The sequence below is a fragment of the Sciurus carolinensis genome, chromosome 4 (assembly GCF_902686445.1).
Source record: "Sciurus carolinensis chromosome 4, mSciCar1.2, whole genome shotgun sequence".
Taxonomy (NCBI): Eukaryota; Metazoa; Chordata; class Mammalia; order Rodentia; family Sciuridae; genus Sciurus; species Sciurus carolinensis.
Genome location: NC_062216.1, coordinates 25,998,938 through 26,143,116, shown reverse-complemented (window position 1 = coordinate 26,143,116; position 144,179 = coordinate 25,998,938).

Sequence of the window (144,179 nt, the reverse complement as noted above, 5' to 3'; positions counted from 1 at the left end):
ATTTTGAGACATACTGATATCTTATGTACATTTATTGAATATTTTAAGTAATCTAGTTAATGCAGTGAATACCACAAGCAAAGCTTCTTGCTTTGAGATGACCAAGATTAAAAATAAATCAAGCATAAAGCCTGATGATATAATGATGATGATGATAATGATGATGATGATGATAAGCCAGGAAAGAGGAATGGGGCATGTCAAGTGGTAGATTAATATAATTTAAAATAGAGCAAAGTGGAAAGTCCTTTACCTGAATAGTTAGCATTTGAACAAATATTTGAAAGAAACCGGGAAATGACCCTTTAATATCTTGAGAAATGGAATTCCAAGTATGAGAAACAGTACATGAAAATACTTGGGGTAAGTATGAGATTTTAAAGAATAATCAAGAGAACAGTTGGTCTGGAACTGAGTGCACTTAGAGTAAGAATAATGGAACTACAGTGGAGAGAATATGGTGTGGGGGAGCCATATCAGACATTGTAATCTCTTTTAGAGGTTTTAACTTTCAGTCTGCATAAGACTGAAAGCCACTCTTGGGACTTGAGTAGGGACTAACATGACCTGACTTACTTTTTAACAGGATCAACCTGCAGTTGTGCTGAAAGTAAATTATAGAAGGATAAGAAGGAAGGAGAGATTAGTTGCTATAATTCAGAGATGATGGTGTCTTGAATCAGGGTAATGGTAATAGAGATGAAGAAAAATAGAATATTCTCAGAATGTTCTGACTATAAAACTGCATTGAATAATTGTTGGAAGGAATACAAGATATGATGGAGAGTTTTTGATTCAAGCACTGTAAAGACTGGATTTGTCTCTTACTGAGATTGGAAAACTTTGAGAAAAGTAAGTTTGGATGGGAAGGTCAACTGAGATATCTGAGAGCAGAAAGAGAGAATAAGCATTGGATTTAAGTATTCAGCAGGCAAAAAGGGTGTGTGGATTCTAAGTTGGAGATATAAATGTAGAACATAAAATAGAGTCTGAACACCAAGAAAATGAGGGCAGACATATAGTATAACTAGCATATGTGATTAAAAAAAAAAAAAAAAAACCCAGGGAGATAAAGAGAAAGCAGAAAGTGACTTTGAGGAGTAGTGGTCAATATGACTGGAGGAAAACCATTAGACCCAAATGAAGAAACTTTCTGAAAAAGGAGTGATGAGCTTCATAAAATGAAGTTAGAAATTCAAAAAAGAAAAGTTGAAAAGATCATCCTCGTACATAGTAATTGCAAAATTTCTTTCTCCAACTAGGAAATGGAAAAAAAAAAAAAAGTAGCATCAAGTGCAGAGGTTAGAAGGATTACCCCTGCAGAAAAACTGATAATAAAATGTTAATTTAACATAATTGCTGAGCACTTAATGACCAAAGAAAGGCAAGTATTCAATGCTGTGAAATATAAGTATATCATAGGATATTTGTCTCAGAAAGCAATTATCAAAAGAATAAGATTCCATACACTATTACCTCATGAGAATTTATTTTATTATTGTGAAAGTAAGACAAAATGGATTTTAAACCCACTGGCTATAAGTCTCTCAAATATCTAATAGCAAACTTTTACAAAGCCTACAGAGTCATTGGATTAGCCTTCTGATTCTGTCTGAACAATCTGAAGATTGATAACTACCTATTCTTTCATGTAGTCAAAAAATTATATTGAGAAACAACTTATGGTAAAACTTGTTTTGGATCATCTTCATATTATCCAATTCAAATCTTAAAAGATTTCAGATCTCATGTTTTTATGTATTTTTCTCCTTTCTCTTTCAGAAGTCTTTGAGGTTCTAATTTATCCTTTCAGAGATAGAGATGAAAATAGAGATAAAGATGAAGATGGAGATAGAGATAGATATATAAGTATAGATAGATATACATAGATATACAAATACCTGTATATATACATATGATTTATGTTATATATCATATGTGCTCATGTCTACACATGCATACATATACATCTACTTAATTTCTAATAGCATAAATATGCAGCAAATTTTTAAGTAATGTTCCCTAATATTTTTAAAATAACATTTTATCAAATGAAATAGAAAGAAATTAGTGATATGGATAAATAATTGAAGTATGGAAGGAGAGAGAGGGATAGTAACTCAGGACAAATGACAATAGCAAATTCATTTGCAATACACCTTAACACTTTTATGTCCTTTGTAAGATCATCGCCATCACTCTCATCTTCTATTCAGTAGTCACCCCCAATGTTTCACTATTCAGTATGTGTTTCATTCTGAATATTTCAATTTTGGTTATCTGAAAAAAAATTTAAACTCAAAAGAGGGCTCATGTTGACTATGTGTGATATGTCTGTGAAATACATTAACTCTGATACCCTAAATTATTTGTAACCATGTCAGTTGCCATTTTCAATTTCATGTTCAGACATGTAAATACATCTTTGGAGGTTCCCATTGAGAAACACCCCCAAGAGGCTAAGAACAGTAGTAATAAAGAGTGCAAGGAGAGGAAATTCTTTCCAGAGCCCCTTTGCATTACTCGCCATCTGACTGAATGAAAGGACATGCAGTTACCCTGACTGCTAACTTATGAAACTGTGAACTTATGATCTACAATGGGAAAATTATACCTATTTCAGGAGTTACTGTGGTGATCAAAATAGATAACATGTAGATAAAGACACTTTGTGAAATGTTAAATATTGTCCTACTATAAATTTTCATTTACGTAGGCAGAATTAGAATCAAAAATAGCTTGCAGATAATGGAATTCCATTCATTGGTTAATTCCTTATCATGACATTCCTCTTGTAAATCATAGTGAGAATTGCACTTAATTGTCAGTCTACCCTCCAAAATGGAGAGGAATCTTCCAAATCAAATCTGTTGGTGCCATTTGCTTTAGGCTAAATTCAAAGTATCTTAATCAAGACAAAGAACCTAGTTTAGTGAACTACCAACTAGTTAATGATTGAAGAAACATTAGCACAAAGAATGTATTATTATTTATAATGATAGTTTATCAATAGTTACATGACCTATAATACTATAAGAGTTATAAATCCTTATGTTGCTGGCAAATGCTAAACATTTTAATTTTATTATTTAATTTAATTTTTATAAAACTTTCATATCATAGCTACTATTAATAAGAATTTCCCCTGTTTTAAAGGTAAGATAACCAAACCTCGGGGGGGTAAACAGAAAATGCAAAAAGTAATGTTATGGCGAGATTGCAATAAATCAAGTCAATATCACATCAGGAGATGGAACATTTATTCACCAGCTGCTGGGCCAAGGGTCAGGCTGCAAGCCTGCACTCCTTGACCCCTCCAGGGTTAGAGCACATCTTTTATAGTTAGGAACCACAAGTAAAGCATGTCAGTACATGAATCATAAGTGGCTGTTGCTATAATTCAAAACCACAAACCAAAATTATGAGCTCTAAAATCACAAGCAGGAAAGGTGGGTCAAAATGACCCTAGTTGAGTACAAGTTAATGAATGGTTAATGTCTAAATGAACATTCTCTAAAATGGAACAATTTTGCCATTTTGCATTGCCAAACATGCCATGCTAAGCAATTGCTGATGAGTATAGAGGTGGGAATTTCCCTGTGGGAGAAGCATTTCTGACATGATGTGAGTCTCAGGGTAAAATGGATTCTGTTTGGTCATTGCCCAAATATGTGAAGGATCTGGGAAGTGAGTGTGTGTGTCTCTCTCATCCTAACACCTGAGCTTGTTATCTAAAAAGTGTAAATATTTTGCTGAAGTTAATTAATTGATTTTAACCTTTGTAAAATAACATTTCCCCATCCATTAAAGAGAAACTCAAAAGTATTTTCAGGAAAGAAACACTGACACCATAAAGATCAAGGTTCCTAAATGCACCTTATATTTTCTTTCTTTCAGAATATTTTGAGAACCATTTTGTGGGGAGTTGGGGGTTCTGAGACTTCACTGGATATTGCTTGTAAGAATTCAAAGACTGGGTTTTTCTACTGCAGTTCATGGAGGATGCCATAAAGCTGGTGCTACTATTTGAAGCTGTCACCTTTAAAATTCAGTTTTGAGTGGAGCAGAGGAAAGGGACCAGGGTAGAGAGGAAGGGAGGGACAGGGAAAAACATAAAATTCAGTTATGAAAACTTACAGGCCAGAGCGATGGTATTAAGAGGAGGGATGTTAATGTTATTAGACCATAAGCACCTTTCTCTTTTGTGAATGGGATTACAGAAGAGGATTCAAGTCAGTTTGGCTAGCTTGCCCTTCCACAGTCTGGAGGATGGACAACAAGGTGCCATCGAGGAAGAAACAGTAGCCCTCACAGGATGATTAAACATACCTGTGTCTTGATCTTGGACTTCACAATCTTTAGCACTGTGAGAAAAAGAAATTTCTCTTGCTTATAAATTACCCAGTCTATAATATTCTGTTATAGCAGTACAAACAAAGATGATAAAAAGAAAGCTACAAATAGATACTAAAAATTGTCCTCACCATAGACTGATACATGATTCCATATACCTTGTCACTAGCAGAATCCATCTAATAATAAGATTAATTTTCATCAACTAATTTCTAGATAGTTCTCCATTTTCAAAATGCTTTATTCATGGCCACATTTTATCTCACAATATATAAAAATGTATATGTTAAATATTAAGCTCATATAGATGCACAAATGTAAATTTATCTATATATGAACATTGATGGTCCAAAGTTTCTTTGGTGCCTGAAAATATATTTCCTAAATAGTGGTTGCCTTCTATCCTAATTATATAAGGAGACAAAGTCAAGAAAATATCTACTGCTAGCATATTATAAATGCTTAATAGATATTTTTTGAATGAATAAACAGAAAAATAAATATCTGAACATTATCATTGCCTCAGAGTATATATTAGGCTTATGTAAACTCAGTGATGGAAGAATGCTAAAAAAATCACATGGAATAGCATTCTGCAGCTTGCACAACAATGAGGTGCACCAATGTCAAACTTATAATATCAAGAAATGCTCTACTTCCAAAGTCACACATTCTAGCCTTGTACAACACAGTCACAAAATCATTCATTATGCTAAATAAAATCCATCTCCCTGAACATTGGTTCTGGTCCTATGTCTAGTGCCTGCCTACTATCAAATAGATATTAAAATTTGTAGTCTGAATCCTTTATCACAGGAGAGCACTTTCAATATATGATAATATTCTGTATAGTAAAAAAATCATTCATAAAGCCAATTAATTTATTTTATAACATTTCAGCATCTTCTAATTTTGTTTGGGAGGAAATTAGTTTGTTTAATATTTATGAACATATTAAAAGAATTTTGCACAAAACAGCAGGTAACTATATCCTCAGTTATATAATATATGGTCATTAATCTGATCAATGCATTTTTTCATCCCTGTCAGGATATAAAGCAGAAGTTCACATTTGCATGGGAAGCAGCATAGTATACATTTACATTTTTCCTGAGGGTTAAATCTCCCATGCTCTGAGATGGCCTTGTCCAAAGCAACCCATTCCATCCAGATATTTTTCTGTGCATCATACCAGTCTAATTGACTATAGCAAAATATCTTACTAATTGGTAATAATGAGCAATTGGCTACCTTTCTAAAGACATCATGAAGCAGAAACTCCAAAAGGCAGGAAAAAAAAATCCTACTAAAATTCAAGAGCTTACCATAGCAGGGAGATTTTTAAGAATTTTGTATTCTGGGAATGCCAAGATAAAGAGCAAATTACTCTATCCCATACTTAGAAAATAAAGGGCAATTATTAGGCCCCATATCTCTTACCAGTAAAAAAAAAAAAAAAAAAAAAAAAAGCCCAGTATCCTGGATTTTGGGTATAGCATGTTCCACTTGGGAATACTGATTCAATCATTCCTGACTGACAAATAAGAGTGCCAGTTTTATGCATTTTTATTTTTATTTATCTATTTACTTATTTTATTTTATATCTTTATATCAGAGATTGAACCTAGAGGCCTTTAACCACTGCACCACATCCCCAGCCCATTTCCCCCACCTTTCCTTTTTTTTTTTTTTAATTTTGAGATAGGATCTCAGACTTGCTAAATTTCTGAGGCTGACTTGGAAACTGAAATCCTCCTGCCTCAGCCTCCTGAGCCACTGGGATTATAGGCATGTGGGCACCATGCCTGGCAAGAGTGCCAGCTTTAAAAGGGGCACAGAGAAGAAACAGGAACTACTGCAAGTCAGATGTGGTTCCTGTAGTTCTGCACCTCAGGCCACATTAACCTGGTGGATGCTATGTACAAAACATTTTGGCAATGGGGAAAGATGCACTCATAGTAAACCCCAACAGGGCTATCACAACTTAGGCTCTAAGTTTTTTGGAACAAGGTCATATAATATAAAACAGAAAATAATATTCCTCTTGAGAAAGACTCCAGACAGTGAATAAGGCCTGGTAGAGTTGGTGCTTCATCATAGGAGAGTAAGTGACCATGCTTTCCAACATAAGCTTGATCTGTCAGATCCTGTAAGTCATAAGATCAGGTGGCTTTGTCAGAGAAAGTTCATAGAGTGCTTAATGAAAGAATCAACTCTCCTGAAGGCAATATGACTCTGTCAGGGGCAGAAGTAATCATTTTAGTATCATGGTAATTCACAGGTGCATTTCTTAATACTTGTCTGCAGATTATGATAATAAATAGACAAGTGCAGCAGTCACAGTCTAAGAACATGGTAACCAGGCTCAGCTGAGACCTCAGGTCATCCCTTAAGGATGAGGTCTGTTGTAACCTCTCCAAGTCAATCACTCAGACTGGCAGAAGTGCTAACCCAGGGTGAGAGAAAATCTGGAATAGGGAGTAGAGAAGGGAAATGACATGTAGCAAGTTATGTCCTCAGCAGGTAGTAGCATGAGTGTAGTGTGTCCCACTAACTTTCCTCTTGTAAGTTATCCATGGAAGAGCTACTATTCTGAACCATGAGAAAACTTAGCCTATAGGGTAACTCACTGCAGCAATGGTGGATTGTACTGGATGCTGAATATGCCAATCAGATCCCATCTGACTGAGACTCTTATTTCTCCAGTTGGCAGAAATGTTGGGTGCTAGTGGCATATAGCTAAGTCCCCTCCCTCAGAAATTTTCTTCCCCAGAAAGAATGTGTCTTGCAAAATTATGCATCTTTATCTCACTACCACCCCATTGAAAAGCAGCCTACGCCCAACATTTGAACTTTAAAAGAATACAAAGTCGTGACTCCCTTGCCTCACTGGGGAAAATCTCTGAAAGCAATCCAGTTCCAGAGCTGCACATTGTTCAGGAGAATCTCTGTTTCAACTGCCATACAGTTCAACTTTACCCTCTGCCAGTTCCTCTTTCCCACTGCTTACTGATGACATATATTCAACGCAGAATGCATAGAATTGTTTGTTCTGTATTCATCTGTTACATTCTACAGCAACTATGGTATTTTCTTTTGATTATAAGCATATATTCAGTAGCATTATGAAACCACTTTAAAGACATTTTCTAAAAATGGCTTAAGGACTTTTTATGGTCCCTGTTTAATTAGCATTGATAACATACTTTATAGAAAGGATTGCTCGGGGAAGAATAAAAACAATATATTCAAAATCTATAATGACTACTTTTAATGCCAAAACATTGAAGTAAAATCATCTTAATATTAGCTCTATATTATAAAAACCTAATATATTACCACTAAGTCAGCAGTTGAATGATTGTTCTTTTCCCTCAAACTCATTTGGATAATCTGGCAAAATGCACACCAGAAAAGGATGAGAGTCTTAATGGTTAAAGTAAAAGTGTGCATTTTGGACTCATAGTAGATATAAGTAACATCAAATACAAAATAATGATATTCTTACCCTTTTATTTTAAGTTTCCTTTTAACTTGACTTTTTTGCAAGCTAAGATCTACCTTGTCAGGATAATGACCCACAGTCTGTCATTCACTATCCTATTACAGGTTGGACTTGAAAACTGACAGTTTCCATGAATAATAATCACACATCCAAAGATGTCTCCAGAAAAGGGCTTTTTTTTTTTTTTTTTTTTGGTGGTGAAAGGGACAGAGCAGTCATCTACCTTTTCTCCTCTTCTTGCCTTTATGGAAGGTGGGATATACTGAGATCATGTTCACCTTCATTTACCTTCCTCCTCTATTTCAGGGTGTCAGATCAGCTGGAGGTCTTCCCATGAGTTCTTGTGTGCCTATTTTCTGGAATAGTTTAGATCTTACTATTTCCTAAAAACAACTCCAAATATTTGCTAAATAACAAAATGTGAGCTTGTGTACATTGATAATTTTTATTATAATCAATATTAATGAGTCAATCTTCATCCTCATCCTTTTACACATAGTTTTACATTAAAATTTTAAAATATTCTGTATGATGTTAAAGGCCTATCTATAGTTCGTTAAGTCTTTACAGGTAACTCAAGATCCCTATGGAGTGTGGAAGATTAATAAGTAATCCTTTTCTTTCTGGATAACTGAAGATGTCTGTTGATTTCAACTAAACCATTTCCTTCATTTATTTTCCATATAATTATTACACTCTTACTATAAATAAGCCCATCTTTTAGATAATGTAGATATGAAACAAAGTTCTCTGTCCTAATATAAGATATTCCAGTATGGGAAGGAAGACAATAAATAAAAACATATGTACAGAAAATGACTCATATGGTAGAGGGAAAAAGAAAAACAGCCAAAATAAGGGCATGTAGTATCAAGAAGGAGGAATTTAGAAATAGAGCAAACAGGGAAGGCCTCAGTGAGAAGATGGAAATGAGGAAGCCTTGACTGAGAAGGGAAAACCAGGAATATGTTTAGGAAAGAGCCCTTCAAGTGAAGGAAATAATAAATGCAAATGTATTGAAGGGAGATGGTGCCTGGTATGTGATCTGGCATAATATTAAAAGAACAGTCCTTAAAAGATCAGTTTCTCTCTTCTCTCCCAGAACTTTATTCTTTTTATTTAATTGTCTTTAAATTGTAACTGTGGCAGGAAATGAAATAATTGACAATTTCTCCATATGGCTATATTTATATATAAATAGTACATAGATATTTATGTATATATGCACATACAATTTGTATAAATACATATCACATATGTGCATTTTATACATTATTTTATATGTTTATATGTGCATATGTCTTTATGTCTGTATATGTAGATACCTGCTTTTATATATGTAGTGGTGGGAAATATGATAGGAAATACATTAAATTTTTTCTCTTTTCCTGACAACATGGTTGCACATGTCTGTAATCCAAGCTACTTGAGGCAGGATAGAAAGTTTGAGGCCAGTCTGGGAAACTTAGCAGTATCCTGTCTCAAAATAAAAAGATGTGGTGTTGTAATGTGGTGGCAAAGGGCTTTCCTAACATGTGAAAGGTCCTGGGTCAATATTAAGTACTGAAAAAAAAAATTTTCTTTTCAAAGTGATGTATATGTACAAACCTCAGTGGGTGCTGTAAAGTATGATAACAATTCTGATAGTTGGATGTTAAAGAATTTGTTATATGTCAGGCATTTTTCTAAATAATATAAATATATTCACACATTTAATTTTTACCAAAATTCTATTATCATGGGGATGTACTATATAACCTAATAAGTCACATATATCTAGTAATTCAAAGCAGGAAAAATGATATAATTTATTGTTCATTTTTCTACACAATGTATACCCTTATTTCAAATCTCAAGCACATTCACCTATGTAGACCCATGTTCCATTTGAGATGATTGAAAAAATAGGTTATAGTCTGTTAGAACTGTTAAGTTCACTTTGTACAGGCTGCAATTCCCATCTCTACCTGTGTTGCATACATCACTAATCAATCATGTTCTCTACCCTTGTAATTCTGAAAACCATTTTCCACCCAGGACTCCCATATAAGCCTGGCTGTAGACTGGGGGTGGCAATCATGTCAAATCTACTTGCCATCCTGTACATAGATTATAGTGAGCCATGTAAGAAATTTGTACATAAAATAGTATATTTTGGAGAATTCCCATGTCTGTGTTAATGGAGTATAGTTTGCCTTGAGAAAAGACTGAAAATAAGGACACCAGTCAGGAGACTCTTGAGTAATTCAGTCATGAGATGATGAGGTCCTAGAGTAAGATGTTAGCAGCAGGAATGGGAAAGAGGGGCTAGAGAAGAGACACTTTATAAAAGAGGATTTGAGGAGATTTATTAACAGCAGGGGATTATGGAGCCACAGGAGTTGAGTAAAAAAAAAATGTCTTTGCCTTATCCTTTTGACTTTTTCCTGTTTGGACCTTTAGTCTATAATTTACACATTGCAATTCAATCAGTTTGATCTTTGGAGAGAAGGAGCTGTTAGCAATATAAGCAGAGAACAAATTAAACAAACAAAATTGTTCCTGTACTAAAACTACTACTTAGAATCAGAAATTTTAATTCCTGCTAAGTAGAGAGCTTTTTTGCATTTTATTTTTAGAGTATGGTATGATGGACAAGTATGTATGCAGGAAATGAGGCATTCCTATTACCAGCATTTCATAAAGCATGCATATTAAGTATGCATGTAGGCAAATAAATCAGTTTGTAGATACCTCTCTTTGACTAAATAAAATAGAAATACATCCTAAAATTTAAACCAATACATATATGTCTTCCAATAAGATTAAATCAATACAAGTAATTTTGTGTAATGGATTATATGTTTTATATTCAATCATTAATACACATTAGCTATCACTTGTTCAGAATCTAATGAATGAATCCTAAGCTCGTATGAAGAGAAAGACGGGAAAAAACTAAGTCAAATTCATTCATATTTTATATTCAGGAACAATTAATGGAAATAAGTGTTGAATTAGAGTTGAATAAAATAATTGCATTCAGATGAATTAAATATGCAAAATAGTAAAGTCACTGGAACCATAATTTCTTATCTCCAGATTGGAATTTCATGCTGCCTCAAAATAGAGGAGTCTAAAAGATGGATTTTGAAATGTTGTATGGAATTTTATGTTCCTTTTTAAATACGATTTACTGTAGACATATACAATGTAAATAAAACAACCTTATGAACACCTGTCTAGCACTACCAAAGTTAATAACTGAATTATCAACACTGTCAAATTCCTATATCTCATGTGCTCTTGTGAACTTGCTGGGCATAATGGTTGAACAATCATTTTAGAAATTGGCACTACCCAGGAAACATTAAGACACATGTTTGTTGTAACCGTAAATATTTAAAATACTATTCTTGCCACATGGCACATGGCTCTTATGTAAATTTACAGTGCTGAATCACTTATTAACTAGAACTATGTGAAACAATACTCCTATTGATTACCAGTACTATAGATGTAAATAATTTATCTTGTTATTTATTTAGCTAACATATTTTTTTCATGTTGAATGTTTGAAGGTGATGATGATAATGATGATAATTTTGGTGATCATTGCTTGCTTTGATGAACAATTAAGCCTCCTTGCTTCTCTCATTTAAATTCAGCAATATTTATTGAGTGCCTTTTATAAACCATATACTGATAGATGGAGAAAAACACAAATAATAGTAAGAATAGCATCGATAATATCAATTTGCATTCATTTTAAATTTGCATGCTGTCTCAAACACTATTCTAAGATATTAATATAGTCCTTCTTTTAATTTTAGTTAGAAGCCTATTTTGAGATAATGTAGATGTCACATACCTTACTAAGTGTCACAGAGTTAGTAAGCATAAAAGCCAGGACTCAACTACCACCTGGAGAACAAGATAAATAAGCCATTATCTTTTTTTTTAATAAGAAGTCTCAGTAGAATTTATACAAATAATAATAAAGGCAAATAATTAGCAGAAATATGCACAAAAATAGAGTACACCTCATCTGAGATGAAGCAATAAACTTTCAAGAGCACACTGCATGAAATTATAGATACACTTGCTCAAGTATTAGCACTAAAACAAAGGTAAAATTTCTTTTGAGGTGTTCAGAAGAGAAGACGTGGAACAGCATTGAGTTTATGGGTAATATGATTGATTGATATTTTTTAAGTTTGTCCCACTGGGGCAAACCATCCACACTTTCAAGTGGGTAGTGAAGAATAAACTGTAGACCAGAGAGGAGAGGGAAGAAGCTGGGAATTTCCACTCTCAGTAAATAAGGATGGAGTGGGAGAGAAAGAGGCAAATAGGAGAAATATATGTAGCTTGGAATGGATGGGATTAGGGGACAGGTTGTAAATATAGTAGTTTAAGAAGAAAGAGCAAGCTGGGTAAGGTGATGCATGCCTGTAATCCCAGAGTCTCGGGAGGCTGAGACAGGAGGATCTAGAGTTCAAAGCCAGCCTCAGCAAAAGCGAGGAACTAAGCAACTCAGTGAGACCTTGTCTCTAAATAAAATACAAAATAAGACTGGGAAAGTGGCTCAGTGGTTGAGTGCCCCTGAGTTAAATCCCTAGTACCCACCCCTCCAAAAAATGAAAGAGCAGGCAAGAATTATATCAATTAATACTTAAATTATAAAATCTTACAGTTGATCGACTCCCTTTTTTAGCTCATCATATTGGCCAATATTTAACATTTTCTGAACAAGATGTCATACTAATAATTATTATTAGTAGTAATAATATTAATAATTATTTGAACAAAATATCATTATTAATATTACTAATAATTAATTATTCATTATTACTATTTAAATCCTAAGGATGCCATTGTAATTTAATGGTCACTTTCCTTTTGAGGTTTCTAGCATAAAGATATATATTTCTTTTCTTGAATCAACTGTAGAAAGAGAGTGAATGGGCCATGTATATGAGGTGGTAGAATTTAAAATAAAGAATAATGAAATAATCAGTGAACACCTATTTTTCTAATTTGAAGAACCAAATATTATAATAATATGCAATATTATAATGACTTAGTTGTACATTTTTTATGTTACGTAGTACTTAGCTATATGCAAAATTAACCACTAAGTATATCTGATGTTAATCAAATTAATACTTTTGAATCAACATAGGGACTTTAAATTAGTAACCTGGATTAAGAACACTGTAGTTTACTCATATAAAGTAGGTTGACCTGTTTTAAAACTATTTGTACAGAAGCAATGTAGAAAATTTAAACATCTGAAAAATGATACGTGTCAAAAATAAATTCATATTGAGAAGAAAGATTAGTTAATGAATTTTTTTTCTTTAAAGAAAACATTTATAAAATCAGAAATTCAAGTTTTTATCATTTTTTTCATTCTCAAAATTTAAGTGCTTTTAAGGATGCAATAAATTATAAATAAATGTAAAAATATTCTAATGAAGAAGTTAACAGTAAATTTTGTTACACTGAATCACTATAGAATTATTCATTTTGATAATTTTCAGACATAGAAAGTTATTTCTTTTTATAGAAATTGCATTAAAAATAAGTGTGCTTTATATAGTTCACTACTGAATAATGTCAGATGTAGTGGTATTAAACTTCTTTGTTGGAAAATATATATAAGAAATGGTTTGGGAAAAGAAGAAAACTATCTAAATGCAGAACAGTTTTTGAAAGTTAAATGAAATTTAAAAAAAATCAGAGTGAGTAGACATAGATGCATTTTCCAAAAGACTTCTAGAATACCTTACTATAAAATACAGAAGTAAGCTTCCAGAATTCTACTGATCCATCTTTTTTTCTCCCCAGTGTTTGCTGTTGAAATGAAAATCTCAAGACAGATTCACTCTCCCTTTGACAGGACACGTGTTTGTATTTATTTGTTATATTATTTGAAATATTCCACTACCTATATAGTGGGGAGAACAACTAAAAATCAGGTTGGTCTTTCTGACTGGATTCCTATTTTGTAAGATGAGTTCTAAAGCTTGCAGTTACTTGACTCAGCTCCACGGTGGAGCCATAAGCATGAGCTTCACATTTTCCCTTGAAATGAAAGCAACACTGTATAAGTTTGAGAATTTGCACAGAATTACAGTAGATAATATTTCATAAAATATGTTTGCAAATTGTGCATTTCTCCTGAAAATCTATTAGTAATGGAGTGACAATTCAAGTCACAATTTGATTTATCAGTTGGTTACTTTAGTAATACAATCCATCATATTACAACACAGCAAACAACATAGATTTTCAAAAATAGAGGAAATAAGGCAACACAAAAGAATAGCTTCAGAACTTTGTATGCTACATTTTTAGCAAAAAGGAGGAGAAAAGGATTATTTGTTGCAAACTTTTTAAAGGCAGTTTGAATATATGTATTAAAGAGATAGTAAAGAAATCACAAATGACATGTAATTTAGTTGTTTGCTTAAAGGTTGCTAGTAGTTTACAAGGTAAAAGCAAACTGCTGAATCTAGCATTTACTGATTAAAAACACTTTGCATGTAAATGGGACCTTTCACATTAAATGTGCTTTCAAGTATAAACTAATTAATTCTTAAAACACTTCAGGAAGGCCAATCAATTCTCTTTTCAGGAATAGAGAAACTGAGGCGGTAAGGTTAAGTAGCATTGTTTATCTGGGAATTTTGCATCAGAATTTAAAAACTTAATTGAGAATTACCTGATCTGTTTTAAAATCAAGTCATCCAATATTACTTTTTTCAAAATCATGAAACAAAGAAAAATATAATGACTTTGCTATGATGTTTCATACTTTGAGACTAACTTTCTGCTATTTTTATGGTTTGGATATAAAGTGTCTCCCCAAAATTTCTCATTACCTAATTGTCCCATTAGCAAGAATTTGTTCAACTTAAAGAGAGTTTTTAGTTCTAAATTTGGAAACAAACTAAGCCGAAAAAGAAATAGAAGATGTTCAGTGAACTTTATGAGCAACTACATACATTATATAATATTTAAGTACAGGGTTTCTTTTTAAGGGGTAAAATACTAAGATATTCAAAGTAAGATACTATATAAACTATCTAAAACATATTTCAAAGTGAGATAATGTATAAGATAATGTTTTGAAATGAAAGGTAATTTAAAAGCTGGTTTTGAGAACTATGTTTCATACCTGATTAAGCTACCCTCACACAAGGTAGATCAAGTTCCTTTCTCTAGAATAGTAGTAAAAGGGAGTTAAAGTCTTCTTTTACTAAAAGCACTGACTCCACACTTGGGCCTACAGATGACCAACCAATCATCTGTAGGGCAGAATCACTGCTTTCTTATTGCATTTGTCTTCTTGTGATACCTTCAACTTTGGATCAGATTCCTGCTCAACTCTGCATATAGACATGTAAGTCATGTAAGGAGTGTTTGTCTAAAATGGGTAATCCTCCCCCTTTGAGGCAGAAGACACCAAAATAAGATTAATTAAGATATTTTCAAGATTTGCAGGGATATCATAATCAACAGATTGTCAATGACAATTGTCCTACAAAAGTAATAACTACCCAAACAAAGCATCAGCAACTTTATCACTGATGAACTTTCACATGACTTATTCTGAGATAACCACCACTATGCAAGCCCCCTAATCTTGCTCCTTCTTTGTATAACCCCCAAACTCTTGTCAGGACCCCAGAAGACAGGGCTTAGCATGTTGGTCCCTTGCTCATTTCTAGAATGGCTATCTGAATAAATTCCTTTCTTGCATTTACCACAGTAAGTCTCCTGTTTGGTCAACTGGGCAACTGGCCAAGTCTGATCTGTTGGGACCACTTAGTTGGGCCTGTGGCTTAAGACTCTAGTAGCAAAGTTAGTCAGGGAGGAAATGAGCTAGAAATTAAGAAAGGTTTTAACAAACTCTTAATTTTTGAAAGCAATAATGTAAACTTTATTTTAGTCATTTATATCATGTAAATCTATAGTTTTTTTTTTTCCATTTATAAATCCCTTGTGAATTCTTGTTGTTTTCCTTCTCTTTCTTTATCTTATATGCACATATTTCTGCTTTTGCTTCCTATGAGAAAAGTACAACTATAAATTTTGTTTGTGATATGCCAGAACAATTATTTCCAGAAAGAGCATTTCTACTGGATTTCTTTCTCATTTGTTCTTTGAAACCTGTCTGGGACTACATTTCTTTCAATATTGTATTTCCAACTCTTAAATTCAAGTACAAAGAATAATGATTAACACATAGAAAGTTCTTATCATCAAAATAAACATATTATTAACAAACACACTTTCACTCCTTATGAATAATTGTTCATAATGGTTTTCATTAACTAAAAAAACTTTACACAATAACATATATATACATATAAATTTTTTTCTGCATGCTCCCATTTGCCAATCCTTTCCAGTTACCTATTTGAATGTAACAAAACAAGGAACAGGATGCATGGCAGCTCTCCTCTCTACTTGAGGGGAGTTTCTATATAGTTCAGGGCTCATAACCTGTACTGCTCATGGGCATGAGAAGAAATGAACCCAGCAGTTCAAACAGATTATTTTCAGTATATTTAAATATTTGCCATTACTGCTGTGTGAAACAGAAAAGAAAATATGAATGAAAAATAAACATAAAAATACAGTTATATCTGAAGTAGAATATATTTAATTTACATGGAAAGTAATTATATTCTACAAACAGTACTTTTTTATCATTATGCTTTACACTGCCTTAATGGTCAAATGTGTTTTTCAAGACTTAATTTTGTCAAAGTGACCTATGTTAATAGTTTGGGAAATAAGTGAGTCAATAATAAAATCAGAATTTAAGTAAAATGCTTACAAATTAGGCAAAAGTTTATTCTATGTAATCCAGCGAAGGTTGACAGGTTGGAAATTTTTGTTAAATGTGAAATAATTTTCAATTTTTTATCCAATTTTTTCACTTTTTATTCAATCATCTAATAAAAGCATATTGAGCACTTCCTATGTACCACAGCCTGTTTAGCACTAGAGAGAGCAATTATTCAGTCTCAAGGTATTTATCCAGAGAAGCATATTTTTGCAATGACTGGAATACAAACAGAATACTATGACAGTGTATTTTCAAAAACTCCTATAGGAATAAACATGCAGAAACCAGATGTTTTAGAAAGAATTCATGGGAAAATAATATGAGCTTTTTAAATAAATGTTAAAAAAGTAGAAAATATGGTTACTGGGCAGAGCATTAAAGTAGTCCAATGACTCAGAGGGGAGTATGTGCCAGAGGCAAAGCCAGGAGGAAGCAAGAATGAATGGCAGGTAAAGTTTCTGGTTGTTATTTTTGTGTATGTACATTTCTGTAGTAGTAATAAGTACAATAAAAGTTGGAAACCATTATTTTTCTCTCTCAACTTGAAAATTGATAGAGTCTTAATCAATAAGAAATACACTTTCATCCACAGACCCTTCCACTTCAAAAGAGAAGAATTCTTAACATGACTCCAATAGACTCTAATGGACACCAGTTATTCATAATAAAAAAGGGTGAATTAGATAAAATAGGAATCATTCTTGTCTAATGAATACATAGAAACGTTTAATGTAAAAATATTCAATTACTAGTACAAGATGCATATGCAAAAGCATATGTAGAGAATTGACTCACTAAGGAAATCATGGAACACTGATGTTCCACAGAGTGATGGTATGCATCTGTAATTCCAGTCATTGCAGAGACTGAGGCAGGAGGATTGTGAGTTGGAAACAAAATAAGACCCAGTCTAAAATAAAAGAGAAAGAGAGATAGATAGAGACAGAGATGAGACAGAGAGATAGATAGAGGGGAGAACTAATTTGAAGAACATTTAGGAAATCATTGAATAAAAACAAGAAAACAGAAGAGAGAAACACTAACACACATATCCCAGAAAATGCATTAAGAGATTTTGTATGCAAGAATTCATTTAATGTCTTCTCAATACTTGAATGAGAAAATGAACTGTGGTGAGGTTAGCTAACCTATCTGAAACTTACACAATAGAAATGAGCCATAGCCATTATTTCAAACTCACTTTATTTACCCTTAAGCCTGTGTTCCTCCCACGCTACTGGTATGTATATACATCCCCATGGTGCTTCAGTAGTATTTTAAGAATTTTCTGTTTAATAGATTGAAAGTTCAGTAACAAAAATTTCAAATCCCTACTATCTTATTAATCCTCACAAACTGTATGTTAACAATTTTGTCCATGGTTGATGAAAAATCAGCTGAATTTTATTTTGACCATTTAACTATTTATATATAACCAACTAAAAGTTTTAATTTATTTTATAGATTAGAATATTTTAACTTCCCCTAAAATTTTCAATAGCATAAAGAATTAAACAAATATAAAACAACAAAGCAAAAAAACAGTAGTCAAAATATTCTATTCTTTAAAATGTTACTCTATTTTTCAATCTATATTGCTAAAGGATACCTCTTTAGTTCACTTAAAAATAATTCAGATGTTTCTATGAAAGAGCCTAAAGGTATACACTTGCTAAAATTTATCTAACTGGGTTTGCCTATGTTTCAACTCATTTAAAAAAATATACCACTAATGTTGAAAAGTCCCTCTTGGATATTTCTTGTTTTCTCCCCTCTTTCCACATTTTTTAATTGGTGCCTTATAGTTGTACATAATGATGGGATCTGTTGTTACAATTTGTATATGCACACAATATAACAATATAATTTGGACAATATCATTCTCCCAAACTTCCCCCCTCCCTCCCCAACTCCCCCTCTCTGATCTCTTTCCTCTACTGATCTTCTTTTGATTTTCAGGAGATTCTCCCCATCCCACTTTCTTTTCCTTTTTCCCCTCTAGCTTCCACATATGAGAAGGACCCTTGACCAGAGTTTGATTTATTTTGATAGACATAATGTTCTCTAGTTCCATCCATTTTCCTGCAAATGACATAATCTCATCTTTTATGGCTGAATAAAACTTCATTTTGTACATATACCACATTTTCTGCATCCATATTCCTGCGGTGGTATATGTGCTGTGTATGTACCACCTTTTCTGTATTCATGTATCTGATGATTCCATAGTTTGGCTATTATTAATTGTGCTGTTATAATCATGAGTATGCATATATCACTATACTATAATGACTTTAATTCCTCAGGATAAACACTGAGTAGTGGTAGAGTTGAGTCATATGGTGGTTCCCTGACTAGTATTTTAAGAAACCTCCACAGGGATTTCCATAGTGGTTGTAATAATTTATGGTCCCATCAAACTGTGAAAGTTCATTTTTCTCCACATCCTCTCTAACATTTATTATTTGTGTTCTCACGGATTGCCGTTCTAAGTAGTGTGAGATGAAATCACAGTGTAGTTTTGATTTGCATTTCCGTAATTGCTAATGGTGTTGAAAAAATTTTCTTCATATATATGTTGATCATTTGTATTTCTTCTTTTGAAAAGGTCTGTTTAACTCAGGATGCTGAGACAGGAGGATCATGATTTCAAAGTCAGCCTAAGCAAAAGTGAGGCACTAAGGAACTCAGTGAGGTCCTGTCTCTAAATAAAATACAAAATATGACAAGGAATGTGGCTCAGTGATTGAGTGTCCCTGAGTTCAATTCCCAGTATCAACCCCCAAAAGTGTCCATTTTATTCATTTGTCTATTTGTTAATAGGGTTACTTGGTTTTTGTTGTTAAGCATTTTGAGTTTTTTTTTAAATATAAATATTCTTCATATTAATCCTCTGTCAGGAGAGTAGCTAGCAAAATTTTCCCTCTTCTATATGTTTTCTCTTCACATTCCTGTTTCCTTTGCTGTGTAGAAGCTTTTTAATTTGATGCCATCCTATTTATTAACTCTTGGCGTTGTCTCCTGAGCTTTAGGTTTCCTACTGTGAAAGTCATTGCCTGTTATATGCTGGAGGGTTGACCCTACATTTTCCCAGGAGTTGCATAGTTTCTGGTCTATTCTTAGGTCATTGATTCATTTTGACTTGACTTTTGTGCACTGTGAGAAATAAGGTTCTAGTTTTACTCTTCTACACATAGATAAACAGTTTTCCCGGCACCTTTTGTTTAAAAGAATCTTTTCTTCAGTGTATATTCTTGGAAACTTTGTCAAGGTTGAGATGACTATAAATGTATAAATGTGTGGGTTTGTCTCTGGGTTGTCTATTCTTTTCAATTGGTCTAACTAAATTCTTAACTGGGGTGGACCAAAAAGAACTAAACTATGCTTTTAAGTAAAGAAAGCATTTATTTGAGAAAAAGAATCATGATTTTTGTTCACAACTAATGGGGTACCCAAAGTGTTTAACCCCCAGGACAAGGGAAAGATACTTTGAAAGAATCAAGCAGAGAGGTGGTATGATCTTGAATTACTTCTTCTTGAAATTTTACGATTGACTGATAAGGTATAAAGATATGATTGCAGAATAGGTTACACCTTGGCAATTAGCAGATTCTCAGGCTGTGCTGATGGTGGGGAGCCAAGTGTGACTTGGTCATACACTCTCAACCACTCCACTCCCAAAATGCCACTAAGTATGGTATCTGGCTTTAAACAAGTTCTGCACCAGGGAAGATATTTCTCCAAAATCTAATAGTGGGAATTGTATTTGTTCTCTTCCCGGCAGAATCATCTGTTTTATTTGTATAAATATTTTTCTTCGATTACTTGAAATACAATATTACTCAGGAAACTGGAAATTAATTTTATTTTTTCTTTATTTCTTAACCTTTTTATACCTCTTAGCATCTTTTTAATCAATGATGAAACCGTAGTTAATTTATTGACTTATTTTCCCAGATTTGTGCATCAATAATAAAAATACTTATCAAATTAAACACTCCTTGATATATAAGTATATTAGCAACAAGTTTGGCCCAAATCTACTTCAATTCTCCCATCTAGCAATTTATTTACAAAAACATAGCCATTTGTGTAATTTATAAAATTCATATTCTTCATACACACACTATATATATGTGTGTGTATATACTTTATACATATATTTGAAAAAAAGATGAAAACTAAGGAATGCAGAAGAGCTCTGTTAGATAGAATCCATATATCTCTTTTGCATAAAAAATTAATTTGTATCTAAGAAGGGAGTTAAGAAACCCACTAGTAAAATCAGTGTTTATTCACCTAGAAATGAAAACTCAAATTAGAATAGAGTTTAGAAATGAAACTCAAAGTAATAGAATAGGCTTAGAAAATCTGAACCTTAAGAATCTAGAACACCAGGAAAGGACGGGGTACCTAGTAACCTCCCTCAGTGAGGAAGCTGAGAGAGCAAAGTTTAAGAAGAATTACAGCAAGGTCAACTTGAAGAACTTAGAAAAATTGACTTAGAGATTGTATATTTATTTTTCTCCATGTTGAGGTGAAATTGGTTCCAGAAATTGGAATTGATTGACCTGAATTTAAAGGAGGACCAATTAGGCCCCCCTGAATGGGAGACGTGGGAGAGGCAAACCACTTGGCAGATCATTACGATAGAGATAGTAATGAAAATATCCAAAATTATTTCTTTGTTTATTGAGTTTCTCATGGTTGTCATAGAATAATGTAACCTTAATGCTATATTTTGGAAATATATATGTAGCCAGTCTTATTAATTAACTCTTATATTATCATCTTTGAATAACTATATTATTTGTGGTTGCAGATCATATTATGTAACTGAAAATTCTTTGGTCAAGTGTAATTAATATCTACTGCCATGTTCAGAAGGATAAGGTAGTATACATAATAACTAAAAATACACAAAGTTATTCTAGAATTTACTTGTTTCTTCTTAAAATGAAACATTATGGCTTAAAATGAAAATTTCTTTATTACATTTGTTGGTAATGTCTTCATTTATTCTCTTAAATGTTCTAGTTAATCATTTATCCATCATTTGAAACTGCCAAATCATTAATGTGCTCCTTTGAACATCTATAATATAAAATTGCTAAGAAAAAGTTGAGTTTCTGAAAAAATTCATATTTTATTGACTGAAGTCATTTTCATTAATATTTTATTTTAATAAATACTAACTAGTCCCCTTAAAACATCAATTAGGGTGCATGATTCTAAGCACATTGCTATATCCGTTACCTTGATTTTTGCAAAGGCTAGCCCTATGAATTGTTACCTGAGTTCTAAGGGTAAGGAGTGATGTCATTAGTGATATCATTTTTATGTGAAATATTCATGAGATACATGCAATAAATTACAACTTCATCATCAAATATACAGTGTTATTACAAAGATAGAAGCAAGCATACATTTGGCACAACACAATCTTAAATATAAAAATGTATAAAGGAGGGATCACCCATGGCCCAACTGGGGGCTTCAGGACCTCAGCTCCTGAGCCTCTGCCCACTGTGGCTCCCCACCTACCAAGGAGTTCAGAAGCTGGTGCAGCCATCTTGGATTATCCCCAAAGTGAAAACCACCATTTTTAGGTGAGGCAGCTCCCATCCTGGGACACCTGCTGGAGACTAGCAACTCCTTGTCAAGTACCTCTCATGCATCAGGCTACTGAAGCAGGAGGTCTAAATAGTATGTGACCGTTTTATTGTAGATGTTTTTTCTTTGTATTTTATATTTTATTTTTCTCACTGTATCTATTTTCCTCTTATTTACCTATTTTCTCAGAGTTTCTTCCTCCCTCTTTTCATGCTAACAACCAACTTCTTTTGATTCCACTTTCACACTTCCTATGATCTAGTACCTCTATTATTCTCTTCTTAACCCATTAACAGTTACATCTTACACCCCTCCCCATTGTATTTGTCCACCACTAGAAATTGTAGATCTCACTACAAACCTATTGGTTATACTGCAGATAATCATCAAACTCATCCTCTCTGTTTATTACAACACTGTTAATGTCTTCATAGGGGCTATTTGGTTTAAGACTGCATACTGTTTGTATTAGGTACAGCTAATATTGATCTCCCCCTTAAAGGTGAGGTATAGGAAACCTGTAGGGTCATTATAAATCTATGGGGGAAAACTGCAATACCTCATATCTGCAATGCTAGAGGGGAACATACATGAACATGAAAAACGGGAAGAAAGTGCCCTAAACAAACCAAGATGCTATATTAATAAAATTTAATGACAGCATGGCAGAAGAAATGTCAGGAAAAGGGTCCAGAATGTGCATAATTAAAATGATCTGCAAAGCAAAGGATGAGATAAGAGAGTAAAGTCAGGAAATGAATGATCACTTCAATAAACAGTTAAAAGAGCAAATACAGGAAGCAAAAGAACACTTTGATAAAGAGATAGAGATTCTAAAAAAAAAACAAATTCTTGAAATGAAGGAAACAATAAACTAAATTAAGAACTCAATAGAAAGCATTACAAACACAGTAGATTATTTGGAAGAACCTCAGACAATGAAGACAAAATATTTAATCTTGAAAATAAAGTTGACCACAGAGAGAATATGGTAAGAAATCATGAATAGAACTTCCAAGAATTGTGGAATATCATGAAAAGACCAAATTTAAGAATCACTAGGATAGAAAAAGGCACAGCGAGAAAAAACAATGGAATTAAGAATCTACTCAATGAAATAATATCAGAAAATTTCCCAAACCTGAAGAATGAAATGGATAATCAAATATGAGAGGCTTAAAGGACACCAAATATACAAAATTACAAGAAATCCACACCAAAGCACATTTTAATGAAAATGTCCAGCCTACAAAATAAAGATAGAATTATAAATATTGTGAGAGAAAAGTATCAGATTAGGTATAGGGGGAAACCAATATGGATATCAGTAGATTTCTCAGCCCAGACCCTAAAAGTTAGTAGGGCCGGGAACAACATATTTCAAGGTCTGAAAGAACATCAATATCAACTATTCAACATAGTCCTTGAAACAATGGCCAGAGCAATTATACAGACAATAGGAATTAAAGGGATATGAATAGGAAAAGAAGAACTCAAACTATCACTATTTGCCAATGACATGAGTCTATATTTAGAGGATCCAACACTCTCCACCAGAAAACTACTAGTGCTAATAAATAAATTCAGTAAAGTAGCAGCATATAAAATCAACACTCATAAATCTAATGCATTTCTATTCATAAGTGATGAATTCTCTGATAGAGAAATTAGGAAAACTACTCCATTCACAATTGCCTCAAAAAAATACTTGGGAATCAATCTAATAAAAGAAGTGAAAGACCTCTACAATAAAAACTTCAGAACACTAAAGAAAGAAATTTAATAAAACCTTAAAAGATGGAAAGATCTCCCATGTCCTTGGTTAGGCAGAATTAATATTGTCAAAATGGCCATACTACCAAAAATGCTGTACAAATTCAATGCAATCCCAATTAAAATCCCAATGATGTACCTTACAGAAATAGAGAAAACAATCATGAAGTCCATTTGGAAGAATAAGAGACTCACAATAGCCAAAACTATCCTTAGCAGGAAGAAGGAGGCAGGGGGTATCACAATACCAGACCTTAAACTATACTACAGAGAAATAGTAACAAAAATGGCATGGTATTGGCACCAAAATAGGCAGGTAGACAGAATAGAAAACACAGAGAAAAACCCATATAAACACAGTTATCTAATATTAGACAAAGGTGCCAAAAACATAAAATTGAGAAAAGAGAACCTCTTAAACAAAGGATGCTGGGAAAACTAGAAATCCATATGCAGCAAAATGAAATTAAACTCCTATCTCTCACCCTGAACAAAACTCAAATCAAAATGGATCAAGGACATAGGAATTAGACATGAGACCCTGAATCAAACAGAAGAAAATTTGGGACCAAATCTTCATCATGTTGGTTTAGGATTAGACTTCCTTAACAAGACTCCTAGAGTGCAAGAAATAAAACTGAGTCAATTAATGGAATGGATTCAAACTAAATAGCTTTCTCTCAGTAAAGGAAACAATCAATAATCTGAAGAGAGAGCCTAGAGAGTGGGAGAAAATCTTTACCACATGCACTTCAGATAGAGCACTGATCTCCAAAATTTATAAAGAACTTATAAAACTTTACACCAAAAACAAGAAGAATCCAATCAACAAATGAGTTAAGGAACTTGGCAAACACTTCACAGAAGAATCAACAAATACAAGAAAAAGTGTTCAACATCTCTAATAATTAGATAAATGCAAATCAAACCACCCTAAGACTTCATCTAACTCCAATTAGAATGGCTATTATCAAGAATACAAGCAATAATAGGTGTTGGCAAGGATGTGGGTGAAAAGGCACACTCATACATTGCTGATAGAATTGCAAATTGGTGCAGCCACTCTGGAAAGCAGTATGGAAATTCCTTAGAAAACTTGGAATGGATTTACCATTTCTGCCAGCTATCCCACTCCTTGGCCTATACCCAAAGGATTTGAAATCAGCATACTACAGTGATACAGCCACATCAATGTTTATAGCAGCTCAATTTACAGTACCTACATTGTAGAACTAAACTAGGTGCTCTTCAACAGATGAATGGAAAACTAAACTGTGGTATAGATACACAATGATATAATACTCAACCATAAAGAATAAATTTATGGCATTTGCAGGTAAATGGATGGTGTTGGAGAATATCATGGTAAGTGAAATAAGTCAATCCCAAAAACCAAAGTCCAATTGTTTTCTTTGATAAGTGGATACTGATACAAAACAGGAGGGTGGGATTAGGTAATAATGGAGGAGAGTTGGATTACATAGAGGGAAATGAGGGGGCTAGGGCACGGGGGAAGAAAAGATAGTGGAATGAGACAAATAACATTACCTTATGTACATGTATGTGGACATGAATGCGAATCTACAGTGTGTACAACCACAGAAATGAAAAGTTGTATCCCATTTGTGTAATGTATCAAAATGCATTCTGTAAAAATAAAAAAAAATAAAATGAGTTACTTATATAAAAACGTATAGAGGAAGGAAACAGCACAGTGCTGTGCATTGGTAGTATTCTAATTGATCTGCCAGTATATGTGAGTATATTATGAATGAGATGTAAGTTTTTCCCTGGAGGAGGTAATGTTTGGGAATATATTATGTTAAGCATTAATCATTGTTAGACATCATAAACTTACAGAGAGGAAAGAAGTTTGGAAAGGAAAGAAAGAAGCTGCTTCTTGCTGGGCATTCCTTTCTTAAATATAGACCGTACGGACAATTGCGGGTCAGGTCCAGGATTCTATAGTACTGTGTCCAGACTATTGGGAGAGAGCAGGAGGCAAGGTGATTTGGGGACTTTGAGGGCTGGAGACAACATCATTATATGAAATGAATTATGAATTTTGTGTTATTCTCTGTATTTCCCTCCATTTATTCTTTGTTACCCCTTTCCTCTATTTATTATTTAAATGATCCAGTATTGTACATCTGTACTGTGGATAATTAATGAAAGAATCATATTGTCACTTTGAACATTAGAAGAACATCTCTCATCTTGGCCACTGTAGTGCCTACAAGAGAAATCTGTGAACCTCCAAAGTGAGACTTTCTTTCATTAATACCCATTATTATTCCTATCTCAACACACTTTATTTTTGTCATGGAAAAAGTAGATCCCTATGACAGAATAATAAGGAGGGGTTGGAAGATTTGAAGGACTTGCTTAAAAGTGCAATATTGGGACAGGACAATGGTGAGCTCTGTATTCTAAGGAACTGCATGAGGGTTTTGCATGAGCTATTGATACAAATGTGCTTTGACATTCATACAAATAGAAAATTCAATACTACCTGGGACTTGATCTGAAATAATTCTAGTCTGATATAAAAGAAAGGGATTGAGTGATAAGATCTTTGTCTGGTTGATGGAAAGATGCTACTACTGGTTGAAAACAGTATTTAAACCTATAATTGACCAAATATCTAAGAATTTCTACAAGAAATTTATACAGTTAGACAGTAGGATGACTTCATTTCCTGAAGTCTAAACTCATTAGGGGAGGTATTGGAATTTTCACAAGTGGCTCCTCCACTAAAGGAGGAACCCAGTCATTTCAGAAATGATACAAAATAGCTATTTATTTGTCAGATAAACCACACAGAATAATTTCAGTCATCTTCTTTGCCTTGATTCTTGTGCTTCTTCTAGGTTTTACTCCCATAACCATCAGGCTTTCTCTAACCTGGGGATGGATACTGTCTCCCCCATAGGTTTCTTTCTCTGTTTTATTCACCTTTGAACTGCTACTCCTGAACACATTGGTAGCTCATGTAATACTGCAATTGTGAGTGGCACAGGTACAATTTTGATTACTGAGGTTATGTATGCTCCAGTATGAGGTTGTGGGAAATGCCTGGCTTGTTGCATGGTCTTTATGACTGTCTGTGATGATGGCCTTTGTTTGTAACTACATGGTCAAGTACAGGGAAGTTCCCAAGGCAGCACAGAAATGCACTATGCTACTGCATCTGTAAACACAAGAAAATATTGTATTTGCCTAATTCAGACAGAATGCTTTAAGAATACATTAAATTAGTTCTGAAGAAAAAAAAATAAACTGTCCTTATTCATTTAAGTCAGAAGTTGTGATATGGAATTGAGGTATAGATAAATAATAGTAATCAGTCACTAAAATACCTATAATAAAAGAATTATTACTGTGTACATGAAGATAGGCCTTGTGATATCTACTCTGCAGCACAGCACATTACAGTCACTTTCAGCCTGAGATGAATATGTACATAGAGTCAAAAGATTTTCTAACTTTAATGGTATTTACATCTATAAATACTGCTTATAATACAATCTAATTTTCAAGCCAAAGACTAAAGGGTTATACACAACTATACAAAGTTCATATTTACCAATTTGGAATTAAGTAAGTGACATATAATTATGAAATTTTCTGTATGTTAATTAACATCAAGGTTTGGAATATACAAACTTCTCTAAATCAGAGTTTATTAAAGATCAGCAGAAGCAAAATAAGCCATGTAAATTGTATAGAAAAGTTCATTATTCCTCTTTGTATGTTACTTCATATTCTCTTACGTTTGAGATAATTTCTAATTCAGTATATTGTTCCTGAAAATAGGTAAAGATAGAACAAAGATTTTTTTCTGAATGCAGAAATGAAAAAGAAGAGAAGGAAAAATGTCTCCACTGAGGATCTTTTAATTATCAGGTCACTTGCTATAAATTTTCGATAATTTATAAAAACACCATATTGATTGCTTTTCAACTTCAGTACTCCCTGTGAGCTTCAGCAGGGCTTCCATTATTTTCCAATGATGCATGTACATTAGAATGTGATGAAACATGATGAAAATTAGGTGAAGCAAATATAAATAAATGATAAATGGTTTAAGCTAAAACGATATTTAATGTACCTAACTTTTGAAACACAGATACAAGAAATTAAAACAGAAGCAAAGGAGCATAAATGAGCACTGTGGACATTACTGGTGAGAGTACTTTTTCTCTACTCTGTTCCCCAAATCAATGATTTAACTTTCTACCATAAACATTAATAGGATGAAGACACATGCAAAAAAGAGTTTTAAAATTGCTGTATGATTGACAAACAGTTTGATCAAACTTGGGCATGTGGGGTGTGGGGAAAAGACTTGCCCATAGCGTCATTTAATAGAAATATACCAAACAGCCTGTGATATTTTTGATTCTCAGCTGAATAAATATGAGGAAAAGCAGTCTGGGCACAAATTAGGGATAGATGCTACTTTTCAGATTTGCATGATTTGGTCTTTTTCAATTTTCATCCTTACATTTTACCTTACAAATTCTATTACTCACTGAATCCTAATTGTTACTTGACTATTGTTTTGGCAACAGTGAAATATTTGGCAGAGTCCACAATCTCAGTAATTAATAAATTGTTGAATGGTTGTTACACATAATACATAGAATTTTACACACACATACACACACAAAAGTCAACATTATATTAATAGTTAAAATATATGATATATATCATATATCAACTACTTAGGGAACAGAAATATTCTGATATTTATGAGACTAAAAGCAAAAGAAAAGATCATGTGGAAGAGTCACTCTTAAACAAAAGCTGATTGCTACAAACACTAGAAAATTCCAAATATATTATTTTCTGATTTTTAAACCAAGATATGAAATATGTACTTCACACCAAGCACTGTGCTAAAAGTCACTAGCCTCTTGATCTTGCATTTTAATTCAAGTACTGACAAGAGTTTTGGATGTTCAAAGGACAAACTAACTTGGAATTTATAAGATGTTTCATAAATGTGATTGTGAGTCACGCTTTTCAGGTGGTTTATGAATCACATAGAAAAGTTTATCAAAAACAAAGCATTAATTTCTTACTGCAATAACTTCTGACAAAAAGAACACAAGTCAGGCCAAACTTCCTTCAGAAGACTGACCTCACATCAGGCACTGGCTGCAAGATCAGCAGTCTCCAGGACTTTTTCACTCCTGAGAAGCTGGCTACAAATTCAAGAATTCCCACTACACCTTCCTGTTTGAAAATTTGCTGAAATGCCTCTTACAACTCAGGAAAGCACTATGCTTAAAAGCAAGAGTTATTACAGCAGGAAGATAAAAATCAGAGTTCACCCAATGTTGAGACAAATTATAGGAAGGTCCCAAAGGGGAAACCTGGATTATCCTTTTCCTGTGGAGTTAGCATGCATTAATTTTTCCCCGGCCACATCAATCTGTGACAATATATCATCTAGCAGAGAGGCTAACCCGAATTTTGGTGTCCATGATTTTTATTGGAACTCATCATGTACACGTGATGGACAGAATCATTGGCTAAGTGTTTCAATTTCCAGTTCCTCTTCCATCCATGAATTCAGGCTGATATCCCTTGGCTCAAATCTCCAACCCTCTCAACAAAGACTCTTTCTGATTTGACCTGCTTTCATCCTGAGTCATCTCCTTAGCATAATCTATCAAGTATGGGGGTGATTTCCTATCATTCAGGAAATTCTGAGAATTTGGAGATCACCTCCCAGGAACTGGGGACAAAACCCAGCCAAATTTTTTATTATGTATTCAGTCACTGATTTTCTCCCATGTTTTGTTTACACTACTTTTTCAAACTAGTTCAGATTTCAGAATTCAGTTAAAAACAGATTTTTACTCTGTTACTTTCTTTTTCTGTTTGGAGCAAAGTTCTAAATCAGCTGACCATCAGGGTTGCTAATATTATAATAGGAAAACAGGAATAGGAATCTGTTCTGATCATTTACTTGATAGTTACAGGACACTGCAGGACTGGGGAGGGAGAGAACTGAACGATGTACTATCCTTGTTGGCAAAAATCCGAGGACATGCCTAAGAAATAAGTAATCAAGATAAATTATATACAGGATTACATTCTGAAATTAATTAATGCAAATTAAATTTGTTAATTAATATTATATTCAACTATAATGAACAAAATATAAAATTTTGCATATAAAAGCAGCATCAGCATTGCCATTTTTTCCTTTACTTGTGGCACCAAAATGGTTTGTCATAGCATTGTGACCCCATTACTTAGGAAGTATGTGGACACTTTAAACAGTCAATCCAGAGTTGGAAGATCATCTAGGACCATGAAGAAGGTCTGATTCCACCAAGTAAAAATGGGAATCTGAGTGCATTTGCCATCTTGGTCATGACTCACCCAGGGACTTGACTGATGAGGCGGTGGATCTGGACTTTAAGAGGGCAAGTTGGGGAAGATAGGATTTTCTAAGAGATGTGGTGTGTTTTCTCAGCCATTGTCCTCTGTGGGGTGAATAAGAATCCTTCCCTCTGAAACTACTCTCTCCCTGTCGATTTTCAGAAGTAATATTGGTGATTGTAAACCCTGAGGCTCCATCTCCCTCAAATCCCTTCACTGTCCAGAATTTCTCCTTAAATCTATTGTTTTCACTGTTAACTACTCTTTTCTTCTTTCTCTCTTACTTTGTGGACTTTTAATTATATCTCACTCCTTTCCTCCTACTATGTCCCCTACAGATATATTTAGCATCAATATCATAATTCTCCTTTGAGTTCAATATCCATTCATTACAGTTCTTCCTCATTTTCCTCACTCTTCCTTAATTTCATTAACCATTTTGATTAAACATTTTTCTTTCTACCTTTTTAAATCTGTTCTAATTAGTTATATATGACAATAGGATGCATTTTGACACATCATACAACACTGGAGTATAACTTCTCATTTTGCTGGTTGTACATGATGTAGAATCACACTGGTTGTGTAATCATTTATGTACATAGGATAATAATGTCCAATTCATTCTTCTATCCTTCCTACCCTGTACCCCTCCCCTCCCTTCACTCCTCGCTGCCTAATCCAAAGTACCTCTATTTTCCCCCTAGTGCTCCCTTTATTGTGAATTAGCATCCTCATATCAGAGAAAACATTGACCCTTTTGTTGTTTGGTATTGACTTATTTCACCTAGGATGATATTCTCCAGCTTCACCCATTTACCAGCACAGGCCATAATTTCATTATTCTTTAAGATTGAGTAATACTCCATAATGTATATGTACCACATTTTCTTTATCCATTCATTTGTTGAAGGGCATCTAGGTTGGCTCCATAGTTCGGCTATTGTGAGTTGAGCTGCTGTAAATATCGATGTGGCTGCATCACTGTAGTATGCTGATTTTAAGTCCTTTGGATATCTTTCTAACGTTTTTATACAATTTTTAAATTATTTTTGAGTGGATTAAATGCATTATTAGTTAGGTTTTTGTCACAAACTCAATCTTATTAATGCAGGCAAGTACATATATGTACATGCTTGCTTTATCTTTCCTGCTCCCTATATAAAAACCTGGACAAACTATTTCTCTATTGATTCATTGCTTCTTCAAAACTAAGAAATAAGCCCTATCTACCTACCCATATATATATATATATATATATATATATATATAGAGAGAGAGAGAGAGAGAGAGAGAGAGAGAGAGAGAGAGAGATAAATAGATCTTAAAAAGTGGAAAAGGAAAACTTTATCTAAGACAGCAAATTCTTTTAAAAGATATCTTAACTCTTGGTGAAAATAAGATCAGATAAAATGTATGCTAAGGAATAAAAGATTTGATGGAACTTGTTGGTTAAAAGTGCTGTCTACTAGAATTTCTGCTTTATTGAACAAACAAGAACATCGTCACCAAAACATAAAAAATCCAATCTATGGAAATCTAGCAATTGTTTACATTGGAAGTCCGTTGCTTAACAGTAAATTCTAAAGTAGCTTGTCCATTTATTCCCTGAAGACACCCAACGTTGTATATAGTAAGTTTAATAAATTCAGATATCAATGAGTAAAATATCTGACTTTATCTTCATCTCCATAAACTCTATGCTTATTCTCTTTTTCTTTACACACACACACACACACCACACACATGAAAACACTCACAAACTCTTTAAGTTTCCAGTATGTTGTTGAATGGCTGTTGACTAATTTCAAGTTAATAAATCCAAGAAGTTTTGCTTCATAAAGAGTGACTTCCTTTTAGTGTTGTGAATGTAAAGGAAACACATGAAAAATGAATATGTAATCATTTGTAACTTGTTATGGAATGAAAGTTTATGTCCTCCAAAAATTCAAATGCTGGATTGGGGCTGTGGCTCAGTGATGGAGTGCTTGCCTTACATATGGGAGGCACTGGACTTGAGCCTCAGCACCAGATAAAAAAATAAATAAATAAAATAAAGGCATTGTTTCCATCTACAACTATTAAAAAAAAATCAAATGCTGAAATCTCAACCTCCAATGTGATGGTATTGGGACCTTTGGCAGGTAATTAGATCATGAGGGTGGATCCTTTCTGAAAGAATAATCACTCCTTATAAAAGACGCTCCAGTCAGCCTATTCAGCCATTTCTGTCAAGTAGTCAGCAATCTGCAATACAAAAGTAGCCCTCAACAGAATCTGACCATGCATGCATCCTGATCTCAGAGCTCTAGGCTCCAGAACTGTGGGAAATGAGTTCCTGTTGTTTAGAAGACACTCAATCTAAGATACTTTGTTATAGCAGTTCAAACTGAGTACAATAACTGCACGTTGTAGTTATTCATTGTCATATTTGGAATGAAATTACAGATGCATTTAAACAATTAATGGTATTAGTTGTGCTTATATGAGAAAGTAAACAGCAACATCCCAACTATTTGCTCTAATTAGGTAATATACACTTTATCTTCCTCTGTAATTTAACAAAGTGCCCTTCTGATGCCTAAGTATCCAGAGGAATATGTGTTTTATATGCATGTATACATACACACACACACACACACACACACACACACTCACAAATAATTGTTTATTTTGTTTATATTGTTTATTATAGAAGGATTTTAGAAACATTAACTTCAATTCAAAACTAACATTAAAACTGGAGTAGACTCCATTGGCATACCACAAGGATAATTGTCATGCTATATTTAGCATATGTATGGAAAACAGGAGAATATATGTATTGTTTTTTATTTAGCTACTTATTGATTCTATTGCTTTGATCCCTTGTTGTATTTTATTTTTCCTACAGGACCAACTGATGATGCAGAAATGGTTCAGGTATCAGTAATAATTCTGTTTCTTGTTCCATCAGTATCAAAATATTTGAATAGATAATGACTGTGAGTTAACAATTTAGTTGTTCAGTTTAACAATATCTGATTAATTATATAGTTAATACTAAATTTGTTGGTGCTCATCATATACTTTTAAGGCAGCCCATCCTACTAATTCAGAGCACATGTGCTGGCCATTAAAGATAAACCAAGGACTGGGCATTTGGCTCAGTGGTAGAGCACTTGTCCAGCATGCTGGAGGCACTAGACTTGAGCCCCAACCCTGCAAAACAAAAAAAAGACAACGAGACTCTGCAAATCTTTTTATAACTGTTGTTGAGGTAGTTATTCCTAAATCCTCACTCTACTCACTTAATTCTAAATTTTTAGCTATTTCCAGGTATGGTGGTACATATCTGTCATTCCAGGACCTGGGAACCAAAGACAGGGGGAATCACAAGTTCAAGGTTAGCCTCAACAACTTAGTGAGACCCTGTCTCAAAATAAAATTAAAAGAAAAATACTGGGGCTGGGATATAGCTAAATAGTAAAGTTCCCCTGGGTTCAATCTCCACTACCAAAAATTAATTTAAAAAATCTAAAGAATATTGTTATGGTTTAGATGTGGTGTCTCCTAAATGCTCACCTATGAGATAATGCAAGAAGGTTTAGAGGAGAATGATTGGGTTATAACTTTAATCTAATCAGAAAAAAATTAATCCCTTGTGGGATTAACTGGGTGGTAACTGGAGGCAGGTGTGGTGTGGCTGGAGGAAGTAATTCATTAGGGGTGTGGCTATGGGGTGTATATTTGTATCTGGAGAGCGGAGACGTCTCTCTCTCTGCTTTCTGATCATCACATGAACTTCTTCCCTCTGCCATATTCTTCAGCCATACTCTTCCGTCATGACTTCTGCCTTACCTGGAGCCCCAAGGAGGGGAGTCTGCTGTCTATGGATTGAGACCTCTGAAACTGTGAGCCCCCAGATAAACTTTTCCTCTCCTAAAATTATTCTGGTCAGATCTTTAATCACAGAAGTGAAAAAGTTGACTAAACCAAATAAAAACTTTTAGTTGCTGAATTTGGCTAATCAACTGATCTTGGTCCCCTGTTTTGGTCTCTGCCATATTTTGCTTTGCAATATGGACAAAGTTCCTCCACTAGTTTATGATCCAGATCACATATTGGCCTAAATTAAGTCATCTTCCAATGTTAATGTGGAAAGGACAGTGATCATTAGTGCTCTCACCAATCACCAGATATAGTAATATCAATAATGAGATGAGGGGAAGTACAATGAGCTAGTACAAATACACTGAGCGTGATTATTAGAGCTAAAAATAAATGCTGGGAATATAATGAGCATCAGGTACATAGACGTTTACCTATGAATATTATTTTATCTCTCTCAATATAGTTCTTGTGTTATGTTTTGATATAATTATGTTAAAACTGCAACATCATATTGAAGTCTTCTCAAATGGAACCCCCCAAGAAAAATAAGGAAACAGTGATAAAAGTATGCAAATTGTCCTTTTTAAATATTTTTAGATTTGTTTTATTATTTAAGAACCTTAAAAATACACAAATATTTTATTTCAAGAATTGCCTGTCATTGGAAAGGTGAACAGAGTAAAATAAAGGAAAATATCACAAAGAACCCTTCAAGCAAAATTTATTTGACAGTATGGTTGACAGTTCTAAGTGGTATATATCAATCTTTTGCTTCCTAAAGAGATACTGAAGATCTTTACTAATTAATGTTTGAATAGCTTTTAGCAAGCCTTAGTTAATTCCTGAAAGTATTCAAACAATTGCAGCAATGTAATATTTTATGTGCTCAAAACCTCAGCTGATATTGTATAACACCCTTGTTTTGCAAGCCCTCTTCCATTTTCTGATCATCTCACTGTGCATCTATATCCAGAATTATCTATTCTCTTCTTGACATCCAATTCCAGTGCATTCCAATTCCTAATAATATGTTCCACATTAACAAAATAAAATTATTTTGCTTCATGTCACAATCTGCTAATTTATTTTAGATATTAATATAGTAGTATTAGAAATATTGAAAGTGGCAAGTGTTTCAGAAAAATAAGTCAAAAAAATAAGAGAAAGTAAGTAATGAAATAATAAATACGTAGTAAAATCAAAACAAAAATAGTTTCAGAATGATGGCATTGAATAGTTAAGGATTATAAAGATATCTGTATGTTTGCTCCCTTGTTCACTAATAGAGAGTTTGGAAATTATAGGATATCTAAAATATCTGTAATGGTTGTCTTCAAACTAGGATACTACTTTCCATGATGGAAAAAAACACATTCAGGGGAAGTACAAAATAATTTTAGGAGAATCTGTTTATAGATTCACACTTTTTATCTGTATTACATTCTAGAACATGTTCCTAAATTTGTAACTGACTTCCCCAGGTTATGGAAGAAAGCTACATTCCCTACATACTCTACAAATTACTGTGGTGCGTCGCCTTGGCATAGGAAAATCTCCAGGGTGCACAAGAAAGTAGAGGTTCTCTTAGAAATCAATCAACACACCACAAACCAGGAGATTCACAAAGTTCCCTCTAGTATGCATATTCCTGTGATGGATAATATGTCCTCTTCAAATGTATTATTTTGATTCACAATGAAATAACCTGAGTTCATCTATATGGTGAATAATACTGTCTGAATACTGGTGTGTTTTTAATCACTTCTCTTTAGAGCAATAACATATACCGTACAGGAAAAACTGTGGCTCATTTACATTACCATTTCAATTCGCTTTAGGCGCAAATGAAATCTGATTACTTCAGAAAGTTATTAAGATTTTTCTCAGTTTGTAAATTTATAGAAAAGTTCTTTATAACATTGTTATTTCCAGGCAGTAGAGTTTTACCACCATATAAAAACAGAGATTAAAAGTTAGTTGACTGCTCAGTGAGGTTATAATTTTAATAATGTAGTGCCTAAAGCTAATAGAGATGCCTGCTGATAATGAATGAATGTATTTATGGATCATGTAGGCAATTCCTTCACCCATGGCATAGCAAAGTATAATAGTGCTGATGTTTACTGTTTAATAAATAATAATTGAGTTAGACCTCAAAACTATTATATCAGCTTCTATATACCTGATTTTTTCAGATGTGTTTGCTTCTTTTCTGAAGTCTTTTATGTGTATATGTGTATGTGTTTATATATATATATATGTAATATGTATCATGTAGTATCTCATGTTAGATATGTTTACATACATACACATATATAGATATTCAATTTAGCATAGAATATGAGTAATATTTTATAAATCAAAGCGCTTTTTCAAAAACTAAAAAGAAAGCAGCACCAACACCATCTACACTGTATAGTTAAATAATATCTAAATGACTGTCATAATCAGGAATTTTCTTGTAAAATGGGATTAGGGCAGGACTTTTGAATGAGGAATGGATGAAGTATCTGTGATCCATAAATTGAAAGGGGCTAGACTAGGTTTAAACTTCATCCTCATTATCTATCAAAAGAAAAATATTTGAGTGTACTTTGCAGTTGAGGATAGTCATAGAAATGACTTCTCTGATTTTTTACATAAAACACATGGAAAATATTTATGGTCAAATGTTCTGAAGCCATAATTCTGGATGTCAGATCATCATAACTATTTGATCTTGGATAAGCTCTTTCTGTCTTAAACTCATGTGCAATACACAGATAAAATCTCTACTTCATAGAGATGAGACAATGAATGTACAGTTTAATACAGTTTTAGTCCAAGATGAAGTCAGGCCCTAGTTACCATGACAAGAATATATTTTATTTAGTAATAACTATTGCAATGGAGAGGAGAGCTGGGTGTAAAGTGAACTCAACTTGGATTTGTGCAGAGGTAATTGGGCATGTTAAAAGAGAATGAAAAAGTGTGCAGGGGGAAGGAAGAAGCTTGAGTAAAGTCAGGGAGGCAGAAGTTCGCAAAAAGTAAAAAAGGAGAATGGTTAATTATCTAGGACTTCTGGATTTGCCAACTACCAATTACTGAAGTTAGGCCCTACCCTCTGATAGAGACCTGGTGTTCAGGAGACAAGGGCCATTCAAGTGTTGGCTGGATCAAATAGTTAGGTTATTTTCTCAGCCTTGAGCTTAAGTTCCCAGGCAGGAGCTAAGAGAATTGAGTCATTATCCTAGGGATGTTACACTGACTCTTAGAAATTGCACTGGTATTTGCTCAAGCTCCTCAGCATGAGCAAGGAAGTAAAGGAAATTATTTTTGCTGACCATCTTGGCAATTTTTAGAGACCATGGTAGGGCATAGTCAAGAAGAGTCCAGACTCCATAGAGGGGCCTAACTGGAATTTGCTCCAGAGGAGCGTCTATTACACGGTTACTGACAAAATGTACTTAGGTGGTTCACTTCCATTACATGTAATTTTTTCAAAGATAAAATTAAGACACACAATAGCACAGTTCAAATGTATTCTAGGGAAATGAAATTTAAACTTGAACTCTAGACTATTTGGGGGAAGTCTGGGACCTGTTTGCCTATTGATATTGAATGATGATTTTTCCTGAGTTCTGCTTTATAAAAAAGAAAGTGGCATCTTATTTTAAGAATAAATATATGATGCATTTAAAGCTGGAAAAAATTCTTTTTAAATCTGTGAATACTTTTTTTCAAAATAAAAACAAAGAAGAAAATAGGAACACATTCATCTCTAGCTAGAATTAGGAAACTTATTTTCTGGTTTCTATACCCTCAGAACAGACACTGAAATAACCATAAATACAAGGAGGGAATTAGGAATTAATATTAGAGGAAGATAAAACAATGGGTAGCCATCAATATTAGAGATATTTTTTTAAAATTCTAAGATATTGGCTACTAGAGATTTTGAGGAAAAGCTTATTAAAACAGTTTAAGCCTCCTCTTCTTTTTCACATATATAAATTGAGAATACATTACTGCCAATATCAGAAGGTGTTAAAATTTCAAGAAATGCATAGTAGCATCAATAGGAAAGTTTTGATTCTTATTTAATTAGTTAAAAAATGCTATAACATGTCTCATTACATGTGAAAACAGCACTATAGTAAAAACACAAAAAATCTGGTAACTAGACAGCTAAAAAATAAAATAAAATTATGTTTAACCTACATCATACATCTGAACACTATTAGTGTTTTGACATATTCTTCATGATTCAGATATGCATATATGTATGGGCAGAAAGATGTGTATATGGCTATTTAAAATAATTAAATTATAATATTCATTATGTTTGGAAACTTACTTATGGCTCAATAATATTTATTATAAACTTATAATATGGATTTGTCTAGTTTGGACGACTTATAGATATTATTGCATAATAGTCACTTGTTCAAATGCTAATGAATTTTGAGTAAAAATAAGTCAGCTTTGGAGAGAAAAGTACTGTATGTTTCCCTCATATGGGGAAGCAAGAAGGACAAAAACAAACAAGAAGAGTATTCCATGAAGTTAGAGGGGAAACCAGAAGGGTAGAGGACTGCGATTGGGGGAGGGATGAGGAGAGAGTATGAAAGGTACTGAGGAGTGAAATTGACCACGCAGAACTATGCCACAAGGAAACCACCACTCTGAATAACAAATTTGAGCACAAAAATGCTAATGATCTAAAATATGTTTGTGTATACAATCAGTGAAATTGTATTTGTTAAAACCAGGGGTGTGCTCATCAGAACCTCTTAAAAATCATTACTGGAGTAGTACCACGATTCTGTCTGAGACCTGAAAGAGATTTTTGATGAGTATCTCTTATTAGACTCTGGAAATGTCTATAGACAAAACTAAAGGCATTATTTTCATTTTTAGAAGTATGTATGTAGATAGATAGATAGCTATATGCAATCATATATATATATATAAATATAATTTCTGGGACTAAAAGTACTAAGAAATGACAAAACAAGTTTGAGGAAATGGATTCTCTTTTGTAAACACAAATCTACAACACGATTTAAGTAATAGCAACATCACAACTATGTGTTTTAATGTCTGATGCTTATTTTTTTATGCTGTGTAAATGAATCATCCCACCAAAATTTCTGAGGGATTGTTTGTAGAGTTCAGCACATATTCATTGTTCGTGTTTTAGCAGAGAGCGTAACCCTTCTCCCTGAATGAAAAATAAGATGGCATTTAAAAAAAAAAGTTTTTGTTTGACATTTACAAATTCAAGAATTTTTGGCTATTTTCAAAGCATGGAATTGCATAAAATATGTTATGAACAGATATAGGCAGACATAGAATAGATATAGATATAGATTTGATAGAGATTGAGAGAGAGAAGATAGATAGTTACCTGAAATTAACTTAAAAATTTTAACTCAGTGGACAGAAAGAAAGGTGTTAACGATTTTATCTCCTATTCTTCACCCCTAGCTAACCACTTCCCACCCTCCCTTCCCTCTAGCTTTTCCCTATCTCCCCCATTCTTCTGTTTTGCTGTCCAGAAATTGACTGGCAGTATTCAGTCTCCACAGAAAAGAGGAAGAAGAAAAAAAAATAAAACAAACCAAAATCTTCTTTACCTTGTGGAGGAAGGAGTAAAGCTACTTGTCATAATGTAGAAAATTGCAGAAAATACATATTAAGATGCTAGAAATAATAATCTTTGTTGATTTTCTGTGGTTTTTTGAGCATTTTTCTCCAATGAGAATATACTTTGCATATATTAATTATGAGTAGTTAATAATATTGTCAATTTTCAACAAACATAATGAACATCTTATGACTCTCTCCAAGTAAGAATGGCTCTTGATTTCTTAGTTTTACAATATTTTAGATAACTAAACTGTAGCAAAGTTCTTTCAATTGTTTTGAGATGAAATTTCACTTCAATATGAAACTGGAAAGTTAATAAAAATATTCACATAATAGACTAACATGATTCAATTTTGAACAACATCTAAAAGTAAATGCATGCCTGTCCTGTTTTGCTGATGCTTAGGGAATATTTTGAAATGAAACTAAAGGATTATCTCCATACTTATTAAATCTTTATTTAACAAACTTGAATTGAGTTCCTTCTATGTATTAGCACTCTGAAAAATGCATACAATTCAAAGAACTGTATATTTTCTTCAATTTCACGAAATGCACATTTCAGTATACATACAGTCTGATGAAGTGATTTAGAGAAAAATAATAAAGAAAAAAATATATATGGGTTTCATTTAGACTTTTCATTATCTGGGATCATTTTCTAGAAAATAATTCCCAATCATATATTAATCATAATTCCAAAAGACAATGTAATTCACAGGCATTTAGGTGATAATATTTTGCATTTTCAGAGCTATTGTGATATCTTGTTTGTTAATAAGAAACATCACTAAGAGAAATGGCATTTGGGTTTTTGTATAATGAAAATGTAAATTTCAGACTTGTCAACTGTTTTCTCCCATATAATCCTTTATTACTCTATTTGTATTATAAACAGTTTATTTTGTTCATCATTTTAGGAATTTTAAAACCATGTGTGCCAGTATTCTTTCTGATCACGCCTTCTCCTGACTTATCTTGAGTAAGTAGAAGTGTTTCAGGCCTTCATTCCAAAGATAGTGGACACATTGTTGCATTATGTTATCTTTGTACTTTATCCTCTTCCCAAACCTCTTTTCCCGGTGTCATGCTTACTCTATGAATATGTTTTATCTTTTGATATAGTTAATTTTCTTATTAGATTCAGCTGGTAATCAAAGAACTCTAATTAATGCAAGGTCTTTAGGAAGTCAAGTATTTTATAAAAAAACTCAGAAAACAGAAAAGATTGGTCCAGACTGACAGGGAAACTGAAACATGTTTGCATGAAAAAGTGGATGGTTCTTGGGGAATGTCAACTCTGAGGCGACAGATTAAAAAAAAAAAAAAAACTGTAGGTAACTCTAAGGACACCCATCTGGGTGCAAGGTAACAGATAAAAATCAATTAATTATTGAAGATGAACATAAAGTAAAAAAATTATTTACATATTTTTTCATGCAGGCATATGAAGATAAAAATACACTGAATAAAGCCAATACGGAAACTAACAAAAATGATAGCAATTTTTTTTTATCTCCAGGGAAGGTGGAAAAATGAAGTTACTAAGACAATAACCCAAGGTCATTGCCTTTAGATTTACATAATCTATTTTGTATTATTTGACATTTTACAGTGTGAATGTGTGCATCTTTTTCTTGTATAATCAAAACAGCATCCTTAAAAGAGAAAATAAATTATTTCAATTCTCTAAAATTTTGATATAGTATTTAGGCTACATAAAAGAAATATTAATTTCCTTTTTCTGAAAATAAGGTGTTGAATTATTCATAGTGAAAGTGCATTCTGTGCACCCTTTCAGTTTTTTTTTTACATGTTTTACTTTCTTTATTAACATTTTTATTGAGGCATAATTGTCGTACAAAACACTTCACATGATTAATATATACAGTTTGATGGATTTGCATGTATGCATATACTCATGAAATCATCATTACAATCAAGGCAATAAACAAACCTATCACCTCCAAAAGTTTTTTCCTGCTTCCACCTTTATTGGTAAGAACACTTAGCTGGAGATCTAACCTCTAAACAAATTTTCAAATGTATATTATACTGTTTTTTTTTTTTAATTTGTTCTATTTAGTTATACATGATAGCAGAATGCATTTGGATTCATTGTACACAATGGAGTACAAATTTTCATTTCCCGGTACAGATGTAGAGTCACACTCTTGACAGCGTGCGTGGGTGAAGGAACGGATTTCTGTAGAAGGGATGGGCTGGCTGTGAAATAATAGTCAAGAAATTTATTTATCATAAAAAAATGACAGGAGACAGAATTATCTTAAGAGAAGGAGTATGACTGATTAAACCATCCATAAGAGTCTGGCTCTAACCAAAGAAGGAGCCTCACTTGGTTTATAGTGGCAAAGATCAAAGGGGGACCCGTAGGAGCTTCTAAGAAAAACAGGATGGAGTGGAATTAAGCAAGCCATTTGGCTCTAGAGGTTCATTCCCATATCTAGGGTCTGCATTCAAACTCCACTGGTGAACCAACTACAGGGAGGCAATCTGGAGTCTTTCTCTAACTGTGAGTTCCTAAAGCCAGATTTCCTTTTTAATAGGTCTACCAAGTTTGGTTTTCTTGCAGGTCATAGGTGGCTCCCCACATCACATCATTTGTGCAATCATACCTGTATATAGGGTGATGATGTCTGTCTCATTCCACCATCTTTCCTACCCCTGCTCCCTTCCCTCATCTCATACCCCTCTGCACAATCCAAAGTTCCTCTATTCGTTCTTTACCTGTCCCCCATTATGTATCAGCATCCACTTATCAGAGAAAACATGTGGCATTTGGTTTTTGGGATTGGCTTATCTCGCTTAGTATGATATTCTCCAGCTCCATCCATTTACCTACAAATGCCATAATTTTATTCTTCTTTATGACTAATATTCCATTGTGTATATATACCACAGTTTCTTTATCCATTCATCTATTGAGAGCATCTAAGTTGGTTTCACAATTTAGCTACTGTGAATTGAGTTACTGTAAATATTAGTGTAGGTGCATAACTGTAGTATGATGATGTTAAGTCCTTTGGCTACAGGCCAAGGAGTGGAATAGCTGAGCGAAATGGTGGTTCCATTCCAAGTTTTCTAAGGAATCTCCATACTGCTTTCCAGAGTGGTTGCATAAATTTGCAATTACACAAGCAATGATGAGTGTACCTTTTTGACGCTGTCCAGCGGAGTCAATTTGGCGTGGGAGACAAACAGGCAGCAAGACTCTTGAATTTGAAGCAGTTTATTGATGATTCAGGAACCCAGAAACACTGGTGCTCGAGGAGAGTCGGTTTATATTCCCCCTAGGAGGTGAAGGGTAGGGCCAATGCTAGTTAAGCCAAGATCAGGGGAGGAGCTAGCTGTCCAATCATAGTAAAGGTCAAACAGGCATGAGCAGGAGCACTCGGGAATACACGTGCACACGTTGTGTGCGTGGACTTATTTGAATATGGCCAATGATAATTCACTTGGGTGTGTCTATGTTAACCGACTTCCTGACCACCCGATGTGATCAAAAGAACTTCTGGCTGGTTGCCAGGCGCCATCTTGGAGTAGTCCGCATGGCATAGCCCCCAACACTTTTTCAGCACATCCTTTCCAATATTTATTGTTGCTTGTGTTTTTGATAATTGCCATTCTAATTGAAGTGAGATGACATTTTAGAGATGATTTGCATTTCTCTACTAGAGATGTTAAAAATTTTGTATTTGTTGTTTGTATCGTTGCCAAAAACAGACCTGTCAAGAAGCAGCAAGCCGCTCTTGGAGAGGAGGAGAACTCCAAACTTTATTTTACAGTGGCAGGCCCACTAGAATAAAAAAACAAACAAACAAACAAAAAAAAACCTCCAAATTCTGAGCCCTAATCCACAGTTTCTCACAATATTTATAGGTTTTTTGATGTCATCTTAGATCCATCCTATCATTGGGGCTTTTCCTCTTTAAAAAAATTAAATCCTAATCCATGTGACTGAAGGTTTTGTGCAGGGTCTCTAAGATAAAGCATGCTCACAGAACAGAGAAGAAGAAACAGGTCTTTTCACAGGCATCTATTGCATTTCAGGAGGAAGTAGTCAGACCTCTACGGCAGTTGCTGACAATCCAAAAGGAAGGGATCCATGGTTAATTAGGCTTCCTGGAGAAAGGCAGAGAGAGAGGAAGAGCAGAACTGACTTCCCCAGGCATTGGTCTCTTACCATAAAGTTTTCATAATTTCATTTCACAACCAGATCTGGTTTTGCCTATACAGTATGTTTGTTTCTGTGAAGTGTCTACTCAGTTCCTTCGCCCACTTATCGATTGGATTATTTGTATTTTTGGTGCTGTTTTTTGAGTTCTTTTTATATCCTGAATAATAGTGCTTGAAGTACATGTGGTAAAGATTTTCTCCAATTTTGTAGGTGCTGTCTTCACATAATTGGTTGTTTCCTTTGCTGAGAAAAAGCTTTTTTAGTTTGAATCCATCCCATTTATTGATATTCACTTTGATTTCTTGTGCTTTGGGAGTCTTGTTAGGGAAGTCTGATCCTAAGCCAACATGATGAAGATTCAGGCCTACTTTGTCTTCTATTTGGTGCAGGGTCTCTGGTCTAATTCCTAGGTCCTTGATCCATTTTGAGTTGAGTTTTGTGCAGGGTGAGAGATAAGAGTTTAATTTCATTTGCTGCATATGGATTTCCAGTTTTCCCAGCACCATTTGTTGAAGAGGCTATCTCTTCTCCACTGTATGCTTTTGGGGCCTTTGTCATGTATGAGATAACTGTATTTATGTGGTTTTGTCTCTGTGTCTTCTATTCTGTACCATTGGTCTATCTGCCTACTTTGGTTCCAATACCATGCCACTTTTGTTACTATTGCTCTGTATTATAGTTTTCAGGTCTGCTATTGTGATGCCTCCTGCTTCACTCTTCCTGCTAAGAATTGTTTTGGCTATTGTGGGTCTCTTATTCTTCCAAATGAATTTCATGATTGCTTTCTCTATTTCTATGAGGTACATCATTGGGATTTTAATTGGAATTTTATTGAATCTGTATAACTTTGGTGGTATGGCCATTTTGACAATATTAATTCTGCCTAACCAAGAACATGTGAGATATTTCCATCTTCTAAGGTTTATTTTAATTTCTTTCTTTAGTGTTCTGTAGTAGTTTTTATTGTAGAGTTCTTTTTTCTTTCACCTCTTCTGTTAGATTGATTCCCAAATATTCTATTTGTTTGAGACAATAATGAATGGGGTACTTTTCCTATATTCTTTTTCAGGGGATTCATCACTTATGAGTAAAAATGCGTTAGTTTTATGCATGTTGATTTTATATCCTGCTACTTTGCTGAATTCATTTATTAGTTCTAGCAGTTTTCTGGTGGAGTTTTTTGGGTCCTCTAAATATGTAATCATGTCAGCATTAAATAGTGATAGTTTGAGGTCTTATTTTCCTATTCTTATCCTGTTAATTTCTTTGGTCTCTCTAATTGCTCTGGCTAGTGTTTCAAGGACTATGTTGAATAGATGTGGTGAAAGAGGACATCCTTGTCTTTTCTAGATTTTAGAAAGAACACCTTCAATTTTTCTCCATTTAGAAGGATGTTGGCATTGGGCTTAACATAGATATACTTTACAATGTTTAAGTGTGTTCCTCCTATTCCTATTTTTTCTAGTGTTTTGAGCATGAATGAGTGTTGTATTTTATCAAATATGTTTTCTGCATCTATTGAAATGATCATATGATTCTTAACTTCAAGTCTATAGATGTGATGATTTACATTTATTGATTTCTGGATGTTGAATCACTCTTGCATCCCTGGGATGAACCCTGCTTGATCATGGGGCACTATCTTTTTAATATTTTTTATGTGATTTGCCAGAATTTCATTAAGGATTTTTGTACCTATGTTCATCAGGGATATTGTTCTGAAGTTTTCTTTCCTTGATGTGTCTTTGTCTTGTTTTGGTATCAGGGTGATGCTAGCTTCATAGAATGAGTTTGAAATGGTTCCCTCCTTTTCTATTTCATGGAATAATTTGCGGATTATTGGTGCTAATTCTTCGTTGATGGTCTTGTAGAACTCAGGTCAGAATCTGTCTGGTCCCAGGTTTTTTCTTGGTTGGTAGGTTATTGATGGCATCTTGTATTTCATTGTTTGAAATAGGTCTGTTTAAATTATGTATGTCCTCCTGATTCAGTTTTGGAGGATTGTATGTGTCTAGAAATTTTTCCATGTCTTCAATGTTTTCTATTTTGTTGGAGTATAGATTTTCAAAATAGCCAGTATTTGTATTTCAATAATGCCAGTTATGATATTTCCTTTTTCATCACGGATTTCAGTAATTTGAATTTTCTAATTTTCTTCACTAGTATGGAAAAGGGTTTATCAATTTTGTTTACTTTTTCAAAGAATCAACTTTTTGTTTTGTCAGTTTTTTGAAATGTTTCTTTTGTTTCAACTTCTTTAATTTCTGCTCTGATTTCAATTATTTCCTATCTTCTACTACTTTTGGTGTTGATCTGTTCATTTTCTAGGGCTTTGAGATGTAACATAAGGTCATTTATTTGTTGACTTTTTATTCTGTTAATGAATGAACTCAATGTAATGAACTTTCCTCTTAGTAATGCTTTCTTAGTGTCTTAGAGATTTTGATATGTTGTATCAGTGTTCTCATTTACCTCTAAATTTTTTTTAATCTCCTCCTTGATGTCTCCTACTATCCATGCATCATTCAATAGTGTTTTGTTTAGTCTCCTAATGTGGGAGTAGCTTCTATTTTTTATTTTGTCATAGATTTCTAATTTTATTCTATTATGATATGATATAATGCAGGGTAGTGTCTCTTTTCTTTTGGTGTTTGCTAAGAGTTGCTTTGTGGCATAACATATGGTCTATTTCAGGGAAGGACTTATGTGCTGCTGAGAAAAAAGTGTATTCACTCATTGATGGATGGAACATTTTATATATGTCTGTGAAGTCTAAGTTATTGATTATAGTATTGGGTTCCATCCTTTCTTTGTTCAGTTTTTGTTTGGAAGATTTATCCAGTTGTGAAAGAGGTATGTTAAAGTCACCCAGTATCATTTTATTGTCATCTATTTGATTTCTGAAATTGAGAGGGATTTGTTTGATGTAAAGAGATGCTCCATTATTTGTGGCAAAAATATTTGTGATTGTTATGTCTTGTTGATGTATGAGTCCCTTGAGCAGTATGAAGTGTCCTTCTTTATCCCCTCTGACTAACTTTGTCTTGAAGTCCACTTAATCTGCTATGAGGATGGAAAACCCTGCTTTTTAACTGAGTTTGAGTACATGGTATGATTTCTCCCATTCTTTCACCTTCAGTTGTGGATGTTTTTTTCCTATGAGATGAGTCTCTCTTCAAGGCAGCACATTGTTGGGTCTTGCTTTGTAATTCAATCTGCCAATCTATGTCCTCTGATTGATGAAGTTAGGTCATTAACATTAAGGGTTATTATTGAGATATGATTTGTATATTGGGGTCATTTTGGTTTATTTTTATTTTTTAATGTGACTTGGTTTCTCCTTTGATTGGCTTTTCCTTTAGTGTAGTTCCTCCCTTTGCTGACTTTCATTGTTGTTTTTCATTTCCTCCTCATGGAATATTTTACTGAAAATGTTCTGTAGCACAGGCTTTCTAGTTGTAAATTCTTTTAACTTTAGTTCATCATGGGAGGTTTTTATTTCATCATCAAATCTAAAGTTGAGTTTTGCTGGATAAAGGATTCTTGGTTAGCATACATTTTCTTTCAGAGTTTGGTATATATCGTTCCAGAACCTCCTAGATTTTAGGGTCTGGATCAAGAAATTTGCTGAGATCTGAATTAGTTTCCCCCTATATGTAATCTGACACTTTTCTCTTGTGGCCTTTAAAAATTCTAACCTTATTTTTATGCTGGGCATTTTCATTATAATGTACTTTGGTGTGGATTTTTTGTAATTTTGTACACTTGGTGTTCTATAAACCTCCTGTATTTTATTTTCCATTTTATTCTGCAGGTTTGGGAAATTTTCCAATATTATTTCATCTGAGTAGATTGTTCATTCCTTTTTTTTGTTTCTCTGTGCTTTCTTTTATCCCAGTAATTCTTAAATTTGGTGTTTTAATGTTATCTCATAATTCTTGGAGTTTTTGTTCATGATTTCTTACCATCTTCTCTGTGTGGTCAGTGTTACTTTCAAGATTAAATACTTTGTGTTCAATGTCTGCGGTTCTGTCTTCCAAGTGAACTAGTCTGTTGGTGATGCTTTCTATTGAGTTTTTAATTTCATTTATTGTTTCCTTCATTTCAAGAATTTCTTAAAATTCAAGAATTTTGAAAATTCAATGAATTTTTTTCAGAATCTCTCTCTTTATTGAAGTAATCTTTCTCCTCCTACATTTTTTCTTTGAACTGTTTATTTAAGTGATCATTTGTTGTCTACATTTGCTCTCATATCATCCTTTACTTCACAAATCATTTAAATTATGTACATTCTGGAATCCTTTTCTGACATTTTCTTTACTGTGTTGTCAATGGATTCTATTTATATACCATCTTAGTGTGTTTGAGGTGCTTTCTTCCTTTGTTTTTTCATGGTTTTCTTGTGTCTTCCCCTCTAGCAGTGCAAATCCAAGGTTTCCAATACCTTGTCTTCAAGGGGGAAATCAATATTAACAGCACCCAATGCAAATAATATGCAACCTTACACCAAATAGTCTCTAAGTTGTATCTCTCCTGCCCCCACCCTTTCAACTCCTCAGTCAGAAACCTCCCTCTCCAGAGTTCCTGAGGGCTTAGCACTAGGACCTGCATGTCTGTCATGGAAAACTGCTCTGTATTGTGTAAATCAAACCAGGCATTGAAAGCTGTGGGATCAGCCATGTAGTTGCAAGTGCTGGACCATGTCGGTGGCTAGGAGGTGGTTGGGAGAGTAGCAATTGAAGAGCTAGAGGGCCTATTGATTGCTATTGATTGCCAAACCAGCAGGACAAGATAATAGGTGGATGTGGGGAGGGAGGCATGGACCAGGCTGATGTTGGGTGCCACCAAGTCTGCCTGAGTTGTCTCTGGAATCCCAGTGAGTGCCAGGCTGGTTGACTGGATGAACCAGGATCATGATGCCCTCACACCCTTTTCCCACCTACCCACCTCTTACAAGGTTCTCTCCAGTCTCTCCAGCAAGATGGTTACCATTAGCACACCAAGTAGGGAAACCTCAGATGTAACCAAGCCTGCAGAGGCCTTTCAGGTCCTGCCTGTTATGCCTAGATGGATGCAGAGTGGCATCAACAGCAGTTACCTGTAGGTACCTTAATATTGGGTTTCTAGTCTCTTGCAGGTGTCCCAAGATGGAAACTGCCCCAACTAAAGATGGTAGTGGCAGCAGCAGAAGTAACCCAAGATGGTGGTGGAGGTGTTCCAAGATGGAGGCTGCCAAGTGTTGGTAGAGGGGAGCTGCAGCTTCCCTGTAGGCGTGGCATTGGGCTGGATCAGTGGGGGCCTATACTGTTAACTATCATACAATGTTGTACAGCAGATTTCTTGAACCTACTCCTCTTTCATAACTGAAACTTGACACTGAATGAATTTCTTCTTCTTTCCATCTCCTGGCAACCACCATCTTCTCCTCTGTTTCAATTAGTTTGATTATTTTAGGTACCTCATATAAAAGGGATCTTGCAGTTTTTCTCCTGTAATTGACTTATTTCACTTAAAGACCAAATACTATACCATTATATCTTCACAACACATTTTCTTTATTTTACTTCAGTTTTCTGTTTCAACTGCAAGTCTTACTGGAAGTAAGTACAATGAATAAAAGAAGAGGTATTGTAACAGAGTGATGCATCTTGGCATAAGGTAGAAAAGGAAATATTTTCCTAGGAAATGGAGTTTAAATGGATACCTGAATTAAGTGATTTATAAACCAAATAAAAATTCTGAAGGAAGATAGTTTGACTAAGAGCAACTGGAAGGTCTTAGGTTGCAGTGCACTGGAAGAAGCTACATGCTGAAGAGGAGCAAGGGAGCAGGAAAATGGAAAGGAGTTGGGCTAAGAGCCTGAGGAAGATGTGGTGATGTGAATTGTATAAGTTATGCTATGGACTTTGGATTTCATTTAAAATAGTAAGAATAGCATTTGGAGGAAATAGATCATTAATGACAATATGCTTCCGCATAGGTTGTGCACTGCTGGATCCCCAATGCATACAGCAGTGCCTGACATATAACAGTTGTTCAATAAATACATAAATACACATTGAACACATGAATATACCTATGAAATATATGTATCTACAGAAGTTAGAGTGTAGAGTTACTCTTAGACGATTACAAAACTACTAATTTCCACTGTTTATATTTTTCCAAAGGTTTGTTTATATTTTTGCTTTTTTTTTCCTGATTTTAACATTCCATAAGAATTCACTGGACTGTCTACATCAATATCACATGAGCAGTCACAGGAACCAACAAGTTCAATTCTGAGACACCTGTTTGGGCTAGAGACCATGTAGCTTTAAGACCTTGTCATTCACACTCAACAACTTCTATCAATAAATAGCAAGTGCCAGTACCCTAACACACTCAGCATGTCTTTGTTGAGACACCAATGCATGAGCACAGTCATCATTGGAAAGCGTGTGGAAAATTGCTGCAGTTCTCATCATTTTAAACACCCTATGATCTCATGCTGACTTTTTTTTTTTTTTTAATGGGATTCTGGATTAACACACTATGCACAAATACCAATTCAGCAGTTATGGGGTTGTGTTTGGGTCTCAGCATCTAGTGCATTTTATGATGTAGGTCATTAGAGGCCATAATGAAAATCTAATCCTTGTGGAAAAATGACGACACAAGTTACCAAAAATTATGAAACATGAAAACTCCAAATGGAAAGTATTCACATTTACAGAGTTCTTTTTCTCCTTAACATGCCTGAATGTTGGTTACATATTTTGAATTTCAGCATAAATTTGTGAATATATTTTCCTTTGTGCAAATGAGTAAGAGACTGAGAACCATTTGCAAAATTCTTTTCTGTTAATCAACACCCTCGGCTGGAAATTGACAGTCTTTTAAACTTAATCAGGCACTATACAGGACTTTTTAAATTACTCTTCTAAGCTGATTGTTACTTACATCACATATGGCTAAAAAATAGAATGAGGGAAAAGAACACCTTAGGTATTTTTTACTTGTGCTACTTAAAGTTCTCATTTCAAAAATTTATAATTTATAATATAAAATGTACAGTTATGCATGATTTCATGATATTTTATTTATTGTGGTCACATTAAAAAATAGTTTTTAGCATGTGCTAATGAAAGGACTTAAAGTTAAATTAGATGATATACGTTTTAATTTTTGAAAATGACCTTTTTATTTTAATTTTTTTTGGAACATCAATTTTATTATATAATCGGTGAAAAAGAGAAATTCATTAGGAACCATCTCTGCCATCCCAGAAGCCCAGGAGGAAGGCCAGGGGTGAGCAGGGCAGGGGGAAGTGTCCCAGGGAACAGAGTCTCTGAAGTCAGTGGCAGGTGCTGACAGAGGAGAGTCGTGGTGGATGCAGATGCGCTCTTGGCTGAAATCCTCCTGGGGAGGCTGGGGCCAGTTGACACCTCATGGCTGAAGCTGTTTGTGTTCACTCCTGACGTGTGACTTCTCCACCAGGTCACAATACTTGGATTTCCAGCACTTCTGACTGTCCCTTGTTCTGTCTGAACCATCAGGGCACGTTCCCTGGAGCCACCCGGTGTGGGGACCTAGGGCGTCAGTGGCCACCTTGCATGGGTGCCACTCTTCTTGTGGAGGCGGGCGGGCAGATGCAGGGCACACAGCAGCAGAGTTGTCGAAGGCAGGTGGCGATCCTTCTAGTGACCCGCCTCCAGCCCCTGCGGCTGTCAGCAGATTGGCCTGAGGAGGGACCCTGGGAAGACGAGCTGGGGTGTTCTGTCACCCCTGCTGCTGAGGATCATGCAGGGGCTGGGCCCGGGGGCTCGGGCCTGCAGGGCACAGGGCGGCGAAGGGTGTCTGCTGTGTCCACATGGAGGAAGTGCAGAGGCATGGCGGGCACGCTGGCACAGGCAGTGCCCTTCTGCTCGGCTGACCTGGCCTCCGCAGGCTGCCGCTGCTCACAGGGCACAGGAAAGGCAGGGTCGCTGGCACATTTGTTGGGGTGGACGCTGGGGGCATCCGCAGGGCGCAGACTGGGCGTCACTTCAGGACGGCGCACAGGCCTCGCCAGGAGCGCGCGACCCGCCCGCTGGGGTCCCTGATGCTGGAAGATGCGGTAGGTCCCCATGACCTCACCGAATTTCTGCTTGTCCAGGGACACCTAGGCATCATAGGGGTTGAAACCCATGTCCAACATGATGGCGGGGTAGGGGTGTTTGGGGAGCGGCTCGCTGCCAGGACCCGGTGGAACTTACTCCAGGGTGGGCCGCTGCACCTGCCCACAGTCAGCATCTGCTGGAAGAGGCTGTGGGCGTCGTCAGAGAGGCGCGGCGAGCTCGTAGCTGCTGGCACGATCAGCTTCTGCAGGCGCCGGTGGGTGCTGGCCTTGAACTGGCGTCTCCCTGTGAGCAAGACAAAGAGCGGGATGCCCAGGCTCCAGATGTCCTCCCCGGGCCTCTCGAATTCTTGCCGCAGCAGATCTTGGGGGCACAGTACAGGAGTGAACCCCAGAAGGTGTTGAGCTTCTGCCTCGGGTGAGGGTGACGCTCAGGCCAAAGTTGGTGAGTTTGAGGCTGCCGCCCCTTGTGTCCAGCACCACGTTGTCGGGCTTCAGGTCGAGGTGCTCATAGGGTGATACTACCCACAAATGCTCTGTCCTCTAAGATGCTCTAGAGCTTGGCATTAACATATGTTGAGAGAGACAGAGCGCTCATCGTCCTTTCCCCACAAGGTTCTCATTGGATTTCACTCTAGAAACCCTGGATCGACAAAGGCAGTGGTTGGTACCTTCAAAGTGAGAAACGTAAAACAGGGCAGCAAGAATCCTAGCTTCTAATACACCATCATAAGATGAAATTCATTCTTTTCCATTTTGTTATTATAACTTAATTACCATAGTTTTTGATGCCCATAAGCACTTTCCTAGATTGTGCAGAAACGTTTTAGAAATTCATAGCAACAAAGTCTTGAATTTAATTCTCATTTGACAGATTTTTTTCTGGTTACAAAATGCTGCACATTTCTATCTTTAGTTAGTGCCTTCGAATTAGTTTGATCATAAAGAGGATTAAATGAAAAAACTGCTCCAATTTCTAATGTTTTTGCATCAAAAGATTAAAACTACACTGATAGTCTCACTCCAGTGAGAATTACAATTGTAAAGAATATTTGTTATCGAGAAATATCGAGGGGAGAAAGATATTCTCATTCACTGTTGTTGGGACTGCAAATTGGTGCAACCACTTTGGAAAGTAGTTCGGAGATTCCTTAGAAAACCTGGACTGGAACCACCCTTTGACCCAGTTGTCCTACTCCTCAGTCTATACCTACTTAAAATCAGCATACTACACAACACAGCCACATCAATGTTTATAGCAGCCCAACTTACAACAGCCAAGCTAAGGAAACATCCTAGGTGTCCTTCAATGGATGAATGGATAAAGAAAATGTGAGATATATAAATATATATATATATATATATATATATCTCACACACATACATAATATATATATTATATATATATATATATATATATACACAATGGAATATTACTCATTCATAAAGAAGAATGAAATTATGGCATTTGCTGGTAAATGGATGGAACTGGAGAATATCATGCTAAGTGAAATAATCCAGTCTCCAAAACACAAAGACTGAATGTTCTTTCTGCTTTGTGAATGCTAACACAAAATAAGGAGGTTGGGGAGGGGGAAAGTGGAAATCCATTGGATTAGACAAAGGGAAAGGAAGGGAAGGAAGAGGGGAAAGGAATAGGAAAGAAAGTTGAATTAATTGTTCATAAGTTTCTTAGTCTTGCATTTATATGCAGAACCAGGGTAATAATACCTCATATATGACCATAAGAGTGGGAACCAAATAGAATAAATTATAATTTATGTATGTATATTCTGCCAAAATTAAAAAAGAAAAATAAAAAGCTTGGGAAAAAACGATTAGAATAACATAGAGTGCTATCATATGATTTAGATGATTTTAAAAACATGGATTATAATTCTACTTTTGCAGATAAAAAACATGTACAAAAGAGGTAACCAGCGTCATAAAACCACATATAACATATATGATTACATAGCTATGTGAAAACTATCTACGCCTATGGTTTTTTTTTCTTTTTTGTAGCATTCAAGAAATTAAATATTCAAAATACATTTTCATTTGTTGGTATATATATCTATCTATATATATATGTAGATAGATATATATATAGGTATATTTATATATATATATATCGTGTCTTTTCCTATCTTGAAATATATATTATTTCATGTCTTGAAATAACTTTTCGAATTGCCTTTCTATTCTTACTTTTAAAATAACTTCAAGCTCAATGTAGCCACAATAAGAGTTAGCCAGTTTATTCATTGTAAAATGTATTTTAAAACAATTTTTATCGTCTTTTATTATCTGCGTTTTTATTAGCATTTGGTCAGCTGAATAAAAGTTTAATTAATTAGTACATTTTGTTTGTGCCAGTCATACCACTGGGTATTAGTATAATAGCAGAAATTAAAATATCATTTATAAATATGTTCATTATAATATTCAGGGTAATTTGTATTATAATGATGATAGAACCTTCAAGGTAAGTTATACATGTAAATTGATCTCTTTTTGGAGAAAAGCAAATAGATATACCTAGCTTTAAGGGTTTTATCCCAAATGGTTATCATTGAGAATATAGAAGTTTCTAAAAAATAAAAAATGAGTTTTAGAAAATTAATTTCCCTGGACTGACTCATTCAATGATGTTGTCAGACTAATTGAAGCATTTTTGCTCTTCTTATTGAGCAAGGGTCTTTTATGTTGAAGGAGAATCCTCTGTTCCAGTTATCCTTTTCACAATTGTTGCATCCTTAGCAAGAATGTAGAGCTGTCTTCCTGTAATGAAAATAAGAGAGAAAGAGAGAGAGAGAAAGAGAGAGAGAGGAGGGTTAGGGGAGTAAAGCTTCTATTTATAACGTCCTTATATATAACTATAAAATTTTATTTTTATGTTGTTTCTATTTGTCTTGAAAAGTTGGGTGTTGATCTGTGAAATTTCTATTTTATTTATTTATTTTGAAATTTATTATTTAATTTTTTTGCTTATTTGTATTTTTTATTTAATTTTTTAGTTGTATTTTATTTATTCATTTGTTTGTAGTGGAGGATCAAACCCAGAGCTTCCCACATGATAGGCAAGCGCTCTAGCACTGAGTTAAAACCCCAGCCCCTCCAGTTTATTTTTAATAATCGTTTTCTTAACCAGTTTTAAAAACTAAATTACTGTAGAGCTTATATAAATATCTTGACATGTATATTGTCTTTTACACTGGAAATTAAGATCGTTGTATGGCTTAGTTACTTATATTTATTTTTCTGCCTTTGAAATTCTGAAAGTGCATTGATGTTTGAGAAGTCAATCTTGGTACATATTCACCTCAAAAATACTGCTTCTTTCTTAATTCTAATATTAATGGTAGATAATAGAAATCACTACATCAAAAATAGGTCTTTAAAGGATAAATGTGATCATCATGTAACAATTTAATGACAAGCTTTTTTAGATAGACTAAAAAATATTGCCCTTGTTTTTCTATTAATTTCACAATAATAATTTATGAAGGTGTTCAAAATGTGAGGTTTTAATTAACAGAAACTAAAAAGTTGAATACCTGCAAATAATTTTAATTATCAGAGAAGAAATGTTTCATTTCCAAATATCCACTGGAAAATGACAAGAGTGGAATAAGAAAGAACTGACATAGTGAAATGTCTGAACTAAAGACAGTTTTAAGAGAAACTACATTTCTACTTTGGATTTAGCTTTTTTAAAATTTCTCCCTGTGTTGATCCTACAGGTTTGGTTGATGGAAGCTGCTATGCACAGGTATCAAAATTAGGTTATTTAACCAAGGATTTGTTGGTGGATAAGAGATTGAGATCAAGTTTTTGAGTGATGGTTTGAGCTTTTTTCTAGGTTTTATACTTAGATTGAAATTTTATTCCTTTTCTGAGACCAAGGCTCAATATTATGATGTTCCATTTCTAAGTATTATGGATGAAATGAACTTGAAAACATGTATTTTTTTCCTAAAAAAATCAAAACTTTCAAGAGAGAAATTTCCATTGCAGAACTTTGGAAAAGACAAACAAGGAAAAAATAACTCAGGTGTAAATATTCATAGTTTCACAGGGTGTATTAACAGTTTAGGAAATTCTGAGAATATCATGGAAATGGTAATCTGGTCAGATGGGATCTATGGGATTTGTGACGATTTACCAATTATATAGCAAGTAGACAGTTTTTATTTAGTTGTTTTTTTATTTACAATTGGCATGTAAGTAACAGAGATTAATTTGCATAGACCATGTGTGGGGACCAGGAGGAATCAAACTCCTCACCCACCTTGTTGTCCTGATCACCTAGCTTATACTTTGCAAGTGCTTACCAATTACTGTTTTAGTTTGTAATAAGGTATAACTTACAATTTTAGAAAGCTTTCTCATTGATATTTTCCTTCATATTTTTAAAAAACCTGTGATTATCCAAGGTCATTATCATTCTGCTTTAAACAGCATCACTGATAGGACCTAAGTTCTCCTGAGGGATTTGTTTGTACTTACATCTTTTGCTTCTATTTTCAGTATCATTCCCCACCCACCAGAGTGCCTTGTTACCCATATTTTTAAATTTCATAGAAAGGTTTCAATTCATGCTTTAGAATAGTATTTTTGAATCACTTAGTGTGTCATAAATCCAAAGTATTTAAAAGAGAGAAAGACACCTGTTCTTTTCTAATACTTAGAGGCAGAGCGTATCCAGAGACAAATAACCGAAACTTCAAATTTGTCAAAGGTACTTTTTTAAAGTCCAAACTGTCAAACGACTTGTTATAGCTCATCTACTCCTTTCAGCCATCAGGAAGATCAATACTTATTTCAGGTGCTACTGATCGTGTGGTTATCTGCATCAATCACTAAGATGGTCACAAGGAACAGATCAAGCACAAGGGAGCTATTTCATTTTACTTGTGATTTAGAGTGAAATATGATGCATATCAATCTTTGTGTCCATGCCAAAAGCTGCCATTACAAGCCCAAGTTATACTTTAATAATACTAAATGTAGTTTAAGCTATCACCATCAAATCCTGAAATGTTCAGATTAACCTTGGTTAATAACCCTGAGGTAACTGTGACAGTATCTAAAATAAAATATTTTGTCTGATGTCAGGAAGAAGGCCATGATGAAAGAGTACAAAGGAATAAAATACTATTAAAAATCTCATTATCAAATTATATTTACAGGGATTTAGACACATTTACTAAAATATGTAAGGTACTTATATGCTAACTATCAAAATAAAATTACCTAACACAACTATACCAACACCGAAGGGGGGTGGGTGGAGAGATAGGCATGAAGAGAATGAGAGAGCCAGAGTCAGAGAAAGAGGTAGAGACAGAGTCAGGGACAGAGAGACACTATATAGTGAAATCACAGCCTTTTACATGTTACCTGAATAATTTTTATTTTGGCTGTTAGCTTCACCTTTTGATAAAATTATTCTAAACATTTTTCTTCCAGACACACATAAGATGAATGGCATTCATGAAGGGCATATATTCATAGGTAATTCTGGGTATGTAAAAATTCTTGAGCTTTCATAAGCTCTCAAAATAGCATATCAGAATGAAAGTTGGAGAGAAACAGTATTTTTCTAAATAAAATTGGTGTCAAATTCACTGTTAAAAGAATTATTGTACTTTTAATGTTTAAAATGACATACTATTAGATGAATTTAATAAACAATTCTGTGGTATTATATATATCAGAGGAAGATGAAGGTAGCCCTTCAGGATATGAGAAAATGATTAAACACATTGATTGATTTGAAGTGATTTCGAACTGCTTGATGCTTTTACAGCTGCATGTGCTGTTAACATATTACCTATTTTGCTGTTCACAGTTAAGTTTGAGATTATGACTTTCTGATTGTTGTTATTTGTTCCTATTTTGAGCACTTTTTTCTTGCATACGTCATTGGCATGCCATTTAAAATCTCTCACACACCCAAAGGAGATATCTGTGTTTTCTTTTCCTCCAGATGATATAGACTCCTGACTCATATCTGCAAATGTAATGACCAAAAATAAGGAGAGAAGCGTTAAGGGAGCGTAGGTGTAAACTTTTCTATTTCTCACAAACAAATCGCTGAGATCCGGCATGTGTTTTCCCACATTGTAAAATGTAAATGGGATTTTTTTCATTAAGTGAAAAACAAAAAACAAGAAGGATATCACACCATATTTTTCAACTTGCTGAAAATAAACTCCACTTGTTACCAAAAATACTGCTCTTTGAATATCTTAAGACAACAATAATACTAAGTTGCAACTAAGTGATTGGATTTAACACCACCTGGACCAAGTAGACTAAAACCACAGATTTGGTTTTGAACATGATGTAAACAGAAAGAAGAAATGAATCTCTTATTATATGTTTAAAATATTTTTATCTCAAATTAATAATCTTTATTCCTGATTGGGTCAGTATTGGATACCTTGCAAATATTCTTGGAACCCTGTTCCCTGTGGCTCACGGGAGGTAGCTAATCTCTACCTGTTCTAACAGAGCATGATCAGTGCTACTTATGTCACAGTTCATTCTTGTGGCTTGAGGTGGGAGGAGAAAGTGTTAGCTGTTTTTTTTTTTTTCTTCTGTTCAACTCTATGAATAATATGCACATACACCAATCACATGCAAGAAAAAAATACTCTGAATAAATGAATGAAAAAAAACACTACTTTCTCATTATCCATTTTTTGAACATTTGGCAATAATTCAGCAATTTTGGACAGATGGGGAGCTAAAGAGAAGATAGAAACTGAAAAAACAAAGAGTAGAACAAAAGGGGAAAGAAAAGCTCAAGTGCAAATGAAAGAAATGCTTTGAAAACCTGTGTTCCTGCAGCAGAGCAAACCTCCTAGGGCTGATAGGATTTGCCAATTAAATTCCTTCGATATGCTACATTTGGTTAGATCATTTACAGTTTTTAATTTCTTTTATGATCATTCGAATATTCATTTTAGAATATAGGTAATTTTGATATAACTTAATTGTTTAGCAATTATTCATTTCATCTATATTTCCAAATTTTTGGCTGCTATATACCATTTTGGTATTGAGTTATTCTTCTCTTTCATTGTTAGTGTTAAATTCCTGTTCCTTTTTTTGTGGGGGGCGGGTACTGGGGATTGAACTCAGAACCACTTAACCACTGAGCCACATCTCCAGCCCTATTTTTTGTTTTATTTAGAGACAGGGTCTCACTGAGTTGCCCAGCACCTTGCTTTTGCTGAGGCTGCCTTTGAACTCTAGATCCTCCTGCCTCAGCCTCCCAAGCCACTGGGCACTGGCTTTCACCACCACTCCTGGCTAGATTCCTGATCTAACTGCAATATTTGGCACTGCCTTTCTCTTGGTTAAACTTTCCCAAAGAAGAGTTCAGTTTATTGATTTTTTTCTGATATTTTGGTTTTAATGATCAAATATAGACATTTTTGCTTTTTATTTTCTACTTATTACATTTATTAACTTATTTTCCCCCTTTTTTGAGTCTACTTTTATCTAGTTATTTTCAATTTGTAGTCATTCTTGTTTTAATTTTGACAGGTATTCATATTTCCATATTATCAAAATATTTGAGTAGTATTACATATATATATTTAAGATTTTACAGTGAAAAGCTGCTCTGTTCTTTATATTTTCCCCACTCCAAGTCTATTGTGTAAAAAAAAAAAATCACTGTTATGGTTTTTACCAGTATTTTTCCTTTCATTTTGTGACTTACCTATCTTTGTTTATCAAATTGTACTGGTTGATATCCATAGGGCTACCTTTCCTGAAGTCTTTGGTCAATTTACTTCAAACAGGTCTATTTATCATATTGGAGGCTAAGGTATCTGGCATCATTGAAATTTGCCTCACCTCTTTCCTATTTGGGAATGTTTCTATTCTGAGTTTCTTTTCATCCTCTTTCTAAGCTGCACTCTTGTTTTTCAGGAGCAGTTTTCTAAGAGAAGTTTAAAAGAAAGTGTAGTATTTGGTCCTTGAAATATCTGTATTCCATCTGCGCTTGAATTAATAATTTGGATGTAGAATTATATTTAATATGTTTTTTTCAAAATTTTGCAAACATTGCTTTGTGTTTGCTATTGAAACATGATACCACTGAATTTCAATTTTTTAGTATATAACCTGTTTTATTGTCCTTTTTTCTCCTTTATATATTTTAGGACCTTTTTGTGTGTTTTTGATACACAGAATCTAAAAATTAATAATGTATAACCTCATTAGCATGAATCTTTTCTCATTCATATTGTTAGAAAATGCCACAATTTAGACATTTCAAATGGAAATTTGAAATGTATACAATCTGTTTCCTCCATGTTCTCTAACATTCTTTACTTCCACTTCTACCTTCTGTTTTTAATGATTTAAAAATTAATTGTTACATTTCCTTAACTTTTTCTTTCAATGATCCCTATGTGAATTGGATTTTTGTTCCTGTGGCCACAATACCTGCTCAGAGCAAGTTACAGGAGGAAAAGTTTATTTTGGGTCCATGGTTTCAGAGGTTCAGTCCATGTTCAGTGGCTCTATTGCTCTGTGCTTGAGATGAGGCAGAACATTATGGCAGATGAGCATGGTGGGTGGTGGAGGAATGCTGTTCAGCTGGCGGCATCCTGGAAGCAAAAAGATAGAGAGAGAGAGAGAGAGAGAGAGAGAGAGAGAGAGAGAGAGAGAGAGAGAGAGAGAGAGAAGCAGTGGCTGGGGACAAAATATAATCTCCAAAGACACACCCCCTAGTGATCTTCCATTCACCCCCCATTTGCCTACTTTTACCACCTACTTATCTATTCAATTATTAAGCCATCCAATGAATTAGTTCACTGATTAGGTTAGATCTCTCATAATTGAATCCTTCCACCTCTAAACATTGCTGCATTGCCTCACACATGACTTTTCCAGGGAATTCTCATATCCAAATCATAATAGCCCTATTTATTATTCTAATTTCATCTACCACATGCTTAATATACAAGAAACCTTCATCATTCTCTTCTTTATCATAGGATCACATTCTTGTTTTATGGAAATCTAGGTTTTCTTTTGTTTGTGGATAATAATAATTTTACTTTGTTCTTCTGTTTCTGAATTATCTTTAACCTCTTTTTCATATTTGTTTACCTGATATTACTGACATCTTTCCTCTTGTAATTATTCTCCAATGGATTGGTGGTATTTATCTGCTCATCATTCACAGTTAACAATGAAGTATTAAAATCTAATGGTTTTGTGGAGGCAACTAACTGCCAGATAAGTTTCTTTTTAGTCTGGTACCCAGACTATCTAATCTAACTAACTCCTAACTCTCAATCTCTGGAAGAGTTTATTTTTCTATGAGTCTCCTTAGTTTTTTTTTTGTTTTTGTTTTTGTTTTTTCAGAATTTTCCACCATTTCCCATCCTTTATGTGCTCCTGGGGAGCAAGATTGCAAGAAATAGAGAGGGCGAGCTTGTCAGCTTTTGTAATAGGTAGGTAAAGGAAAATTCCAGTTATCTCCCAGAATTCATTATGCAAAGTTTTAAGTCAACCCTGTTTTCATCAGACACTTCATCTTATGTTCTACTGCCAACACCTGTATATCCAGGTTCACAGGTACTACTTTCACGTTCTTCAGAGAGTAAACCTGAAGTCTCTTGCCTGTATTGGGAAGAGAGTACATGGTCCCCTGGATTCGAGGTATAAAATAGATAACACCATGCTCCAACCATCACACTCAGCCTCTGTGCCATTATTCCTATTTCCATGTGCCATTATTCCTATTTCCATGTTCTACCCCCACATTTCATGGCATGTGTGCACCAAGGCTATAATGTCTCAAGTATTCTGTGGTTAATTTCCAATTGACATCCCCCTCACAGACTCTGTATGTTACTACTCCTTCCACTCTGCTAAAGAGGTTAATATTCCTCCCACGAATTTATACATTTAACATTATTACAGAATAATGTTCTCTCCAATTCCAAGGGAGTATCCCTTGTGGTCCTATTAGCATCTACAATGGTTTGATAGTTTTTGTTTACGTAGACACAAGGTATTTGAAAAAGGCAAATGAGAAATTGCCCCCACCTCGGGAAGTTCTTGAATGACACTCCTCAAGTCTGAAGTGGACATGTCAGCAGAGTACAGATAAAATGTATACTAAGCAGGTTTACTTTAATCTTCCACCACTCATCTGTCAGTCCTACCCTCTAAACACACTTTAAAAATCATTGTTTTCTTTCACTTTTCATTCTTCCCAGGTTGGAGTGGAGAGGATGACCATATATAACAGTACCTTGTATTGTTTAAGTAACATTTCATACCTAGGATTCTGTCTTCCTATAGACCATATTCCCCAAAATGTAAAAGTGGAATAAAATAAAACAAATGACAAGAAGGAAAAGAAGGAAGAGAGGAAGTGGGGAGGGGAAGGAGGAGAAAGAGAAGATGAAGAAATATATATGCGCATCCTCTCATAATACATATGTTGTTCTTTGCTGCCAGAAGGAACTGTAAGATAAATAAAAATCCACCAGAGACTGATTAATTAGACAAATGAGTCTTTTTTGTTTTTGCTTAGTGTTAGATAATGAATTATCTTTTTCAGGAAAACAAACAAATAATGGATTAACCTAGGTGAAATGTATCTCTCAAAAATAAGCCCAGTAAAGATAGCTAATGAGTAAAAAATGTTTATTATAAAAAGTCATCAAATGAGTACAAATTCTAGCTAACCACTTTATAATACAATTATTAATGATGAAAATATTGTCTCAAGTTATACAATATCAGTAAAAATCTCTAACAAAACTGTTTGCTTTTAGAAGAGCAACTGGTGACTAAATTCAAGATTCTTTAAAGGATTCATAGATTTTTATCCATAACTTTATCTCTTAGGAATTTTTTTTAATAATCAGAAATTAAGCTATTAGGGATTACAAGATATTCTCTGATGCATTAATTAAAATTAGAGTGACTTAACAATGTAGCAATAGGGGGATTAAATCAATTGTAGTTAAATCTATAAAATAAAATGTTATATGGTGATCAATGATATTTATAGAGAAGAGCAAGTGAAATCAGCAGAATGTAACTGCATATACAACTTATAGCAAACTGATTAACATAAACAGTGTTCATTTATATTTTTCAATAAATCTTAACATCTTTTACAATGAAAATGACTTTTAAAGTGGAGAAAGACTGGTAGGATAAATACAAAACTACTGCCTCTAAGGGAGGAGGAAGTAGGTCATTAAAAAATGGCATTTCCTATTTTATATACTGTATCTTTACTGCTTTATTTATAATGAAAATGTATTTGTGTATTGCTTGTATAATTAATTTTTAAATAAAGAACATGTTAGAATTTTTACAGAGATAATATAAATTTAAGCTTCTATCACTTGATTAGATATTTTTATATGAGCTTTTTACATACACATTTGATATTTGAGGCTAGGTTCAATATAATCAGCCTGATCATGAAGGATCATTTATTTCTACTTTCAAGACAGCCTTCCTATGAATACTAAATATTCTATTAATTAAATGAATTAAATCTTCTGAAGTCTGGAGAAGAGCCAGAGATAGAAAGCAATGATTATATTAATCTTATATTGGGAAAGATTCTAAAGACAAATAATGAATATAAAATATGTAATCCTGAAGCTTCTCAAACTACACACAATAGACAGGAGTGAGGACATGGATAGATAACTCAAAAAGATGAGATTTTTAAAAATCGTGTACTTAAAAGAAGTTTTCATGAATATGCTGGCCTTTCTGATGAATTAATGCCGCAGCCAGCTTTAGAACCTCTGAAGTTGGTGCCTCATGTATAAGGAGTTCAGCTGTCTGACCTCTAGCTTGCCATTACTGTTCACCCATCTCCTCTCAACCACTGGAACCTCTGCTTCCAGGACAATCAGCCATGTTTCCAACTGAAATTGCCCATCCTTTAATATCCAAGCCATTTATTCATGTTCAGTCCAAAATGCCGATTTCCTGTCTTGAATCATAATTGCTGGTTTAGGAATTTACACTTCAGTGCATAATTATTCTAGGATCAAGGGGAGAAATCATCTGAATCAATATTTTGCCAAAATCTTGGGAACCCAGCTCAAACCAGCTGTGTGCCATGCTGACTTGCCATCTTCTCAATGCCTGTGTCCTGGTTTGGAGACAAGCTAAAGAAAATGATACAAATATTAGGCTTTTAATCCCCCATCACTAATGACCACAGGTCTCACTGTGCAGACTCTGTGCTGAATATTTATTAGCTCTAACCCTGGTCATATCCAAAAGTTACTATTTCAAACATTCTTGACTTATCAGGTGTGTTTGAGCCTCTCACACCCCATCTCTGTTTTATATGTTACAGAGACAATAAAGCAGCATCACCCCGAATTACTTCCATAAAAAAAAAAAAAACACAAACTTCAGAAAAGTTCCTATATTTTCCCCCAATCTCTTCTCTATTCCTCCTTTATTCAATGGAGGAATCGTCCCTCTCACCCCTACTCCTTATGTTCTAGATACCACTCTTTCTTACCTTCTTAAGAAATGCAAATTCTTGAATCTCCTTGTCTCTAGATCTTTAATCTCAACCTTCACATAAACATAATTATCCTTTTTTGTCTTTTATTATTTGCCTTTTCAAGAATTAGTTTTCCTCACTGATTTTCTGAGCTATGAATCTTCTTCCGACTACATTTTCTCTCTCTCTACTCCTCAGTGCTAAACTTACATTAGAAAGGAATTAACTATTTTGGTTTTGATTTACTCGCCTCAAAATCCAGTCACTCTGTTTTGTTTTTATGGTGCTGAACTAGGGTCTCATGCAGGCTAGCTGAGCACTCTATCACTTGTGCCCATCTATATGCTCAGACCCTAAATCTAGTCACTTTCTAATCTGGCTTTAAGAAAGACACTGATCCCAATAAGTCGTGAAAGTGCTCCTGCTGAGATCATGAAGAACTCACTGTCACAAATAGACATGTTTCTGTCCTTATCTTACTTGATCTTGCAGCAAGATTCAACACAACTTTCAACCCCTTCTCTATAAAATATGTTTCCCTGGGTCTTTGTAACAATTTCTTCCATTCTCTTGTTCTCTTTCTTTTCAGGCCATCCCACCTCCATATACTTTATTCTCTTAACCAATTCCAGGTGACAGCTTTCAGCTTTTTCAAAGATTTTGTTCATATCATTTCTTTCTTCACTTTCCTCCCAGGCTCTCTAATGTGATAAAGAGGACAGATGGATAGATAAATAGATGATTGAAAGATAGAGTACTATAAGCATGTAATGTATAATGCCATACACAGGTATTTTATCCCTTTGTTGGTGTCATGGTCCCTGATTCGTCATAATTCTTATAGTCTTGCAAAGGTGTCTCTGCGTCGAACAAACATTCACCTCTTCCAGAATTTAGGGACTTGTTTCAGAAAAGAAAAAGCTTCACAGAGGCATAGGGGTGAAGTGGAGTGTGTTGTGGCACCAGGTCTAGTGATACAAGGAACCAAATAGGGGGGATGTGGTGGATCCAGGTCTGGGAATGGATGGTGCTCCATTGACTCAGGAAAGGTCAAAGGCAAGGAAAGTCTATGGACAACTGTACCTCTATATACATGGTTGTAGAAAGATGGGCAATATGCACACGTGCAGTTGCAGGAGCGAATTGTATGCAGGAGGAGTCATTGATCAGATTGGCTTTGGGGGTATTGGCAGTTGCAAGTCTAAGGTAGAATGGTGCATTTGTGTGCAAATGCAGGAGTCTGCTGTGAGTGAAAGCACAGTCGTGTGGGCAAATGTGGGGGACTGGTGCACTGCCGTTTGCACGTATAAAACTATAGGGGCAGGCAGTGTTCACAAACCTGGAAGCTGGTGTAAACTGTAGGCACTCACGCAGTTGTAAATACCTATGTCCATGGTGGGGGATCTGAGGCCTTTTCTGGGTATGTGTTCAGTAGCTGCGCTGGGTAACAGGGATGGGACCTTTGTCACAAAAGCTGGGGTGACTTAGGAACCTGTAAACACCGATGGCAAAAAATGGTGGGATCTTTTGTGACAAAATCTGCCTGAGTTCTGATGTGACTGTGCTGGATGTTGGTTTCCTCAGCAGTGAAAGCTGGGTTTACTATGTAGGAAGTCGCTTGGGTCCTCACCCGGGAACACTAGGGACTCCTGTTGGATAGACCACAAGAGGTAGACAGGAGTCTTCAGAGAGCAAGTCAGGAGCAGACGCCTGCTGTAATGTGGGTAGTGATGACCCTCATTGTTCTTTGCTCCCTGTCATCTTCAGAGGTCTCCCCTGTGATCTGGGGTGGGGTGTGAGCCTAAAGCCACTTGTTCTATCCCCACCCCCCCATTAAATTTGGGGGAATTTATTGTTCAGCTTACTCTCATTTTATCTCAGACGGGGATTTGTGCCTCAGGGAGCTCCTTTTCAGTACTGAGCAGTGTCTGGAGAGAGAATTTGGAAATATTGGAAAAAAGAAGAGGCTCTTCTTTATCCTTTTGATATGCATATTCTTGTGTTTTCTTTCACAGTATTGCCATGTCTTCTTAAATGGACTCTTCTACTCTTCTACAATTATTTTTGTTCATGAAAAGATGCCAAGTTTTGTTCTTCCTAGAAGGAAGGAAGACTGGGATATCGTCTGCCATCTTGCTGATACATCTTTTCAAAAATGAAATAAGTGGGTCTGAATTTATAGTTTGCTGTTTGTTTAATTATAGGATTAGTTTTCTGGTTTTGATTTTCAGTTCATTATTTGTGAAATGGTGATGCTATGTTTTTAAAAAGATATCCTGTTAGCTGCTCATAATTAAATAAGCACTATATGTGTTTCAAAATTGTTAGTTTTTGTACCTAACAATTTACAGTAAATCACTTCTTGGCAGCAATTTCCACTTCTGGTTGCAGCAGCTTTCGATGATTTTCCCAATAATTGCTTTTCAATGTTCTCCAATTATTTTATATCTCTTGGTGCTACAAGAGTTCTTAGGTCATTCGGTAATTTTCTCTCCTCCTTTGTAAGATAGAAGCTCATTAGATTAACCCTGGTGAGTTCTCAAAGGATAGTTATTGGCCCGCATCACTCTTTAAAGAAACGTGTCCCCAAGACTACTTCGATAAATAAAATCTGTGTAGCATCACACGATATTTTATTATTAGCTCTCCTGTCACTGATACTTTAATGTTTTCTTTGGCATATGCTCACATTTATTTAAGATATCATCTCTTTAACTCTGGCAGTATTTAAACTTGGCAAAAACTATCTTTTTTGTCAATGTTTAATTTCCCCAAAGCAAAGTGGCATTATGCAAATTAAGTCTCAGACAAGGTCCTATATATTGCCTATTTAGGCTACTTATTTTTACAGAAGAAGAAAGGATGGTTACTTTGTATTGCATATGTCATTTTATTGATATTTTAATTGTAACACAAATTTAAGACATACAAGATATAAAAGAATAACAAATATTATATATTCATCAAATAGAATTTAAAATAAAATATTGTCAACATAGTTTAATCTATCTGTGTAGTTTTCTGAATTTACTAATCACAAAGTTAATCATCCTTCAGAGTTAGTTTCAAACTTGAATTTGATTTTATCTATATAAAGAATTCTAAAATAGTCAAATTGATATATAAAACAAGGGAAAAACAAATCCTAAATGTTCATGTACTCACAGAGATCTTCAAGATGTACAATGCAAATTTTTTAACAATAAAATACACAAATCTATAATTATATTTGGAGATTATTTTAGCACTTTTACAAATAAATAAGATAAATAGGCAATATTGACCTTAATGACTTAGACGATTTAAATGGCACCAAGAAAAGACTAGATTTAATAGATTTTCACAAAACTGTCTCAAAACAGTAGGACATAACTCATCTGATAATTTTCAAGATAAACCACTTTTCTGGTGGTGTGGGAGGGAGAAATCTCATTCATTATGCATAGTACATTCATTGATCACATCAAATCTGAAAATAATAAACATAAAAAAAGAAAAATTTATGATCTTCAGTCAAATTCTAAAGCAAACATGGTTCAAAGGAATAAATCACAAGAACAGAATATCTGAAGCAAAATTGAAATATAAAAATATAATTAAATTATGAGAAGTAGTTAAATAAGTCGTTACAGGAATCATTACAGGTTTAAAAGCTTGTAACAAAAATAACAAAGGGTCTGAAATTAATGATCTAAACTTCACTTTAATAACTGGGGACTGAAGAGCAAATTAAACCAAAGTGAACAGAAGAAAGGAAACTATTCAGATAAAGTCACACATCAGTAAAAGAGAAAATGGATAAACAAGAGTCAAGTCAATGAAGCCATAAGCTTATTTCATTAAGGATAAATAACATTGATGAATCTTTAACTATTCTGATCTTAAAAAATAAAAGAAGTCACGACCTATATCAAGAATGAAGAAGAAGACATCACTAAAGTCATTGCAAATATTAAAAGATTGTAAAACCACAATAAGGGAGGGAGGGGAAGAATTTCCCTTTGTTGACAAAGGGGAATGAAGGGAAGGAAGAGAGGATAGGAATAGGAAAGACAGTGGAAAGAAAGTGACATAACTTTCCTATGTATATACAGGATTACCTCACTGCATATTCCACAGTCCTATACATCCACAAGACCGGGCCCTAATTAGAATAAGATATATTCCATACATGTATAATTTTATCAAAATGCACTCTGCAGTCATGTGTAACTAAAAAGATCCAAAAAAGAAGATCATAAAATATAAACACTTTTCCAGTAAATTCACAATTTAGATCAAATAGAAAATTTTGTGAAATATCTTATAGCAAAGACTTATAAAGAAATAGAAAAACTGAGTTGGGCATGGGGGACTGTAATTCTAGATACTCTGGAGGCTAGGGAAGGAGGATTGCAAGTTTAAGGCCAGCCTCAGCAATTTACCAAGACCCTCAGCAGCTTAATGAGATCCTATTTCAAAATAACAATTAATAAATACATAAAAAGGACTGGAGATGTAACTCAGTGGTAAAGCGCCATTGGGCTCAATCCTCATATCCTTTCCCTCAAAAAGAAAAAAAACCAAAAAACAAAAAAAAACAAAAAACTGAGTATAATCATGTCAATTAAAGAAAATAAATTTAAATGCAAAACTTACCATGAAGTAATCTCTAGATGCAGATTATTTATGTGGCAAAATCTCATTCTATCAACCTAAACAAACTCAGAAAACAGGAGGAAAAGGACTTTCAGTCTAGTTTTTCCTTTGATATCCGGCAAAAATATTCATTACTACAAAATCTAATGACATTCCTTATTACAAAACCTAATTTGGCGTTCCACTACTACAAAACCTAATGAATTTATTAAAAGGAATTAAATCATATAAATATTTCTTATAAAGTATATTTTCTTAAATAAAAAGATAAATGAGTTCAAATAAATTATAATTATTTAAGAAAAAGTGACCTGTATGTGTCTTTTCTTAAGGATCCAAATTTGATTTCACCTTCAAAAATTTAATTCACCATATTAATATGAGAAAAGAAACAAAATCACATTAATTTGAATATATGAAGAATATAATTTAACACATTCTAAAACCATGAATAATAATCAGTTCAGGAAATAAAGAAGCAATTCAACCTGAAAAAAAAATACACAACAATCTTACTTTTGTCAATATATTCAATAGTGAATGGTTGAATGATTTTATTATGAGAATAAGGCAAGGATGTACACTTGCTCCATTTGTTTCCAGGGGTGTTCTGAAGGTGAAGTGCCACAGGTCAGAAAAAGTCATGAAATATTTTTTTAAATAATTGGAAAACAAGAGGCAAACATGTCTATCGTATGTATAGGAAACCTAGGTAGTTTGTACAAAAGCAACTGGAACTGTGAAGCAGAATCAACGAGGCATGAAATACAAATTCAACACACAAAATGTTTTATATATACTACATTAACAATAAAAGATTGCAAGACAAAATTAAAATAATTTTACAATGGCATAAAAACATGTAAGTCTTAAATTTATTAAAACATCACATCTATTTTTGCATTTTAAACTCTAAATTTCCTTTGGGAAACTGGGATAACTGGTCAAAAGGTGGGTCCATTCCAATTTTTCTGAGGATTGTCCACACTGCTTTCCAGAGTGATTGCACCAATTTGCAACTCCACCAGCAATGTAAAAGTGCACCTTTTTCCCCATATCCACACCAACATCTATTTTTGTCTGTGTTCTTGATAACAGCCATTTTAATTGGACTGAGATGAAATCTTAGGGTGGTTTTAATTTGCATTTCTCTAATTACTATAGATGTTGAACTTTTTGTCATGTATTTATTAATCTCCTATTTGTCTTCTGTAAAGTATCTATCCAGTTCCTTGGCCCATTTATTGATTGGGTTCTTTGTATTTTTGATGTAAAGTTTTGTAAGTTCTTTATAAATTTTGGAGATACTCAGTTATCCCACTCCTTGGTTTATACCCAAAGAACTTAAAATTAGCATACTATGGTAATGTAGCCACATCAATGTTTATAGCAGCTCAATTCACAATAGCTAGATTGTGGAACCAACCTAGATGCCCTTCAACAGATGAATGGATAAAGAAATAGTGATATATATATATATATATATATATATATATATATACAGTGGAATATTATTCAGCCATAAAGAAGAATAATATTATGGAATTTGTAGATAAATGGATGGAATTGGAGAATATCATGCTAAGTGAAATAAACCAATCCCAAATAACCAAAGACTGAATGTTTTCCTGTTAAGTGGATGATGATACATAGTGGGGGTGGAGGAGTGAGAGAAGATTGGAGAAACTTTACATTACATAGAGGGAAATGACAGGGAGGGGAGTATGAAAAACAGTGGACTGAGCCAGATATCATTACCCTAAGAATATGTATGATTACATGAATGGTAAGAATCTACATTGTGTACAACCATAGAAATGAAATGATGTACCCCATTTGTGTACAATGACTCAAAATGCAGTCTATAAAAATAAAAATTAAAAAAGATAAAAAAATAAAATAAAACTCTAAAATTTTACCTAGAGAAATTAATGAAGACCTAAAAATTAGAGCGATAAACTATATTCATTGATTTAAAGTTTAGATATCAGTCATCTTTCTATAACCTGATCTGTAGAATCAATGCAATTCCCATTGCAATCCCAGCAGAAAGATGTTTCCTAAAATAAACAAGCTTATTTAAAAGTGCATATGACCATACAATTAAACTAAAAGAGCACAGACAACTTAATGAACAAAGCAGGAAAACTTACACTGCATGATTTTTAAGCTATGCTGTAAAGTTACAGTCATCAGGATGGTTTGGAACCAACACAGAGACAGTCGTATAGACCTCTGTAAAGGAGGACAGGATCTAGAAATAAAGCAACACACATGTGGTTGATTGATCTTCAACAAAGCTACCAAGAAAATCTCACACTTGAGAGACAGTATTTCAATGAAAGGCACTAGAATATTTTAAAAATAAACCTATTTATCCTCCTCTTCAACATATTGAAGACTATCATGAAACAGACCATATGTTGAAATTGAAAATACAATGTTTACTTTTTTATCAGAAATTAGAAAAGAAAATCCTTGCAACTGTGAGCTAGAAAAGACTTCTTAGAAATAGCTAGGCAAAGATACAATAGAATCAACTGTAAAATAAAAATTATCTTTTTAAGTTTCATTGTGATTATAACTGCTTTCAAAGATACCACTACCATAAGTAGGAGGTGAGCTACACATTAGAAGAGGATATTCATATTCTATATATCTGACAAAGGACTAGTATCCAGACGATTCAGAAGCATCATTTACTACTAAGAATCAAACATAGAAAAAGGATTCAATGAACACTTTCCAAAAGAGATGTACAGATGGTCAGTACACATGTGCACAATACTCATCGGAGCTACAAAGGATAGCGCAATGGTTGTGACTGAAAACACTGGAAATGCCAACTACTGCTAGGTGTGTGGAGTAACTGAAACTTCTACCTCTTTTGGCAGGAGTACATCATTAAATACCCATTTGACCATTTGTTATAAAATCAAACATAAATTGAGTTTTTAACCTAATGAATCCACTCCCAGGTATTTATCCAAATAACAATAACATATGTGCACCCAAAGACTTGTATGTAAATGAATGTTCTTTGCAACTTTATTGACTAAGCTGGTAAAAAAAAAAATGCCCATTACTCAAATGCCCAGTACCAATTCAATGGATAAAGAAATTTTTCATCCCATGGGAAAACTACTCAGCAATAAAAGAAAGGTGACCCTGGTTGGTATACATGATAACATGAATGAATATCAAAAGAAATATGCTGAGTAAAAGAAGCCAAATGAAGAAAAGTAAGTGAAATACTAGAAAAGATAAAACCAATCAGTGGCAATAGATTGTCTAAGATTGACAGGGAAAGAGACGTGACTGCGAATTTGCTATAGTGAACCATTTTGCCCCGGTGAAATTGTTCCATGATCTATGGTGGTGATATTACTTCTAAAAATCATTGGCCTGCACAAAAAAAACTGGGTGCATTTTATTGTATATAAATCACACCTAAATAAAACTGATTAAAAAACAATGGCAAAAATAGTAAGAGAACTAATAACACATATCATTGGAAGACTTATTTCATTCATTCTAAAAGAGAACATGATCTTTTGGTGATGAATTTCAAGGATCAGTTGTTGTGGTTCTATTACCAACTATCCAATTAACTTGGGATGTGACCTGTACAAAATCACTTCACTGTTCTGTTTCTAATTTCTTCTTCTCAATAAGGGAGAATCACTTCAGTCTTAAAAATAGACTGATAATTTTGTAGTAATTGAAGTCACAATATGCATTGCAATGTCAACTTATCCTTCAGTGCACCCAGAACCTATGCTGGATTCAGACTCCATAATTACCTTCCCCATGTGGATTTAGTGATCCAAAGTGTAAGAAGTGCAGGTTAACATGAAGAACCTCAGGAGAGGTTCAGTATTCATCAGATGTTTCCTTTTCTTTTCTGAATTGAATTTCCAATGATAATGTCTTCTTGATAGCATTTTGTTCTTATATGGAACAATCCACATTTAATTATCCCTTAGGACCTAATGCATCCCTAAAATACACGTGGCTTCACACACTTGTTGACATTTGCTTGTCGTAGCAGAAATGAGCCAGGAATGTTGGGTGATTTATTGGGATTTGAAGGAAGAGGAAAGGATAGAAACAAGGAGACATGTTTTAAACTTCTTCTTCACATCAAGGTAGCAGATTTGGAAGTTTTAGATATTATGAAGACTTTTGGAATCCATCAACTATGTGTAAGACATTTTAGAACTTTAATATCTGAAATTCTATTTAGAGGTAGTATCACATTTTCTTAATTGTGGCAAATTGAACTCTATGCTTAGACCTCCATTCCTGTTATCATATTTAACCTCCTTTTCCTTTTTGTTCAGACTTCCACAATTATTCCACACTGTTGTTTTTTTTTTTTTTGCTTCCTGTTCACCAATCCTTAAAATCTTAGCCAATTTTCAGGCTATTGTGAAGTCGTTTTAACATGTAATCAAAACCATGATGGAATTCTGATTACAGTTGTTAAAATACTTAGAATAGAATAAAACTTATTTTGGAACAAGTGATCTGGTTCCTTCCTGTATCCTGTCTTGTGTCTGTGAACTTCAGGTTCAACTCTTTAAACCATATTTGTTTGTTTCTGTCTCAGGGCATTTGCATTAAATGTTCTACATACCTGGAAAAGTTTTTCCAAATATTATATCTTGATATTTGTTTCTTTTCATGTAGATCTCAGTTTATATGTCCTCTCCATCCATTATCCTTTCATGTCTTCCTTATAGTGTTTATTACCATCAAAAATTACATTTTTAACCTATTTATTGTCCATGTGCTATAAATTTGATTAGGGCAAAGTCTGTATCACCTTTACTGCTCAGCATCCTTTGCTAGTTTCATTTTTCTTTCCACTTTTTATTTCCACAATACGTTTGTACAAAGTTTATAGATTCATAATTTTCTAATTAATTTTAAATACCTTTTTGCACATTAATATAAATGTAAATAACATTTTAAAAGGATATTTATCATTCTTTAGGGAGATATAATTGAAAATTTGAAGTGCAAAATTTCTCCACATAAAGTGGAAAACATTTTTTAAAAGGATAGATCCCAAACTTCCACTATGATTCAAATCGCTTAGTTTCATAAAGAGCATAACTTTGAATTTTTAAAATAATATTTTCAGAACAATTTGGAATGTTAGAATGATGAGCTTCCTAATTCATTTTTTTTCCTTCTTTTTTTATTGTAAACAAATGGGGTACAACTTGTTTCTTTGTACATGAAGTAGAGGCATACCATTTGTGTAATCATATATTTACATAGGATAATGGTGTTTCATTCATTCTGTTATTTATTCCCTTCCTCCCCACTCCTCCCACCCCTCTTTTCCCTCTATACAGTCCCTCCTTCCTCCCTTCTTGCCTCCCTCCTACCCCTCATTATGTATCATCATCCACTTATCAGCAAGAACATTCCTCCTTTGGTTTTTTGAGATTGACTTATCTCAGCATGATATTCTCCAATTTCATCCATTTGCCTGCAAATGCCATAATTTTATTATTCTTTATGGCTGAGTAATATTCCATTGTATATATATATATACCATAGTTTCTTCATCAATTGAGGGGCCTCTAATTTGGTTTCACAATCTGGCTATTGTGAATTGAGCAGCTATGAACATTGATGTGGCTGCATCTCTGTAGTATGCTGATTTTAAGTCCTTTGTGTATAGGCCAAATAGTGGGGTAGCTGGGTCAAATGGTGGTTCCATTCCAAGTTTTCTCAGGAATCTCCACACTGCTTTCCTGAGTGGTTGCACTAACTTGCAACCCCACCAGCAACGTATGAGTGCACCTTTTTCCCCACATTTTTGCCAACACCTATTGTTGCTTGTATTCTTTTTTTTTTTTTTATTGTAAACAAATGGGATACATGTTGTTTCTCTGTTTGTACAAGGAGTCAAGGCATACCATTTGTGTAATCATAAATGTACATAGGGTAATGTTGTTTGATTCATTCTGTTATTTTTCCCTTCCCCCCAACCCCTCCCACCCCTCTTTACCCTCTATACAGTCCTTCCTTCCTCCATTCTTGCTACCCTCCTTAATCCTAACCCTAAACCTAACCCTAACCTTAATGCTAACTCCTCCCACCCCCCATTATGTGTCATCATCCACTTATCAGCGAGATCATTCGTCCTTTGGTTTTTGAGATTGGCTTATCTCACTTAGCATGATATTTTCCAATTTCATCCATTTACCTGCAAATGCCATAATTTTATCATTCTTTATGGCAGAGTAATATTCCATTATATATATATGCCACAGTTTCTTTATCCATTCATCAACTGAAGGGCATCTAGGTTGGTTCCACAATCTGGCTATTGTGAACTGAGTAGCTATGAACATTGATGTGGCTGTATCTCTGTAGTATGCTGATTTTAGTCCTTTGGGTATAGGCCAAGGAGTGGGATAGCTGGGTCAAATGGTGGTTCCATTCCAAGCCTTCTAAGGAGTCTCCATACTGCTTTCCAGAGTGGCTGCACTAATTTGCAACCCCACCAGCAATGTATGAGTGTACCTTTTCCCCCACATCCTCACCAACACCTATTGTTGCTTGTCTTCTTGATAATTGCCATTCTAATTGGGGTGAGATGGAATCTTAGGGTAGTTTTGATATGCATTTCTTTTATTACTAGAGATGTTGAACATTTTTCATATATCTGTTGATTTCTTGTACATCTTCTTCTGTGAAGTGTCTGTTCATTTCCTTAGCCCATTGTTGCTTGTATTCTTGATAATCACCATTCTAATTGGGGTGAGATGGAATCCAATTCTTGATGGGAGAATCATTGAATTTTAATTTTATTAGCCATTGGAATGATCATATATAAGGCATCTCAACAAGAACAAATAGCTGGCATAAAATAAAAACTGGATAACTTAAATAGAGATAATTCAACCATATTTTCCTCTCTAATTTAATTCAACTTATTCATATAGCAACTGTCTCATGAGGAAAAAACTCAAGTACATGAATTGTTATTACAATTTAAATAATGGTATATATTATAATTAAAAATGTAAGAATTCAATTTTTCAAAAACAGTGCCAAGGGGATTCAATAAACACTCTATCCAAACTACACTTAGGTAAATAATATTTCAAAATTACTATACCATTTGCTTTAAATGAAATTTTACTCAAATTTCTGGATCATATATAAACTTTGAAGAAATACTCTTTCAGCATATTATATTTTATTCTTATAAATAGTGGGAAAAAATTAAAATATACCAATTATACCAAAGAATAATTTGTAGACTATATCTGAATACTAAGAATTGCTAACTGTAATACTTTCTTAAAAATGTTCTTTCACCACACTCACTTGTTGCTACTCTAGGCTTCCATTTTTTGGGGGGGTAAGTTTTTGAGGTTGGAACTTCGAATCTGTTGATTACAGACTCTCTCTCTTTTCTAATGTATTTCAAATTATTTCTCTCTTTTCTAATATATTGCTGTAAATGTTCCTCTCAGCATTGCATTTGTTGTCCCACAATATTATGTTGTGTTTTCAATTTTATTCAGTTTTTCTTCAGATTACCTTTGATTCCTGGGATGCTTAGAAATTTGCTTGAAACTTTGGAGGTTCTCCTATGATGTTTCTATTTCTCTCTTTCTAGCTTGAGCCCATTGTTACTGGAAATCGCAGTTTGCATGAAATCATTTCTGTTACATTTGTTAAAGTTTGTTGGCCTAGCATAGGGTGAGGAGAGATTGCACAGAGTCTGAATTCCCAACTTCACTTGGTATAATGATTTGAGATGGTGTCAGAAAAGGCCTAGAAGACAGGAGGGTAACACCATCATACAACAAGATTTGCAGCAGGAAAACAGAGCTCATAAACATATATTTTGTGCTTTTTTTTAGCCATACACATCACTTATAGTACAACTATTCACAGATGTACTAACAAATGTGCTTATTGGATACAAATATGTATATCTTCTCTGAACCAGAGAAAAATAAAGACAAAATGTAACCCTAAATTTTGCTTAGTGATTAATGTTTCAGCATTCTGTCATGCATGGAACATCTAGGTATCTAATGAACATCTAATACTAGACTCAATTTAGTATTAGTTTAATTTTTAGCTGACCTAAATATGAGTTCCATATGCTGAATTATTTTTTTTTTTGTTAGTCAGTTTTGCCTCATTGTGACAAAATACCTGAGATAAATAACTTAAAAAAGAGAAAAAGTTTATTTTGGCTCATTGCTTCAGAGGTTTCAGTCTATGGTGGCTTGACCCTATTTATTTGGGCCTATGGCAGTGCAGTACATCATGGGAGGAGGGCATGGCAGTGAAGATATCCACCTCATGATTACCCAGAAGGAAAGAGAGAAAGATGGGAAGGCACTGAGCTTCCAACATCCCCTTCAAGGGCATGTCCCCAGTGACCTGACTTAGTTCCAGTAGGCCCCACTTATTAAATGTTTTACCATCTCCCAACAGTGCCACAGACTAGTGACCACGTTTTTAACTCTTGGGTCTTTGGGGGACACTTATTGAAACCAGCACACTATTAAATAACCATTTGGGGTCATCATCACTCTCTTCCTCTCCTCTCCTCTCCTCCCTCTCTCCCTCACTCCTTCCTTCCTTAGCCTGCATAGAGTTTCTATCAATATATTCACCTATTTTAGAGAATCAGTTTTAGGTTTCATTTATTTTTCTCTATCGATTTCCTGTTCACAATTTCATTGACTTTTACTCTAATTTTTAGTATTTCTTTTATTCTTAATTTTATTTAATCTGCTTCCTTTTACTTTTTTTCCTTATGGTTTTGAAGGTAAGTCCAATGTAACCCTAACCCTTATTCTCTTATAGTAAGGAAGATAATTTTCCTTGGGCTTCTTTCAAGATTTTTCTTTTGTGGTTGATTTTTGCAGATGGAAAAGGATACACTAAGATATAGATTTGGGAACTTTTATCATGTTTGATGTTTTCTAAGTTTCCTGAATCTGATGTGTAGTTTCTGTTAATAATTTAGGAAAATTCCAGTCATTATTACTACAAGTAGTTTCTGTTCCTTTTTCTCTTTCTTTTCTGTTCTTTTCAAATTGCATATATTACATCTATTTTAATAGTCCTATTTTTAAAAAATATTCTATTCCAGTTTGTTCCATTTCTTTCTCTTCTTTTCAGTTTGAGAAATCTCTGTTAATATATATATATATATATATATATATATATATATATATATATATACTGATTCCTTCTCTGGAAACATCCATTCTACTGAGGAATCAGAATCATCCCTTATTTTAAAATATATTTTGTTTCTACTATTTCCTTTTAATTTTCTTCTCAGCGTTTTTATCTTTCTACTTACATTATCCATGTGTTGTTGCATACTATCCAATTTCCCTATTAGGGCCCTTAGCATTCTAAACACTAAAATTATTTTACATTCCTAGTCTTTAGAAAATTTCTACTATATCTGAATATGGTCCTGACATTTACTTTCCCTCTTTAAATTTCTTTTTTGCCTTTTATCATACCCTGTAATTTTTTATTGATGCTAAATGTGACATAGCAAGTTAAAAAAATAAAGCTGAGTTAAATAGGACTTTAGTGTGACATTTTGTATCCCTGGCTAGTGTTTTGATGTGTTTGATGTTTGCTGGAGATATAAGAGGCTGACAATTCCCCCTAGTGTTCTTGGTTTCATTTCTCCTGGTGGCTTTGGGTTCACCAGATACCTTTGCTTAAGGGTATCCAAGACTTGCAGTTCTTTCTGTTGTGAAGGTCAGGTGGGGTGTGGGCAAGGGTCCTATAGTTCTGAGTAGGTTTCAATCTCTTAGGGAATTTTTGTCCCTATACTTGGATCTTCACAAATGCCTCTCAGCATCCCAACCGCTTCCCCTTAGGTGAGAGAGAAGGTCTAGAGGGTACCAGAATTGAGTATTTCCCTTCTCCCATTTCAGTTAAATTCTGATAACCCCAGTTAGACTCTAGCAAAACAGTTTTCCTGAAATGCAGACTTTTGTTTAGGAGAACAGAATGTTCTGTACTTATCTCAAAATGACTACTTTTATCCTTTGTGGGAAATTTTTTTCAACAGGCTTTTTACATTGAGATCCTGATGGAGCTTATAAAACTCTCAAAAGTGTGGTACTGCCTTTAAGACGACGGCCCCACCTCTGAGTTTTTAACTCTCAAGCTTTTGCACACTAAAGCCTCCAGTAATTTATCAATCACCGTTTATATGCTCCTACAGGTGTTGGCCCAGCAACAGGCTACTGCTCCCAGGAAGCAGTTATTTTCTGTATTTACCTCTCTTTTCAGGGTGGAAGATTGCCCTGAGATCTCAGTTCTCTAATGGATATAAGACAAAATGTTGGCTTCTGTTTATTGAAGCTTTTTCCTTTTTGTAAGGATTGGCATGATGACTCCCATGTTCTTTATCTGTCAGACTGGAGACAAAGCCACATTTTAAACATCAAAATTATTCTCCGTAAGAAACACATTTCCTGATTACAACAATTACTGAATATAAAATGTATGTTGCACAGAAAAATACAAAAATAGAAGTACAAAAGTCTTTCATTATCATAATGCATAATAAAAGTAGTTATTTTTGTTCATAGTTTCTCTTTGTTCTTTATTTTGCATAACTGTGTGATGCCAGGATTCCTTTCTTTTTTAACTTCCTGCTTTTGATTTAACAATATAACTTGCATTTCCCAAATACGTCTTTGAATAATGTCATATTATTCTCTTACATGGATATTCTGGAATTTGCTAAGAAAAATCACCCTTTGTTGATAATTTAAATTATTCCCATTTTTCAGTGTCACAAGTTGATTGGCAATCAATACACTTACATTGTGAGTCTGAATCTTTCCTTATAGTAAATTCCAAATAAAAAAAGAATTTCTGGTTTAAAAGGGATAAATACTATCAAAGATTTTGGTTTTCTTTCTAAAATCACTTTATTAAAGTGTTTTGCTATTTACTCTATCACTTTTAAGAGAAAGGTTACTTGTAACTCTACATTCAATTTGGCTACAAACAGATCTGAAGCTACTCATTGAGATCAATTGTACTGAATTATCAGATGAAGGATTCATTTAGGGATAATAGATTGGGCAACTTCTTCTCCACTAGACCCCTATTTATATGACTTTAATATACCTGTACACTTTATATGTGTATGGTGACCCTTAAAGTAAAGAACCATATCTTACTCATACAATTTCTTTACATGAATAAAGGGGTACATTAGTGAATAAATGAGGGGGGAATGGGTGTAACAGATAAACTCTCCTCCTCTTCCCCACTATGCTGCATATGCAATTTCAAAACAGGCACATCCTAGGAAGATATAGGTAACTCCCGCTGTTGAAGCCGGTGTCCTCTGTTAGTTAGCCTGCATTAGTGTATGCAGTAAGAGCAAGCACTATCACACCAAACAAGAAGCCCAACAGCAAGGCAGGTACAGAGCTTCATCTCTTGAGCAGTTAAGTGATGTCTTCATGAATCTCCTCTTTACCCCTTTCTGGTGCTGCCATCCTCAGTGTTGCAGCTTCTCCTCAGTTGACTCAACCAGGAATGGAGATTTAGGTGGAAGAATCTCAAAGCAAAATCAACAGGCTTTTATATGGATCACTCGAAGAACAAGAGATCCCTTTGTAGCAGTCTGCTAGTAGACGTCTACATGCATGTCACTAGCTATCCATGCGATGAGGTCTCATGAAGACAACTGCCCTTCAGTCATGAGCCATACTCATGGTAAGCCCTTGCTCCAACCAATTCTTAGCAAGGTGTAAGTTGTGCATTTATTCAGGTTGTCTCAATTCTCTCAGGAATATATATGAGTTTGACTTGCTGTGAAGCATATGAATATGCAAGGGAAGGTGGGTTTGTTATCAGGAAAATGTTTGGTGAGATTAAAAAAAGATAGGAAGAGCATGCGATGATGCGTGGCACCAACAATTTTCCTGCTTTGTTCTGTCACCTTTGCAATTTAATTCCTTGTAAGGTAAAAAGTAGAACACTTTCGTTCCTTATACCATTATCTTCTAAATTTAACCACTTCTAATAAGGTAAATTTTTATCCTTTTGAGCAGGAAAAGTCCTAATGTGAATGACTGGCATGAACCATATATGTGATTTACAAATTCATCTTAACATATAAATAAGAGTAAGGTTCAAAAAGCATAAATAATGTTGCTCTTCTCTTTCATTATGGAAGCATGGCTAGTACATCACTAGGTTCTGTCCCTAGCTGGGACAGCAACCGATCATACTTCAAATGGGTATCTATTGTGTCAATTAGTGTCAGGAATACAGATCAATCGTTTGAGAAACATTTTAATTTATTACCATCTTACTTTATTTTTATTGAAAGTGTGGCTGCTTTTATGAAGAGATGCCTTCCTAGTCTGCTATATTCCGCCCTGTCTTACAAGGAAGGAGAACCACAAATGAAGAGAAGCTGAACAACTACTGCTCTTGTGGGGCTGGCTTCAACCCAGCTGCTCCTGGAAAGGTCTATTTTCTTGTTCTGTCTTAATTTCAATTGGCACTTTATGGAGTCAAGGGGATTTCAAAACCTAGAAAAACACTGTCAACTTGATTTTGGAGTTGCTATAAAACTTTAATGGCTCTGACCCTTTTATATCACTTCTAAAAAACAAACAAAAAAATAGTTCAACAAATTGACCCTTTACTTAGCATAGGTTTTATCTCATTTAATTTTATGGCAATTTTTAAAACTCTTTAAAGTTTATAGAGCAATTAAACTATGTTCACAGGGAAAACACATACATACAAAAATAATAAGCTGAGTAGTAATTTCTAGATATCAGGTTCATTTTACTATCACTTATACAAGTTAGATAAGTATGTGTTCTGTTAAATAAGTAGTTTCTGGTGCAAATGAAATGGATTTTTGTTTGTCAAAGCAATATTAATATTTATGTTAGAGAATGACAGAGTAGCTTGTCAGATTGGTCAGTGGATTAATTGTGAATTTAAATGATCCATTTCCTATTGTTTTTCATTTGAATTGCTGCTGATTTTGCAACAGAGAACATTGAATTAGATTGAATTAAATACACTAGTATTAACATGGTCTTTAAATGATAATGTAGCACTACATAACAAATCTAATCAAATATTGAATCTGTTAAAATTGATTTTGTCCTGGAATATACTTGAGAACATCTTTAGAGATTAAGTGGATGAAAATATTTGGAAAATATTCTGAAATATTGGTTAAACAAAAAAGCAAACATTTTATAAATATGAGTTTAGATAGTTCTATGAAATGAGCACATTTTAAGTGACTTTTATCCCAAACCCCTAGGATAAATAAATAAATTATAAACAAAAATATACACCTGTTTATTTCTAGAAATAATAATTCAAAGTTACAGCTATGACCTACATAAAAATTCAAATGTCTTTGAAAATCAGTTTTGATTTTATTTCATTATGAATTGAGAATGTGGAAAGAAAACCAACAAAGTTTCCTTATATTCTTAAAGGGTAGTTATATCAGGACTTATTTGTGTGGGCCTTTTTCCAAAGTAGTCCGTATGTTTACATGGAATACAAGTGAACATAAGGTTTTCTTTGATGCATAAAGGTGAATATTGCAGCTATTATAATCATGTCACTTTAACTACAAATATCTGATAAACTATATATTCTCTCAAACAAGTTGCACTGAACAAATGCCTAATATAAATTTTCTTAAACTGTATCTATCCATTTTCCTAGAAATCGCAAGGATTTTTGTTGTGCAATATTAGTGAAACATCTATTCTTATTTTGAAAGGTATGTCTAATATTATTAAAATGAAATAAAACATGAGACATAATTTGCAAAGTATCAAAGTTTCAAATGAAATATACCTTTCTTGGCAAACCTCATTTGCAAGTATCAATCTCTCTTTCAGTGATACCTACCCTTGAAACTTCCCATTATATTCCTATAGATGGTTGACTGTAAAAGCTGATATATCTATATTCTTTAATAAATCAACTTGAAGGAATATTTATTACTCTCTGCTACATAAGAAAAAAGTATCAATATTGTCATCATTTTTTATCCCATTTCAAAGTTTATTTTTAAAGTTTTCTATCAGTTTCCTTTTAAATATTATTTTCTATATGTAAATCATTGTGTTTTTCTCCAGAAATTTAAGCAGTAACCTCTTCTCTCAAAGAAGATGAAAATCTTCAGAGTTGCTTTCCTTTTCCCAAATGTTTTAGTCAGTTTTTCTGCTCCTGTGATCAAAAGACCTGACATGAACAATTTTAGAGAAGGAAAAGTTCATTTGATGCTCATGGTTTCAATCTCAGTCCATAGATGGCCAACTCACTGCTCTGGGTCAGAGGTGAAAAGAACATCATGGTGAAGGACATGGCAGAGGAAAGGACCTGGGGACATGACCACCAAGAAGCAGAGAGAGAGAAGGCACTCCCCTCACCATGGACAAAGTATGAATTTCAAAAGGCTGGCCCCAGTGACCCACCTCCTCCAGCCATACCTTACCTACAGTTACCACCCAGTTAATCCCTAGCAGAGGATTAATGCACGGACTAGGTTGAGGCTCTCACCTGAATAATTTCACCTCTAAACTTTCTTGCATTGTGTCACACATGAGCCTTTTGGGACACCTGATGTCTAAACCTAATACCCTCTAACTTCTAATGGTTTTGAGCTACTCCACAATTTTTGTATTGCCAGGGTTCTTTAGTATTTGTGACTTGATCACTATAATTTTTCCCACTTTGTCAAGCTAATTTCTTAAAAATATTAACAGCATTTATAATTATGCTCAAATAAATACAAGCTTTATAGAATCTGTTAGTTAGATTATGCCTCGAAGTATCCAAGTATCATAATGACATTTATTCTTCCAAATCAGAAAGAGACTGAGAAAGAGGAAGACCAGCAGTTTAAGAATTAATGGGAAGAACCCTGGAATATGTTGGAAAGAAATCCCAAGATTGAGCAGTATCCTTAGCTCAATTAAATTGTTCTAGTGTATTTTTAACAGTGGATCACTTTTTTTTTTTTTCTGTCTACAAAAAAGAAATAAAGGTATTTGGAAACAATACTCAAAAAAATGAATTTGTAAAATAAAGTCACTGTCTAAACACAAATAAAATATAATGTGCCATTTAAAAAAATGGAGACTCTAAGGAATTCACAATAAATAAGAAACATCCTTTTCTTAAATGGTTATTATAACAAAAAGATATTTTACTTTTCTAAAGGCTCTTCTATGATTTATCAGAAATTTTATTTTCTATAAATTAGATTTTTTACATCATAATCCCAAAGTGGTATGGTACCTGCTGTAGGTTTCCATCTGACATTTTCTTCCCCCAGTTTGATTAAATTTGCTTATAAAATAAAAGGAGAGATTTTCTTTTTATTACAGAAATATATTAATTTGTTTAATGCATAATCTATGAATATTAATCTATTTAGGTTTTGAATATCTCATTGAAAATCATCTTAAAATTTCTTTAAAAATTTTTTAAAAATTTGTTCTTTTTATTTATATGAAGGTAAAATGTATTTTGACATATAATACATACATGGAATGAAACTTCCTATGCTTTTGTTTTACATGATATGGAGTTACACTCATTGTGTATTCATATATGAACATAGGAAAGTTATTTCAAATTCATCCTACCATCTTTCCCATTCTCACCACCATCTCTTTTTCCCATTCCCTCATGCAATTCAGTGAACCTCCAATCCTCTCTCACCTCAGCCTATTGTGAGTCAGCATCTGCATATCAGAGAGAACATTAGGTCACTGGTTTTTTGGAATTGGCTTATTTCACTTAGCATGATGACTTCCAGTTCCATCCATTTACCAGCAAATGCCATAATTTCATTTTTCTTTAAGACTGAGTAACATTCCATTGTGAATATGTACCACATTTTCTTTATCCATTCACCTATTGAAGGGTAACTAGGTTGGTTCCATAGCTTAGCTATTGTGATTTGCATTGCTATAAACATTGATGTGGCTGTATCACTGTAGTGTGTTGATTTTAAATCCTTTGGGTATAAACTGAGGGGTGGGATAACTGGGTCAAATGGTGGCTCCATTCTGAGTTTTATGGGGAATCTCCATATTGCTTTCTATTTTGGATGCACACGGATTTGCAGTCCCACCAGCAATGTATGACTGTACATTTATCCCCACATCCTCACAAACATTTATTGTTACTTGTATTTGTTTTCATTTTGTTTTGTTGGTTTTTAAATTTTTTTTGTGGGGGGGATCCTGGGATTTAGCTCGGGGGCACTTGATCACTGAGCCACGTCCCCAGGCCTATTTTGTTTTTTATTTAGAGACAGGGTCTTACTGACTTGCTTAGTGCCTCACTTTTGCTGAGGCTGGCTTTAAACCTGAGCAGCTGAGATTCCAGATGTGTGCCACTGTGCCTGGATACTGGGATTCTTGATAATTGCCGTTCTGACTGGAGTTTTTATTTGCATTTATCTAATTGCCAGTGAGGTTGAAATTTTTTTTTCATTTATTTATTGATCATTTGTATTTCTTCTTCTGTGAATTGTCTGTTCTGTTCCTTTGCCCACTTATTAATTGGGTTAACTTGTGTGTGTGTGTGTGTGTGTGTGTGTGTGTGTGTGTGAGTGAGTTTTTTGAGTTCTTCATATATCCTAGAGATTACTGCTCTATCTGAGGTGTGGGTGGCAAATATTTTCTCCTATTCTGTAGGCTCTATTTGCATGTTCTGGATTGTTTCCTTTGCTGTGAAGTTATTTAGTTTGATACAATCCCATTTATTGATTCTTGATTTTACTTCTTGCACCGTAGGAGTCCTGTTGACCAGAGACCCTGGTCTAATTCCTGGAAAGCAGTGTGGAGATTCCTCAGAAAGCTTGGAATGGAAACACCATTTGACCCAGCTATCCCACTCCTTGGCCTATACCCAAAGGACTTAAGAGCAGCATACTACAGAGATACAGCCACATCAATGTTCATTGCTGCTCAATTCACCATAGCCAGATTGTGGAACCCACCTAGATGCCCCTCAGTTGATGAATGGATAAAGAAACTGTGGCATATTTATACAATGGAATATTACTCCGCAATGAAGAATGATAAAATTATGGCATTTGTAGGCAAATGGTCGAAATTGGAGAATATCATGCTAAGTGAGATAAGCCAATCTCAAAAAACTAAAGGACGAATGATCTCGCTGATAAGCGGATGAGGACATATCTACTTTGATCTACTTTTTTGAATCTTTTTTTTTTTTGATCTACTTTGAATTGAATTTTGTGCAAGGTGAGAGATAGGGGTCTCATTTTATTTTATTACATATGGATTTCCAGTTTTCCCACATCATTTGTTGAAGAGGTTACCTTTCTCTATGTTTATGGTGACTTTGTCTAGTATAAGACAACTGTATTTATTTAAGCTTTCTTTAGCAGTTACCTTGAAACCAAAATTTACCCAAAAGTATCCTCAAATGAAAATTTTATATGCAATCATTAATTTTGTTTGAGTGGCTTAAAGTCTTTGTAAAAATATGATATTTCTTTTCCTGTGCTAAAAATCATCCTGCTTTTTCAGGTGAGTTAAACTTGAGGAAAGGAAAATGGCACATTATCAATGAATATCTCTTGCTTTCTTAGATTAAGCTTTGCAGTTACATCATCAAAGTGCCACTGTTTGGTGGTTCTCAAATGACATATCATAAAATATTTATAGTTTTATATGTAGTATATTAGCACATTGAGTACTTTTCGCTTGGACATTTAGTTTGCCACCTATGTCAGGGTAATATGCAGCTCATGCAGACACGACAGTTACAAATGTTTTAGGACACTCTAAAGGAGAAAAATTCAAAATATACATATTGAAAGATTTATCTGATCAAGGAGAATATTTTAAATGGAATAACATATCTCAATTTGAAAAGCCAAGGAAAATAATTTCAGCAAAAACACAATTATTCAATTACTCAATTTATTTGATTTACTTTAATCATTAAAAGGGAAATACATGAGTTTTAGTTGTCATGGGATCACTTTTATTTTGGAATTTGGATTTTTCGAAAAAACTTGCAAAGTTTTTTTTTCCAAGAACTTGCTCTGTGTTCTAATTTAATTGTGTGAATAGTATGACTGCTTATCTAAACACAACTCCAAACCTGCTCCCAAATGAACTGCACCCAACTTTATATTCATGTATTTATATATATGTCTATCTAGGCATTTTGAATCCAGTATATTTACATAATTTTTTTTTTATATTTATTTATTTTTTTTTTACGTTTACATAGGGTAATGATGTTTATTATATTTTTCCCCTCCCCCCCACCCCTCCCACCCCTCCCACCCCTCCCACACCTCTTTTCCCTCTACACAGTCCTTCTTTCCTTCATTCTTACTGCTCTCCTTAGCCTAACTCTAAACCTAACCCTAAACCTAATGCTAGCCCGTCCCAACCCCCATTATATGTCCTCATCCGCTTATCAGCGAGATCATTTGTCCTTTAGTTTTTTGAGATTGGCTTATCTCACTTAGCATGATATTCTCCAATTTCGACCATTTGCCTACAAATGCCATAATTTTATCATTCTTCATTGCGGAGTAATATTCCATTGTATAAATATGCCACAGTTTCTTTATCCATTCATCAACCGAAGGACATCTAGGTTGGTTCCACAATCTGGCTATGGTGAATTGAGCAGCAATGAACATTGATGTGGCTGTATCTCTGTAGTATGCTGCTCTTAAGTCCTTTGGGTATAGGCCAAGGAGTGGGATAGCTGGGTCAAATGGTGTTTCCATTCCAAGCTTTCTGAGGAATCTCCACACTGCTTTCCAGAGTGGTTGCACTAATTTGCAACCCCACCAGCAATGTATGAGTGTTCCTTTTTCACCACATCCTTGCCAACACCTATTGTTGCTTGTATTCTTGATAATCGCCATTCTAATTGGGGTGAGATGAAATCTTAGGGTAGTTTTGATTTGCATTTCCCTTATTACTAGGGATGTTGAACATTTTTTCATATATCTGGTGATTACTTGTACATCTTCTTCTGTGAAGTGTCTGTTCATTTCCTTAGCCGATTTGTTGATTGGATTATTTGTATTCTTCGTGTAGAGTTTTTTGAGTTCTTTATAGATTCTGGAAATTAGCGCTCTATCTGAGGTATGGTTGGCAAAGATATTCTCCCACTCTGTAGGCTCTCTCTTCACATTTCTGATAGTTTCCTTTGCTGACAGAAAGCTTTTTAGTTTGAATCTATCCCAGTTGTTTATTCTTGCTTTTATTTCTTGTGCTATGGGAGTCCTGTTAAGGAAATCTGATCCTGAGCCAACAAGTTGAAGATTTGGACCTACTTTTTCTTCTATAAGATGCAGGGTCTCTGGTCTGATTCCGAGGTCCTTGATCCATTTTGAGTTGAGTTTTGTGTAGGGTGAGAGATAGGGGTTTAGTTTCATTCTATTGCATATAGTTTTCCAGTTTTCCCAGCACCATTTGTTGAAGAGGCTATCTTTTCTCCATTGCATATTGTTGGAACCTTTGTCTAGTATGAGAAAATTGTATTTATTTGGGTTTGTGTCCATGTCCTCTATTCTGTACCATTGATCTACCTGTCTATTTTGGTACCAATACCATGCCGTTTTTGTTACTATTGCTTTGTAGTAGAGTTGAAGATCTGGTATTGCAATACCCCCTGCTTCGCTCTTGCTACTGAGGATTGCTTTAGCTATTCTAGGTTTTTTATTCTTCCAGATGAATTTCATAATTGCTTGCTCTATTTCTGCGAGGTACATCATTGGGATTTTTAATTGGAATTGCATTGAATCTGTATAGAACTTTAGGTAGTATAGCCATTTTGACGATATTAATTCTGCCTATCCAGGAACATGGGAGATCTTTCCATCTTCTAAGGTTTTCTTTAATTTCTTTCTTTAGTGTTCTGTAGTTCTCATTGTAGAGGTCTTTCACCTCTTTTGTGAGATTGATTCCCAAGTATTTTATTTTTTTCGATGCTATTGTGAATGGGGTAGTTTTCCTAATTTCTCTTTCTGAAGATTCATCACTTATGTATAAAAATGCATTGGATTTATGACCATTGATCTTATATCGCGCTACTTTACTGAATTCACTTATGAGTTCTAAGAGTTTTCTGGTGGAATTTCCAGGTTCCTCTAAATATATAATCATGTCATCAGCGAACAGGGATAGTTTGAGTTCTTCTTTTCCTATTCGTATCCCTTTAATTTCTTTGGTTTGTCTGATTGCTCTGGCTAGAGTCTCAAGGACGATGTTGAATAGAAGCGGTGAAAGAGGGCATCCCTGCCTTGTTCCAGTTTTTAGGGGGAACGCTTTCAGTTTTTCACCATTTAGAATGATATTAGCCATGGGCTTAGCGTAGATGGCCTTTATAATGTTTAGGAATGTTCCCATTACCCCAATTTTTTCTAGTGTTTTGAGCATGAAGGGATGCTGTATTTTATCAAATGCTTTTTCTGCATCTATTGAAATAATCATGTGATTCTTAACTTTAAGTCTGTTGATATGGTGAATGACATTTATTGATTTCCGAATGTTGAACCAACCTTGCATCCCTGGGATAAAACCCACTTGATCGTGGTGCACTATCTTTTTAATATATATTTGTATGCGATTTGCTAAAATTTTGTTGAGAATTTTTGCATCGATGTTCATTAAGGATATTGGTCTGAAATTTTCTTTCCTTGATGTGTCTCTGTCTGGTTTAGGTATCAGGGTGATATTGGCCTCATAGAACGAGTTTGGTAGGGTTCCCTCCTCTTCTATTTCATGGAATAGTTTGAGGAGTATTGGAATGAGCTCTTCTTTAAAGCACATGGATCCTTCTCTAAAATAGACCATATTTTATGCCACAAAGCTACTGTTAGTAAATACAAGAAGATAGAGATACTACCTTGTACTCTATCAGATCATAATGGATTGAAATTAGAAATAAATGACAGAATAAAAAACAGAAACTTCTCCAATACCTGGAGACTAAATAATACACTATTATATGATGAATGGATAACAGAAGACATCAGGAGGGAAATAAAAAAATTCTTAGAAGTAAACGAGAACAAAGACACATCATATCAAAATCTCTGGGACACTATGAAAGCAGTACTTAGAGGAAGATTTATTTCATGGGGTGCATTCAAAAAAAGAAGTAGAAATCAACAAATAAATGACTTAACACTACAGCTCAAAGCACTAGAAAAAGAAGAGCAGACCAATACCAAAAGTAGTAGAAGACAGGAAATAGTTAAAATCAGAGCCGAAATCAACGAAATCGAAACAAAAGAAACAATCGGAAAAATTAATAAAATAAATAGTTGGTTCTTTGAAAAAATAAATAAAATTGATAAACCCTTAGCCACACTAACAAAGAGAAAGAGGGAGAAAACTCAAATTACTAAAATTCGGAATGAACAAGGAAACATCACAACAGACACGAGTGAAATACAAAACATAATTAGAAGCTATTTCGAAAATCTATACTCCAACAAAACAGAAAACCTTGAAGACATCAACAAATTTCTAGAGACATATGAACTACCTAAACTGAACGAGGAGGACATACACAACTTAAATAAACCAATTTCAAGCAATGAAATAGAAGAGGTCATCAAAAGCCTACCAACAAAGAAAAGTCCAGGACCAGATGGGTTCTCAGCCGAGTTCTACAAAATATTTACATAATTTTTATCTATCCATACATCACTGTGTCCATATGCATCTATCTATCTTGGTCACCGTGTTTATCTCTGATCTCCAGCTCTATGCTCTATTTTTATGTTAGACTATTTTTCCCAGGACACAACTACCTGGGGACATATATCAGGTTAAAATAATGACAGCAAGTCAACTCTACCTTTTTCTGTTTCTAATTGTACTCACTTGTAAGAACTCCAGCTTCCTCTAATTTCTCTCAGTTGGTTTAGGGATCCTCTGGAGGATGGTGTATTTGTATAGAGACTGCACTTTTCATGCTAGTGGAATTTGTGATTTTCTTCTGCTTCCAGAGCTAGGGAGGAGTATCATTTATTGCTGCTGACTCTTCACAGATGCCAACACAACCATCTCAAAGCCAGACATCCTTGCCCACTCTAATTGTCCATTTCAGGATATAGGCTATTTACACATCCATTGTGAGATCGCTATGCCTTTTGTAGAATTTCTAGTTGTCCTGTAGGAATCCTAAACAAGGAACAAATATTCTGTTCCTTAAAGAATGTGTCTTAAAGTAGAAAGAGGTAGTCCTAATACTCTGTTTGTCATTCCTTAAGGAAGTTTTAAAAATAGACTTTATTTGAAGTATAATTTGCATTTAATAATATGCTGCAGTTTGATGAATTTTGGCAGATGTGAAAACTCATGTGGTTTACTCTGCTAGGGCTGCCATAACAAAAGACCACAGAGCAAGTGATCTTTTGTGATGGTAGCCTTAGCAGAACAACAGAAACCTGTTTTTCACAGACTAGAGGCTAGAAGTTCAAGGTCAGGTGTCACCAGGTTTGGACTCTTCTGAAGGCTCTTCCTGGAGTGCAGATAGCCACTGTCGGCCTCATATGGCCTTTTCCCATCTGTATGCATCTGTGGTGTCTCTGCCTCTTCTTACAATAACACCAGTCCTGTTGAATTAATGCCTCTCCCTCATGACCTTGCTTTACTTCATTACTCGTTTAGTGGCCCTATCTCCTAATACAATGACATTGGGGGTTATATGTTTCAACATATGAATTTGGGGGGCACAATTCAGTCCACAACACCATGCAACCACCATTACAATCTAAAGAACAACTCCATCAATATAAAAAAGTTTTTTTCTACTCAGATTTACAATTATTCAGCTACCTCCCAACACTACCTCCAGATGATCACTTTCATTTCTAGAATTGCATATGAAGCAATCACTGTGTATATATATATATACACTCACACAGATGTATATATATTTATATATTTATATACACATTTTTTTTTTCTGGTGTCTTTAAGCTAGTATTCACCAATGTTCAGATTCAACTATATTTTTTCTTAAATTGGTAGTTCATGTTTTCTTGTGATTGAGTAATATATGAAGTTACCACAGTTTGTTTATATATTGACTTATTGATGGTTATTTGATTATTTTTCTGTTTTTGACAAAAATAAATAAGTCTTCTTTGAGTAATCCAGGGATACATTTTGAGAAATGTATTGTGAGGTGATTTAGTTGTGTGAATGTTGTACAGTGTACTCATATAAACTATGATAACTACAATGTCCCTAAGTGATAATCTTATGGGATCATCATAGTTTACATGATCTTTCTTTGCCAAAGTGTCATCATGTGGCTCATGATGTATAAATCTTTGAAGATAGATTTTCATGTCACTTATGTAAATTGATAAGGTTTATAGGTCAAGTGGTTAATATACACTTAATGTATGTTGAATAAATGGTTAATGCATGCTTTAGTTTATATATAAAACATTGTCAAATTGTCTCCCTAAGTAATTGCAATATTTTGTTCATTACAAAATACTATCATGAGGCTGGGGTTGTGACTCAGTGGCAGAGTGCTTGCCTCCCGCATGTGAGGCACTGGGTTAGATTCTCAGCACCACATATACATAAAAATAAATAAATAAATGTCCATGAACAAATAAATACATATTTAAAGAAAACTATCATTTTCTCACAAAATTAACTTTGTTCATTTATTGAAAATCATTTGACAATACATGTGTTAATTTATTTATGGTCCCTTTAACATTTATTTATTTACTTATTTTATGATAATACCACTACAGCTTAGTTATTTGTGCCCCTGAATTCAATTCCCAGTTACCCTCCTGCCAAAAAAGAAGAATAATAGACTTTCCAAAACAGAAATAAGAAATTTTATGCCATTTATTCAGGTTTTTTAAAATTTCCTTCATAAATAGTTGGAAAAGAGGAGAATTTTAACTTTGTCAGATAATTATGGTTGTGCTTCTTTGATATTAGACCAAAACTGCACCATTCATAGTTACTTAAGGTTTAATTTCAGTGTTAATATGAAAACATATAAAATATCCTTTTATAGTATGCTCTGTTTAAAACCATCAATTCCTTTGACACTTGACTAAGTTGTTTTACTTATGCATAATTGTGTGACATCACACATTGGTCACCTAGAAAAATTTTGGTTCACTGAGTGTTGCAAAATTTCCAAGTGTTGCATGCATTTCATTACATTGTATTTTTAGAAGGAAGTCTATCATGGATGTCTTGCACTTCTATGTTTCTTGCTGAGTGTGCAAAAATTGCAGGACTGTGACCTCAAGTTCTTTCATGTGAGCCACTGCTCTGGCTTGTGTATTCAGGTGGAAACCTGAGAGGTGAGGCAATGTATCAAAAGAACGCAGTGCTTAGACTCACATAATATTTAGGGATCTATCACAGTGGTTTTCATAAACTACTGTGGGGGAGCCAGTACATGTGCTAGCTACCTCAACACTCTGCATAGTCCTATGGAATTGGAGGCAAAGCAGCAAGTACGGCTATACTAATTTTCTTGCCAAAGTGTTTCCCTGAGTGATGGAGTCTACCATATCTAAGTTGGTGGGTACTTCTGGTAACATCCATAGAATCTATAAGGCTAATTTACAATCTTATACGTTTGTTTTGGAAGGAGATATCTTATTTCTAGCTCCATTCACACTGTCAAACTTATTAAAATACTGCAAAACTCAAATAGTTCTGGCAATCATGGCTTTCCATTAGGAGCAAGAGAAGGGGCTGATCAGTGGAATCAGTAGCAGACATGTTGATCAAACTGTGTGGTCAATCAGGAATAATTTGTCCTCTGCTTTTGCCTATCATTGAAGTATTGGTGATATTGTTTTAAGGCAATTATCAGGAGATAGACTCAAAGACAACTTTCAGATTAGGGCAATTAAATTAGAGAAGATATTCTAAATTATTTTCTATACATTTGTCCTACTACAAGAGATTTTAACTTGCAATCAATGAACTTAGAGGAAATTTATGAACAAGTTTCATAGGCTATAAAACCCAAGATTATATACAAAATTGCTTGATGTTTCTTTTTTGATGAACTATTACCCATACACTTATGAGATTAATAAAGGTACCCATGATTCCAAGAAGATTCAATAGACTACAAAGGGTCGACTCTTTATATGGAATCTAAAATCGTTTATACAACTTTTAGGAATGCATTTTTAATTTTAGGAATAAATTTTAAATTTGCATAAACACATCAAAGAGTATTGTATATGTGCATGTAAAAGTAAAGACACACACACACTCATTCTCTCTCTCTCTCTCTCTCTCTCTCTCTCTCTCTCTCTCTCTCTCTCTCTCTCCCTATACCTATTCAATTTTATTCTCATAAATCCAGAATGTGGCAATAGTTTCAGTCAGTAATCTAACACTTTTAATGAATGGTGGGAAATCAGAATGATTAAGGAATTTTTTATGATTGTGCCATCAGTGCATATACAGCATTGAAAGACTTTCTTCGAACTCAGTTTTAAACAGTTTTTTTCCCCCACAAATAATCATGACTTATAAATGACAACAGCTGCAGTGAGGGTCTGCTCAGCCAAGGCAACCTCTATGGAAATAGGAATCCCCCCAAGGAATTTCTGTGCAAGCAGGAAAAAAATAAATCTATATATACTACCATAATGAAGAAATCTTGAGTCTTCAAATTCTTATAATAGCCATTTATTCTTATCTCTGTATGGCCAAACTTTAAATCTCTCATTTTGGCTAAATTCATTATCTAATATTCCCTGTTTTCCTCTCATGTTATCTGATTAAGATTTATGGCTAATAATTCAAGATTGGGCTTTATTTTGATAAATAATAAGTAGTTGCAGAATTGACTGTTTTTGTAGTCAGTAAAAGGGACCTAAAGAATGAATGAAAACAGGACTAAAGTGCATTAGATGGTAAAGAATCAGAAGTGTGCACATATGTTCAACGTTAAATGCGTTTTTACCAAGATACATAAACATAAGCTTAAATTGAAAATAATTTTAAGTGTCTTTTATTTTTTTAAAGATAAAGATGGCACTCGTTTCCATGTGTTTCAAGTAGAATCTCTGTTTCTACTTGTGTGGATATTTGATATCATGATGAAAATATTTCAAGTACATTTTCATCAAAATTATAAAGTGCCACTTCTGGTCACTTTCCCCACATTTTGTAACTGAGTCCTGCTGATCTTATTTGGATGGAATCCAATTGTGTTTGAGGATCCAGTTGGCAAACTGTTTTCTCTCTGGATTTTTAGTGCTAATGCAATTGAACAAAGAATTAGCCCCTCTGGAAAGCAGAAGCCTGGTCAGTAGCTTTTAAGTGAAGGATGAGTGAGTCATGTGAAATCTTTGCAGAGAGCAAACCTGCTGCCCTGTGCTGTCATGGCAACCTCTCACCTAAGATGCACTTACTGTTTTGAGAAACAGGAGTTTCCCATGGAGTATTCTAATGTCCAAGAAGGCATATAAAAGAGTGCCTTCAATTTTAATCCATGTGCTTACCAATTTCTGTATGAAAGCTCTTTTTAAAACTTATATTTTAAAAAATAGTATAATTTCAAAAATACTAATTTTTATGTTCTATTTTCAAAACTCTGCCATCATTATTTTGATGCTCTATTGGACTGTAAAATTCTACATTTAAAAAAATTATCCTCCAATACAATAAAATATCTAACAAGGTTATTATTATAGATTAAATCTGCTTTTACATGTCTAATGCTTCTATCAATCAAAATAAGCCATCACGGATATTAATCTAACAGAATATGTTACTTTGGCTCAAACAAAGAATCGTAATATTAAATTACAATTGTGCACTTTGAAAATGACATCTTCCTGGCAGCTTCTCTATACTCCTCATTAAGTACCTATAAAGATGTCAAATGATCAAAATCCACAATGTTATAGAAAATTAAGATTTAAGGGGGAAAAAACCCACTAACATAAGAACCATGAATAACCTTCATCAATTTCAGGTTGATTAAATAAAATTAGAAAGAACAATCTGGGAACTACCATGCTGTACCCATTCCTGGAAAAGAGTAGGACCAGATTCCTGAAAGTGAATAGAAAGGTCTGAATGAATCAGAGGAGAACTGGGGCAAGTCAGAATGCTACCATCCTGCTACTTAACCTACCCCACACTGATTGGTGATTTAAACATTATGTTTCTCTAACCATTTTCAGAATTAAACCCTTATTCACCATTAAATAAAACTATTACCTCCTATGTGCCAGGCTCTGCTGGGAATAAATTATATTCAGAAGAAAAAGTCTTCTTGCAAATGCATTCTGGAGCAGGTAGCTCCCACAGATAAAGTGACATGTGGTATTGAAACAATAGAAGTCCTCCCTGCTGTGCATCATATGGTTAAAAGTTTTTCACATATACCTATGTTTTGAGTAAAGGAAGTAACAATAATTGAAGATGAACTTATTGTAATACTGTGGAAAAAACTGGATGAAAATTTGTGTTTCCCTCCTCTTGGTTAGAAGCTGAAGATTTTCAACTGATACGTGAGTGTGTTTTCAGTTGGGATTTCATTGAATGAAAGACCTCTTGTCAAGAAGATGGTACAAGCGAATCAAGTACTTGTGCTAGATAAATTTCAAATTCCCTTAAAATATTTTAATTCTGTGACTGTGTAAAAAAAAAAGTATCCTCAGGGAGAAATGGAGAAATGCACAGCGGGTGCAGCTGAGTAATATTCCATTTTATATATATATACCACAGTTTCTTTATTCATTCATCAATTGAAGGACATCTAGGTTGGTTCCACAATCTGGCTATTGTGAATTGAGCAGCCATGAACATTGATGTGGCTGTATCTCTGTAGTATGCTGATTTTAAGTCCTTTGGGTATAGGCCAAGGAGTGGGATAGCTGGGTCAAATGGTGGGTCCATTCCAAGCTTTCTGAGGAATCTCCACACTGCTTTCCAGAGTGGCTGCACTAATTTGCAACCCCACCAGCAATGTATGAATGTACCTTTTTCCCCACATCCTCTCCAACACCTATTGTTGCTCGTATACTTGATAATCTCCATTCTAATTGGGTGAGATGGAATCTTAGTGTAGTTTTGATTTGCATTTCTCTTATTACTAAAGATGGTGAACATTTTTTCATGTTTGTTGATTGCTTCTAGATCTTCTTCTGTGAAGCATCTGTTCATATCCTTAGCCCATTTGTTGACTGGGTTATTTGTATTCTTGGTGTAGAGATTTTTGAGTTCTTTATAGATTCTGGAAATTAGTGCTCTATCTGAAGTATGAGTGGCAAAGATATTCTCCCACTCTGTAGGCTCTCTCTTCATATTGCTGATAGTTTCCTTTGCTGAGAGAAAGCTTTTTAGTTTGAATCTATCCCAGTTGTTGATTTTTGCTTTTATTTCTTGTGCTACGGGAGTCCTGTTAAGGAAGTCTGATCCTAAGCCAACAAGTTGAAGATTTGGACCTGCTTTTTCTTCTATGAGATGCAGGGTCTCTGGTCTGATTTCAAGGTCCTTGATCCATTATGAGTTGAGTTTTGTGTAGGGTGAGAGATAGGGGTTTAGTTTCATTCTGTTGCATATGGATTTCCAGTTTTCCCAGCACCATTTGTTGAAGAGGCTTTCTTTTCTCCATTGCATATTTTTGGCACCTTTGTCTAGTATGAGAAAATTGTATTTCTTTGGGTTTGTGTCCATGTCCTCTATTCTGTACCATTGATCTACCTGTCTATTTTGGTGCCAATACCATGCCGTTTTTGTTACTATTGATTTTGAAACTAATCCCATATCCTCTGTGGAAACCATAATGACCTTCCACAATGCAGTTCCCAAGCAGGACAATGCTGATACTCCTCAAGATCCAGCCCAACCACCTGCTTTTGCCTCTGGACCTGAAAACAGACTCAAGTTCAAGCAGACCCCTACAGGTGAGGTACGCCATGTGACCCAGGAGGAGGTGCCCTATACTCCAAAGGAGCTTCTTGAGTTTTCCAATTTGCACAAGCAGATATGAGCCCATTAAGCAGAGATTCTAGATTTAATGTAGCAGCTTGCAGTGTTGAAAAAAGTACTAACAGTTTATTTGGTTGGCTGGCTGAAATATGGGTCAAAAGATGGCCTTACAGTGAGTGACCTGAAATGCCTGACATCCGTTGGTTCACTGTTGATGAAGGGATTCAGAGGCTCAGAGAGACTGGACTACTGGAGTGGATCAGCCATGTAAGATCTTCCCCACACTGGGAGGGTCCAGAAGATGTGCTATTCAACGGGACTTTAAGAAACAGGTTTGTGGGGGATGCACCAGCATCCTTCAAGAGCTCTGTCATTGTTTTTCTCTGTTTGCCAGAACTTACGGTGGGAGCCGCCATCACTGAATTGGCAAACTTAAATGACATGAGTATAATTGGATCCTGGAGTGGCAGGGGTCAAGTGGTGGCACACAACTGCTAAAGGCAATGTTCTCCAGAAGACTGGAGGTGCCCTGATTCAGCATTCGCTATAATGTGCTGTTTCTTCCACAACCAGGATTCACAGGTCCAGGGTGGAAACGGGAGAGGTGCCACTCACCATTACCCCAGTGACCCACGAGCAGGTTTTTTTTTTTTGTACCGGGGTCGAACTCGGGGGTACTCAACCACTCAGCCACAGGTGACGGTTGTTCAGATACCTAACATTGTAGTAGCTATTTGTGACATTATCAGTCAGTAGCTTTCCATTTGTTCCTATTTGTTTCTGTAAAATGCAGTAATTAAGAGCATAGTCAAACCAGACTGCTGTGTCCAAATCCCACTTGATCATAGGCTATTGTGATCTTGGCCAAATGACTAAACCTCTGTGTCTGTTACTTCTTTTATAAAGTGAGGATAAGAACAGTACCCACCCCAGATGGTGGTGAGTTAGCACATATAAAATGCTTAGGACAGAGCCTGGCGAGTGGTAAAGCTTGGTAAGTTTTACGGATTGCAGTGGTCCCTCGGTATCCATGTGGACTGGTTCCAGGACCCCTGTGGATACCAGAATCCAAGGATGCTCAAGTATTTACACATAACCTACAAATATCCTCCTGTATACTTCAGATCATCTCTCGATTACTTATAACACCTAATACAGTGTAAATAGTTTTATACTGCATTGTTTAGGGAAAAACGATAAAAAGTCTGTTGCTTACATTGAACAGCACCAATTTTTTAAAAGATGTTTTGTTCCATGGTTGTTGTATCCTTGGATGTGGAAACTGGATATGAAGCACTAGTTCCTTTTTTTATCCTGTTTGCTCAGTACCCACAATGTGTGGAACACAGTAGATGGTTGATTTTGTAAAATAAATGTTCTTGAGTCAGCTGCTAATAAAATTACCAACTGATTAAAAAAAAAAAAAAGTAAAGAGAGTGAGGAAGTGTTTCTGCTTGCTCCTGGATCCATTGGTTGTATATTTTTTGGCTTCATTATTCTTTGGTGTGGTACATTGGCTGCACTTTCAAAACTACTTAGCTGCACACATTTCCAAATGTTAAAATAGGAAAACAATTTAGAGACTATTCAATCTAAGCACTATTGATAGCAAAAAAAAAAAAAAATGATATTAGGGAGGGTAGTTTATTGCCCAGTGTCAATGAGTTAGTGGTATTTAACTGGAATTCACCATCAATGTGTTTATCTTAAAAAACCTACATATGTAGGGAACTATAAGCTAGCTTGATGTGCAGGTTTCAGAATACACTTATAGCTAAGCAAATGAGCCTCAGTCAATCATAGTAGCTGACCTCACAGCCAATCCCAAGCTGAAGGCTCCAAATTATGTCCAAATAAATCAAACACCATACTGCACCAATCAGGTAATCTCTGCACATCATTTTCTGTCTTTCTGATTGTGAAAGTTGCACATCATATGGCAAGAGAGCCCTTTCTAAACCATCTGTAGTTGAAATGATGTTTGACTCCAGAAACTTTTTGTTCCTTATTTTCAATTCATTCAATTAAACTGGTTTCAATTTGATGTACTAAGAGCGGTTGAAAAATGAATAGGACATGTGTCTCCTACTGTGTGTCTGTTAACTTCTTATTCTGTTATGCTTCTGGATAGAAGCAAGATGGTTCATGAGACTCTTCATGACATCTTCATATGCTATATAGAAGTATAAAAGTTATCTTGCAACTCTAAAAGTAAACAGTAAAAGCTTGAAGTAGTAGGAAAGGAAAATGGAATTCTTAGTAAAACACCTGAGATATAAAATCAGTAGTATGTGTTTTAATACATGTGCCATGAGAAAAAAAAGAAGATTTAAAACTGATTCAGATTTGTAGTTTGCAGAGTAAAAATGTAGGATTCGGGAATAATAGGAGAGTTAGTGTGACAAAGTATTTTAATAACCCTTGAGGATGGTCATTCTGGATGTGTTGAAAGTATTCATGAAAAAATACAAATTAAGTTGTCATGTTGTCATTCCGACAGATGAATCTGAAACTCATCGTGAAATCCAGTTACAGAAGCAATTATTTAATAACTATAAACATATTATTAATGGGAAAACCTATGGGTCTAAGTGTCATTGTCCTAGAGCCAGAGTTTGGAGCATGAGGGAACCAAAAGTTGGATTGAAAACCTGGGGGACACTCATGGTGGGGACAGGTAGAAAATTTTCTCCAATTGCTAATGTTTCCCTCCCCATGGGAAGAGTTCATCTGGCACAGCACTCCTGCCTACTTCTTCCCTTTCAACTCTTCCTCCATCAGACTGGTGACTTTGGAAGAAGTCACCATGCATATCTTAGCCCACTCAATCACTGTTGATCTTACTCTTAGGAGTTCAGACTCATAGAGAACATGTATTTTACCCTGTTCTGTGATTAGGAAGGTTGTGTATTATTAACCCTATAGGTGTGCCTATTGGTACAAGCCACGTCTTTGGGTATTAAATTATTAGCCTTACATTTTTATTTTTTGTCTTTTTGTGCCTGCCTAGTATTTTACATATTTTTTGCAATTATATCATGAAATTCAGAAGTTAGAGATGTATCACTTATGGTTTCTACAAACTCCAAACAAACACAAACATATCAGGAGCAGGCAGAAGATGCAGGGACCATGAACTAGATTGAAAAAGTATTGTTTCAGAGGTAAGAGCTATGGAATCTTTTGTTGTATTAGTGTAATTTTTGGACTTGAAGATCAAGAAAACAGGGCAACTTCCCTGTAGTAATCTCCTAAATACTCTCTCTTAGCAGGGTTATGACCCAAATAAACATGTCACTTTTCAGAACTTAAATGTTATACCAAATGGTAGGTTTTCATTAAACCAACCACCTTTCTATTTTCCTCTATGGTGTATAAGAAAAATCTTCTCAGGCTTATGAAAACAACTCAAGTATTAACTTATTAATTATATGTGCAGGTGCTGGGACAAATACATCTTAATTAAATGGTTTAATGAAAACTCATACATGTTCTACGTATTAGATGCACCACTGTAAATACACCTTCATTCCAGTTTCATAAGATATGTAGAATGGCAAGTAGCTATTTGCTGTACTTATATCTATTGACTTTCTATTAGATCAATAAAGGTTCTGGTACAACCTGTACTCCCATGTGAAAAGAGAATGAGCTAGCAATTGGCATCTTATATTTGATAGTCACTTATAAGCTTAAGACAGCTATTATTTTTCCTTTCTTAAAGCATTATACCACTAACATCAAAAAAGGTCAGGGTCTCATAATACATCTGAAATTAGAGTTCATTTTAATAATAATATAATAATCTAAATGCCACTATGCATATTCAAAGGTCAGTTTTAACACTTTTACCTTTGGGGTAAAGACATGGAACTTTAAATCCCATTTCCTGAAAGTAAGGGTGATAAAGTCTGACAAAATAAATCCTCTTTCAGAACTTATTTATTCTGGTAACATGGCATGCTATGCATATTCAAGAGCATAAGACATACACACCAATACAAAGCCAGAGAAAGCCTGAAATGTCTAAAATATATCTTTGCAAGACAAATTAATGCAGCATAATTTTCAGGAAAACAGTCTGACACAGTACCCTGAGCTGAAAAAACCTATATTGATTATTTCATGGTTATAAACCTATTTTAACAGCTTCTGCTTCCAGATTCCATAATTTCATTTCCTTTTAGATTCTATTATTATAAGCAAAAGGATTTTGCTTCTTTCAGAAAAAGATACAGATATTTGAACGTCTCTTTCTCTTGTTCTCTTTTAATATTAGAAAGATTTGTATTATTAGCTATCGAGTTCATATTATCTTATCAAATTGAGATTGAGGATAAAATTCTTTCTTTAGTTCCAATTCTAATAAATGTTACCCCTTTTCTGGCATGAATGGCTATTCCATGATGTGGTTGAAAAGATTATCCCATTCTAGAATTCTTAGTTATCTACATTCTGTGTTAGACCTGTCTGTTCTGTCCCTTTGACCCCATATGATATAAGCCCCAGGTGAACCAATATTTGCTGAATTGACATATGTTGAGATAGGCTTATGTTTAGAAAGTTAAAATTAAGTTTAATATTTTTGAGCTGGAACTCATATTTTTACAAAAGTATTAGTATGTATGCACACATTCTTTCATATCCTTAATTGTTAATTCCAGAGAATGTTAGCTTCTATGGTAAATAAACTGAAGATTTTTTTTCCAGTTGTATTTTCTATGCTGATGAAAAAGAAATGATACATAAATTGGTAAAAATCATTATGTATTTTACTGAACACTTCCCCCTTTGAAGATATGTGTGTGTGTATGTGTGTGTGTGTGTATATATACACATATGAAACTTGGAATACATTCTTGGTGGGCAAAATGCTATGGATATTATGATGTGTCCAATGGTCTGAGGATATGGAGCTTATACTTCAATAAATGGAGAGTTATAAATAAATGTATAACAAAATGGAAAACGTAAGTGGTCACTGTGAAAATGGATACACATAATGGAATATTTACATAAAGTATTGACTACAGCAATTAAAAAGAAATGGAGTCTCTCCCAATGACTTAACATTCATAACTCTTGAAAATATACAAAAGGAGCAAATTTCAGAGAGATAAGTGAAATACATAATTAAGCTTTCTGTACCAATCCAAGGACATTACAATTTAGAAATAAAATTGAAAGCTATTGGAAAATTTTCAGTAGTGAATGTCATGATTCGACCAATAATGCAAAGGTATCAGATCAGTATTGAGAAAAAGCAATTCACAGAGGGAGGATGAGTAATTAATAAACTATACAAAAACCCATTTTAGTGGCTTGTTTCAAGGTGATGTCAGTTGTGAAGACAGGTGCTAATATTCTGAAGGGACTGTGAAGGTAGTAGAGCTGACAAAATTTTTTCCTGCATGGAACATGTGAAGTGAGAAAATGAGAAGAATCAATGAATGCTTCTCATATTGGTGTGCGCAATAGAAACGATAGAACTGTTATTAATTGTGATTGGGAAGATTATAGGAGCACCTGGTAGGGAAATCTTTTGCCTCATAACTCAGTGTGGTTCTGTCTGTGCTTCTGATCTATTTGAATTCTTCCTGATATGAGATGTAGCAGTATACAGATGATATTTAAATCAATGAGGTTGACTGAGATCAGCTAGGATATGAATTTACACCTTCTAACATTTGTTGAAAACTGAGATTGAGATGAAATCAGCAAGGAAAACTGAGCAATAGCATCCTGTGTGATAGGAATCAGGCCGACCTATACATATACCTGTCAAAATATACAAAATAAGGAGATTATTTAGACTCAAGAAAATTAACTTCAACTTTCTAAGCATGAATGGACATATGTTGGCATACGTCAATTAAAAACTTCCTCGAAGCCAAATCAAGAAAATTATTTCAGAGAATAGACAGTTAAAATGTGAAATATTAGGCTGAGGGTGTAGCTCAATAGTAGAGTATGTGTTTTGCATACTTGAGAACCTGGGTTCAATCCTTAGCATTGAAAAAAAGTTAAAAAATTAAAAGACTGTCAAATATTACTTATAGGTCAAATAATAAGCTTATTTTGCTGTATTGATGGGAACAAAGCTTGTTTTAAATACTTTAATGAGATAAGGAAAGAAAATACTTTGGGACAGTGAGAATAGAAATTAAGTTAGGGATATTGCTGTTAAAATGTGAGAATAATAGTAGGCAGTAGAGGGAGGGAAATAGAGAGTCAAGGGATTTCTTTAAAAGTGGTGGATATTGCATTGTACTTCTATTATAAGAACATTCAAAAGAGGAAAAACTGATCAGACAAGAGAGAACACAGAATGACTGAAGTAACATAATTGAGGACATGAAAATGGATGGGACCTAGTTCACAAGGGAAGAAGTAGGCTGCATCTGTCTGTGAAGGTCTGCAGAGAGTTCATTCATAATAAAACAGAGAAAGCCAGAGTAGATGGCACAGATGGAAGTAGATAGATCTATATGCTCCTAAGGGTATTTAAAAATTCTATTTCTTTTTTCAATAAAATAAGAATTAGGTTATCAGCAGAGACTGAGGAAGAGAGATGGTATGTTAAGTATTCCTATAAAGACAAGGTGTGAAAATGTCATCCAGGAAAGTGGGGAAGTAAAAACCTAAGGAAATGAAGTAGGATTGCTAGGCAACACTAAGAGCCCAATTAAGGTAAGAAATCATGAATTTGAAATGAGACCACAGAGTTTTATTCTGTGCTTTTTTTTTTTTTTTTTTTTTTTTCCTTCAGCTACACTTAGCAATTCTGAGGTACTACAGAGTAGGTAGAAAGTTGGATCTAACCAGGGTGGGATGTTTCTAGGTCAATATTAAAAAGGGTTGAAAGAAGCAAGGAGGTTAATTGTCTTTGCAGAATGATAAAAAGTGAACTGTGAAAACTGAACTGGAGGGAAGAAGAGAAAAGAAGGGTATGCATGGGGTGAGACAAAGAAACTTCGATAGAATTCCTTTCACTGCAGATCCTAAGAAGTTAAAGCAATTTGAATTTGTGCTCAAAAGATATAATAAAGAAGCAGACTGAGAGCCAAATACTTAAAATTTAATCTGATGAGCTTTTTGGTAATGACACAAATATCTAGGATATGAAAGTAGAAGCAGGCGAGGGAGCTAGTGAACTAGTAGGTTGGGAGGTATTAAAGTAAAGGATGTCAAGAAATTCAAAGGCTAGGGTCATGGGAGGATTATCAAAATTCCATCAAGAACTATAATTGGATTAATACTAAAATGAGATTAAAATAAGCATTAATTTGTTGTGGGAATGAAGACGAGAGCATGGCTGACTACATTACGGAGGGAGAGATGATGACATGATGTGAGACTATGAACTTGAGGACTGGTGGTTTTAGGAAGGAGGAGCAATGAGAAGCTAGGGGAAGATGGTCCACAAATCACACAGGGTTCTTCCAATGAAATGTTCCAGTCGAGGAGCCAAGTTTTCAGAGAAGAACAATGTGACTGGCAGAGCGTGAAAGTCAAAGAACTGTTCAGAAATTATGGAGAATACAGGCCACTCTGTTGGTGAGGCATGGGGACTTTCGGATGATACAATGTGAGGTTTGAAAACAGCTAAGGGGAAGAAACATCAGGAGTGGCAAGTCCAGTACAAGAGGATGGATGAAGGTGAGTGTGTGTGTGTGTGTATGTGTGGAGAGAGAGAGAGAGAGAGAGAGAGAGAGAGAGATGTGGAGAAAGTCTGGCAAAAAATGTAGTTTCTGTAATTCTGTAAAATTTTGGGGAAGAACATATTGGCATTTTAATCGCAGCTTTGACAAAAATGGTCTGGATTCTTAAGGACTTTGATTTCACATGGTATAGATTCCTATGCTGATGATTCATTTTGTCTCCCATAAAGAAAATTGTTTAAAAGTATATTATCATGAATGTCAGGGTGGTCTCAAAAAGCAATTTTAAGAAGTAGTTTCTGCCAAAACTTTTGCTATCCAAGGTCCTTTCAAAATAAAAATTTCTGAAGTCGGGAACCAACATTGAATAGTTAGAGTAAATGTATTTCAAATTCTCATTATCTCTTCAGTTTCAATTTACTCCATAAATCTTATCACATTTACTTTCCGTCATTGTGTTCTGTAAAGGCCTGAAATATTTTTCTGCATCTTTTTCTGTCTTCAAAGATAGTAAAGCCTGATAGTGTATTAAGAATAAAACTAAAGACCAATTTCGTTCATGAGTACCTATGCAATCATCTTAAGTAAAATATAAGCAAACAGAATCTAATGGCACATTTAAAAGTAATGTATCTTGCAAAGTGAAATTTACTTCAGAAATACAAGAATGCTTCAATATTTGATATTTAATGAAACTTACATTAATTATCCTAATATAATGGGATTTATGATGAATGCCACAGATACTAAAAAGCAATTGGTATAATTCAAATACACTCAGTGTAAAAGAATAATTTTTTATGTATCAACACAAGAGCTGAAATCTTACTTAATGAGCCATTCCCAATAATATCAGTAAAATAAAATGCTGTTACCAGCAATATTTAAAACTTCACTGAAGATATGAGCAATTGGGTCTGGGCTTTATTTTCCACCACCAACAAGCTAATAAGTTAGTCTGCTACTGCTGTATGTATATTGGGAAGAGATAAGAACTTCTAAAATAAATAAAGTGAATTTTATGATGATAGCATGGTAAGGCTGCATGATGTAATGAAGGCATACATTCCCTTTGACCTTCAAGTTTCACATCGGGCGTTGGAGGGTGTTGCATGTTGGTGGACAAGAATGCTTCATATGTAAATGTGTATGTGAAGAACACTAAGCATAGAGAATATATTGCTTTTAATAATAAGTGGTAAGCAAGTTTATTTTTTTGTCCTGAAAAATATACAAAAATTCCTATCTTTCAAAGGAAAATTTCTGCAAAACAATCAGAAAATTCTCAGACACTCAGGACCTTTGTACTATAAGCAGTAAGACGTATAGGAGCATAAGTGACATATATACATCACTAGCTGATGTAATTAGTTAAGACAAAATCTTTATCCATATTGGATTTTGAAACAAAATTATTTGAATTATTCTACTTAAATAAAATTATCTCTATTTTGAAAAGGATATAATTTACATTTCAAAAGCAAGCAAAAATTAAAAACCTGCAGAAATACAACATAGTAGCAACTTATAAGCCTAATGTAGTTATTGAGTCCCCAAATATTAAGAGAATAGCTAGTTAGAAAATATGTTGATGTATTAGTGGAGAATATCTCAGTTGTAAAGGCAATAAGAATATACGTTGGTCTTGCCAAGTTATTAAAATGCTATTTTAATTCTTTATTTTGAAACACAATCTATCCCAGCTTGCTCTAGTTTTTCAAAATTTGTTCTTATTTCCTTTTGATGAACTCTTGGTGCTTTCAGTACTTTGCTACTTTTTGAATCAACAAGTTGTTCTGGGTTTATCTTGTCTTTTCCTTTCTCCAATATGGAATCAACGATTACTCCAAGAATCACTGGTATTTAGTAACCAAGTCGTATGTGCTAGGTGTGCTCATTTGTATTGTAGTGACACTGATTCGAGATCATCTGAGCAGACAGCTAAGGTATGTATTTATGTATACACACACAAACACACATACAGCAGATTTTACTAATTTGTAACATCAATTCTTATATATGAAAAGATGACTATTCTAATGTAAGGCCAGGAGATTTATTCTATTTTTTCCCTTTCTGTATTTCTAAATCCCTTCTATGGTGATGAGAAATCTTTTTCCACATATTATCTTTAAGGTATGTACCCATTTGGTTAGTTGCCCTGATATAAATAATTTCCCATTGCCACACCATTCTCTCCCTCTCACAGATGCTGTCTGTGACACGCCAGGCTTGGAAACTCCTTGTCAGTTTCCCATCTGGCATGGACACCTTTCTCAATCTGCTCACACTGATATTCTCTTGGAGTCTCACCCCAGTGCTGACACCCATTCGACCTATTGTTTTCTCAGCACTTGCCTTACACTTTCCTCTGCATGGAGACACTAAGGCTCTGACCCCATGCCAGGAGACCTTTTCATGTTAACTTCTTACCTTTCCTGGATTCTGATAACCTATTTTGGACCACAATAATTCCTCTTCACAGAACCAGGTGTGTATGCCAACTGACCTGCCTAATAACTTTATCACCTAAATGTTAGGTTCAGAAAAGGAACAGGAATAAACAAGGAAGAGTGACGCCGTCCAGCGGAGTCAATTTGGCGCTGGAGAAAAATGGGCAGCGAGACTCTTGAATTCGAAATGGTTTATTGATGATTCAGGAACCCAGGAACCCCGGTGCTTGAGGAGAGCCGGCTTATACCCCCTCCAGGAGGCGAAGGGTAGGGCCAACGCTAGTTAAGCGAAGATCAGGTGAGGAACTAACTGTCCAGTCATGGTAAAGGTCAAAAACAAGCAGGCACGAGCAGGAGCACTTGGGAACACATGTGCACGCATTGTGTGCATGGACTTAATTGAATATGGCCAATGATAAAACACCTGGGTGTGCTTATGTTAACTGCCTTCCTCACCTCCAATGTGATCAAAACAACTTCTGGCTGGCTTCCAGGCGCCATTTGGCATAGTCCTAATGGCATAACCCCCAACAGAAGAGTCAAAGGCATGAGAATTGGAATATGAAGAGAAAAATTTTCAACATAAAATAAAAATTTGGGATAAAAATTTGCATTCTGATGTATCTTACTTATATTCAATTTGATTTTAAAATGAAAATTACAAATCTTGCTTTGTACTATTTTACTATTTCAGAATCCTGGTGAAGCAATAGTTTCAGAAATAGATTATAGTCATGTATCAGGCCAGTGATAAGAATCTATGGATTTTTCTTGGAATGTAATTACCAAAATATCCTAATCATTCATATAGAAAGATTTATACAGATTCCTTTCATCTTCTCTTTGAAGCTGATCTTTTTTAAAGTTTTCTGATTTCCTCTTCTCAAAATTGCATTTAGGTTTATTTTACTTTTCACAGTGGTCTAACATATAAAACTAGCACTGTATTTATTGAAGTATAAATCAATTGATTCAGTAATTTTAAGGCCAAGTGTAAACCATACTGGAAAAAATCCCCAAACAAGTGTTATCTATTATATTGAGTGTGAAGTGAGACTCTACTGATTTTATAGGTTTAGCTATTTGAGAGAAATTGAAAAAAATCAATCTTCAGAAAAACAAACAACTTTACTTTCCTAAAAGTGTTTAAATAGATATTGAAGATCTCTTCAAGACACATTAGTTTTATACCTAGAAAGTAGAGTTGATTGCTTGCAAATATGAATGTTGTATTCTTTTAGCATCATAAGATTCTTGAATTATATGCTTGTATTATACATAGTAAAAGTAAAATACTTGTGTAGAGTTCATTTGGGTGAATTAAAACTTACATTGCATATACCTAAGAACTGTTATACAACAGATTGCCTTGCCAGCATTTTGAGGAATTATATGGAGGACATTCTCTGAAAAAGAACAATGCACACAACTTGAAAATTAATATATGAGGCATACAATAAATTAGACCAGATTTTGATAGTAGTTCCTTAACACATGGCTCATATTTTTGATGTCTAATTTTGATGCTTTGAGCCTAATTTTATCATTTGAAGAAGTTTGAAATTTAAATTTTAGAAGATTAAAAACATTAGTAATTATAAATATAATAAGCCATGGTCCATCAAAAATTCTTCAAAAACTGGATTAAGTTAAATTTAAACTAATTCACCTTTGTGAGCTCCTCCTATCTATTTCCTAGAGCTATTACAAAGATTAAATAAGTCAGCATACAAAAGGCATTTGGCATAGTGCTGGGGCACAGTAAGTATTACCCTTTATTATCTTGGATATCAAAGCTGTGAATTTATGCTTTCCACTGTATTTCATTTCATCTTCCAAATATATTTTCCAGCTTCCTGTTCCAGTAGCTCACAGCATAGATGTCTTCCTCTCTGGGTTTAAATAACTGTCCTATTCAGAAAGGATTCTCAAAATATTGGAATGTGACTAATAAAGACTTAGATGTTCAAAAGATGTTGGTAGGAAATGAAGCCACTCTCTTTTCTTAGCAAACACTAAAGTGTAGGTGATGGATTCTTCCAGCCCTCTACATTTTTTTCCCTTCTTTTCTCCTTTCTTCTCCATCTTTTGACTACTTCATCAAGAAATTCTTGTTTTTATCCATTTTATTTCAAAAGTATTTTCTTTGGGTAAAGATAAGACAGAGAGGACTTTGCAATTGCTTCCTTCAGGCTCTGAGAAAAAAAAGAGGCAGAGGTAACAAAGGAATCATTTCCTCAAGTGGGAAGATGAGAATGGTTTCAAAAATAAGAAAAGTGTAGAAGAGACACAGAAGTCAAAAATCAAGGCAGGTGTACTATAAAGTAGAACCTAGATTACCTCTTATATATACATTCTGTTTTCATTCCTTCTTCTAGAGAAAGGTAGAAGTTGGCCTGGATAATTCCCTTCTTCTGACTTCAAAACCTGGAAATGTTTGATCCTAAACACGCCAGATTTTTCATTATTAGCTAGCAATAAAGACAGTGAGTCTAGTTTGGAAGCTGCACATTGATGTCAATATTACAAATATGATGGCCATAATTAAAGAAAAATATCAACTTTCCATTTGTAAAATATAACATTAGCTTCTAAGATATCTTAATACTGCTCTACCCTACTAATTTCCAATTAAAAGATTTCAAGGAATCTTGAATCAGGATATTTGGAAGCAGGCATTTCCCACCAGAATGTGCTTGTCTTAATTATTGGTAAAGTCAAACATTATTTCATTTTCCGTCCTACTGAGATGATTAAAATCATTAAGGCAATGATGGCAAGTAATGTAGATTTGATTTGATTATTTTGGGTGCAAAAGTTAGTAATTGGAAACTCTAAGGGAAAATTGTAATTTTAGTTCTCTTGATTCTAATTTTATATTCACCTTGAAAAGTCAACTGAAGAGTTCTTGAAGTCTTCACTAAGCAATTGTACATGAGAAATAAACACTCAAAATCAAGATAGAGAAAACAGGACAATCTACTGGTATTTATTTTTGAAAGCATTTCGTTACCTAAATTCTGATTTATTGCTTTAAACATCACAACAAATTTAAATTACTATTAAAATACATTTAGAATATATGTTTTTGTCATTCAACTTAGTGTAGTCAATATAAACATTTGATAATATAATTGTTATTTTGTCATTATAGAAACATGTAGAAATATTATTTGCTTATATTTATTTTTTATTCTTTTAATCATTAATCCTAGCTCATCTCATTTTCTAATATTAGATTTATCATTAAAATATTTTGAAGTTAATAGGCCTTCAGTGGAGCCATTACAATGGCTTGAGATGTTTGATAATTTTTAATTCTGTATTACTGGATTTTTGAGACTATATGGCTGCAAATCCAATCCATGTAGTTGTGAAACTGAATTTTGATCCTTGTATTTCATCGTATTATACCATTAAGAGTCTTTTTTGTAGCCATTTCAGATCTGGGACAACTCAAAAATAGTATTGTGAATCCATCAAATTTACCTCTCTGTAATAAACAATTATGCTCAAAATTATATTCTCAGAAAAATCTTGGTTTGCAAAAATGTAAATTGCTTGATTCTGTCATGAAGTGACCCTCAGTAAAACTGTTGCATTATTTGCTATATGAATTCTTGTTGCAGAAGTCCTTGAGTTTATTCACAAATATTTTTCTTCACTTAGTGAATCTCATTTTTCAACTGAAATACTGTTGTGAACATTCTGTTTGATCTCTTTTACTTGTTCTTTAAGGTCATTTTGTTTAATTTCATGAAAATGAATATACTGAATATATTAGGATAAAGTCTCAGTTGTTTGCATTTGCAAATTTATTAGAAGTATTATTTAATTGATCTTTTGAAAAATTCCAATATTTGGTCTTTACTGAAGCTATTGCATATTGATTTTTGGTGGTTTAAAAATGTTTTTGCACCTCAAAACTTTTCCATTCAACTTTATTTAAAAGAATACAAAATTTTTTTTATTTTTATAATTCTTGAAATTGATTACTGATGTAATAAATTTGGCAAAAAACACCTTAAAAAACCTTTCAGGTGCTTTGAAATCACTTCCATTGTTTTCTTTTTTACTTTTTTCTTTTTCTTTCTTTTTTAAATTTTTTTTTCACTCAAAGCTCTTTTAGATCCCCAAATTTCCACAAATCTAATTCTGGAGACTCTGGTTATGTTTTTTGGTTTACAGTTCTGCACAATGAAGGCATCCTACTGTGTGTGTGTGTGTGTGTGTGTGTGTGTGCGGGTGTGCATGCCAATTCATCTCATACGATCTACATGTCAACATGTCTTTGAATGTATAAATACAGAGCTTAAGTAAGCATTGTTAGATTTGAGATGACAAGCCGATTTTATGAGATTATCTACTTTGTGCTCTGCTGACCTCATTAATGTTGTTTGCCTTCCGAATGTGCAAAACATCTTTATTGGACGTGCTTCTTTGGTTTCTGAGTCAGGCGATGATGTGATTTTGTATCCTACGGCATTTCCTCAAATTAACTGAAATGCTAAATGTGTTTCATTTAAATGGAACCATCTGATGTTGCTCTAGTTTGACTGTATGTAAATGCTGACAAATCATTCTTGTATGTGTGATAAAAAAATCATTTATAAACACCCATTGCATTTCTTAAAACATATTTTTTCAATGGCACATGAATAATTTTAGACAGTGCAAAGGTAAAACTTTCTAATTTTAATAATCATATTTTAATAGATATATATTAGTTTTACATGTATGCACAAAATATAACTTGTTGAAAGGATGTAAAAGTTAAATTGATGCTCATAATTAGTATAAACCCAAGAAAAAGTAGTTTGATTTCCATTTAAATTGTATACGGAAAAAGTTTTAAAGATAATATGCGAATGGCTGAAACTTGCAAATCACTGAGGAAAATAAAAACTTCAATAAAAGTAACATTCTGATACAATTAATATTCCAGATGATTAATAAGTTTTTAAATGTTTTGGTTTTGGATGAAACAGAATTAAAGACAGATCTAATCAATAGTACACTATAATGTAGAAAACAAAGTCCATTTGGACAGTGTTATATACATAAACATGTACATATATTATACATATATACCTAAATTTTCTGCTAAGTACTAGTTTTAATATGAACATTTTATACAGGTTATAATAGTTCCACTTTCATCATTTTAATGTTATTTTATTCTTCTTTCCAAATTAGTACAATTTTTGAAAGCCTGGTTTCAGCAACAACTTTATATTAACTGTAAATAATACATTTAATTTCTTCCATTTTACCAATACAGTTAACACAATTCACAGAGAAACGTAGCATTTTCAAACATGCACATTACTAAAACCTACTTTTTCTGTAATTTTCATTTGATAGTACTTTTGATTAGAAAGGAACTATAATGCACTAAAATAGGAGATTTGGTTATTTGTAGTAAAAGCTTTGTAAAAATAGAAGGTCAAAGAAATTTAGGAAAGTCTTCATTGACAGAGATATAATGTGGTCAAGTATTTACTCCAAATGAATATACATAAAACACTGCTCTGATATGGAGTTGAGAATTGTAAATAATCCACACCCGAGAAGCTACCCTCAGACTCCGGACGACACAGAAGTCTCAGCAAGTGAGGAATAAGTCTCCAGAGAAAGCACTGCAGAGTAATAATGCTGTACTGTCATAGCATTTTTTTTAGAAGTTAACTAACCATGCAATCTACAAGACTGTGTTAGGTAAAAAGGAATGAAGCTGTGGATGCTAATTCACAATAAGGTGTGGGAGGACTAGGAAAAAATAGAGGTACTTTGCATGAGGCAGAGGGGAGTGAAAAGAGGAAAGGGGATATGGGAGTAGAAAGGACAAGAGAATGAATAAGACATCATTACCCTATGTGTACATATGATTACACAAATGGTGTGATTCTACATCACAGAAGAATGAGAAGTTATACTCCCTTTATGTATGATGTGTCAAAAATGCATTCTTTCTGTCGTATATAACTAATTAGAACAAATTTTTTTTAAAAAGGAATGAAACTAATGTCTACATTGTAATGCTGAAAGATTTTGAGTCATTAGTTTTCTAATATTGATACATAAACACATGTGATTTATCAAAACACAGACATCTTACTGATGTCTTGGACAGACAAGATTTCAAGGACTTGGACAATATGTTATAGTGGTCTAAGACAAGAACTGGAAATGGTCAGAACTGATGAGTTATAACTGATTCCTGTTCATTTTTCTTTAGTACTCACACTTTAATTTTAACTTCTTCATAACATTTTTCTGTTTCTTAATTTGCATTTAAACTATAATTCTTGATCAAGGAACATTTAATATATGCAATATTTAAAATTGCAAACTAACAGGAGAACAGTTATAAGTAAATAGCGATTGCAGGCTTTACAAAAGTTCAGTAAGTTCTTTAGTAATTAAGTAAGCTTATTGAAATGACATTGGGTAGTGGTTTGCAAAAGCTAAAGAAGAAATTTTATCAAACTCTGAGTCTTTCCTCACCACCATCAAGCTCAGATGGTCATTTCCTTCCAGGGGAGTTTGTCCTGAAATTGACCCTGATGTTCCATTGAAATGTGTCACCCCTATTGTTAAGGAGGCACGTAACATGTCCATAACATGTGATGTGCTAGGATTGAAGAAGAGTTGAGAACTATGTGAAATGCTAGAGAAAAACCACAGTTTATTTTTGTTGCAGTGAAGAGCTTTTAAATGTAACTGAAAAAAGAATTATTAACCAAGACTATCCATGCATGCATACATGCATTAAAAAAATGCTAGCTCTTAACTGAACAACAAAAGTAGAGAATCATTCATTTTAAGGAAGGAGGTAAATATGGGGATTTTATGAGAGCAAAGCTTTACCTGTTCTTACAATGCTTCCAATGGGGTATAAGTTAATTTTCAGGGGGCTGAAGAAATAGCTAGTTTTGGAGAGTGCTCACAAATATATGAAAAAGTGTTCATCATCCCTAGTAATTAGAGAAATGCAAATTAAAACCACCCTAAGATTTCATCTAACACTAATTAGAATGGCTATTATCAAGAACACAAGCAATAATAAATGTTGGCGTGGATGTGGGGAAAAAGGCACACTCATTCAATGCTGGTAGAGTTGCAAATTGGTGCAGACACTCTGGAAAGCAGTATGGAGATTCCTCAGAAAGCTTGGAATGGACCCACCATTTGACCCAGCTATCCCACTCCTTGGTCTATACCCAAAGGACTTAAAATCAGCATACTACAGTGATGCAGCCACATCAATGTTCATAGCAGCTCAAATCACAGTAGCTAGATTGTGGAACCAAACTAGATGCCCTTCAATTAATAAATGGATAAAGAAACTGTGGTATATATACACAATGGAATATTACTCAGCCAGAAAGAAGAGTAAAATTATGGCATTTGCTGGTAAATGGATGAAGTTGGAAAATATCATGCTAAGTGAAACTGGCCAAGCCCCTAAAACCAAAGGCTGAATGTTTTCTCTGATAAGTGCATGACAATATATAACCATGGGGGGTGGCAGGGGGAAGAGAAGAATGAAGGAACTTTGGATGGTGTAGAGGAAAAAGGGGTGGGAGGGGTGCAAATGGAAAAACAGTAGAATGAAACAGACAGTATTACCCTATATATATGTATGACTACATGAATGGTGTGAATATACATTGTGTACAACCATAGAAATGAAAAGTTGTACCCCATTTTTGAACAATGTATCAAAATGTGTCTGTAAAAATATAAAATATTTTAATAAAAAAAAAGTTAAGTTTTGCTTCTACCTGTGAAAAGAATCAGTGGACAAGAAGAATAAAGTCTACTTGTAAGCAAACTAGAAAATATCCATAAATCATAATATCTGATTATCCTAGTCATCTGTTTATCTCCAGGTAAAATAAAATGCTTACAGCTCTAACACATACCTATTACTTATTTTTTGTTCCCTACAGGAAGAGAGTCAACATTTAAATACACAGACTGAATACATGTGGCAAATAAATGCAGTATACCAGGCAATATGGCGGACAAGAGTGAGAAGTAGCCAGATTATGAAACTGGGCAATGTGCCATTTCCTGAGTAAAGCAAAACCCAGGTATGCAGACTCCCATATATTCAATTTAGGAATAAATTCAGGGAATTATATTCATTTACTTCTCAGCTCCACTTTTTGCATACTTCATGTCAATGTTAGATCAGGGAATCTGGCTTGCAGGATTTGGGACTTACTACTATTTAGCACAGAAATAATAATTTATTAGAATAATTAGTTTTTCTAACATTTTGTTTTTTTCTGTTAATGGTGTAGTTTGGGTTACTGGAGGAAAGTTAAGCAAATGAAGAAAAAGTTCCATTTGAGACAAACACAAAGTAAAAACCCTATGTTCCTTCTCTTGCTAGAGAAAAGCTATTTCTAGTAAATAATATCCATGTATCTTTAAATACTGTTATGTGAGAATTTTAAGTGATTTGTTGAAGAGAGACATTAACTTTCTTTTTGCCATCTAATTGTGTATTATTTCTCTGTTTTTAAAAATATTTATCTATTTTGCTTTCTTTCAGGAAGGGACTGATTTATAACTCACATTTCTAATATTTTTTCAATATCCGCTTCTGAAATGTTCATGGAAAACTCTTTGAAATTAAAATAGGTTCTAAGGTAAAGGAGCTCCAATTATTCCACAGCATTACCTTATTAATTGATCTACCTTGTTTTTCTACTGGAAATTCCTTTGATTACAAATTATATAACAAACAGTCATTAACTTTACTCCTGAACAACACTTAATATCAGTGCCCTTCAAAATTAATAGTGAATTACTGGGTGATTTATAAAATGACCCTTAGTAAGAAGTAAAGAGGAAAAAAGGTGGAACAGTCCCTAATATTGGTTTAATCCATAATCTTCTCATCTTCTCTCTCTCTCTCTCTCTCTCTCTCTCTCTCTCTCTCTCTCTCTCTCTCTCTTTTTCTCATGCACATACACACACACACACACACACACAGAGAGAGGAGAATGGAGGAATCATCATCTCAATTATAATACTGAAGGATGAAAAAACATAAGAATTAAGTAAGAAATATACATTACAAAGCAAATATGATATGATCAGTACTGTGTTAAAAATCACAAAAACGTAAAGGAAATAATAAATGTCATGGAGTCTTCTCAAATTTAGAATTTAACAAATTATAGACATTTTGACAAATGCATTTAATCTGAGTCGGATTTATGAACAGCAATAAATTAGGAGAACTGGATAAAGGAACATGAACAATTTATATTTTGTATGAGTCAGCTTTTCGAAGCTGTGATCAAATACCTGACAACAACAACTTAGAGGAGGAAAAGTTTATTTGGGGTTGATAGTTTCAGAGGTTTAGCTTTTCGAAGCTGTGATCAAATACCTGACAACAACAACTTAGAGGAGGAAAAGTTTATTTGGGGTTGATAGTTTCAGAGGTTTAGTCAATGGTCTGCTTATTCCATTGTTCTGAGTTCAAGGTGAGGCAGAACATCATGGCGGAAGGGCACAGTGGAAGAAAGCTGCTTATTTCACAGCAGTCAGGAAGCAGAGGGAGGACAGACTGACAGGTCAAAATATAAACTCAGAGTCACACCCCCAGGAACCTACTTCTTCCAGCCACGCCCACCTGCATTATCATTACCTCAGTTCATTCAGTCATTCAGACTAATACTCCACCAAATGTTTTAATCTACTAATTTGGTTACAGCTTTCATAATCTAATAATTTCACCTCTGAATATTCCTATGATAACAGAAGCCTTTGGGGGAATCCTTCATATTCAAACCATAACATATTCATAACTGGAAGCTCATACATACAACGAAGATCTTGTATGATGAGGACTAGTCAATTTGCTCAGCTTTCTTTCTAGAAATGGGTATAGAAGGAGAATGCATCAAGAATTTTAGCTTTGCATAAGTTTTAAATAAGTGAATATTTCAAATAGAAGCATCTTAAAGTCTTCACTCTCTGATGTGCAGATAGAAATCATGACTTCTCACTCAGGAAGGAAACTAAATTTTCTGCCTCAGCTCAGCTCAATTTGGGAGTTGAAAATAACTTTGTCCATAATTGCTTATTTCCATCAGCCTTTCCTTTCTAGATTGTTGGCCTATGGAATGTGCAAGAGCAAACCCAGAGTAGCACAAATGAAGTAAATTTCTGAAGTGATAAGCTTGTTCTCATTTTCTATTTTGTAACTTCTAATTCTAGCACATAAAGGAACATTGTAGATAAGTTTTACAGAAGGAAATCCTTGGTTTACTTTAAGATTATTCAGTGGGTAAAAATAAGTGCTTTGCTCTGCAGAAGCAGAAATAGAGAAATAGTTTTAGAGTTTATAAGGTTTTAGAGAGTATTCTGATTACATGGACTGGTGGCTGTTGATAAAATTGATGGAAATTTCATGGATAGAATTTATATTAACACGTACATTAGTGCTATGGAAATATAAAGATTAAAGGAGTTCTATGGTATTGCTGAAGTTCATTACCATTAGTTATTAATGAAAGAAGCACACTTAGTTCTTTCTAATGTTAATAACTTTGCATCATTTTAATAACTTTAGGCATTCAAAGAGGATATAATAATACCTTTAAAATGAGACAGTAAGAATCATTAAATAGTGCATATTGGTAGCTTACATAAAGAAAGATGCTCTCCATTTGTGAAAAGCTCCTCTAACCTCATGTATCTCTCTATACAGGGATCTGTCATGAGACTAATTCCTAAATTTCTGACCTTCCTCCTTGTGACCCACATCTCTTTCACTTCTTCCTAAGGGGAAAGAAAAAGAGTCATGATTGATGGGCAATATCCATTTGCTACCATGTTTATTGAGTAGAACACAGAATCTGTAAATCGTTAGTCATTGGGGCTTCATTCTTCTCTCTCCGTTTCTTCTATGAATGTTATAAGAAAAACATAATGTAAGTGTCAATTGAGAAGAAGTAAGCCTTCTTCAGTTGGGTGAGCTGTGTCATCTCCTCACAGTGGGGATGAATATGACTATCCCTAAGATTAACAAGTGAATTACAACTCTGTACAGAGAACATGTGGAATGTAGCCTTTGAATCACCTCTTTAAAACAACACTATTAAGTGTCCTCAGTTCCTTAGCCCATTTATTGATTGGGTTATTTGTGTTTAAGTTTTTTGAGTTCTTTATAAATTCTGGAAATCAGTGCTCTATCTGATGTGTGTGTGGTAAGATTTTGACCCACTCTGTAAGCTCTCTCTTAATATTGTTGATTGTTTCCTTTGCTGGAAAGAAACTTTTTAGTTTGAATTCATCACATTGATCAATTCTTGCTTTTATTTCTTGTGCTTTGGGAGACACTTCACAGAAGAAGATATACAATCAATCAACAAATACATGAAAAAATGTTCATCTCTAGCAATTAGAGGAATGCAAATCAGAACTACTGTAAGAATTCATCTCACTTCAATCAGAGTGACTATTATCAAAAATACAAGCAACAATAGGTGTTGGTGAGGATGTGGGGAAAAAGGTACACTCATATTGCTGATGCGATTGCAAATTGGTGCAGACACTCAGAAAAGAAGTACAGAAATTCCTCAGAAAACTTGGAATGGAACCATCATTTGACCCAGCTATTTCACTCCTTGGTTTATACCCTAAGGACTTAAAATCAGCATACTACAGTGATGTAGCCACATCAATGTTTATAGCAGCTCAATTCACAGTAGCTAGATTGTGGAACCAAACTAGATGCCCTTCAATAGATGAATGAATAAAGAAACTGTGGAATATATACACAATGGAATATTACTGATCCAAAAAGAAGAATAAAATTATGGCATTTTGCAGGTGAAGGAATGGAATTGGAGGTTATTATGCTAAGTGAAATTGGCCAATTTCAAAAATCCAAAGGCCAAATGTTTTCTCTGATAAGTGAATGCTGATACATAATGGGATGGGGAGATAAAGGAAGAATGGAAGAAAGTTGAATTGTGTAGAGGGAAATGAAGGGAGGGGAGGGTTCGGGGGGAAGGAAAGATGGTGGAATGAGATGAACACAAATGGTGTGACTCTGCATTGCGTACAACCAGAGAAATTAAGTTGGTACTCCAGTTGTATACAATGAATCAAAATGCTTTCTGCTGTCATGTATAACTAAATAGAACAAACAACAAAGAAAATAGTGTTCTCCCTGATGGACAGAATTGCAACTTCTGGGACAGGATTACCCTGTGCTTCTCCTTTGTCAGGAAAGCAATAAAACTTCATTTTCCATTTTAGCAAACCCTTGTCCTTTTTATTTGACTGGCATCAGGGACAAGGACCAAGCTTTTGGTAACACTTCCTTCTGGAATAATCTTAGTACCCTTGTTTAAAATAATTTGACCATATGAAAAGGTTTATTTCTGGACTCCCAATTAATAACATTTTCTGCATGAAAGTGATAATGTAGATAAGATCATTCCTGAAGTAAGATCTCACCAGAAATTGCATCATGTTCTCAGCTCTTGTGCTCTTGCAGGAGGATTTCAAACAAGGCATGAAACTTATTAAAAGTATAGCAAACTTTACTAGAAAAAAAGGAAGAAAAGGGATACTTGAGGGAGAGAGTGAATTCTCTTAGAGAAATCCACAAATCGTTCTTCTGTGTCCCAGCTTTTATTGGGGTTGTTAGAAGGTCCTGCCCAAGTATCACCTCTCAGTTCTATCTTGACATACTACATTAGCTAACAACCCAAGGACAACTTTTGTTCATTTTGGCCTGGTTGACAGGTCTGAATTACACAGCTGGTTTTTAAAGAATTTATAGTTGGTGGGCTCCATCTTGGTCCTCTTGCTTTCCTAGGTCTCAGAATCTATGGTTTGTGTTGTTTGTGTAGGATCTTAAGATGTTTAACAATTAGATCTTCTGAGCAAATATGCCTTTATCCTCCCTTGAATTCATCTATCTTCCTCCTAAGAGACACACTTTATAGGGCTGAGATCAGGCAAGGGTCTTGAAATAGATATATTGTCAGACCTTGAGGTGCCACTGAGGCAGGGCTGTTGATTAACTGAGTTGTTTTATAGTAGTTATTTTATTAATCTCCTGACCCATTGCCTATGTCTAACTGTTACCTAATAAAAGGATACTAACAGCAGAGTTAAAGTAACCCATAAGAAGGGAATAAATATTTACATATCTGATAAGGCAGTAATATTTAGAATACATATATATGCCCTAAAATGGAACAGTTGAACAACAAAAAAAGAAAGAAAGAAAGAAAGAAAGAAAGAAAGAAAGAAAGAAAAGAAAAATAAAGAAAAGAAAAAGAAAAAAAATAAGCAATGTCGGGGAACCTGAATAAGGATTTAAAAAAAAAAAAATGTAAAAATGGCCTGTAAATACATGAAACCATACTCAATATTACTAATCACTATGGAAATACAAATATAAATCAAAATGAGCTACCACTACATGCCCATTCCAATGAGTTGCATTTATACATTGTGAACATTATGAAATTATTATACAATTTCTTAAAGTTAGTATTTTATGGAAAGCATGTAAGGAAATTGGAATCTTGTCTATTGCTAGTGGATATGTGAGATGGTGCAGTTTTATACAAAACAGCATGTCATTTTCTCAAAAATTTAAAATCAGGATTACCATAAGATCCAGAAATTGCAGTTCTGGGTATAAATACAAATGGACTTAAAGCAGGGATTCAAACAAAATATTTGTAAATTGTATTCATATCAGTAGTTAGGACAAGAGTCAAAAGGCAGCACCGACAAATGAAGGGGCAAAGAGAACGTGGTGCACACATACAATGGAGTGTTATCCAGTCTTAAAAAGAAATGCAAAATGCCAGTAGACAGATCAGATATTCATGGCCACTTTATAAGTGCATGGGCCTATTGATCAGGATAAGCTGCTTTGAGAATGACACTGAATGATAGCTATATAGTGACCCTTTTGACTACATGATCATTGAAAGTGCCATAGCATAAATGACTCTGAGGGACACAATGTGAAGTGAAATAAGCAAGTCAGGCACAAAAGTATTAATATGGTATGATTCCATTTAATGAGGTACCTGGAATAGTCACTTACACACAGAAAGAGAATAGAAAAATAGTTAGTAGAGGCTAGGGGAGGGGAGAAGGGAGATTTATTGTCTAATGGGTACAGAGCTTCAGATGGAATGATGAAAAAGTTCTGAAAATGGTTACTAGTGAAGGCTGTATAACATTGCAAACAAATGTTTTTAATGTCTCTGAACTATATGCTAACAAATGGCCAACATGGCTAATTTTATGTTATATAATATATTTTTTACCACAAAAATGAAAACATAATCATACACACACACACACACACATACACACAAAATCACACAAACTAACAGACACAAAGAAATGGAGAAAAATACATAATTTTATATTTAATATTTTAAGTTGACTTTTGGGAATAGTATAAGGTTGTGTCTAGTTTTTTTTTTTTTTTTTGCATGTGAATGCATAAATCAAACTTCAGGCATTGATTGCCAGTGAAGAATCATTAGCTTAGCTGAGCTAGATCTTGACTGATGAGGCAATTTCTGAAGAATTAACACTTGAGGAATGTCTGCCCATGATACCGCCAGCAGCTGAGTTAGCAGGTTTGCTTTGAACAGAAGTGTGAGTGTCTATCCAACTGGACTTTGGGTATAAATCTTCATACCTCCATGTTGTAGCAGCAGTCCACTTTCCCCTTGGTACTCATGATCACTCACCCCAGCCAGGAAAAACTGCTATCCTCTTCCCATTTGTTTAAGCAGCATGAGAAATACAAATAGCTTGGGATGAAGTTTAGTTTCCAATTTAATTAAACTGTGTTGCTGTAAAAAAATATATAGTTTTTATGACTAGATTCTCTGAAGCCATTTGATATTTGTTTGAAGGAACAGCAAGCAATGTTTTGTTTTTAGCTATCATCATGAGTGGACATACCCCTGCCTCCAGGTCTCATTTCCTGGAGAGGAGTATCAACTATGAGTCACTGCTTTAAAATCTACACATCCAGGAGGTATGGGAGGTGACAGCCTCTCAGGCTGTTGCCTTCAACTTATCTGGAACTGAGTTTTCCTCAGACCATTTCACTCTTCAACCTTGTTACATCTGAGTAATAGGGTAAACGGTGAATCTCATGGATCAGCCCATTACCACATCTCCACTGACATAAAAAGCAGTTTCTCTTTAGAGAAGTTCTTCCATAGGATAAAATGGCCAGAAATAAGATAGGGTCGGTGTCCAAATATGGTGGCATTTGCAGAAGTGTTTGGAGTAGGGATTATAAAAATCAGTCCATATTCTAAGAGGACAAGTCATTTCCTCTTCTGAGTAAGATTTAAAACAGTAGGCATATCACCAGGATGCTAGAGGGTTCTCCTTGAAAATGGTGCCCTCTCAGGATCTCAATAGTAGGTTTTGCTATTAGGAGATGGAGACTCAAAATGCCAGTAGACAGATCAGATATTCATGGCCACTTTATGCGTGCATGGGCCTATTGATCAGGGTAAGCTGCTTTAAGAATGACACTGAATGATAGCTATACAGTGACCCTTTTGGCTCCATGATCATTGAAAGTCTCTGCTATAGAAGATGCTTTTTGAATACTTATGCAAAATATGAATTTATTCATAACATTGCCTTTTATTGTAAGATCATTTATATCTGTTTCATCAATTTTCTGTTATCAAATTTTAGCATTTTTCTTTCAGAGTCCCTTATAATTCAAACAACACATTAACTATAGATTTTTTTTTTTTTTTTTTTTTTTTTTTTTTTTTTTTTTTTTTTGGTACCAGGGAGTAAACTCAGGGGCACTCAACCACTGAGTACATCCACAGATCTGTTTTGTGTTTTATTTAGAGACAGGGTCTCACTGAGTTGCTTAGCACCTCGCTTTTGCTGAGGCTGACTTTGAACTCACAATCTTCCTGCCTCAGCCTCTGGAGCAACAGTAGCTTTTTAATCACTGTAAGTATGTATCTCAGGCAATCTCCCTTCCAATTTTATTTGTTTAATCAGACATAGTCCCTTAAGTTATGTCCATTGAGGGAATTTCCCTTTACTACCATCATCCTACATTCTAAGTATGATTGTTGTATGCCGTGGCTTTATTTTTAAGTTAGTGACAGCATGCTGCACAGATCATTAAGGAAACCAGGGTTGAACATTGTTTTATTTTGATTACTGACCACAGAAGACTCTAAACAGCTACAAAACTGGAGTCAAGGATAGATAGTCAAGCAGCAAGAGTAGATTCCATGAATTCATGTCATTTACATGTGCCTTTTGATACTAAGTCCTGTGTGCTTTCTGGACCTGCTCAGGTCTCCAGCTGATATTTACTGTATCCACTTAACACAACATTGCTATATATATTCATATTTTATGATTTCGTAGATCTATTACAATTTCCTGTTCATGATGGAAATTGCATTTACTCAGACATTTTATTTTCCATGGTAGACTTTCAGTCTGTAAGAGATTTCAAAACAACCAGTACCTGCATTTCAAAGAGAGAACAGAGTTTAGCATATAACAATGCCTTATTTTTGCTAAAAGTATCTCAATTGTGCTTATTCTCTTGCATCTAGCCAGAGACTCTTGAAAACATCCAGATCTATGGATGATATCTCCACTACCTTTGAGACCATGGGTATTAAAATAATGTGCCTGGAACCTGGGAGTGCAGAAGTGCCTCCTCTCTTCTCCGTTCCCCACTGAAATTTGGAAATTGATGAGGTACTTCTACAGATGTGAGCGAAACTCCAAAGGTGACACATATTGCTTCCCAAATGTAAATGACTCTGCCATACTTGTTCTACTTTTTAGGTATAGGGGGAAAAATGTGCATTAATTGCTCTGTCATTCCACAGGATATTACCAACATACTCCATATCCATGGATCTGGGAGACTTCGAGGCTGTGGGAAGACCCTGAACTTTCATGGCATTTTCCTCCCATCTAGTCAATATTCTGTGAAGAAGATAATAGTCAAAATCCTATGAACTGTATTTCTAACAAGTAAGTTAGTATAATCTTGATGCAGGAAAGTGTGGTGTAATGCTGTCCTTCCCACCTGAAGAGAAAGTGCTTATGACTATCTTTGTTGATGAAAATGGAAAATAAAGTATTTTCTGGGGCATTTGGATATGCTGGATAATGTGCTCCAGTAAGGTTATTGAATAACATCATCACCTAATAAAATAAGTGTATAATAATCCTCACTTATTCCCCAATACCGTACTGGCTGGGTCTCTGAGAAGAGACAAATATGTGAATTAAATAGGGATTTGGTATGTATTAATATACCCACAATTTAAAGTCCTTGATGGAGAAAGTAATGTTTGCAATTCCTTCAGAGATTCACTACTGATCCATTTTTCCTTTCTAGGTATTAGGCCAGTCACTCTACATTTTCTTGCTATATACTCTGAATCTGAGGAAATAGTCCCTCAAATTGTTCACAGCAGGCCTAGCACCACTGCGAGATTGACTTAGGACAAGATTCTCTGCGTTGCCTGAGCCTTGTAAGTACCCACTCTGATCTCATTAGTGGTTTGTGTTCTGAGAGACTTGTGGAGTTTATTCATAGTATCAACTAATCTTTGGAAGATTTCATGATTTTTTTTTTTTCATAAATCCCCTGGGTGATATAGGAAGACCATTGAGAGAGAATTCTTACTATTTTTGGCTGAGAATTCACCCTAATTTAAGCAAAATCGAGTTTTGTCAATCAGACATTTTGAGTTACATTGTCCAAACTACCTCTTAGAAGGCTAGTCAGCTATTGAGTTCACAGGGACCCTGTCATCAATTATCCATGGATTACAGTATACCAAACAATCTGGTTACTGAGTCACATAGGGGCCATATCATGGTGATTGTGTTAGATTTTTTCCTGTCAGGATCTCATTACCCCCACAAAATCATAAAATCCAGTTCCACTGGAAGTTATCCTACCACACAGGCCTCAGAGAACAGTCACCAAATGATTTTTTTTAAGAATGTGTTCGCTCTTCTCAAAAATTCTTTTTAGCATTTTCATAAAACTATAACATACTGAACAAATAAATGCATTAGTCAAAAATACGCAGCTTGTTGAATTAGGGGTGAATAAGCATACCAGTGTAGTGACCAGTTAGATCAAGAAACAAATACTTTTTGTGTTTGTTCCCAGTTGCTACTCCCTCCTTGCTTCCTACTATCTGGATAAATGACATCCTCTGTCTCCACTAAAAGGTAGTCTGATAAGTTTGCACATAAAACAGCTATTCACCAGCACCTCCCTGGGCCTTTGTATATTTTCTCTAAGTATGCTAGATAAGTCAGAGAATTTCTGCTTCATTAATTGTAGGCCACAACTGAGTTCAGGCTTTAATTAACCAACCTAGAAGAGAGAAAACACCATTCCCAAGTGCTCAGGCCAAATTATTAGATCTCATATACTGAGAGGAAACACACATCAATAAATTCTGCCTGATCCAGTCCCCATGGTTTAACATCTGTCCTAATCTAATACTCCTAAAAACCCATTCATATATGTTCCCCGTATACTTTGTGCTATAAATTGTCAATATGGAGACTCCCTTGTACAGAAACTCTCTCTTCCAGGAACAAGTCCTGTACTTCTTGCTGTGGATCCAATTTCCTTCATGGGTTTTAAGACAAAGAGAGATGATGATTATGTGCCCTGAGGAACACTTGTATCCCATTGAGTAGCACCAATCCCAGGTGAAAATATTGATAGTCCTCAAGGAAGGTAAGGAATATTGATGGGAGAAAATGCTATTCTATCAAGAAAACCACTGTGAGATTTGAAGGTTTAAATTATTCAGTCTCTTTACTCGCTAATCCACCCTACCCTACTCATTCCCAAAAGTACACATCTTAGCATAAAGATCTTTTGAGGCCATGCATTCAATCAATGTTCTAATTGTGAAGCTCTTAAAAGAGGTGTTGGTTTAATCTCTGAGGAAATGTTTCTTTTTAAAACCACAACTGAGGATTTTTGATTTTCTGTCTGTTTATTGTTAGGAAGTCAAGTCTTTTGATTATTTGTGCGTTTTTGAAAGTTATATCCATGGCGCTAAAATCAGACAGCCTATCTCACAATGTTTATAATTGCCAAATTGTAGAAGTCACAATTTCAGTTTGCATTTAGATACATGGCACTCCTGAGCCTGTGAAGTCATTGAATGTCATGATCACCAGAGCTCATTTCCCCCTGATTAGGAGGTTACAGGTGACTGGATCTATATGTGATTAATCTATTACTAGAATATCATTTCGATGGCATGTTTCCTGGGATCTCCTTGAGTAAAAGTTACTGTGTCTTTAAGAATTTCCCCATGAAACAGCATATTTGAAGAGATAAATAAATAAATAAGATTAACAAGGGGTTATTTCCAGAGGTGTGGGCAGAGGTTGGGGAAACAACAAATGACAATGAAATAGCTAGGGCTTAGCACCAGTGTAGCCATCACAAACTATTACAAGAATCTGGAAAGAACACTTGGGGGTGTAGTAATGCCTAACAATTATTTTAAAACAATTATTATATCCCACAGGGAATAAAACTTTTCCTGATCTCCAGCCAGTGCTTTCCGTTTACCTAACTTCATGAAAAGTCAGATGCAAAGAAACCTGACTGAATCAACACATAGCAATAGCAGCCTCCAGGTGCATCGGACAGAGCATAATAAAGCCGGGGAGGAATCCAGAGAGGAACACAAAACAACGTCCCTGCTGTCACCAAAGCCCACAGCTCCCTCCCCTTCACTACCTGTGCTCCATTAGACCTCTGTACAAACCTGTGTCAGGGCTGTGATGCTCTGACCCTTCAGCTTCCCCCCCAAAATTACTGGGTACAGTCCTACACAAGGTGAATGATCAGATATACTGAATTTTCAGGGAGGAACAAAGACTAGTGATCTTGAAGGCATTCTATTCTGAAGTAAAAAGGCTATGAAATTGATGAGACTTCACAAAATTTTCTTCTTCCTTTACAGTATTAGAATTGTGTTTACGAATGAAGAGATTAGTATGTTAAGAGTTTATGTTTGGCTGACAATAAGGAGGTTGATTAGTCAGAAGCAATCCTCCCCTGAATCATGGTATATTTGCTTCCTTAGGCATTCTTTTAAAAGTAAAGAAAGTTATCCTAAAGAAAATGTTTTTAGTCAGAAGATAAAATCCCTGAGGTGTGTAAGAGACAGTACAGATGAAGCAAAATTGTACAGTAGTGCCAGCAAGTTCAAATCTTCAGTCAAGAAATGCACCTGCTGCAGATTCTGAGCTACTATCAGGTTCAACTGCATTGCTCTGAAGTATTCATATTTTGTAATTTTTAAAGTCTGTATATTGAAAAATTGCATTGTTTTACACCACTGCAGAACAACAAATCGAAGCACATGCTTTATAATCTTCAGAGGAAGCCTATTCACGTATTCTTGAAATGTGCCACAGTTTTGACAATTTGGTGACTGCCTCCAACCAGGAATACGTTTGGTAGCAAATGTCCCCACCTGTTAACTCCAACAGATCTTTCTGAGCAACACCAGGTCAGGAGACTGAAAATGACAACAGACTGTGCTAGCACCTATTCATGCTTACATGGATGCTGATTTATACTGATGTTTGTAAACTGCAATTGAAACTGAGAAGTCAGATTAATTTTTCTTGTAAATAGTTGCAATCTGCTACTTAGATAATTGCTACATACACATTTGGAGATATTTTTAGTCTTCTAACAACATACACATGCATATACATACCATATTGCCATACAAATAAAGTATATTTAAAACCCAAATTCACTATAACAAAATATGTCTTTATATTCTCACACTAGCCCACACTTGGCCAACTGTGATTTTTAAAAAATATTTTCTCACCCAATTTTATTGTGTTTGGTGATGAGTATTCCAGGTAAACAAATAATGCAGTCCCGTGTTCTCCTACAGAGACATCTCTTTCTTTAGCATTGGGTAGAACTGAACTGTGATTTTAGTGCTATAATGATTTCAAGATGGTCCTGTTTTTCTTTAGTTTTAAGCATGGAAGTCATGGTTTGCTCGTCTCCATATCTTAACACCAGAGAGGAGAAACTTTATTTGAAAAGAAAAAATCCACTTGAAAGTATCATAGAAAATGGTAAAAACAAAAGAATGGATGGATAGAGACAATTTAGAGTTAAGATATCTCTTTAATGACTTTTTACAGTTTTCTTTTAACCATATGAACACATTATCTAAAAGATAAATGGAATGACTTTTAAAATAATAGGATAAAAGGTTATTAACAGGTCGGACACAGTGGCACATACCTGTAATCCCAGCAGCTCAGGAAGCTGTTATAGGATGATCACAAGTTCAAAATCAGCCTTAGCACCTTAGTGAGGTCATAAGAAACTTAGCAAGATCCTGAATCTAAATTTAACAAAAAAATTTAAAACAGAGCTAGGGATGTAGATCAGTGGTTAAGTGCCTCTGGGTTCAATCCCTGGTACCAAAATAATGATAATGATAATAACAACAACAACAACAACAACAATAATAATAATCATAATAATAATAACAGTTGTTATACTAAAGATGTAATTTCAAGTAATTATCTGCTAATAAGTAAAGGCTTGCTATTCACATGGGTTAACATTCAACATTGGAAATAAGGAATGTAGGTCATAGTTTATAGTACACCAAGAAGCTTCCCACACTGGAGAAGTTTTTACTTTACTATCATTTTGCCTCTTTTGTTTGCATTATTAAAATTGCTTGTAATTCATGAGCTATTTTTAGGAAATTTTAAGACATTTAACTATGATGACTATTAGATGGTTAGTTTAGCTAAAACTAGATAATTTAATAGATATTTAACTATATGGTATTTGTATATAGACATGTAAATTACAGTAAGTGTACAATCTGCTAAAGATGAATATATGAAGATATTGCTTGTATTTTTTACACTATTCTCATGGTAACCTACATACAAGTATGTAGTCCATATATTTAATGTAAGTAAAGTGTAGTTTCTTAGAATAAGTAAAGATTAAGAAAATACTATATATATTTGATTATTTTAGAACTAAAATTTCAATACTTTTCAGAAAATTTAAAAAGATACCAGGCGAATCACATTATAATAACATCATATTTTAAATTAATTTGAAAACCTAATCCCCTTTGATATAAATAATAGGTTGGAGAGGGTATCATTGTAAGACATTCTTTTTCCAATAGTGAAGCTGTTTGGAGAAGGCATTAAAACAATTTTATGGTATTTTATTTTTTAGTCTAAATTCTTTGAGAGTTTTATTTCATTTAGAATTAAAACACTTCATCTCAGAAGTTTAAGGTTCTTTTCATGACTATAAGCTTACACACAAAACACACATACATAAACACACACACATTTATACATATATGCTAATTTAGTCACTTCATTTTCCAGTTAAGGAGCAAATTAATTTTCCCTAAGAAATTTTTTACATTTTCAGTGAATAAATATAATTTCAATTGTTATATATAACATAAGAGTAAATAGTTAAACTACATATGTAGTGTGCTTTTTTGCATTGACAGGAAGTATAAGAAAAATATTCTTTTAAAAATTGAGTATGCATAATGGTATAATTTTATCTGAAAAGAATTTTGTTTTTATTTGACTTTTTAAATTCTGACTAGGGGACTTTAGAAAAATGACCACCTTTTGAAATTTTCTTCTGTAGTTTTCTGATTACAGACTTTAAGTTCATAAGAACTCCTATGAAACATTATGTATATCATCATTCTGTATCTAATATAGATCAAGGAGTTGATAAGCTCTGATTTTCTCAATCATTATGGAATACTGGACTCAAATTGACTGTATTGCTATAGACTAATTATGCAATTGGGGGTTAAGTGTCAGAAAAAAATAACAAATACACACAACTACACAGTTAAAACTAAGCATTGTTAAGAAATGTTGGTGATGTACATTTATGCCACATAATGTAAGGTCACTACTTTAAATACATCAGGTAGAAGTAGAACTCATTGTCCCCACCCAGGCAGATATGAAGGGATCCTGATTTACTCATGAAGGATGAATGACACGTCACCATGAAAGTAAGTCATTTACTTGTCTGAAATTGATTTTATCTTAACAGTTCAGTATTCAATAAGAACCATGTAAAACCTGGAAAGAAATTATAAAGTAACTTCCTTCCTTAAATTTGTGCTTTCATTTTTACCACTGTATTCATTCTATTACTAAACATTACTGAAGGTTAGTACAAGTATCTGATGTCTAAGTAGTGTTAAAGAGTTTCAGACTTCTATGTAAGATATTCTTTTTCCTATAGAAATGCAAGTGGCTTCAGTTGTTTAGAAATTTTCTATTCTCTTCTAAAGGAAATAGATTGGATTTTTAGCTGACTAAGACTCCAGAGACATTCATGATGCAGAGGGTGTCCCCTGAATAAGTTTTTGAATTGTCTTACTTTTATTGCATTTTGAAAAATCATTCTTTCAGGAGGCTGTTTGGGGGCTCTATGATCCTGATTCTTTCTGTCATAAATCAATTTTCGGTAATGCTATTTAGAAACCTTAGAGCATGTGTTGCTCCCCAATGTGTAGAATACCTTCGCAGAGCATAAAATTAATTGAGAAATATCCTGCACGCTGTCACAGTTGCACTACTTAATAAGATGAGCTCCTTTCTCTGGAGAATCTGCAGCGTTCTTACATGCCCAGGGTTTAGATTACCTGAGTTGAATCTGCTGCTGGAAATGAAGCATAGCAATTGTATCAGGAAAATTACTTCTCAGATAGAGAAATCTATTGCATTACACGTTGTTTCTGCTCTGTGTTACTTGATTTATATATAATTCTACCACAATATATACCACATTTGTTCTTAAGCAGTGTTAGTTAATCTTTATAAGAAATAAATCTACATGGAGTTTAGAAGTTCCCAGCAATATGAGTCTTCCATGGAAAATATTTTACTGTCCATGATAATTGAGAGATATGTTTTTCTATAAAATGTATTTTTTCAATAGAAGATCTGAACTGTACTCTCAACAATGAACAAAATAAAAATACAGAAACTGCTTTCAGGAATTGCAGCACTTTCTACTGGGCTTTCTTAATAGGAAAATAAAAGGTAGGAAAGGGGATTATGTGTGGGTGAGTGAACACTTGATGGTGAAGATGGTTGTGGATCACTCTTTCTGTGTGATGTGAGCACTTTTATAGTTTTGGATATTAGGGATAGAAAACCTTGGTATTGTCTACCTGTGGTAATTAGCATTTTGGTGCTTAGCTGAGCTCCCCGCATCCTTCTGGTGAGAAATTTCCTCATGCCTATTAGGCAGTTGTTATGAAAAAGACAAAAGATCAGCGGGGTGAAGAGAAAAGGGGTCTCTTACACACTGTTGTGGGAGTGTAAATCGGGTACCCACTCAAAAACAGTATGGAGTTCCTCAAAAAAGTTAAAAATAAAACTGGTATATGATCTAGCAATCCCATGTCTAGATATATATATCCAGAAGAAACACAAATCATATGTCAGAAAGATATGTGTGTTCCTATTTTCAGTGCAGTATTACGCACAATAGATAAGACATGGTATAAACCTAAGTATATTGAGACTTTAAAAAGAAGGAAATTCTTTCATTTGCAAAAATCAATGATGAACTGGAGGTTTGTTAGGCTAGGTGAAATAAAATGAGCACAGAAAGACAGACCTGCGTAGATTCACTTATTTGAAGCAGACAACAGACCAGTGGTTGTCAGAGGCTGTCAGAGAGCAGGAGGGGAAGAGGAAAGAATGTTGGTCAAATAGTACAAAGTTTCTGTTGGACGAGGTAAATAAGTTCTGGAGATCTATTGTGCAGCCTATAACTATAGTTAATAGTCATGTATTGTTTAGGTGAAAATTACTCAGAGAGAGAATAGTCAGTGCTTATTGAATGTGCGTATTTGATACAAATTTTATTAAGCCTCAATTCAAACAGCTATATGAATAGTTCTTTTGTTATCCCCATTTAAAGAAGACAGCAAGGCACAGAAGGCTGAAAGTGTTTTCCAAGTTTAACCAGCAAGTGAATGGTGAATGGTAATTCAGAGTTGAGCATTTGGATCACAAAGACTGTGTTTAGCCCTAAATATTGTGTCATCTAAGGTAGAAATTTAAATATGTGTCTCAAAACCTTATGTAGGAGCATTTCATTTATGAAAAGAGAAAATGAATTCTTAGTGGAAGTATTGAAAGGAAAAATGAGAACACATTTTTAAATATCAAGAGTAACTAAATTTAAATTTAAATTTTCAATTATTTGGCTTTTAAGTGCTTACTGGTACTATTCAAAAACTAAACATGTCATGAAATCACTATGATATTATTGCAAAATCATGACCATTGTCAATATGGGACTGAATTTCAGCTTTAACGCTCCATATTTGAGCTTCTTTCAGTGTTGAGTCTGTTTTTTTTTTTTTTTTTTTTTTTTTTTTTTTTTTTTTTTTTTTAACAGTATGAATTGAGAATATCTTTTCTGAGAGGAGGGAAATAAACACATGACTGCATCTATTAGTCACAGAATAGAAGAACAAACTGAGAAAGAAATATTAAAAATTGAAGAGTGAAAAATGTATCAAGACTATGGCAAGATGTAAACTTCTTGGATCAGGCTATGTTGAGAAAAATGTTAAGATATTTTTCTTATGCGGTTTATGCCATTATCTAAAACCCCAAGAAAAATGAAAATATCCAATTCACTACAAAGCTCCAATTAACAATGGCTTTGCTGGACATCTAATACAATAAAAGAAAACTCAGTAACTTGTTCATTTCTTATATCCAAGTCTCTTGTGCAGAATCAGAGATATTCGCTAATTTTATTTCACTTTTTATAATTTAATTGAAAATATAAATCATACACATTTATTTTAATCAACAGTAAATGTTACATTTATTAAATGTCTTCATTCCTGAGGTATACTTTAAGCTCTCACTTTTGATATAGAATGCACAAATGCACCTGGTTATGCCTTAAAGGTGTCATGTTGGACATATGGAGTTCTTTAGTGAAACTATGTTTTCTCTCCAGGGAAAGAGAATGAAAAAAATACATCAAATTTTCTTTTTGTATTCAGATTGAATATAGAGTTTACTTTGGAAACATGCAAACTTTATTTGGATTTCACTGATTGCAGGACAATAAGTATACAGAAAACGAGAGAATTTGGGTGCAGAAAATAAGAGGACCTGAGTACAGAAAATAAAAGGAAGTACTATCTGCAGACTTTGAAATCAGTTATAGAAGAGAAAAAAAGTCAATCTGCTCTTATAACTACTGACAGCAGTAATAACTGTGCCAATGATAGAATATTGTTCTTGTCCCTACCAAGGCAGGCCACTCCCACTAACTCCAACCTCAACTTCCCTGTCCTGTAAACTGATCAGAGTAGTCATTACTACAGGTGCTTTCTTAATTGCCTGTTCTGTCATTCTATCACTTTATTTTTGACAAATTGCAGCAGATTTAAATAATAAAGTACAAAGAGGTTGGAAGCAACATTATGATGTAATTATTTAAATTGTGAAAACTAAAAGCATACTTGCCTTACAGAAAGTTTCTACACCTAAAATATATGATAATGCCCTATTGAATCAAACCATCTACCAATGATGATGACTTCTTATATTAATTATGCTATAAAATAGCTAGATATTCATAAAACTCAGAATCTGTTATTCATTTGCCGTTCTATTTTTATGTGTTTATAGTGAATACTTCATTTCAAAAATGCAAATATATGCATTGCTATCTTACTGTTCTGCAAATGACTGTTTATATTTTCTAGCTACTTGGAATATTTTCAAGAACCTTTATTATCTTAGACACTTTCAGAATATTTTGAAAGCTGGAATAAATTGCTGAGAGCCCAGGGCATCTGGGCACTGTCTGAAGAGGGACTCCAAGATGTAGAATTTGCATGGGTATTTTAAATTAATTACCATATAGAATGTAATTAAAAGGTACCACTTATCATTTGAAGAGCAGTTGGGAAAAATATGAATGTATCCTTTATATGACTAATCTCAACTAGAAGAAAAGAAAGCGAATCCCAGAGGCTGATGTTAGAAACTAACAGAACTTTGGAATTAGGTATTTCTAAACACAGGGAAGATTATTTGGTGGTTATCTTCTAACAGAAATAAAATTATAACCCATTGTAGTCTGTTGGCAGTTTTGAATGACACATACCTCACTGAATTCTGAATAGTTAAAAAATTTTTATATTAAAAATAAAACTTCACCTAGAAAAGGATGTTTTGAGGGCATATAGTACTTTCAATTTGAACCAGAAAAGATGCTACTTTAAGGTCACTTAAGTCTTCAGTGGCATAAAGATATTTTAACAGAGAAGTAGAGAATTAAATTATTTGTTCTTGATGCTCAACTGAAGAAGTCTAAGCAAAATTTCCAAAATTAAAAAAAGGTTCAAAATCTGAAACATTTCTGCTTCCAAACATTTCAGACAAGGTATATTTTACATATATTTTATTTTGAAACGTTGTTCTACTTTATTACAGCTAATTAGTAGGAACGGGGGATTCAATAGTGGAGAACAAGGTCCTCTCAACCAGGTAAGACAGGCTGATGAATTGACTCAGGAATGAGGCATGGGAAATGATGGATTTCAAAATACATCTTGAACCTGCTTCAGACCACAGATCTTTTTGTAAGTCTCCAAAACATATTTCTAATTTCCATATGTAGGATGTGTTGTTGATCTGTCTTTAAGTCACACAATAGTCAGACAGTGATGTATCCCACTATTTTAGAGAGTTGCTTATCATGTGTTCTTGTGACCTGCTTCTCAAAATTATAGGGCATGATGGCAATTCGTGAAAAGAAATGGAATTCTACCTTGAAATCTAAGTTTTTAAAATTCATCATATCACTAATTCATAATTTCATGAAGTAAAATTTTTCTTTCTTCCTTAAAATGCCCTCATTTTTATCCAACTTTTAGAAAACATTTATCTAGTTTGAATTATCTTTTACTTTTTGTGAAACAGGAGATAGATATAGGATAAATAAGTCTTAAACAAATTCGATTTACTTCCCTTTAAAATTTTATACCAAATTGACAATTAATAGTTGTGTATATTTAAGGGATATAAAGTGATGGTATGATTTACAAATACAATATGGAATAATTAAATCAAGCTAATTAACATATCCATCAATCAAACACTTGTCATTTTTTGTGCTGAGGACATTTGAAATTTACTGTTAGCAATTTTGAAATACAATATTAACAATACAATATTAACTATATGTACCATTATATATACTACTCTGTGTAACACCTAAGTTAAAATATTTCTTAAAGAAAAATGTAGATACATTCAAAATTGATTTTACAATGTATAATTATTCACACCAACATTACAGATAAGGAAAATACCGCAAAAACAACTATACAACTGAAATGATGGACCCCATTTGTGTACAATGAATCAAAATGCAATCTGTAAAAAATTTAAAAAATAAATAAATAATTAAAAAAAGAAAAAAGGCAAATGAGTAATATTTCTTTCTTGCAAAACCATCAGGTTCTTCCTTCTGTTTTTAATAACTTGACTGTACAGTAGGTGAACATTACAGTTAGTTGTTTCGTTGAACACAATGTATTTTTTTATTTGTTTTAGTTTCCCAGGAAAACTCAAGGTCTCATCTTAGAAACTCATGCTTATAAATATAACTATTAATTTTTATTATATCTGTTTTTATTTTTCAGAGTAGAGTTCTGTATGTGCTTTTATTTTTGTAATTTTGAGAAGGGTTTGATGATTATAGCCATTTTAATATCATCTAGTTATTCACATAGTTTGTACAAGCCAAAACCTGTTTTAATTTCTCACAGAGGACAGAAAGAAAATAAAATAGCCCATAGATTTAGTTAATTATTCAACTTTAAATTAATGTTTCTATTTTTGTTTGAAAATTTAAAAATAATATTGCCAAGTAATTATTATGTGTACACTCTTTCCATATGTGTAAATTAGTTATTGTAGGCTTATTATTTTATAAAATTGCCACACATAATGAAGATAAAACTCATTTTTAATCACTGAAACCCACAATAGACAATGACCAATAGACTTTCATAGTTTACTGGGGTGCTTAGCTTTCAAATGATATTCTAAAATGCGATGCGGGAGAATGAGTTCCAGGGTGACCTTGACTTACCTCTTTCCTCTCATGCTTGTAATTCTCAAGCAAAAAGTTGAGTGCAACCTCCTGAAACAAAGAATGAAATTCTGAAACAAGAGGAACTGAGTCCTCTTCCTTCCTAGAAGTGGGAGTTCTGCATCACTTGCATTCATTTAGCCAAATGACTCCCATGAGTGTAACCCAGGATGAGTGTTTTGGGGTCCCTCAGCTATGGTGCAATGGGAAATATAAAGGAGAGTCCATCCTCCCTGGGCAGCTTTTCTGAGTCTTGAGGGACCAGTTCACCATGGATCCTAGGCTTCTGCTTATCCTTGCTGCCTAATCATGTGTAATAAAACTGTTTCACAAAACTTACAGTATGTATCCTGTCTCGCTGGACTCTGGAGATTGGTAGGGAACTTCTGCATACATTATGGCAGTAAAACCAGCCTGGAAGTACAATGTATTCTCAAGGGATCATAAATCCCTGGCTCATTAAGTCATTCTCAGTTTGTCTCATATTTAAAGTTAGATTAGTATTTAGAATTGCAATAGTCAGGCATCTGCTAAACCTAAGCTTTATTTCAAAGTCTTGAAAAATACGCATCTGTTTTTCTAACTAGGGTTGGAGAAGAACACAAGATAATAGAAATTTGTTGGAGGCTTATCATATACAAATCTTAAGCTGAATGTTCTTTCATATTGTCTAATTTAAAAACACCTTTGACAAGGAACAGATACTCTCATCTTTAAAATTGTTAGAGAGGAAGTAAGCATTAAGAAATCTCATTCCTACTTTGCTAAATGATGTTGTAGTACTTAAGGAAGTAAAATAAATTCTGTCACAAATTTCCATTATCATATTTGACAATTATCTATTTGTTTTGTTGCCTGTGGGATAAAACAAATATCTATATTATTGACCTGACTGTTAAAGATCCATAATGGAACAACTATTGTGTTGTTATATCGGAAGTTGTCTGGTCAATCTTTTGAAAGTCGTGAAGTCCTTTGCATGTGGAAGTTTTCTATATAGTTAGATTATCTGGATAAGTAAAGTTGATTATTTTATCTTTCTTTTAAAAATGGTAATCAAATAATAGTAAGTCACTGAAAGTTATAAGCTTATGATAATAAAACTATTATAAGAACCTCATGAGCAATTTCAATGTCATATTGCACTTTGGCAATTGGATGGTAGAACAGTGAATTGTGCACCGGGTGATGGAAGAAGACTACTGTAAGTTGTTCTGAAATGTGCTGTATCTCTGAAGCAGGATGATTTCCCTGTCAAAATCCAGAGTCTAAATGTTGACAGATACTATCACAGAGGCTAACAGGAATAAAACATGGAACTAAATTCATAATGATTAACTGAATTTTTTCCATAGGAGGAGTTTACTCCAAGATTCACATCCTGCATACAACTTCCCAACATTAACCCTTAAGCAAGATAACTTAGAATTCATCCCAAGAGACTGTGGAGGTTCCAAGGTGAGATGAGTGCTAGCATTTGGCCTTCTCTCTTCCCTCCTACATAGGATGCTTCTCACCCTATACCACCAAAGCAAAGAGAACAAGAAATAAGCTCATCACACCCAGAATACACAGCCAACCAGCACTGTTTTCCTTCGCAGTCCATGAATGAGAGTAAACTATCTCTTAACATCTGACTTAAGCTGTCACCATGAGAAATTACCCCAACACTGAGATAATACAAGGAACAAAGAAGATTTTAGACCAGAAAGAAAAGAACTAAAGGCATTCCGATCTGTATGCTCAGACAATTTTAAGAGTTATTGCACCTAAAAACAACGAAGGATTAGTAGTGGGAAAAAAAAAAAAAAAACAGAAAATCATAAATAAATTCGCAAATTAAAATAAAAAATTTTCAGGTACTTTGAAAACCAATCACAGAATATTTCCCAAACATCAAAGAAACATCAGAGAAACAGGGAAATACCAAAGATAAGAAGCAAGTCACATTGACATATTGTGCAAAATATCTGAATAAGAAGAGTTCTAGAGAGAGAGAAGGAAAGGAAATTAACCGCTCCTACCAACAAAGGAAGGAAGAAGCTTTTTTAGGAGTTGCAGTATAGTAGTCTCCTAACTGAGAGGGCCCAGTGAGTGTCTGGTACATGTATGAAAAATAAACTCACCACCAAAGTTTGTCATTACAAAATTTGAAAACCCTGACCATGAAGGAGAAGAGCTACAACTTTCAGAGAAGAAAAATAATTTAGAAAGTTTAGCACTGAAATAAAAACATTCGAAAATTTATAAGATGTGTATCCCCCACAGCTAACTTGTGGATTTTATCTGTTTTCTTACAAAACGTGGAAAGATTCCCCAACCCAAGCCCCTAATAAAAACAAGGGTAAATATGGGATCTGAAGAGGTTGTTTTAATAAGTAACAACACAGCTATTTGAAAGACTGATCTGATCTTTAACCCTAACAACTGACTCTGGAGCCTGGGTACGGAGTCTCCAGCTACAGGGGATGACATTAAGAAGTACTTGGCATTCATTAAATGCTTCCTGGGCACCCAGCACTGTGCTAAGAACTTTACAAATAAAATCAACTCATTCATCTTCACAACAACACTTGAGGTGAGCATGATCATAGTTGAAGGAACTTAAACCCAGTGAGTTTATGTGAAATTACAAAGACCACATTTAATAAATGGCACAACTGGATTTGAACACAGCCCAGATATTGCTGGGCCCTGTAATATCTGCCTTTTATGTATTTTTGAGTGTGGCAGAATTTGTGCAGAGGCTAGTTTTCCTTGCAGTTTGGACAGTTTGGAAGGTACAGTCTTTTATTCAAACTTCAAAGCAGATGCTAAGGGCATTGCATTTGGTGGAACAGAAAAGAAAGATTACATTATTTTCTGCCAGCTCAAAGTGAGTGATACTATTATTCAGTTGAAGTAACAATAGACTTCATGATTTCTTCAAAACTTAGCAAAGAAGTCAAAGATCGAAGGAAAGGTAATAGTGTAAAAGGGGAGAGAAGGTGTGTGTGAACAGCTGGAAGACAGACTGTAAAGGGCATATCACATGTACACACTTTACAAATATTTAGTAAAGAGGATGCTGAACTTGAGAGTACACCTCAGAAGAGGACAGCTTGCCCTTTCTATTCAGCCACATTGATGAAGATACATAGTAAGTATTTTGCTGTTTTATTTAACATTTCAACTACTAAATGTTACAGGAATCATTTTATGTATAAAAGGGGAGTTAGTTTATGTAACTTCTGTGGACTAATACCAATTGATGAGTAGGATTTTAGCTAAAGAGATAAAAGACAGTTATGAATTATTGAGCAAGACCCAGAATATGCATGCTTTTTTGGTAAAATATTAATATGTAGGTGAATAAATAAGGTATGGTTAGAAAGTGCAAATTTATTTTCCACTTAAGGTCAACAATCTTCACTTTTGATTCTTCTGAGGTTTTCATTTTTTCTCATTCCACTTAGCAGATCTCTAAGCTATTGATTTTCAGTCATTCTCTATAATTTTAAAAGCTATTTCTTAAACTTCAGAGAAGAGAAGCTCAATTGGTCAGAAGATTATTGAGACACATTAAAAAGGTTTTAGTTTGCTCTCCATAAGCATATCCTCTTTAATTAGTTTTACTTCTTACATTTACATATTAGATAGTACTGAATTATAACCTATTTCTAGAGCAAAGAGGATATAAAATAAGAAAATGTGTCTTTTTGATATTTTTCTCTTATTTTTCCTGCCTAGAATTCTTTGACCTCCTTTCCATTTCCAGAGGCTCACTTCACTATTATTTTGAGAAATACACCCATTCATTGCCCCCTCATCTAATGTATGGGGACCTCAGACCACAGTTGACTCATCCACATGTGGATATTCTTCAAGCTAAACCAATTGGAATCTTTCCACTCTGTTCAACTACATTAAACAAGGAGGCAGATTCTCAGAGAAAAGAAGAGTAGGTAAACAGAGAGAGAATCCAGATAGTGACCAATTCCTTGAATCCATACCTTTTTATTTTCCCCCTTTGGATCCCAACTTTCCCCTTGGGCTTTGTTTCTGCAAAATGTTTTGGTGTGTTATTAATATTTTTGTTCTCTTCTTGTGCATCCATAAAAAATAGAGCTATGTATGCCAAAGGTTTAGACAGTATGCCATTATCTCACTGTAACCTGGAACTTAACTCTAAGTAGCAGTTTAAACTACATATATATAAACAAAGTTCTTCAGGAATGTACAAAGTTTTCCTCCTAAACCTCAAAAGCACAATATGGCATATTGAGTTAATTCACTTAAAAGAAGAAATTAAAAGATCTCTATAATTATTAATATTATAATTTTTTACAGTATCTTTGCTTCTTATTTCAGTGTTAACCTGGCCATAGTTTGCTTTATTACATTTAAAGAAACAAGAAAAGTTACATATTCTTTAAAATAATTAAAATAGCTAGTCCTGAAATTCTAGTCTCTGAATATTGGCTTCAAATGTTCCAATTACAAAATTGATTCACCAAACTTGAGATGAAATGTCAAAGGTACATGACCAATTATCTATGACATTTCATTTTGTAGTTAGGACTATAAATTGTTCATGATGAAGTCTTGAGAGAGATGCTTAAATGTCAAATACTAGAGTTCTGGGTTCTATATTAATTGCCACTTTTACGATGCATACTTTTTCACATTTGTTATCTTTCTGCCATTTAACTTTATCTAAGTACAATTTGACTCTTTAAACTTTTAATTTAAATTTGGATATAGAGCAGAGAATAGTTCATGTAGTAGTAATTGATAAAAATTAAGATGAATACATTAATAACATTGACCATAATTTAATTGATTCAATCTTATAGTCAAAGAAAATAAGAAATAATGTAAAGTTTCTCAAAATATACAATGAGAAGAAGTATAGACTTCCAACTTACATTTGAATTGAAGTCTGACTTTTCACTTCTGCCTCTGATTTTAAGTATTTATCACTAGGATTGGAAGTTTGGCATTTCACATGATAGATAAAATTTAGTAAAATTAATTGCTGTTCAAAAGATAAATATCTTGAATACTTAACATATGATGTTTGTCTCACACAAATTTGCATGTCTAGCCAATTTTCAGACAAACTAAAGTCATTCCTTTTTAGAGAATTTTGCTGCAAAGAATTCCCTAAATAATGAAGGGACTAATAATGTTCTAGAATAGAAAAACTCAATTTTATATTTTCACACCTTGAAAAAGTGACAGTAAATATTTAGTACAAAGTCATTCAGAATCCCATTTTGTAGAATATTTAAAAAATGTATAAATTTATGTGAAAGATAGAGGTGAGAATATTTCAACAAAATTTTTAAATGGATTTCTAGTACCAGTGACTTGTCGTTCAAGATAATAAAAGATACTAATCTGTTGTATTCAAATTTATTTTGTCAGAGAAATAAACAAAATGAGATGATCTAAATAATTTCAAAATATATGTAAGAATATAGGAAACTGTATATATTGAAGGGATATTTCACTATTGCAGTTAAGATTGTTTTTTAAATTAATAATTTTTGCATGCCAGACCTTCCCCTTAGGAAAAGAAATTAATTCTGCTTTACCAACTATGTAAAATGATTTGCAAAGGAATTGATGTTCTAAATACAAAAATAAAAATATATGAAATATCCTCATAACAGAACAGTCATTTTAAACAATACAGAAAAGGAATCATTTTAAGCAGAGAACCCAGAAGTCACAAGGAAAAGAATGACAGAAGAAACTGTATACGCATCAGCATAAGCTTCAGAAATATTAGCAAACCAATGTTCATTATAAATAAATAAAAAGCAGATGATAGACTGCAGAGATTTGCTTCAATTGAGGGAAGCAAGAGATATTTCAATTCACCACCATACAAATTAAGATCCTTCAAATTAAGAAGTAAGCAATCAACAACGACAACAAAAACAAAAAAATGTTAAACTGTGGAAAAGTATTACCTATGTGGCACAAAATATTTAGGTTTCAATTTTAAGTATGAGCACATGAAACTTTTAATATTTTAAAATGTAAGTAAAATGTTCATATTTCTTAATTTGCAATTTTCTTACGGATCTTGGATTTCACAGTCTTCTACTTCACTTTTTCTTCCTTGGTTTCCTATTTGTCTCACCATCTTTCATTTCTGTTTTAGGACTGGCATTTCCTTTGTTACTACAGCAGCACAGAATGTTATCAACTGATCTGTATTGATTCTTGGATAATTTCTCATTCTAATAAAGAATAAATTATATTTTTCTTGCATT